At 38.2% G+C, this 103,516-nt stretch overlaps 2 protein-coding genes across 6 annotated transcripts; both read left to right on the top strand.

Annotated features, from left to right (window-relative positions):
- Positions 1 to 1,209: 1,209 nt before the first annotated feature.
- csnk1g2b (casein kinase 1, gamma 2b) lies at positions 1,210 to 66,627 on the top strand. Of its 4 annotated transcripts, none has more exons than XM_057840982.1 (12): positions 1,210 to 1,355; positions 7,309 to 8,039; positions 36,292 to 36,361; positions 46,310 to 46,458; positions 47,715 to 47,949; positions 48,513 to 48,598; positions 52,831 to 52,915; positions 53,004 to 53,149; positions 54,547 to 54,630; positions 58,150 to 58,251; positions 58,882 to 58,988; positions 65,640 to 66,627. In XM_057840982.1, exons 2-12 carry the CDS (start codon positions 7,812 to 7,814, stop codon positions 65,692 to 65,694), a joined length of 1,347 nt encoding a protein of 448 aa, XP_057696965.1. In that variant the 5' UTR covers positions 1,210 to 1,355; positions 7,309 to 7,811; the 3' UTR covers positions 65,695 to 66,627. The 4 variants fall into 4 exon arrangements, with proteins under 4 accessions (XP_057696965.1, XP_057696964.1, XP_057696967.1 ...); XM_057840981.1 differs by having other exon boundaries at positions 53,001 to 53,149; XM_057840984.1 differs by lacking the exon at positions 58,150 to 58,251.
- A 7,230-nt stretch (positions 66,628 to 73,857) lies between these two features.
- mfsd12b (major facilitator superfamily domain containing 12b) lies at positions 73,858 to 99,918 on the top strand. Of its 2 annotated transcripts, none has more exons than XR_009063846.1 (9): positions 73,858 to 74,859; positions 84,902 to 85,112; positions 89,123 to 89,243; positions 89,845 to 90,018; positions 92,487 to 92,579; positions 92,650 to 92,742; positions 92,979 to 93,152; positions 95,919 to 96,039; positions 97,279 to 97,426. XR_009063846.1 is itself a non-coding variant. In XM_057841002.1 (9 exons), the coding sequence occupies exons 1-9, from the start codon at positions 74,592 to 74,594 to the stop codon at positions 97,415 to 97,417; spliced, it is 1,368 nt and encodes a 455-aa protein (XP_057696985.1). In that variant the 5' UTR covers positions 73,862 to 74,591; the 3' UTR covers positions 97,418 to 99,918. The 2 variants fall into 2 exon arrangements, 1 of the variants encoding a protein (XP_057696985.1); XM_057841002.1 differs by having other exon boundaries at positions 73,862 to 74,859; positions 95,945 to 96,039; positions 97,279 to 99,918.
- Positions 99,919 to 103,516: the final 3,598 nt, after the last annotated feature.

Genomic DNA, 103,516 nt, shown 5'->3' with positions numbered 1-103,516 from the left:
AAAATCTATTTTTTGAAGCAACTTATTTTTTGATTGAATAATAAAGACAAAAACGTCCTAGCCAAAATGTGGCCTGAACACAAATCAACATTACGTCAATCAAAAAAGTTGCGTCAATCAAAAAAACTTGACTCCAATGAAAAAAAAATCAAAAATAGCTTTCACATGCATTTTTTGTTTCAAATTTATTTTTGCCAACACTTTTTTTTTTAATTGAAGCGAATTCTTTTTGATTGAAAACATATTTTGACTGAAGCAACCTTTTTTTCTTATTGAAGCAACTTTTTTTTTGATTGAATAATAAAGACACAAATCTACCTCCATGTGGCTCCGCCCAGGGGATACAATTTTTGACTGGGGTAACTACATTGACACGACACCGGCGGGCATACCATATTCAATGGATGACAATCTTGGCGAAAAGTACTGTATTGCCTATGCAGCCTGATTTAGAATTCCCCTCAAGAATGATGGGAAACAAAAAAACGCTCATTGTCAACTTATTATTATAAATATTCTTATAAGTTAATTTTATTGCTGACACTGCGTTTCGGGGTCATTAACATGTTGTGCCCCCCCTGCCCCAAAAGTCAAACTCCGCCTATGTCTGCTGGTGCTCACTCTCTTGCTGAGAACAATATAGACATACCGCAAAAAGAGAAAGTAAGAATTGTTGGAAAAGTGAAGTCACAGTGTTCTGAATCTGTTTACATTCTATTCTTTCACACTAGTTCATGCCATCAGTATTTGTTTATTTGGGATTTATTATTGTTATTTATGTGTTTATTTGTGTTTATTTGTACATTAATAAATAATTTATGTGTTGAAAAACGTTTTTGTGAATTAAAAATCGTCAACAAAAATTTAATTGCTGGATTAGTTAAAAAAAAAAAAAGTAAAAAAGAAAATATTGGACTAGTCGACTAATCGTTAAAAAAAAGTCTGCAGACAAATCGGGAGAAAAATTATCGTGTTGGACAGCCCTAGACATATATTATTCCATGAAGCATCTATTTTTTTAAATGTTAGGATTTATCTAAATTATCATATTATATAAATTATCTAAATATAAAGCTTCACTTTTTCGAAAAATTCACTATTTCCTAGGGTTGACAAAACTCAAACTGCGGAAACTGCGCACTTTCTTTTCCGTATTCCCGTAAATAGTTACGCCCATTTTTTTTTCTCTACGTACAAGTGGCGTGAGGCAGTGTGACGCTGTGTCAGGGTATCGGCAGTCGAGGGAGGCTTAAAGAGACATCATAGCAACTGGAGGACAAGAGGGGAAAAAAAGAAACGATTCCCACGAAGGAAGAGCCATGACTCGGACTAGTCGTCTATAGCTTATTCTAAAGGTAATTCCGCTCGCTTAGCGGTGGTCGTTAAAGCTCCAACTCGATTGTTGTTCCTCGAAGAAGAAAGCGCCTCGCCGTACGTGAACGTTCTCGCTCTGTTTGCGAGCTAGTTTGGCCAACCGCTAATGTTAGCATATAAGCTAAAGAGAGCCCTGGCTACCACTCGCTTGTTAGGATTAAGGAGTTGCCCGGCAGTCGTCGGCGCAATGCCAATGACTGCAAAATGTATTTACATGGAAAGTGTCAGATTCAAGCGGGGTCAATCTGATTCAATATATAGAACAATCGATACAATCTATAACAACGTAGGAAGTGACAGTGTTATTCATTTGTTATTAGTCATTTACTAACCAGATTAGCGTCGCGTTGGGCATGCCAATCAATGAATCGTTTGTGAATCGCCTTCTCATTTTTTCATGCCCTTCTTTTAGGTTGTATTCATATTTTTAATATTTTTGTTGCCATATTAGCGCCGGCTAACATTAGCTGTGTTTTTTTTAAATAGGCGTAGGGCCAAGAGGAGCGGTGTTTTTTTTTTTTTTTTTTTTAAGATGTGCTAACTACGTTAGCATTTATCGACTGTGTAGCATTTAGAAACTACTAGTATGCATCCACTTTGAAATAGGCGAGAGTTGTGCATGCTACTTGTGTTTATAAAGCGCAACATAACAGATGAATATACATAATATCGCTGAAAGAATGAGCGCTATTATGCTAACTGGCTCAATGGGTGTCGTGAGTGTCTGGCCTTGTCCTCCCAACTAGCGAGTCTGTGGTTACTTTTTCGAAAAAAATAGATCGCTATCCTTTGTAGTTAATGTCGATAACATCCCCGTTAAAGCCAAAGTAGTGTGCAATCCACTTTAAGAAATAGTTTGCTGTCGGACCACACAAAAGTAACGTTATATGACAGCTAGTGCTAGCTGGCTACTTGCTAGCAACCATTTGGCAACTAGGAAAAGGTACACATTTGGGTAAATCTGCCGATCGAGCTGGATGATTTTGATTAATATCAGTTTAGGCTTTCAATTTGTCGTGGTGACAACAATGACGCCGAATTGATTCTTTTTTTGGGGGGGTAAGTGTCAATGCTAGCCACCATAGCTACACCTATAGGATTGACGCAAATCCACTAGCCATGATTCAGACATGGTTGTTTAGTGCCACCTCCAAACTGGGGCCTTATCGATAAGGTGATAAAACTAGAAGGAAGTGATAGCAAACAACCCCTTTGAAATAGTCCGTTTACGGACAGGTGCATAAATGCTCTAACATGGACACAGTTCCCTTCTTTTTGGTTCAGTTGATCTCACACAACAGTGAGCCTCATTTTCAGATTATCATCTTTAATTTGAAGTTATGTACATTCAACTCAAATGAACAGTGTCTGAGAGTGGCTTGTATATATGCCTCCAATGTTTTAACAGAGCAAAAGTCATAGGACAATTGGCTGCTCAGCTGTTCCATGGCTAGGCTGGCATGTATGGCTGCCAGTGCAACTGGAACCCTTGTAATTTTTGATCATATGACTGCTGTTAAATCTCGCAGGAGGAATCCTGACACAATTTGTGCATTATCTTTTCATTTTAAACCAAATACTTGGAAATGATGGCATTTCTCAGAGATCAAGTATAGTGTCCATAAAGCTTACTTTGGAGATATGTCAAGTCAATCACCTAGCCTGGATCCGATTAAGCATGCATTTTACTTTCCCCTTTAAAGAGTGGCAGACATACAGGGTATACAAACTTTTGTAATTCATACATCAGTCACATGATTTGGAGGTAAATGTTCTCAAATTAAAGCAGGCAGTCTTCAATTAAAGGACTTGTTTGTTCCATTTCAACCTTATCTGGTGGTGCTTGGAGCCAAAAAGATGTGAATTGTCTCCATGTGTCAATACATATATGGACCTGACTGTATACAGAAATTACTGGTGCACGATAATTATTGGTCTGATAATTATCAGTCCGATAATAGGAATTATGACGTCATCCCAATAAATCCAATAACCTTATTAATAGGACCGATAATATTTACCTGATACCTGGTTCTAGGCTTTATTATTTTTCAAGAAGTTGTATTTTTTTTATTTAAAAAAAAAAAAGTTTTTGGCACGGTGTCGGTGGATTGGGATGTGTGCGTTTGTAAATCAAGTGCTCCCTTTCTGTGACGTCATGCTCAAGTGTGCCGCACGGCTGGCGAGAAACGCATCTTAATAATCCACTTCAAAGATGACAATCGCTTCGATGGTGTTTTAAAAGAGTACAAGAACATGCAAGCTGCGAATGAAGCTGCCCATCCAATTCCAAAGCCAATTCCAAAGCCAGCTAATAAGCCGGGGTTTTACCATTTAATGAGGCCTTTGAAAAGTTTCACAAATATGACCGATGGCTATAGCGATCACAAACATAATCACAGAAATGATGGCGCTAGACAACTTCTATCGGCAACCATGCACAGCACGTTGGCTTTCCCGCCGGACATACAATATAGACTTGTAATGTTAGTCCTGTCAGCGTGCTTGGTAGGATTTTGTACTATGCAGAGAAGAAACCTCATGGTTTATTGAAAATGGGTTCACTCACTGCCGTTTATATTGATTATTATAAGGCAAGCCATTAATCCTTTTACCATATTTTTGTTATGACGAATGAGTGATGACCTTTACTATATAATGTTTGCATTTTACAGTGTTAGTTAAGAGTTAGTAAGTTATTTAGAGGCCTTTTGGTTATTGATAGGCTTGCTGTCCTAACCTGTCTCCCAGGTTAAGAAAGTTGTTTGATGGACCAAGTCCACAACAGTCTCCTCTCCTGTAGCACCAAATATTTTTGTCTGATGACAAAGCACAATACCTGTTGGGTTTATGTTTTAGTTCAGTGCTCATTGTTCAGGAAACACATCTTCAATTATATTGACTAATTGATTGTGACTGACTCAAATTATATTTATTTGAAAAAATAAATATTGGCACTTTATAGTCAAGCCAGTTTTTGTCTTTGTTTTTTTCATTATAATAACGTTCATGTCATTATGAAAAATCTGGTCAGGTGAAACGCAAATCTATGTTGAATCCACCACTAGCTTCTTCTTAAACCTCCAGGTGTTCAAAAACTCGGGTGAATATACATTTTAAAAATTATGTATTTATTAGAGGTGGGAATCTTTGGGCACCTAACGATTCGATTACGATTACGATTCAGAGATTCCGATTCGCTTATAAATCGATTATTGATGCCCCCCTCCCCCAATTTTTAATTTATTTTTATTTTTTTATGTTTTGTATATTTGTTCCAAAATTGTTCAAAAATCCACTCAGGCTAAATAAACCAAACTACTATTTTAGTATCAAGTTACCGGTTAAAAATAGTAAATAAAATACTCAAGTCCCCATTCTGTATCAGCAGCTTTAAACTACATTCAATCAATTTAATGTTGTGAATCAACCGTTAAAGTTGTTAAAATTGCGCCCGTTATTCCATAATTTCCCTCATGTCTACTTTCGACATGTGAAAGTTTTAAAACTGTTTCATCATTTAAAGATAGATTCAAGTCAAGATTTTGCTGATTTAGGGGTATTTTAGATAAAAAGTAATTAGGTTCTCTACAACAGAGCCTTCTAGAGAGGTCTACTGCTTTAAGATGGCGCCTTTTTACTAGCGCGGGAAAGTCTGTCATTTCATATCTAGTCTAGATATATGTGATATCTACCATAGCCGTATGTTGCCGTATGTTTGTAGCAACTAGCAACTGGGTGCTGTTTGTAGCGGCTGACGGCCGCAGTCAGGTATTATTGTTTTTCTTTTTTTTTTTTTTTTACCAAGCGGCATTAGCTGCACATGATATTTACTCTCGGTCCGTTCCTCATTGCGTCCCGAAGACCGAGCTGACTGCGTTTTATTTCCGCTTTACCTGGTATAATTCAATAATCGGAATTTGGATGTTTGTGAATCGTTCTCGAATCTTCCACGGCCGAATCGTGAATAATCTAAGAATCAGAAATTTTGCACGCCTCTAGTATTTATTATCGGTTATTGGTATCGGCTTTGAGGAGCAGGAAGTTATCGGTATCGTTTTCAAAACATGGATATCGTGCACCCCTAACAGAAATAAAAGCAATGTTATACAGTAGCTGTGTCGAATGGCAGGAGGGGACATCTGTGCAAGTGATGTCTAAAATACTAACCGGTTATTACTTTCGCCCTTACAGTGTGTAACTTTAAGCAACATTTCACAATTGCCATGATTTCACAAGGATGCTCTAATGACATTCAAGCACTTTGTTTATTGTACTTCTGCTTTCGTGACCAGGTGGCTCCTCTCTTTTCATTTCCTACAGAATGCATCACCAGACGTCATACCGTAGATAATATTAACTGACTGACCACGTATCCTGTACACAGTCTAAAATACAATGGCAATGCCTCTTCTAATGATTAACGGTGTTACTTTTTCGTTGTGTTCCTTCTGTTTTTGAAAGTATGTCAATATTTTATTATCTCAACCACTAATTGGATGCATTGGTTCACTTTTTTCAGCCTTGGTGTTTTGCAGATTTCTTTTTCTTTTTAAAAGTGCAGTTATGTATGCTTTTTTATTTTAACAGTGTATGAAAACACAACATTTTCTGAGCCGTGATTTCAACTTCAAGTGTTTAAATGTGAGAAATGTTATTGACTGTCCTTAAAAAAATGTCAAGTGTGTTTTTTCGTGACGTTTTTTTACGGCCTTAAAATACATATATGATAATTCAAAAGAAATTGGGCCGGCTACTTTGTGGATTTTGCCTATTGCGTGCAATTTATAGAGCATCATCGCTGCTACAAGCAAGGTATTACTGTAAAACACTTTTTGTCACATTATTGTGTTGTTAAAAGATTGTGTTTTTTTCTTGATTGTGTTTTTTTCTTTTTCAGCTTTATATAAGCCTAGTTAAGTAATATGACAATACCATGATTCCTAACAATGAAGTTGACAAGAAGTTTAAGCCAATCTGTGCTGATCATATTTAAATGTTAGTTGTGTGATTAATAAGTGCTTCATGACCAGCACATCCTTTTTCAGAGAGAGTTGTATGTTCATTTTGTGTAATGTTATCCTGGCCATGTTGGAATAGACACTGTAGATAATATATACTTTGTATTGATCCACGTAAGTGCATTTCCATTGGTAAGAGTAGTTGACCTGCTCGCTTCTACTCAACCAGCCTCTTAGGTTGTACTTGTAGTGTTCATCAGAGCTAATTTGGAACGGTTTAGGTTACACTGTCAATTAAAATCGGAATGATGCTGGTTATTGACAGCTGTGCCTGGAACTGATTGATTTTTACACCAAGAGCAAGTTGCTTAACAGAAGCAATATAATACAAAACAAATGTTAAATTTAAACAATTACATGGATTTTAATCACTAGTCATTGTTGTGAATATATGCCAAAGTTAATGGATTTTTACATTTACCTTGTCCCACTAAACAAGCAGTAGTAAGGAGCAGCCAAATGGCAATCTCCAAATGCCTTTGGCGCATTCCAAGAACAATTTACAAATCACTAGTTTGCATTGTTTGCCCCAGAGGTTATAGTATATCATTGTAAATGTAGAATTATTAAGTTTTTTAGGTATTTATCCTAACTTCAAGTAGTTAATATGTTAAATTGACCTTACATTTTTGATACTTAATTCTGTATTTCTTATAAATGGTTAAGTAATGACTAGGTTGTGAGTTTGTAACATCATGCTGTGAGATTGTCATAAAAATGGAATGTAGTTGTAGTTTGTAGTTTCTGAAAATAAACCTTGCCATGAAAATGCATATCTGCTCAATAATTATTTAAATGGCCTTCATAATTTTACAATCAAGAGCCATTTTGGTTTGAACCCAGGTTTGTTCCATGCGTTCACTTTGACATCATATGATATGAACACATTTTTTTCTTTTTGATTATTTTGCAGGTACCAAGGTGACAAAATCAATCTGTTACCAACTCATCACATTGCTGTTTGCTGTAAGGGTCGCTGTATGCTGTGACCCTACAACATGGATAGCATCTACTGGAACACTGAGGGCTGACTACAAGAAATGAGGAACCCCGAGGGATGTTCCCAAGTGGCCTTGTGGATGCACTAGTTGGCTTTGGAGTGCATTTTTATGATTTGGATTGTATGTGCCAGTCTGTGGGCACATTCTAGCACCACCTGGCTAGTATCCCGTTTGGATCGTTTTTCTGTTCGACTGGAGCTGGACTGACGAAGAAATAAGAAGACAAAACGGGAGGACGCATTAGATGTAGATACGTTTATTCCGCACTACAGTTTTAACAGGAACCCCTTTCCTCTGTCCTATGAGTTTTTTCTCCCTCCCCCCATCCTAAAGCTCCCTCAGCCATCGTTACTGGATCTTCTATGGTTTGCATGGCTGGAGAATAACCGTGGAGAGGCCAGGGTATCACAAGCTTATGGATTTTGACAAGAGAGGGGGTAAGGGAGAGACAGAGGAAGGGAAAAAAATGTCTAAGACGGCAGGTAGCAGGACTGGACATGGGGGCCGGAGTTCTGGGACCAATTCTGGAGTTCTTATGGTTGGCCCAAACTTCCGTGTTGGTAAAAAGATTGGCTGCGGGAACTTTGGAGAGCTACGCCTGGGAAAGAATCTGTATACCAACGAATACGTCGCGATCAAATTGGTAAGCGCACACTCTCAATTAACACAGCACAAATGTGGTAGATCCTTCTTTTTTAATTAATTTTCAAACCTAATCAACAAGGCTCGTTTTGTGATGATCTAATAGTTAAAACTCAATTGGATAACTGCTCGAGGGGATAATTTGGGAGACTGAACAAAGCAGTGCTTTGTATTGGTCTCCCACTTTATTCCATTATGACCAATTGTCGTTGTAGTGTGAAGAAGCCATGGCTGGACAAGGGAGTGGGTTGCAGCTATTCTCATAGAACCATGAGGACTCGTAGCTAATTTTCACTCCTGAATTTACAAGCTGAAGGCTTGTCAGATCGCCATTAAAGTAGTTGTTTTTCTTGTGAAAATTTGAAGTCGCTCTCCATTACGACCTGATCCACTTGAAACTTTGTGGTTATGTAGCATGGTTCTGTATTTATTGATCCTCGATATGTTTTTTGTGTGCGTGTGTGTGTGTGTGTGTGTGTGTGTCAGGGCTTATTAGTTAATTGCGTACTTATTTTACCTACAGGTTGGGGGTTAGCTAGTATAGAGTAGCCTTCAGCCTGTAGTAGCATACTCGTGCTTGTTAAAAACATTGCCTAACGATGGTAACAAGTTTTGGTTAACAACTTTTTTTGCATAAATTTGAAATGTTTTTTTTATTGCTATAATTATTACTATTAGATCTGAAATTATTTTTTTATTACAAGGAAGCATAGAAAAGGTTTCTGCTCTACATTATTTTGTTCAAATGTGTAGGAATGAAATTGATTAAATGTGTTAACTGTAAACCAAGTACGGTCATTTTCGGACAATAAGCTGCTACTTTTTTCCCCTCATTTTGAATCCTGGCGCTTAAGTCCAGTGCGGCTTATTTGTTGATTTATTTGGGTTTATGGGTAACACTTTATTTGACAGCGGCGTCATAAGAGTGCCATATGAGTGTCATAATTATGGCATGACACTATCATGGGCATTAATGAATGCTTATGACAGATGTCATTAAGTGTCATCCGGCAAATTATGTCACTAACCTTATTTATGTCGAGGTCGGATCTTTTACATCCATTCAAAAGTGAGATAATTTGCCTGATGACACAAATTGACATCTGTCATAAGCATTCATTAATGCTCATGTCATAATTATGATGGTCTTCTGACAGTCTTATGGTGCCACTGTCAAATAAAGTGTTATCATATACCATAACTAGCAATTAACGAAACAACTGGAACAGTAAGTAAATAAATAATTTGCACAGAACATGAATTTTGATTGTTATTTACTTCTGTCGCGCTGCTGTGCATGCTAGGAGGCATGTTGGACGACAACAGTGTTGACAGCAGGTGGCATCAGAGGTTGAATGTGTCCTCCAAGGGAGCCGTGATGGTCAAATCAGGCTTCTTGACGCAATGAAGCTTTGCGGCCAATCGGTTCATAGCTTGATGGTGGTTATTTGGTCTTATGACGGTCTTATGACAGTCTTATGATGCCACTGTAAAATAAGTGTCACTGGTCAATATATTTTGGTGTAAATATCCCATAATTTAGTGAGGACATCTGCAGCTTATAGACCCTACCCACGTGACGTCACAACTCCGCTCTCCTGAATGGTACCGCCCAATTGTCCGTCAAAACATAGTGTTAACCTGTTACGGCTACGTACATTCCTCCTATTTACGGCGTGTTTTTCTGCTCCTTAACATTAATAATCAAAATGGTGAAGGCGTGTGTGGCTGTTGGTTGCACTAACAGAGAAGATGGAAGGAGAGACTTGAAGTTTTACCGTATTCCGAGGGATCCAAAGAGGAGAGCGAAATGGACGGCTGCAATTCGACGTGAAAACTGGGCACCAAAAAATCACCACAGACTATGTAGTAGTCATTTTATATCCGGTAAGATGCATTTAAGATATACTTAGAGGGTTTTGGGCTGACAAATAACCACAATTAAGATCATTGCTAGGCTAATCGCCGACAACATACACGTAATTATGTAGTGCTATCGCTAAACCATATAAACATTAAAAGCCCTAGCTCCATTGACAAATGACATGAAATACATTAGACTTGACAGTGGATGTTAGCAATAACAAAAGATTTTGAATTGAAAATTTCGTAACTCACCTTTCCAAGCACAAGATAGATTCCTGCCGAATTTTCGTGGACGAGAACCTGTTTCACCCAACCAGCAACGAAGTATTTATAAGCCTCCAAGCTCTTGAAGTTTTTCAAAATTTCGTGAGAATAGGCTGATTTTGTGTGGACAAGATAATTGTAAATATCAGCGTAGCAGATGTCAGGCAGACAGGGCGAAGACAGTGGGTCGAAAAACATCGATTTGGGCATCAAATATGGATCTGGCGACTGTATAGAACGAAGCTTTTCCACATAACGCCTTTTATGCAACACATCCAGTGAGTTTACGGCATCAGAAAGCACCGGGTCTTCCATGAAATCCATTTTAAATTCCTCGATCAATTGAAACCAATGCTAATGCAGAGACAAAATGACGGACAAGTGGGCGGAACCATACAGCGTGCACGTGGTTTTGTGACGTCGGTGGGTAGGGTCTATAGTCCAGTGTGGTTTATTCATGAACAAATGCTGTTTCCCTGTTTCAAATTTAGTGGGTGGCGGCTTATAGTCATGTGCGCCTTATAGTCCTAAAATTACGGTATTAATGAACATGTTTTCATCTATAATGTGATATATTCATAATCATAAAAGTGTTATGAAATCTTATGGTACAGTACCGTACAAAAATGTACAGTATAACAATGCCTCTTGCCATTTCATGTACAGTATTCTATCTCGTGTTTCATTGCTATATTTCAGGCAAGACACTGACAAGATCAGTGATATCCTACTGGATCAGTGATTTATTTGTCTTGGACTGTCTCTTTTCCCACTAATTTCTTGCAATGTATTGATAATTGCCTGACGATGGCCAGCAAACATTACCAATACAGATAATACTGTACATTCATGAAAATTACGCCCGCGTCTAACTCAAGTAGTCATTACAGAAGATGTTTGAGCCTTAGCATCATTTCCGCCACAGCTTTACTGGTCTGTTTATGATTATTCGTACATTTGGGTATCCCAGGGAGGTCATTATCTCTGAATGGGCATCCACTGAAGGCTTTGTGAACCACATAGAAGGCAGAGGTTAAAAAACGTCTGTAATTGCAGTTCTCTCTTCTAAAATCTTGCGTTGTGCTCACTGCCTCTATCCTTGCCTGTGAACCCTCCCATCTGTTGGGGTATTTTTATCCCATTGGTGTCCTGCTATATCTGGGTATGGCATTGAAGCAATACTATTGCTCCATGATTCTTGTGCCCACTGTAACTAACTTATGTACATCAGACGGTGAAGGGGAATTAGGCAGTTAAACACATACTTTTTCAGCATTTACCAGAGTAGAAAAACAACAGTTTGAACTCCCAACATGAGTAGTGCTGGGCATGAAGAAAAAAAAAGTTGCCCCCCTCTCCTGAACAGTTGTCTTTCCACATGTTTGTATCCATCCCTGACCTCACAGGTCCGAGTGTCATTGCTGATCAAGCCAGTATCTCCACTAGCTCCACTTTTTCCCCCTAAAAACTTGAGGCGCAAATATTGCCTAACCACAAACGATAGTGTATGACAAGCTATCAATTATTTTTATCTCATATTAATCTCACACTTGTTTTCTTTTGCTATGGAAAGTATCACATACAGTCTTATGATAGTCTGGTTCAGCTCACCTGGTAATGGTGAGTGTTGAAATAAATGTTTCACCAGCACTTTTTTGGCAGTTGAGGTAGTGCGGGAACTTTAGGTTCACTATGCCAATTATTTGTCACAAACTGAGGCATACACAGAAAAATGGGTGATGTAAAAACAAGACTGTATGGCTTGTGTGCTGTATGTGGGAGTGGACTTCTCAGCAAAAGTGAGCGGTCGTTTTGGGCGGAACGGCAAGTTTGAATGAATTTGCGCCGAGAGGCGGGGCCCAAAATATAACCTCCGCCGCCGTGACATCAACAACGCATCCAATAACAGATGGGCAAGCGTACTTATATCTGTGCTTTTCGGCGGACGTATATACACAAACCATGGTCGATGAAACCTTGATAAATGCGCTTTTTTAACGTTTCACAAGCTCTGGGACCTGGGACACTCGAAAAATGACTATCATTCATACATCTCCTTGCTAAGGTAGTTTGTACCTCAATAAAAAAAACTATTCACCTTCTCACCAGAACTAGTAAAACTCTTTACAAGGCTATTATCATGCCCCCTACTCCTTGAAATGGGAAAAGTCGCTGTTTTCTTGTGCAACTCAAACTCTATTCAAACATTTCGTTTAGCTCAACAAATACACTAGATGGCAATATTTAGTCACAAAATACAAACTATCAGAGGTCTCGTACGTTGTGAAGCCAGCACTCAAATGACTGTGAAGTACAATGGAAAGTGGGAACTACGGCGTCAGTCGAGGGACGACAAGCACTTATTTGCTTGATTTCTAAGTAATTTAAAACTCGCCATTGACACATTGTAGTGTATTTCAATCACTGTTATGTAGTTAAAGACAATGTGGAAGAACAGCAGGGAGCTCATGTGACGTCACCGCTCGGCAACGTCAACAATGGCGAGCTACTAGTTTTTGATTGAAAATTTTACAAATTTTATTAAAACGAAAACATTAACAGGAGGTTTAATATAAAATTACTAAAACTTGTACTAACATTTATCTTTTATGAACTACAAGTCTTTCTATCCGTGGATCACTTTAACAGAAAGAATGTTATTAATGTTAATGCTATGTTGTGGATTTATTGTTATAATAAACAAATACATTACTTATGTACAGTATGTTGAATTTATATAAGTCTTGTGTCTTTCCATTCCAACAATAATTTACAGAAAAATATTGCATATTTTAGAGATGGTTTGAATTGCAATTAATTACGATTAATTAATTTTTGAGCTGTGATTAACTCGATTAAAAATTTTAATCGTTTAATCAGCCCTAATATACGTATATGTGTGTATATTTCAATGAGATAAATAAATACTTATTTCAATGCAAATTTGCCATCTGTGTTGTAATTTTTGGGATTAGTAATATACCAAATTATAAACAAACCTTTTTCAACACCTTAAGTTAAAACAATACAATTATGATAAATAAAAATAATCGTTGCCCAATTCTTAATACTCACATTGATTTATGTGCTACAACCAGGGCTTGAACTTTGCCATTTCTGTGCATGTTGGGTGCCAGCCGGATTGCCTTTGTTTGCGTCTTCCTGATATGAGTCTCAAGCTGTGATCTTGCATCTTTCCGTTTTTGTAAATGTTACTCAACATTAAAATACAACGCTTGCCATAACCATTAGGTTATTTCTACTCCTCGGAACGTGAGCCTCATGTTCCGAAATATTTAATTATCCTGAGGCAAATGCTATGCTAGGACGCGACGATTCGGGTCATAGATACGGCAAAAAATAACTTAAACATTACGCCAATGTCCAATGTGTAGTTTTCACAGGCTTGAGCACAGAATTACATTAATTAAATTGAAATGGCTTTCTGTGGATTTTTTTCCCCAAAATTCAACTCTGCCGCTCCGTGCCGACGTCAGGCGTAAGTTTAGAACAGGAGAACCGATAGGATTTTCAAAATAAAGGGTGTAAAGGAACAATTTGTATTTGACGTGCTATTTCAGATGACTTATGGCAAATAGTGTGTAAATAATGAGTTATATATATTCATTTAGACGTCTTGCTTGATTATCCAAATTATAAATTAGAATGTATCTTTAAATCTTAAAAAAAAAAAAATCTCATTTGCAAGGCGTGGCTGCTTTTATTTTGGTGTGGCGATGCACCATAATCTTGTATATGTAGGAGAAACCCTGCTTTAAGAAGGAGTATCAGCTATTTGACAGTTTGACAGGTGATGGTCCATAGACGAATTAGAAGAGTAGCTCTTTAATATGAGTCCCGTACGTCTTTAATTTGTCGTAATCTATTGCATGTTTGATTGATATCAGGTTTTGAAGTGTAACACTTGGTTTTCCCAGTGTGCGTATCTGCTTTTACACAGATGTGCTGCATCAGAACCTTAACATCTGGCGTCTGTCTGTGCCATTTACACAGAAGTCAGTATTGACACAGGCTGGATGTTGCTTCAAACGTGATGCTGTTGCAAGGTGACATGTTATCCTCCGATCAAATAATTTGTCCTCCCTCTTGAGAAATGTAAGGGGGAAAATATGGAAAAAGCCTGACTTTGCTAGGTAGTGTAAAAGGGCTTAGTGTAGAACTGAGGACTCAGTTATATTGTAATACCAAGGAGCCACTGTTAAGCCTGATCTGGCTTTCATTTCCACCACTGGGTGTGTAGGAGGGTTGTAATAGCTCTTTCAATGTGACTAAGACATATTAATGTGACAAAAAAATAAAGCAAATAACCAAATGGGTAAGTGCAATTTATCTGGGACAGAAACACATTTCCTTTAAATTCGCAGAACTGTGATCCAAAATACCTATTAAAATGAAAAATTTAATGTTTTTTTTCTTCGTTCTTCTTCTTGTATGGAAGTGACCATTGTTAACCAATCAATTTGTAATCTGTCTTTTGATTCATTTGCTCGCGTGGTAGCATTGAAGTAAATGCCTTCCTGTACCAAGACAAACATGCATGCCAAAATGTGCTCTTTCCACCATATTATTGTAGAACTAAGGAATAGAGTAAGCCCTTCTGAGCCTGTGTTAATGTTGAAATGAAAAGCGAGAGACAAGTGGAAACTGCTGTGTTCTGAAAGGTTGTCTTTGTTAGCAGATCTAGTTGACACACAGTGGGTCAGTTTGTGGTTCAGCTGTGTGCTTTCTAACACTGACTGAATGCCTGTGAGATAGTGACAGGACTGTATAGTTATTTACGTATGTGCACTGTTGGCTTTACTCACAGGGAGATCCGAGTTTCTTAAAGAAAACCCCGTCATGTACCGTATTGGCCCGGATATAAGACTGCCCTAATTATAAGACGACCCCCTCTTTTTCAAGACTCAAGTTTGAAAAAAGACTTTTTTAACACCAAATTAATTTTCATACAGAAAATAATTACAGTAGATCTGAAACAAATGATTATAACAATATATTTGAGAGAAAAAGCATGCTATTTTGCCTCATTCAAATTTTAATATCTGAACATTTAAATATGTAAACTAAAGTGCAATCACATTCATGAATGAATGGCTTCTGGTTTTTGAAATGTAAATAAACCAATCTATTGTGATAAAACAACAAAATTGCAATAACTGCATTAACTATCAAAGTGAGGTCTAACTGTAACTGTAGTCTTGAAATAAATTTTGAACAAGGAAAAACATTGCAATAAAATAATGCAAACTGGTCAAACTAGTAGCTGAGATCTGTCGTGACAGAACATCGCTTCAATGATATCTGGCGCCATCTAGCGTTGTGAATGGGGAGAGTAGCTGAGATCTGTCATAACAGAACATCGCTTCAATGATATCTGGCATCATCTAGCGTCGTGAATGGGTATAATGTCTAGACCGCGAATATAAGACGGCCCCCTCTTTTTCAATCTTATTTCAATGCAAAAAACACCGTCTTATATTCGGGCCAATACAGTAATATCCTCTGTCATGGTCTCTAGAAGCTACAGCTCAACTGTAAATATCGAAATGGTCTTAAAAATTGGTGATGTAGAACATAACATCTAATTGCCTTTTTTTTTCCTTAAAAAAAAAGAAAAGATGAATGGTTGCAAAAGCTCTCTGTCCGCATATTTTGTTCAGTATGAACACACCTGATTGTTCATGGAGCCCGTGTGACCATGTGTGCACATTGCAAAACATAATGAATTTTTGGACTTGAATAATGCATTTTTAGACTTAAATAATTTTTAGTGAGCAGTATCCAGTTTTAATGTTATAAATACAAAAAAATGGCCATACTGTCGATGATACTGTAATAACATGTAATTTCCCACATTATCGCAATAATTATTGTAATGTGAGATTAATACTATTTGAGGGATCGAACCGCGAAAATTACAAATGGTTAAATCTGGAGCTGTCACTGTTGAATATTTTTAGGTTCTCCTGTCAATTTTTCAATCAAATAATCAAAATTAAATTACTAAATGGAATTCCCACCTTTGCAAGGAGTGGGTTGGCAAGCGGTGTCTTACAATTTACAATTCTTGTCTAGGCATTATCTAACATAATGATTTGGTGAAGTGTCACTTAGCATGGCTGCCATTCCGTGGTCCCGCTGCTGCCGATATTAGTCTGCCTTGGATTAGCCGAAGCTAATTACTGGACTGATTCACCCTCCTTTATCCCGTCAAATGTGTATGAATATTTTCTGCTTGCATTATCACAACATGCCACTGCGTTCAGTTTGTTTCAGACAGTCTTTTTGGCCGAGACCCATAATTCAATTTTGGGGCATGTTCCATAGATAAAATGTTTCAGTGATTTAGAAATTTAACCGGATAGTGTTTGAACCATCAACTGTAACAAACTTGACATATGTGAAGTCTTGATTTAGGACAAAATATTGTTTTGAGATATATAGCGATACAACATCGAGTTTGGAAAAAAATGGATCGTGATACATATTAGAGATGTCCCGATCCGATATTTGGACCGGCTCAGACGCCGATATGGGCAAAAAAATGCGTATCGGATCGGAACACGGGAAAAATTCCGATCCAGACTTCCGATCCAGTTTTTTAAAAAAAGTCCGTTCCGATTTTCCAGCGCACCGATTTACATAATCCATTCCAGTTTTTGCTTCGGTTTCCCTAAAATCCGGTCCGCATTTTACGGCACGCCTTCAACACACTACATTTACATTACCGTCTCCCAATTTACCGAGAGACTTTATCGGTAAAAATGTCAGCTGTGTGGGATCATTTCACCTTAAAGGACGCCAAAGACAAAGAGGCAGAGAGCAACATGTGCCACAATAAAGTCAAGTGTAGTGGTAAAGCTGCAAGAAGTTTAAATACAACCAACCTAATCAAGCATTTAGCGAAATACCACCACAAACAATATGAGGAGTATGTTAAGAAAACCGAAGACAAAAAGAAAGGTCCTACGCAACTAACACTGGCAGAAACCTTTGCTATGCGTGACAAACTGGCACTCGACAGTCCCAAAGCCCAGGGAGTAACAAGAGTCATTGCCGAAGAATTCATTCTGGATGACGAGCCATTATCTCACGTGAGTAAAGACTGACCATCCAACACGCGATTCGGCCGTAGAAGATTTGAGAGCGATTCACAAACATCCAAATTCCGATTATTGAAAAATGTCAAGTATAGCGGAACTAATACACAGCGCGGTCTTCGGGACGCAATGAGAAACTGACCGCATTGCGTCCCGAAAGTAAACATAACTTGTCTTAGACCCGGGTAATGCCAATGCTCAACTCACGACTTTAGCTCAACTCATGCCACTGGATAAAAAACACAAGAATACCTGACTGCTGCTGACAGCCGCTACAAACTACGTCAACGTCGTTTTACTGGAGATAATAGATATCATATGTATATAGAACCAGATGCTACACGACGGACTCGACTGCGTTAGCAACATTGAAGTATTGAAAACCAGATGCATTAGTAAACAGCCGCCATCTTAAAGAAGAAGACTTCCCTAGTAGGCTGTTGTGAACCTTCCAAGCGAACCTAATTAACTTTTTTTCTAAAATACTCCTAAATCGGCAAAATCTTGACTATCTTCAAAACAGTTTTAAAACTTTCACATGTTGAAAGTAGACAGAAGGGAAATTATGGAATAACAGGAGCAATTCTAACAACTTTAACAGTTGATTTGCAAAATTAAATGAACTGAATGTAGTTTAAAGCTGCTGATACAGAATGGGGACTTGAGTATTTTATTTACTGTTTTAAAATGTTAACTAGATACTGAAATAGTCGTTTATTTAAACCTGAGAGGCTTTTTATACAATTATTGTAACTAATACACGAAACATTAAAAGCATCTAATAGCTTGAGGGATTTGTGGGATTTTCCACTGAGGTTGTTGGTGTGTTTTGCTTTTTTAAGACAGTTTACAATATTATTTGCACTTTTTACTGACTGACTATGCCATTTCTGTTTGTTATTTATAATGTTTTGTGTTTGTCACTGAATAAACAGGTCAGTTTCTTGTTACCAACCGTTTTGTGTTATTCAAACTCTCCTAATTCAGCTGGCTAGTTGTTATCAAGAGTACTAAAACCTTTTTCAACATGAGTCTGACAACTAAGTAAGGAGGCTAAATAACTTCAAACTTTAACACATGCTCAGATAGGTCGGTATCGGCCAGTATCGGATCGGAAGTGCAAAACAATATCGGTATCGGATCGGAAGTGCAAAAACTTGGATCGGGACATCCCTAATACATACTGTATACTAGATGCATTGCCACACATTTAAGATGAATAACCCATAAATATCTTGGTCAAATTGCTTTATTGATCCAACAACTTCATCATGAATATCCACCAGCCCTAATGTGATGCTTGTGAGGCAGGGAGGTTCAATTCCTTTGTTGAACCAGGCTTTAAACAGGTCTAGTTTAAATATTAAATCGGGCAGTTTCGAATGGAGTGTCGATTAGGGGTGCACGATATCCATGTTTTGAAGCCGATACCAATATCGATAGCTTCCTGCTCGTCAAGGCCTATACTGTACAATACAACAACCGATAATATATAATTTTAAAATGTCTATTCACCTGAGTTTTTGAACATCCGGATGTCAAAAATAATAGTGGTGTATTCAGCATAGATTTGCCTTTGACCTAACCAGATTTTTCATGATGACATGAATATTATTATAATGAAAAAAACAAAGACAAGAACAGTTTTGACTTCAAATAAAGTTCCCATATTTATTTTTTCAAATTAATATAATTTGAGTCACTCACAACCAACCAGTCAATGTCATTTACGATGTGTTACCCTGAACATTTAGCACTGAACTAAAACAAACATAAACCCAACAAGTGTTGTGCTTTGTCAGCAGATAAAATATTTGTGCAACAGGAGAGGAGACTGTTGTGGTCTTGGTCCATGAAACAACTTTCTTAACCTGGCAATTATAGGGACAGCAAGCCTGTCAATAACCAAAAGACCTCTGAATATCTTGTAAACATAACGCTGTAAAATGCAAACATTTACTAATTGCCATAGTAAGGTTCATCACTCAGTGATGAAAAAATACAGCCTCTAGAACAGTAACAAAAACTTTGCATACTGGCAAAACAAGAGTGGAAACGAACGCACACATCCCAATTCACCGACACCGTATTATATATTATCGGGCCTATTAATAATGTTATCGGCTTTATTGGGATGATGTCATAATTCCTATTATTCATTCATTCATTTTCCATGCCGCTTATTCCTCACGAGGGTCGCGGAGGTGCTGGAGCCTATCCCAGCTAACTTCGGGCAGTAGGCAGGGGACACCCTGAATTGGTTGCCAGCCAATCGCAGGGCACATTATCTGACCAATAATTATCGTGCACCTGTAATGTAAACTGCTTACTTCTCAAAATAGAGGAGGCAAATATACTCTACTATAGGCTTTTTCAAACAGTTCCAGGACTTCATTTTGAAATGCGTGAGGTTGGGCCTTGGGCTGAACATGCATAGTGGCTCGAAACGGTACATTGAACTCTGGGCAGTTGGCAACTGTTAATGTCAGGGCAGACTCTGGGATGCTAATTAATAAGGGAGAGTGGAACACCAGTTTTGGTATAAGGAGAAATAAATCTTTGTGGGGAAAATAACTGATTCCTTTTTTCGTTTTATATTTTATTTTAAAGCAGTGTTGCCCAAACTTACTTGGAGAGTAATTCCCAGGATGGAACTCATGGAGCTTTGCCAGGATATCACGTTGTTTCATATTTTTGTCTGCCTTTTATCTAAGTTGCTGTTAGCAGATAAAGTGGAGTATCTTTGCATCTGAGAAATTTGTGAAATAAGACCTGTATGTTCACATCGTGCTTAATTGGCATTTAGCTTCTCATCTAAAGTTGGCTGAGATAGGGTCTGAGTCCCTCCCGAACAATGTAAAACTGAGAAAACAGTTTATGTAGTGCACCACTCCGGGCACCACCAATGCTGTGTTAGATGATACATCTTTTTAGTAAAATTATAGTTCATTAATTTTATTGCATTCTTTAAAAAATAATGTTGTTGTGTGACGTTTTTACGTTTGTCCGATTCAATTGTTATATCCATCCAGATCGATTATTTGTCATATCCTTTTTACACTCCTACCAGATACTGACCTTTTCCATTTATTTACTGGAACATGGTTCTGAGATGGACTGAGGTATTTAATCTCTTCTGTCTGCCTCCCACTGAAGCGTGATAAACAGCTCTTGTTTCAGTCCAGGTCAGCATCTTACATCAGCCTAGCATGAGGCAGTTGTCGCAGAACTGTAAAGACACAAAAGCTCTATCAGCATGTTTGGCACAATTTAGAATGACATTTTGACAATTTAAGGTCTTCCCGAGTTTGCTTGAGCCCTCAAGAGCACTCTGGCCAGGTTGAATGAATAAATACTGTCATGTAAAAGCCCACTTTCAGTCAACTGGCTAATCATCTAATGAATCAGTGGCCAACAGTAACAGACTGTGTTTCCATAGCAATGTTGTTGCTTTGACGTTGATTTAGTTGCAGGTATTCCATCTGAAGTAAACTACTGGTGACTCAAGAGCCACATAGATGTGTCAATATTTTCTAAATCTAAGTATATATTTACCGTAGACAAATATAAATAATTGTGTTCATATTAAATGTCTATGTTGTTTCATAACAGTTTGCTCTCTATCTAGTAAGCATCATAATTGATTGTGGTAAACGGAATGTAATTTGTATGAGATTATCGGTGTGAAAAAAGTGCAGTGAAACCAAATAAACCATTGATATAGAGTTTTGATACATGGAGGTTGTATATTTGTATAGTACTTGTTGCACATGATTTTTTTTTCTTGATTTGATTGACCCAACAACAGATGCACCTAGAAAGACTGTGCTCTGTTTTAGAATTGACTCTCCATCAAATAAGCACAAGCACAGCATAATCCTGGTTCTGAATTGCATAATGGTTACATGTAAATTAATTGAAGCAAAATAAACTCTTCTAACTTTGCCAGGCGGCGTAATGCTTAGCACTTGAATATGGTTGTGAGCTGTGCTGTACTCAGTGCTTCTGAGACAAGTGGGCATGTAGCAGGCAAAAAGTGGGCATAATACGATGATGCAATTCGACATTAGCAGATTTTTAAAGCCTACCCTCACAAAAGTTTACATTATACTTCAACTTGAAGATACACTTATCTTTTTCTGTTTGTTATTTGGTGCGGTTAGCATTGGAATTTGAACAGACTCAGCAGTTAACACATTAACGCCTGTGTGTGAACACTGGCGTTATTATGTGAACTTAATTGCTATATTCTTCTTGGAATTTATTTTTTCATCTGTGAACGGCAGAGCTGCTATTTCCATGATTAGTATTTTGAGAAAATACAGTCAATTGTACAAAACTCAAAGTTTACAATGGGAAACTCTTAAGACAAAAAAAATCTAGAAGATTAAAGAAGATTTAATCTATTTATTAACCTTAGTTTAATATAAATGATCGGTGTACTTTCTTCATTTGCCCCGAAGTCCAGCTAACCCTGATATTTCTCTAAAGATCTCTCAATTTTAGCACACTCAAACTTTGCCGTTTACCGGCTTGACTTGGGCCCATTGTCCATTTATACTCCGGTTTTCTGAATTGACCAATATAATAACTGGGATCGGCTCATCAGCCTAATACAGGAAATCCCGGGTTATGAACGAGTTCCATTCCTACGGTGGAGACGTAACCCGATTTTCCACGTTAATCGAAATGAACCCTTTCCAAAAATAACTTTCCAAAAAGTCCAAAAATATTGTATTTTGTTGAACGATGGAGGATACACTTCTCTCTGGTGGCAGCGTTGGGTGTGGCTGGACTGTCGCCTTGGCTTCTGTGACTGAGTAGGAGACTGGTCTGACATGGATATAGGACAACTGCCCTCTCGTTTGGCTCACATAAGGCCATATGTTTTTTAAGCTAATATATGTTTGTGTATGCATTTGTAATCAAGTTTAGAGCCACACTTTGTGAAGTTATGTGTGAGCGATTTGCTATGGAAAATTCTAAATACGTTAGGATTCATAGCATTTAAGATCGCGGACTTTTGCTAGTCAAATTAGGCTAATTTAATCTACTAAATTTACATTTTGATCAGACGAGATGGACGTTTGAACACCAATGGCGTACTGCAAGCAACACGTCACTTTTGCTCATTAATAGTCATGAAGTTAGCAATTATAGCTAGGCAGGTCAAGCTCGCGTTTGTCCCTAATGCTAAATGCATGGAACTAGTGTATGAACGAGATGTTTACTGAGCTATACCTACTAATTCTGTACGAAAATGATGTCCCTGGTGCCAAATTCATTGGTAAAGATGTGGAAGAACATACAAATGTTCAGTTAAAGAGATGGCTTGAGTGTCGAGGGCTGAAAAAGAAGGGGAAAAGAGCCGACCTGATCCAGAGGTAGCTTTTTTATCGATGCCTTTTTCTTATGTGCATTGCCTTACGACACTGACAATGACATTCTCCTGTTTCAACAATCTATGCTTTACCACCATATGCCCTTATATCCTCTGGTTGTCTTAGTCTCTGACCGTTCTTGGGGGTAATTTACATTTCTATTTTTGTGTAGCGATCGCAAATGCTACTCAGTGACAGCCAAAGAACACTTTAAATTTTTTCATTAATAACAAATCTTACTTCTATAATATATTCACACTTCCCCCTTACTAAAGTTTTTTTTTTTTTTTTTTACAATAGAAAAGGTAACAACAGCGGCATTCAGATACCATTTTAATTTTTTTCAGGTCATTCATTGTCAGACAAGCAGCATGGCAAAACGCCAAAAATAAGTAAAAATATCGAAATGGTTTACCTCTTCGTTCTCTGTAGGACCATGGACCCCAACAAAATGTTTACTGCATATGAAGGTGAATGGGAAAGAGTTTTTGGCTTTGGGAAACGTATTTAAAAAAATCATCCTTCATATGTCATAAAGTCAAGAGTCATTTCTGCAAGTTCCATAACAACAGTGTTTACCCGGTATGTTCTTTTTTGAAAGATTACTGGCAGAAAACAAGCAGTAATAAGATGGATTGTATGCGAGGGCGTGGCTATGTTGACCTACTTCCGGGTTACGATGGCGACGTCACGGTCTAAAAATAGCATTTATGCGGTATGCTATTGTTTTGTGTCAGATGTTTTATTGTTAAAATGTGTGTCATTTTGAAAAAGTGTACATATGTGTGCTACAGCTTTACAAATTGTCAAAAGTGAAGGAAGAAAAAGTCAAAATCGTGGAAGTAGAGTCAGTCGCAACCCTTGGACAACCTGTAGTTAAAAAAAAGAAAAAAAAAAAAACTATTCTGGTGTAGCTGACTGTCAAATTGTATCTGTATGTAGTCCATTACTACGTGTGTTAAATCTGCAATGAAACAGGAGACATGCAGAACATTTTCCAGCTGTTGTCCTATGTCACCATTCTCTTTAAACTTGAGACACTCATCTTGTCAAGAAAACCTGCCCCACTGGAAAAAACACATGCATATTTGTCCAGTTAGTAAACCATTCATTCTTTTGTTGAGAACGCCGATTAAAGATGCTCTTTGTTTACATTTTAGTTGTTCTTTTCGGTTGAGTCACATTGTGAGATGAGTGTTGTGGAATGGTTTACAGGGAGTCATGCAAAGGTTGGTCTATTCTTGGGCTAATACATAATATTGGTTCTATTGCATGCGTGTCACACATTGGCATATATTCACACTTGTTGAAAGTCACACTGGCTTTTCTAAAATTGCTAAGATGAACTGCGATAATGTTATGTCAAACAATATTGTAATTAGAAATATAAAATTATTCTAAAATCATGATGATGATATCTACGATCCTCTGTGATATATCTCAATTCAATTCAATTTGATTGATAATTATTTTTATTTAAAACACTCGATGTGGGAAAAGGATTGCGTATCTTGTATAGTATTTACTTTGCAAGATTTTGCTCCGCGACACTACCATGTGAGTACTGGTTTCGTGAACACGACTCCACTCATGGCCATGTAGAACTCCATTGACTTACCATTACCATCAAGGAGGGAAAGGTAGTCTGAATTAGATATTTAAAAAAAACATCTGTGATTTAAAATCAATGTTCATGCTGCACACCACCACTTCGCCAATGGTGAATAGAAACATAGTGTGGCAACATACCTCTTTGCCACTAAGCTGTTATGGAAGTTGAAATCCCAACCAGAGGGTACGTGTATTATGAGTGGGAACCATTTTGGTACCTCACGATACGCGATACAAAGCTCACGATAACGATGATCTGACGATATGGCGATACCACGATTATCGTTACATTGGTCAGGAAATCATTCTAGGATATGCTACAAACAACTAACAAAGAGAAAACAAGCTTCTACTGTGAATTGGAATGAGTTTATCACTAGTAGACGTCCAATCCATTTGAACTGGGAGGATGGCAGCGAATGAATCTTCATTCGCTGCCATTCCTCCCACTTCAAACGAATTGAACATCTATGGTCGTCAGTGGCAGCCAATGCCAGGCAATGAGTAATTTTGGGTCATTTAAGGTCATTTACTTGTTAATTTTCAGTTGCTACCTGTTGATTTGGGGGTATTTTATGGGTCACTTGCTGTTTATTTTGCATTACAGAAGAGGAAGTGACCTGGGAATCACCCAAATGAATAGGCAGTGACTTAAACTCAACAGGAAATGACCTATAAATGCCCTAAAATGAACCCCAAGTGACCTGTAAATGCCCTGAAAATCGGACAATGAATGTGAATGCTCTGGTTTCGAATGAACGAACGTTCCCAGTCTAAATGGATTGGGCGTCGTGCACCGTCAATGCAGCCTTGGAGTTAACTGAGACACTATTAGGGTGGAAGATTTTTGTAGCAACTTGTTGGTTCCTTTTATTTTTTTTTTTTAGACAGTGACACCTTTTTAAAACGATATCTCGATTCTTGGCAGGAACATATCGATAACCTTTTGGGATACATAGTATCACGATATATCACCATTTCGATATTTTGTCACACCCCTAACGTGTATGTAACAGTGGCCGAGACAAGTAGAACCTCTCTGGGCAGCCATTTGGAGAGCCCCGATCTCCTGGATGTGGGGACAGCTTGACAGCCCAAAAAGTCCTGTGTGATGAAAATTTAACTGATTGCATCCAATCTGTTGCATGTAGGACGAGAGTTCTCATACATTTAATTTCGGTGGTTTGTTTTTTCCTTTGTGTGGTGCTGCTAGCCCAGGCTTTCTTGGCTGCGGGAAACCAAGCAACCCTAAATCTCTGAAGGCGAGCTCTAATACCTGTCTCTTTGCAATTTGCAACGCATGGACCACTGATAGATGCCAAATTGAGGCATATTTCCAGCACATACCATGTTTGAAGTGTCTAAGGTCAGTGTGTCAAGACGCCAGCCGCTAGTCAACTTGTTCATGTCGTGCAAACCAGCTGGTGGTGGCAATGGCTCAGCACAGGGTTGTAGCAAGTCATTTGTGATGGATTGGATGTCTATCGTTGACAATGGCACTAAAGTATGGTCATTTACTGCTAGCCCATTGTCAATGTGTTCGTATCGTTTCACATTGACTTTTTGTCAATGTGGACTCCTAGGAAAGTAATTGCCACCCCTCGGCCCCTGGCCAAGGGTGTTCCAATTTTTCTACTTTATAAAAAAGTGCATGAAATCTCAACGTGATTTTTTCACATTTAAAGTTATGAATGGATGATTATGCGAATATTTGATTGAATTCTACGTTAGTATGTTGATTTACTATTAATACAATTCTATGCAAGACTACCATGTGTGAAATGCTGAAAACTCTCCGTAATCCCTGATGACATAATCATGTGTTTGTACAAGCTTCAAGTGTTTACGGTAAGATAGATCCTTGAAATGGTGTATAACGTGTCGTGGAACACATCATCCCAGAGCTGTTGTACAAGCTTTTATCCTTCTAGAGCAACGTTCGTGGCATGACTAATACCAACAAATCGGTAAGCTTTTTAACCATGAACAGCAGCCAGGGTTAGTCTGCTTTTACCATTTTCTGTATGGGCCTGTTGCTGCAATTTTCGATCTGACTCAGGGCTCCATACTAACAGTTTTTACTAGGTGCGCAGTGGCCCCTAACTTAAAATTTTAGATTCGCAAGCAGAAGATTCAAGGGCGCACACTGTAAATCGACATGCAAAGTCTTATAATTTTCACAGTTTAACTGATACTTTCATAATAACGGCATAAAACTACAAACTTATGAATCTACCATGAGGAAAATAAGTATTTGAACACGCTGTGATTTTGCAAGTTCTATCACTTGGAAATGATGGGCGGGTTTGAAATTTTCATGGTAGGTGCTTGTCCACTGTGAGAGACGATCTAAAAAAAAATAATCCAGAAGTCAAAGTGTATGATTTTTTTTTTTTAACAATTGTGTATAAAAATTGTGTGCAAAAATGTGTATGTTTAATCTTCTCATGAAACCCAACAGCCATACCAAATGTAATCAAAATCGGAGATGGTTGGGTGTCGGTCACTCGGCAACTTGACATGGAATCACCCTTCTGTATCAGTATGCTGAAATGAACGTTTGAGTCAAAACCCATCAGAAAGACAAAACATGATGAAGTCTTTTGGCAAAAAACACACAAATGTACTTTATGCAAACCTGCTGTGGTGTGGAACAGCTGTGGTGGAGAGGTTAGTGCAGCAGCAGGTCAGACAGGGAAGGACCCTTCTGCCCTCTTGGTCAGCTGCCCTGGACGCAGGCCAGCATTCTTGATGAAATACCGGCCTTATGAATTTTTTTTTGTTTTACGTGCGTTTATTCAATTAACTTTCAGTCATTTCAGAAATATAACGCACACAAGTAGGGTAAATAAAGCATACGCAGGTATAGGATAACGTTAAAGGGGGTTTCATCACATTGCAGCTCTATCTAAAAATTACTATTCATTCAGAAGTCAACAAATGATAAATGATCATTAATCTATCACTATATTATCGCAATCCCTAGACATGCAAAAAATGGTTTGGGTGGGCCTTGAGTAAGATTGGGATGGCATCAGAGCAATCTGTACGCTTTTGTTTCTGACATCATTACCACATAATTGCACACTGAATAAGGTTATTACACACTCTAAGTGAGCTACAAATTTTTGCTGTTAGGATGTGTAACTTTCTAAGCATCAGCAAGTCACATCGAGCTGGCTATATTCTACTCTTTAACCCTAAGGGACACATCTGTTGGAGAAAATTTGATGTGATATATTAGGACTGATGATGGCTGAATGGCCTTTAAATAAGATCTTAGTTTTTTCCCCCTATGGAAGAACGATTTGACTTCAAATTAAAATCATCCTATCAATTCTTTTAAAAATATGTATTATTATTATTATCTCTTTGTTTATATTTAAATTCCCCCTTCTTGGATGTGCTTTATTTCTCACGTAACTTAATGTAGTACTTTCGTATAGTTGTCTCAACCGGCACATAAAGACATATAAATAAACAATAAAGGAAATACATATTGTTTCTTTTACAGATAATGTGAAAAAGGGATTCCCCTCAAATATCCCTGTAAAATCAAATCCTCAATACATTTAACGAAAAAATTTTACTGAACAATTTAACTTCTAAATGAACTGATTATAATGTAACAACTAACAACACAACTGCCACTGAACGTAACATGTTTAAATAGTGCTGCTTCCTTATAACATTAACTTTGTCCCTGGAAATGGAAACATTGTATTCTACTGAAATACGTTCAGCAAGAAATATAAGCCAGATAACCTCAAGGTCTGGTAGGCATGTTTCATTGGCAGCAGAAGAGAGCTATAAGCCTGCCTTTACCAAATGTATTTATCAAATCATTGCAGTGAATCAATAATTCATGTGGCTGATTTGCTGTTTTTCAGCATGTTGCTTGTTTAACTTGCGATTGCCCTCCACTGTGCTCCATTCGTGCAGGACCCAAAACAATAAACTGATTTCACAAATGCAGTTTTTCATTTTCAACCCAAAACCCCGGTAAGTTAGATCAAATAATTGCTCTATTATGTATTAGTTAACAATTTGCTAGTACAGTGGTACCTCTACATACGAAGTTAATTCGTTCCAGGACCTTGTTTGTAAGTCGAGATGGTCGTATGTCGAGCAGGATTTTCCCCTAAGAATACATTATAATTCCATTAATTCGTTCCACATCCCGAAAACCTACACTAAATCCTTAATCAATACTGCTGGTACTATTATAAATGGTAATTGCACATAGCAAAACAAATAGATTATGAATAATAATCGTAGTAATGTTATAATGATGATAATTCCCGTAATAATGTAACGAATCGGGTTCTTATGTGGCATACGATTTTTGCTTGCTGTACCTGAACGCACCGCGTGGCAGACATGACAGTGAGATAGAGAATACGGTAGAGATTTTACTTTCTCTTTTAATGTTTTGTTGCTGGCATCAATTGTGGCGGACAGTAGGCGTGTTGTGTTGTACAAGTTGATGGAATAAATGATTAAAAAACCTGTCAACGCTGGTGATTATCTGCGATTAACTGAGTAACGGCGATGGTTTTAACTGCTTTTAATGTTTCGTACATTAAATAAACTTAAATAAACTATTTAAGTATCAAGTTAACAGTAAATAAAATACTCAAGTCCCCATTCTGTATCAGCAGCTTTAAACTACATTTAATTAATTTAATGTTGTGACTCAACCATTAAAGTTGTTAAAATTGCTCCCGTTATTCCACAATTTCCCTTCTGTCTACTTTAATGTGAAAGTTTTAAAACTGTTTCATCATTTAAAGATCGATTCAAGTCAAGATTTTGCCAATCTAGGAGTATTTTAGATAAAAATTTAATGCGGTTCGCTCGGAAGATTCGCTACAACAGCCTTCCAGAGAAGTCTTCTGCTTTAAGATTGCGGCTGTTTACGAACGCCGGCGTGTCATTTTGCTTCTAGTTTTCTATACATGTGCTAATGCTGCCGAGTCTGTCATTTTGCAATTAGTTCTGTATACATGTGATATCTACCGTAGCATTATGTGGACATAGTTTGTAGCAACGTGGGTGAAGTTTGTAGCAGCTGTCAGCGTTTTTTATCTAGCGGCATGAGTTGTGGATGTTTACTCTCGGTCCATTCCTAATTGTATCCCAAAGGCCGCGCTGTGTTTTAGTTCCGCTTTACTTAGCTTATCTAAATCATCGGAATACGGATGTTTGTGAATCATTCTCTAATCTTCGGCGGTCGAATCACAAGTAATCTAAGAATCAGAAATTTCATACACCTTTCGTTAATATTGTTTTTTTTTATTGGCATGCTATGAAGAGACCAAGGACATTAACCCCCACTAAGTTGAAGATTAAGCCTAATGTCAAAAATTCTGAAGTTCCGCTTTAAGCACTTTGACGGCAGGTGACAGACGTTTTTGGACAGGCTCCTTGATTACCTATGAGCATGTTGCCTGGCACGGCCAGACTGTTTTCCCTGTATTTTTCAAACTGTGAGAATAGTCTGGGACCCAGCTCCTTAATGGCCTCTCGAGACGAACTAAATCATCCGTCCAATCAGATTCGATTATTTGCGTGACGTGTTCTAAACGAGCAATGTCACGTTTGCGTGTCGGAATTCGTCTCCATAACAACACAAATGGCGAACGGGAGAGCCGAGAATTTTTCAATCTGCAGTAAAATCAGTTTTAAATAACCAAAAACACATCGACACAAGTCATTGACAACAGTCTGTCTCGCGCTAGCCATGTTGAATAAACTTCTCCATCCTCCGCTTGCGCTAGTTTCTTGTCGCTTTACCAACGTCACGTCCGCCCGTCGCTGATTGGTACACTCCGCTGTCTGTTTGCTGTGGCTCGGTCTGCCCTGGGAATTTCATCTGCCGGACGGTCGCCAGACTCAATAGCTGGAACAGCGGTGATTCTGGAGTTCTAGGCTAATAAGCATCTACTTGCACTAATGCAAGCTCTCCAAACTGCTGTTCCAGACAAGTATCTATTGAGGGAGCTGTGTATATGTGAGTTAGCTGTATCTGCTTCATCTTTTTTTTTTCGTGCTTCATACTTTTTTGGATACATATTTGTTTACATGCCACAATATAAGCTAGGTATTTGCATTCGTGACAGAGTTCAGCATGCCATGTTTGGTCATCACTGTAACCTCACACGACATGAAGACGGCCTCTACACATCTGTTCCCAGTGCCCTTCCTGTTTGACATGTAAGCTGAAAAAGTCCGGACCATACGTTGTGCATCTTGTTTTTACAAGAGAAGTTTAGAACTAAAAGAGTGGGGGAGTTTGCTGCCTCTTGTGCTACTTGGGCAACAGTACACTCAAGGACTGCTGGCCCCCATGGACAGAGCTGAGTCTGTATCTGCTGCGTGTGCCTGCGCAGTGTGAATGAAGGGAGGAGGGGGAACTTTACTGCACACATGCTGCAGGCTGCTCAGTAGTCGACCGCGAGTGATAGGTGTTTTGAATCTTCAACCAAAAGCATTGATCAACCGGCACATGCACTGTGGAAATAGGATGGATTGAAGCATCTTGATAGCTGATATTTTCAGGGGTTGATGTGGGCATGAGATATGTCCACATAAACTTTGGTGATGATTATTGTTTTTTTCCCCAACATTAATCCACGTTAAGCTTTTACACATGAAGAGTTTAGACGTCCTTCCGGTAGCTACTACACAAAGGGTGTTTCTTAGATTCTGTAAATTTTAGCGCATGCTTGTCAATTTCTGAACTATTGCGCACATCACTTCTGGGAGGCTTTGCAATCGCACTGGAAGTCAAATTTGTTTTTTGTCATTTGAACTACATTAAAATATCGTATTTAACTAAATGTCAGAATTTGGCATGTCAGCGTTGTCTTAAATTGATGTAATGACTTGGGGAAACCCAAATCCAATTGTCTTAAAATGGCATGTGTAGCTCTATTATGTCAGAGCAGAGCCCTCTTTTCCTTTCTTTTTCATGCTGTGATATTTGAAATGGCTGTGAAAAATCCTTATCAAATGCAAAGTTGTTACATCAGATGTTCGCAGCTTGGCTCTGGTCATTTACACAGCCATAGCTTAGTCCATCTGCTGGAAATAGAGATGACTCTTAAGTAGGCTACATAAAGCTGCCATAAGCCTCTGTTTCCTATTGTAAGCTGTTTTAAATGGTTCTACAGTGTAGTGCCATCTGGTTTGACCCATCATTTATATATTTGTTGTCCATGTTTATGTGTGTGCATGTGTGTGCGCAAGGGAGGTGGGGGTCACACTAGCAGAGCAGTTGCTTGCTACGCCTCTCAGGCTCGTCACATGTCTTCATCCCACAGGCTTGCGCTCTTCTGCATTACTCGCGCTGCCCTGCTCACAGTTTCTCGTGGCCCTTTTGGGACTTGTATGCATGGACAGAAAGTCTCTGGATATTTCTCCTGTTGCCATGATGCGGGGGAAAGCGTTATGTTGGCATCAACCACAGATTTTGTACTGCTTTCCTCTAAAAGGGTGTGTGTGTGTGTTTTTTTTATGTGTTACACTCATGATATTAAAAAAATATGTTTGAACTCTTAAGTCTGGCATTCAATTTTCATACGCAGGCATCTTTAAATGCCTTGAGCGGGACTTGTATATTCCAAGCATGGGAAATGCAGCAGGAAAGAAAATGCTCCTCATTTGATTAGGACATAATTGAATGACAAGTTAAGTGAGACTTCACAGCCTTTGGTTTTACTTCCATCCTTCAAGTCAGAAACATAGCTGTGACGAACATAATACATTCTTGATTTCCTGTTATGAAGATATATCACATTCCGTTGTATAAACAAAGTGGGGCCCTTATAAATTAGTATGATAATAACATAAAAATATTTGTACTTGTTCATATATTATCACAATGTCTTGCCGTTGTTGAGAATTATTTTGTTATAAGTGAAGAAAAAAAATTGTAAGTACCTTCAGAGATTCCTACAGAATTAATCTGTTGCCACAAAAAGATTTGTCAGCAAAGTAGCAATGATGTTGGCAGATATATTCTGACAATCCAGTACATAGAAAATTCTTGAGAATTTCATAGCTGCTATCTGGTAGTTATCAAGCCCTGAAGTCACTTATCTCACTTATGTGGCCGCTACACCAATAACTTTAGAAATGACAACGTTGTCACATTTTTCATGAACAATTTATTTAAACTATATATTGGTAAGTTGCTAGAGATCTCAGCAATACATTCATTCATTTCCATTCATTGTAATGTATTATATTGCACTAGCATGGTAAACAAAAGCAAATAGGTGATTGGAAATGCTTACTCCTGGTGTAAACTGGTGCTTAGATAGATACAACTCAAACGTTTTTATTACCAGTTTAAAAAAAAAAAAAAAAGCCATATCCCATTGCCATTACAACTGGTAAAGTCCAGTCAGGGTTCAGCTATCAAAAACTAAAGCCCATAATTTCACGATAGTCGGTTACTTTAATAAGTGTGTGCTGTTTAATGTTTTGCTGTTTAATGCTGTTTTGATATGTGTGGACCATTTCCATTTTAACAGTGATGGGAAACGCTACATTTTCGTACACATTCTACATTGATTTTATTGTGATTGTATCTCTTTTTTGCAAACATCAGCAATGCCATAGCAAGTTTGTGTGTGGCATACCATTACTTATGTCTTGTGGAAATCTGCATGTTGTAGTAACTGCATTTTTTTACACCTTGTGTGAAGGGAGAGCCACTTTCATTGACAAGTCTTTTTGTTTTTATAAAAAAAAAATTTTTTTTTAAAAATTTTTATAAACATAGTGTTATCACAATCTGTTATCTTCTTATTAGAAACTTTAAGGACCAATACCGATAATTAGTAAGGTAGTTAGAAGGGCCAATAACCTAAAAATTGGGGTCAAATTTTTAATAATGCAAACACTGAACTTTATTGAAATGCCTAAAGCATGTTTATTGAATCACACAAATAGAAGATAATAGCTCCAGAAGTGCCTGAATTTCTTAGACTCAGAAACATAGGGTTAGGGTTTATTATTATTATAAAGTGGAATAAAAGGGTTAATAAATAGCTCTCTGAAAGTTTTCAACAAAATACAGGGACTTCCCAGGCTTAGCAGCACATATTTTAAAGTTAGATAAAAACTTAGATAATAGTAGAGTTGGGAATCTCTGGCATGAAGCCGATTCAATGTGTATCCAGATACACAGGGTACGATTCGATTAAAAAAACGATACATTTTTATGGCCGAGCGATTCGATGCGATTCGATACAGTTTAAGAACGATACGGTTCGATACAGAGTGAAAACGATACGATAGTAAACATTTGTTGTGTGTGTTCGTACAGTATTTTAAACATATAAAAAAGACCACATTTCTAATAGCAAAATTAAACAACAGAATTTCATACCAATGTTATGTTTGATTTTTTTATGAAAAAAAAATTAAGGCTTACTATATGACCGTCATTTTGTTGGATGGGATTGATAATAAAACTCCAGTGACAGACAACAATAAAGTGCAGTAATTCAATTACCGTATTTCCTGGTGTTTTGAACACAAGGGGTAAGTAATTTAAGTGCAAACTTTCAACGTAAACATCTTACAAACAAAAAATATTAATTATATGCAGCAGCTCTAGAAAAAAAAAAGAATTAAACCTGTCAGTGTTATCATAAATAATAAATTATGCTTAACAACTGGTATAATTGGGGGAATAAAAACAAGGCATTTTAGATAGGTCAATAATCATTACTTTAACCTAATACACAGCAAAGTCATTTTTTATTCTTCATCACTGTTCATATCTTTTTTGAAGGGCAGATTTTTCTTGAGGAAGATCAACTAATCCACATGTTCATGTTTAAGTCGACTGCGTTTCGTGGAGACAATATGCCACCCTTTCCACCATTGTAGTGGGTTATTTTTCAGGATAAAAAACTGAAGATCTCTGTACCGCTCCACACTTCACACAAGCTAATTCCCATGCGAACATATCTGGCTGCCTTCATCACTTCAAAGTCTGACTTTCGTTTTCCTGGGCGCGTTGAAAATCAATAGCTCCACGTCACTGGCGTCGGTGATCACACTGTCCATTGTTTTAGCATGTTGCTTCGTTGCCACTACTAGTTTCGTTTTGGGCTGTGAAGAAAATGCTACGGAGCGTGCGTTACGGTGGTTTCGTTAGCTCTCGCGTTATTACGACACGCCCTTGACGATCGGGTAATGACGGCGACTAGTAGCGGTTCTGCCGAAATGCATGGGAAGTTGAGGCAACCACGACCTTGAGTAGTGCTTGTCCATATTATATCATGTGTGCGGTCTCGATCCAAGTGCGCTGTGTGGTGAATGACACAAGCGCAGCATGTGAAGTAAAATATTAAACAATGCATTGAGCTAGGCATTAGAAGCCGATTCTTGTGCTCGCGATAGCCGAATTCTATTTCTGCTATCGGTTCATTGAATATTTAATGGCTAATTACTGTCGAATGGTAACTATCGAAACATCTGTATCTCTCACCTGTAAAATCGGATATCCGGTCTTATCGGTTTATCGTTCTCAAGCTTAGATAATAGCTCCCTGATTTTTTTTACAATACAATTTCAATTTAACTGAAATAATTTAACTTTGTTTTAACTTCAAACAAACACAAAAAATATACAGATGAGCTGTCCCGAGCCGATCGCGTAGTCTCACGCTCCCTCCGTCCATCCCTCCCTCTCTTTCCCTGCTCTTTGTTGTTCACGCAATGCACTGGAGTTTCTTATTAAAGTTAACGATGATTGATAAACGTCTTCTGTTTGATCTTGCCACTGATCCCTGGAAGCCTCCGCATCAAAGCGCCACATGCGTCAGTCGTCATTTAACTTGTTAAACAGTTGCTGTGGCAACTCATTGTGTGTTAGTGAGGAGCTTGAGCAGATTTGACTGGATTAACTCAATAAGTCATTTAATAAAGACAAACAATTTTGTGTTTTAAAACCTATAATTACTACATTTAAAGTTCTTAAAAAAACATTTATTAAAATATACATGTGTATAAGTTTTTTCTTATCTTTAATAATACTTTGGAGCCCGATGCTCACTCATCGGATTTCATCTCGTTGTCATGTCTTGTGTTAATGGCCATTAAAGCTCTGTATTCTGAACATACACACTAAATGACTCAAGCACAAGTGCATGTGACAATAGGTTTTAATGACATAATGAGGAAGGGCGGGTAATTTGGAATACTCACATTTAATTGGCTAAAATAATACCAGTACTGACAAAATTTCTGCCGTCATGTCAGGCAGTCACTTCCTGGAAATACTTGCTTTTATTTACGTTTTTCTCAACTATTACACAGCAGAAAAATCTGTTTTTTTTTCATTTTCAAAGGTATTTTTTCACCAGGATGGTCACCAGAAAGGTGTTGTCTTTTCCTAAATATAAGTGCAGTGGAACCATTTTGAACAAGTACTTGAGTCACCAAATAAGGGTTCTTTTCCAACAAAAGACTGCCTCGCACGCAATAAATTGATATCTTCATATGCATATCTTATTTACATATCTTATATAACGTGCATCTGTTTGGTACTGCGGCACTGGATTAACTGTTACTGCTAGTGAGGATTTAAATGTGTGTTAATTTAAATGTGTGTTTGTTCTGTCGCTCACGTTTGTCTGTAATGCCCTTGTCATTTTGCTGGTGGGGTTAATCAGATTACATTTTTAAGTTGTAAATCTGGAGCTAACTAAACACAATGAGCAATATGTGTGGGTAGGTAGTTTTATAAGCCATCCCAACAAATAACCCTGCTGTTCACCAGCTGGAGTTGCTCTTTATCCTCTAATAATGACAATTTTAAACTCCCAAGTTATTTTTAGCATTTTGAGCATGGAAAGCAATGTTAATTAAGTTATGCTGGAAAATAATGACCATTATAGTTTTACAAATATCTATTGTTAAAATGCTTTATTCAAATTTTTGGTGGTGCTGTGCCATGTTTCATTCATGTTTTTCTTTTTTTCTTGCAGGAGCCAATTAAATCCAGGGCACCACAGCTCCATTTGGAGTATAGATTTTACAAACAGTTGGGAAATTCAGGTAAGAAAAATACGTGGTTTTTGTCAATTGCTGTTAGGTATACACATTATATTGGCTTTTTAACATGAGGAATATGCAGCGTGCTTGTGCTATAGACCCTACTCACCTACGTCACAAAATGACGTGTCGCTGTATCCGGCCGCCATATTGTCCGTCATTTTTTAGCCCTATTCTCAATGGTTTCAATTAGTCGTGCAATTTATAGAGCAATTCATGGAAGCCCCGGTGTTATCTGACGCTGTAAACTCATTGGATGCGTTGCATAAAAGGCGTTATGTGGAAAAGCTTCAGTTTATCCATTCGCCAGATCCATATTTGAAGCCTAAATCGATGTTTTTCGACCCGCTGTCTTCGCCGTCTCTGCCTGACATCTGCTACCCTGATATTTACAACTATCTTGTCCACACAAAATCAGCCTATTCTCACGAAAGTGTGAAAAACTTTAAGAGCTTGGAGGCTTATAAATACTTCGTTGCTGGTTGGGTGAAACAGTTCCTCGTCCACGAAAATTCGGCAGGAATCTATCTCGTGCTCGGGAAGGTGAGTTACGAAATTTTCAATTCAAAATCTTTTGTTCTTGCTAACGTCCACTGTCAAGTCTAATGTATTTCATGTCATTTGTCAATGGAGCTAGGGCTTTTAATGTTTATATGGTTTAGCGATAGCACTCTCACTACGTACATATATAATATGTAATACAGTGCCTTGCAAAAGTATTCGGCCCCCTTGAATCTTGCAACCTTTCGCCACATTTCAGGCTTCAAACATAAAGATATGAAATTTAATTTTTTTGTCAAGAATCAACAACAAGTGGGACACAATCGTGAAGTGGAACAACATTTATTGGATAATTTAAACTTTTTTAACAAATAAAAAACTGAAAAGTGGGGCGTGCAATATTATTCGGCCCCTTTACTTTCAGTGCAGCAAACTCACTCCAGAAGTTCAGTGAGGATCTCTGAATGATCCAATGTTGTCCTAAATGACCGATGATGATAAATAGAATCCACCTGTGTGTAATCAAGTCTCCATATAAATGCACCTGCTCTGTGATAGTCTCAGGGTTCTGTTTAAAGTGCAGAGAGCATTATGAAAACCAAGGAACACAACAGGCAGGTCCGAGATACTGTTGTGGAGAAGTTTAAAGCCGGACTTGGATACAAAAAGATTTCCCAAGCTTTAAACATCTCAAGGAGCACTGTGCAAGCCATCATATTGAAATGGAAGGAGCATCAGACCACTGCAAATCCACCAAGACCCGGCCGTCCTTCCAAACTTTCTTCTCAAACAAGGAGAAAACTGATCAGAGATGCAGCCAAGAGGCCCATGATCACTCTGGATGAACTGCAGAGATCTACAGCTGAGGTGGGAGAGTCTGTCCATAGGACAACAATCAGTCGTACACTGCACAAATCTGGCCTTTATGGAAGAGTGGCAAGAAGAAAGCCGTTTCTAAAAGATATCCATAAAAAGTCTCGTTTAAAGTTTGTCACAAGCCACCTGGGAGACACACCAAACATGTGGAAGAAGGTGCTCTGGTCAGATGAAACCAAAATTGAAATTTTTGGCCACAATGCAAAACGATATGTTTGGCGTAAAAGCAGCACAGCTCATCACCCTGAACACACCATCCCCACTGTCAAAGTTGGTGGTGGCAGCATCAACGGTTTGGGCCTGCTTTTCTTCAGCAGGGACAGGGAAGATGGTTAAAATTGACGGGAAGATGGATGCAGCCAAATACAGGAACATTCTGGAAGAAAACCTGTTGGTATCTGCACAAGACCTGAGACTGGGACGGAGATTTATCTTCCAACAGGACAATGATCCAAAACATGAAGCCAAATCTACAATGGAATGGTTCAAAAATAAACGTATCCAGGTGTTAGAATGGCCAAGTCAAAGTCCAGACCTGAATCCAATCGAGAATCTGTGGAAAGAGCTGAAGACTGCTGTTCACAAACACTCTCCATCCAACCTCACTGAGCTCGAGCTGTTTTGCAAGGAAGAATGGGCAAGAATGTCAGTCTCTCGATGTGCAAAACTGATAGAAACATACCCCAAGCGACTTGCAGCTGTAATTGGAGCAAAAGGTGGCTCTACAAAGTATTAACGCAAGGGGGCCGAATAATATTGCACGCCCCACTTTTCAGTTTTTTATTTGTTAAAAAAAGTTTAAATTATCCAATAAATTTTGTTCCACTTCACGATTTTGTCCCACTTGTTGTTGATTCTTGACAAAAAATTAAAATTTTATATCTTTATGTTTGAAGCCTGAAATGTGGCGAAAGGTTGCAAGGTTCAAGGGGGCTGAATACTTTTGCAAGGCACTGTAAATATGAAGTGCGATAGCACTACTCCAGATTGTCCCTAGTTGAATTTATTTTTGGGCTTTTGACCTCAATAGTGAAATTGTAAATTAATTGTATGGCAACTGTCCTATTATCCCCTTATAATTATATATTTTCAGGTAGTTCATTCGCAACGTCTGAGTGTATGTTGTCGGCGATTAGCCTAGCAATGATCTTAATTGTGGTTGTCAGCCCAAAACCCTCTAAATATATATTAAATGCATCTTACCAGATATAAAATGACTACTACATAATTGTGGTAATCGTTTGGAGCCTAGTTTTCTCGTCGAATTGCAGCAGTCCATCTCGCTCTCCTCTCCGGGTCTCTCGGGATCCGGTAGAACTTCAAGTCTCTCGGTCTAGCTTCTCTGTTATTGCAACCGACCGCCACACACGCCTTCACCATTTTGATTATTAATGTTAACGAGCAGAAAAACACGCCATAATAGGAGGAATTTACGTAGCGGTAATGCATCAACAGTGACGAGTTGACGGACAATATGGCGCGGGGGCGTGGTTGTGACGTCATGTGAGTAGGGTCTATATAGCCTTACAAGACTGTTTTCTAGGGAATTTTTTGTAGGTGTAGAAGGGCTCCACAATTACAGTAATCAAATTTTTATCTCGACCGTGATTTTGGCACACATGATTAAACTAGTCTGATTGTTGGGAATTTTACGAACATTTTAAAAAGTTTATTTATTTATTTATTTTATTTTTTTTATTTAGAAAATGAGAATTTATTCATTTTATAGTTTCATTTTCACTGAAAATTGTTGCAGTGTAGTGCAGTAAAAATTGATATTTTCCCTAGAAATTAAAAATTAAGACTGTTAATCCTTATTACATTATTGATGAGAATAATTGGGATTATCATTTTGCCCATAATCGTGCAGGAGTAAGGCTCACTTAATTTTATTATTTTGTTTATTAGCAACCCTGGCAAGTGTATTTTAGCGCTTATTTAATGACACATGTGAGCTTCATTGATCCATGTACCTCAGCAAAAATCCTGAAATGTGTTGGTCCACAAGGGTAGTCCTTGACTATTTATAGATGGCCCCTTACAAACTGTGTGGGCCATTATAGTGTGTTTACTTGGATAACTTCCTCAGCCAGTATCCTTTGGGTTCCAGATTGTGCCGCAAGCATAGATTACAGGGGATACTCAATAATGCATTGCGAATAATGCGTGTCCCATTTTTCTTGTCTACTTTATCTTTTTTTTTTTTTTTTTTTTTTTAACTAACATCACCACTGATTATGGTAATCTTAGATGATAAATGCCCACACAGAGTTCCAGTTTCACTTTTTAGACCGCGTGGAGGGAGGTCTCAAAAACTCGATTGGTTTGTTCTTGTTCTTGGGGAGGACACTAACTGAAATTGCTACTCCTCTTTTATTCGCGGACTGTTCAGAATAAAATTTGGTAGGTATAATCTTGGGCTGTGTACACATTGCTTCTAGGAGCCTGATTTATTTTATCTCAGGGATGATTAATCATTTGCAGACTTAAAATTACTACTCCTCCGTTATTTGCGGATGGATCAGAATGAAATTTGGTACGTACTATCTAGGGATGTATACAAATCAATTCTTTGAGCCTTTTTTTTTTTTATGTCACAGAGCTGATTAATTATATTAATTAATTGCGGACTTATTGTTGCGTGTTGGTTCAGAGTTAGGCAATAGAGGGCATACGTACTCTTTGGTTATAATTTTCATGTCACGAGACGTTTTGGGAGTGAGCTGAGTGTACGGTAGTTAATTTTTAACTTGTTTCTCTACAGTCTGTTAACATTTTAACATAATGATTGTTTAGGTCTGATCTTTTGCGGGGCTGCCACATTAGGTTTTGAGAAGTGTCTGATTTGAATACTCCAGCAGTTCTGAAAATGGAGATTAGGAATGCTCTGTCATAGACGCTCTGAAATGAAAATCCTGTGCCGATAATTGAAAATGAGAAAACTAAACAATGAAAGAAGTCTATGTGCGAGCTCCCTAGTTCCTTCTGTAGCTTTAAAAAGATATTGTAAAACCCATACCCTTTTGTCTACAATGTCTAGCCACTTTCACAATCATATCCTGGCAAATTCCCGTGTAAGGTGACGCGGGATTTACTTGCGTCATTGCTTTTACGCAGGTAGAGATGTCCAGAGAATGACACGGCATGGACACTTTCACAGACTTGTCCCGTGTTGCCTACTGGCACTCTCTGTGCGGGTAGGGTTTTATAACCCGGACATTACATTTTGGTCGGCATCGGCTGTCACAATGACAGTCAAATCGTGTTTTGTTGTGGGAGCGTTCCCGACGTCGTAACTGCAGCCAGTTCAAGAGTTCAAGCTCATCAAGACTGTATTTAAGCACAGACCATCCAAGAGAAAGGTGTCGCGATATTAACTTGCTGGGCGCCATTCGACACCTCTGCTGCCCTTGTTTTGAAATCCTCTACGTTGTGCTGGTATTTGAGTGTATTTGTTCTGATGTGTTATTGGCTCTCTGCGTACCGCTTAGGTTAGTATTATTGATCCTCGTCGACCTACTGTCACGGACCCATTGTGTTATTCCCCCTTTTCCGCGGTCCCCTGTATTTTTGTTTGTTTTTAATAAACCCTTGAACGCATCCCGTTGTTTTCTGTTTCGAGGTACAACCAAGTTTCCGCAGTTGCGGACGCTAACATCGGCAACAAAATACACACATTTCCATAGATGGACGATGGACTCTCTTCCTCGGCTCTACGATTAAGTAGCAATTTAATTTAGTTATGTTTTCAGTTGAATTTAGCTATTTCCAGCTTGCTATGCTGATAATGGCAATGTTTGTTTACCGCTTTTTGTCATACTGCGAAGAAAGAGGACGTGATAATCGGCCCGCCATGATATTTACGTCATCAGCCATCGTGGTGTGACCCGGGAATTTAACGCTTGCTTTCACATACGCCTCGTCCCGGGACTTTCACGGACATTATACTAAGACGCAACCCTTGAAATGTCCGCGTAATCTCAGTGTCAGTCGACCTGGGAAATTGCTTTCACATACAATGGATGTCCGTTTAAATCCCGGGATTTTAACGGTGTTTCGGCGTATGTGAAAGGGGCCTCTGTTTACTATTTATTCATGACCAAAGAAAACCAAATAGACCACAATTAAAAACGGTTAAAATAAGCGAGAGTGATATTGTTCTTGCCAACATTTTATAACCAATTTAATGGCGTCTTGTGAATTCATAAAAACAGTAATACAGTGAATTGCTATACACGTCGATAAGCGACACCCTCCGCGTATGACACGGTAATACTGTAAGATTATATTCGGCCCCAAGTGTTGGTTTGCCATGGGCTGCATCAAAACGAATCTTTGCGATCGACCATGAGAGGTCCAACGCTGATCCGTTCCTCACCCGGAAAGCCCATGATCCTTGCGTGACTCGTATTGAAGCATTTTACAAAGTGGAGTAAAAATATGAAATCACTCTATAGCGTGGCTGTGCTCAGTTTAACTTTCAGCAGGCAGTGCTGTTAATGTGGATGACTATGAGCATCCAATTTAGCTCCAGTGTTGTTAAGGTAGTTAATATTTGCATCGCCATAACATGTTTCTTTTCACTTTTGGCAAAGTGGTTGAATGGAAAGGCGGAACATTGTTTTTTGTGCTATAAATCACAGATTACACTGGTCTACAAGCAAAATGGTTCCTAGATAAAAGTAGTGAGACTTTACTAAATTTTGGGTCACTAAATTAGAAATAAAGAGGTCAAAATTGTCAATTTGCCATAGTTTCTGATATGCAGTATTTGGCCGAAATGTTAAAATCCTATTAATTTAAGCAAAAATGGGTATTTATGGGTAAACATTTCTACTTTAAAAAAGTGTCTACCTTTTCAGAATATCGTGTAGGCAGAGCTTTTTTACATATTATGCTGTTTTATTTTTTATTCATTGCATAAGTCCTGGTGTTTTGCAAGTGGACAAAATGCATTAATGTAGACATATTTCATAAGCGGTGGCACACACTGATACAGTATATCTCCATGTCATGTCGGTTGTAGCAACTTGTAAACCTGATATTATATAATTACTGCAATGTATCTTTGTAATTAATGTTTAACGTTAAATATCTTGAATACTTTAGCCAACCAGCACTAAAATCTTTTGTTTTCTAATCCATGTCACCAAAACAAGTACGATTTAGCCATATCTCTGAAGCAGATGTTTTTTCGAAGTTTTGTAGAGAAGTCATATTAATTTGTTTTTTTTTTTATATATATTTTGTCTTATATAATTGCCTGATCCAAAATGTTGCCTGTTGTCCGTGACTTTTGCTTTAGTTTCCTTGGGGCAATCGAAAAGCGGCTTTACTTCACGACTTGCTGTGACCGACTCAGTCTGCAGAATAAGTCAATGGAAAGAGTTGCTCCCGCTTCAGAAAGAAGCACCGAGTGTTTAAGAGCCTCAGCAGTTTATTTCCCAAGCTATTCAAATTGATCAATATTAACGAAAAATAAGACGAAGTAGCTAAAAATCAATGGACTTGTATGGGAAGACGATCTGTTTCTGGCTAGGTGACACTTCAGCATGTTTTTTTTTTTTTAAATAAAAGGGCAGGATGCCAAACAATGCAAAATCACACCGGAAAACAAGCATAAAATCAATGCAAAGTCTGCTTTTTCCCTGCATACATGATTTTTGACTTTGTCTTTAATCATGTTTCAGTATTTTTATTCGCTGTCGTTGTTGCTGGCGTGCATACTTGGATAAAGGCAGTGTGGTTTTAAGGCAGATAAAACAGAAATATTGCCTTTAAGCTTGTCTAAAATTAGCAACATCAGTTTAGCTGCAAATAGCTTTCTTGTGTATATTTCATTTTCTCGGTCTAGCCTCAGCCCGAACAAGCCTTGCCATTGATCTTATTTCAATCTAGGGAGGACATCTCCTGAGCATTTGGCCAAATGGAAATCACTTATCTTCATCCTCTTCCCCTCTCCATGGTTTAAATGTTTAATATGCATTCACTCCCTTCAACTCCTCCTCTTCTTGGCTATCCTCTTTTCCATGTCCCTCTCATCTCTGACCCCCAACTCTGACATTTCACTGTACAGCAACATTGTCTTCAGCTGCCATGATGCAGCCTGATAAGGCATGCCGTAGTTACAATGGGTTGAATTGTCTCCAATTATGGCAAGAGGAGCAGAGTACCACTGACGATTGGTTTGGCACGAAACCCACTGTGTTCTTCACAACTAAAAGTTGACTTCTAATCACAAGAATGCACTTTATTTCTTGCTGCCTATGTTGCTTTTAAAATAAGTGTTCCCTGTTTCCTGTTCAAACGTTTCTTATGGGAGAATAGTAGTGCTGTTTTTTTAGTCTTCATGAATGTTAATAAGACCGAGATATGTTTACAATTATTTTTATGATGTGATGTTTTAAAAAGACATGGCTCTAGGCAATTTTATTGTTACTGTAGTTTGTGGTAGGCAAGCATAGAGCTGCTCATATTCACCAGCTCAGTGTTCATTCATTGCTTTCTTTTTGTGATGACTATGCTTTCAATGCCCTCTAGATTTGGCCAAGCTTTCATGAGTCAGCCTCCCACTGACCTCTTATGTCATGAGCTTCATTACCTGGAAAATGTTAGGCTAAAGTGCAGTAAAGCTGGTGATTCATTTTTGAAAAGAAATGTATCTTCATACAATCAATATTATGTGCCTGACAAACAAAATGTTACTTACTAAATGTATCTTGTAATAGGAATTGTTGTAGTGTTTTGAATGTAACCGAATATGTTCCTCTCAAACACTATCTCTATTAAGATTTATTTCTGCAAAGTGGCTTGATTCAGCATTTTTCTGTAGGGGCATCTAGCTAGATGGCAAAACTGCCTTCCAAAGGTTTAAAAAAGAAAAAAAAAAAAAAAAAAAACTACCAACAAATTAAAGAACGAGGAAGCAAAGTTCAACTTAAAACAAAAATTCCCTTTAAGTTGGACCATAGACTTCATATGTATTGATGGGACGCGGGGCCGATAAGTAGGGGGCTTGCATTGTTGGCGAGGTCGTCAAAGCTGACCGAGTGAAATCACAGGCAGAGCTTTTTCTGTTGAAAATTCTTGTGAATAAATGCTTAAATCCCTGAATTCATTATAGATATGGACGTAAAACGGTCTTGATTCTTGGTTAAAAGAAAAAAAAAAAAAAAAAAGTGCAGTTAGCATTTATTTTACGAAAATATGTCGAAGTAACATGCTAGTCTGTTAGTGGATGTAGCTAGCAGCCACCTTCTATCAACAGAGCTTTTCCGGGGAAAATTCTTGTGAATAAATGCTTAATCCCTGAATTCTTTATAGATATGGACGTAAAATAGTATTGATTCTTGGTTAAAAGTTAAAAAAAAAAAAAAAAAAACGTGCAGTTAGTATTTATTTTACGTAAATATTGCAAATTATGCCAATGCAGTACCGTAGTTAATTTCTCCCATTGATTTTTTTCACAACGTTTCAAAATGCATGCATGGTACGAAACATAATAATTACCTTGAATCCTCGAACAAATCACTCCTGAGACAATCCCTCCTGTTTGTATGCGGTACAGCTTTCGTGCTTTTTCAACGGAAATTCGGCGTTAGATCACTGTGTGCCTGTGTTTGTGAATAGCTCCTCTTGATGCGCAGTGCACGACTGATCTGACCCGTCAATACCATTATGAAGTCTAAGGTTGGACAAAATTAGTCTAATTTGAGAAATCAACAGCTTTGTATTACTGCAATTGGCACCTCAGCAAAAGGGGCCCATAAAAAAGAAAGGAACTAATCAGTTATTCTGTCCTCTCATAACTTTTCACAATTACGCTAAACATTGGATACTCCACTGATCAAATTTTAACAGAACTGCAGTGTTTGTTAAAAATAGGGCATTGCAACCTTGATCGATATAACACTTCATTGCTGCTTAATCATTTATAGAATATCTCATGCTTTGTGGGTTGCTGTTATCTCGCTACAGTGCCCTACATTACTGTAGAGTGCAGAACTTGACAATGTTAGTAGGTGGCGTCATTTGTTAGCACTGATTTTCAAAAGCAAACACTAAAGGGTTTTATAGTAATATTAGTAAGCATTAGTATCATTCACGTCACTCCAAAATTGGGTGTGGTGGTGTAAAGCTGCAAATATTTCCAGTTTTTCAGACAGTGACACGCTCTTGACCTCCACATTGAAGTTTGACACTTTCCCTTTATTCCCACTTCAGAGAAGTCAACCACTCCTTTTCCTGACAGACTGAAGGACATAAACATGTTTTATTGCTGCTGTTTTCTGAGGAGACTTCCTATAATTTTCTTATCAGCAAAAGTGCATAGATGAAAAATTGGACATTAAGGCCTCTTAGGACAGCAACTGCAATAATGTCTTATAGCTTAATATGTAGGACATTTGTATCATGTTTTTTCAGTTGAGTTTGAAAAAATCTGAGAGGATATGTTGTGTGAATGATGTCCAAACGAAAATCAACTAATTTAAATTTTGTCATTTTAATCATTGGTCAAGGATTTTCTCAAAGCTTAGCTGATATCAAATGTATTATTTGTACATGTTTCAACAGAGGGGATTCCACAGGTGTACTACTTTGGTCCTTGCGGGAAATACAATGCTATGGTGTTAGAGCTGCTTGGGCCAAGTCTTGAAGACCTGTTCGATCTTTGTGACCGCACCTTCTCCCTCAAGACCGTCCTGATGATAGCCATACAGTTGGTAAGGCTAAAAGTCATGTGGCACCTCAACAAGTTTGTGAATGAAATATTTTATTGAATTTTACCCATTTAGAACATTAGAATATTCTTAACCACAGCTACAAATGTTCAGAGCGTTTCAATGAACCTTGAGAAACTGAGAATTAACTTTGCATATGTAAAACCAAATATTGGTTTTATAAGTTTGCCCTCAAGTCGTAACGCTCCATAGTCTATCACAAACCTACGTTGTTACTATCACTACTCAAATTTCGTACTCAGCTGAAAGTAGAATGTCATTTTAATAACTATTTTGAAAATAAAACTGCTTTGTTAGTGAGCTGAGACCTTTAAATAATTCCCACAATGGAGGACCGATGCAAAGTTTCAAGTGATTCGGATCTGGTAACATAAAATGCATTCAGTACGGATTTTAATGCATATGCTAAGTGTAACAAAATATGTAGGGCTGCACTTATCGATTATTTTAGTAATCGATTAATCTATCAACTAGTTGGTTCGAATAATCGAGTAATCTGATTAGGAACATTTAATGCGTTGCAGAATAAATTTTTGGAGATGTAAAACAAACGCTTGGTAAGATTGCACTTTCAAAAGACCAATGAATGCGAATACAAAATAAAATTTCTGAGTGTTTCTTCAAACTATGCAGGATTGCACTTTCATTTAAAAATAAAATACCTGAGCTTGGCCTCAAACGGTATAAAGAAATAGATGAGGATCTAAGTGCCACAAAAGAACAATTGGCTAACTTTCATCGCAAAAGTACGCTAGCTTAAATGCTTTAAATTTTTTCCAATGCTCATAACAATTCATTCAAACACATACCCCCCCCCCCCCCAAAAAAAAAGGCTAAATATACCTGTAAAATAAATTAAGAATGCATGAAAAAAACATTTTAGCTCAAACAAAAACCCACCTTGTATTGGTCCTAACAGAGAGCGGCGGGATTCAGCCTTGTTAAATGAGTTATATCATATTCACTATTGCCACTAGAGGGCAGTGTATCCATCTAAATAAAACTAAATGCAAACACTTTCAAAACAAATCATTACAGCGCCACTCTAATTAAACGAATCCTTGAAGCAGCAAAATTTGATTCTAAGCTTGATTCTAATCGAATTACTCGAGTTAATCGATTAATCGTAAAAGCACTACAAATATGTATAGTGAAATTAGTCTTCACACTGTATCGGCATATACAACTAAAACTAAGCGACTCAAGATTATAAAACGCATATGTATTGGCTTTTCTAGATAACGCGGATGGAGTATGTTCACACGAAGAGTCTGATATACAGAGATGTGAAACCAGAAAACTTCTTAGTTGGGAGACCAGGAAGCAAACGACAGCACACCATTCACATCATCGATTTTGGTCTGGCCAAAGAGTACATAGACCCTGAGACCAAAAAACACATCCCGTACCGGGAGCACAAGAGTCTGACTGGAACGGCACGCTACATGAGCATCAACACACACCTGGGAAAAGGTGAGCTTGAACATCATCAGTCTTTGCGTTTGTACATATTTGTAGTCAGTTTAAATTCATAGTTTCTTAGACAATGTTGTAACATTTTTTAAAATGAAAAGTTAGATTTTTTTCTGTTGTAAAGCTTAGAGTGATGTGGTAGTACTGTTAACACTGACTAATGAATTGGCCTGGTAAACCAAGTCTTTGTTGTCCTATCCTACTGATGGAGAAGTTGCAGCGACTCAGAAGAGCAAAATATTGCTTGAGCTCTCACCAGGACAATATGACTGTATGAGGCAGGCAGGCGAGCATGACATAGCCTTCCTGGATCTCTTAAAAAAGGAAAATCCCCATACTTTTCCGTACAAGTACGGTTTTCTCTCTGTGATGCCTGTTCCGTCAGAACGCTAACTAGTCTCCAGTCCAGTGAGATCATCCCTTAACTCCATGCATAAATTGCACTAATTCACTGCACTGTCAAACTGATGAATTGCTCATCACTCTCCAAGCACTAAAGTGCATTGTGAATTGAAAACCAATTGCTTAATGATATATCATTTTCGTCCTATTGCTGTTTTCAGAGCAGAGTAGGCGGGACGATTTGGAAGCCTTGGGTCACATGTTCATGTACTTCCTTCGAGGTAGCCTCCCTTGGCAGGGTTTAAAGGTATAGTACTGCATTGTTTCATATACACCAGAGTAGGCATGTGCCGGTATGAGATTCTGATGGTGTGATAACCTTAAGCAAAAATATCACAGTTTCACAGTACCAAGGTATTGCCATTACACCTCTCAAATGTGTTCCTTTGAGATATCTGGGTTTTTAAAAAAAAAAATATATATATATATATATATAAAACTTTTCAAAACATATTAGCAAATTGGAACATTTTAAGTAAAAAATCTTAATAAAAAAATAAATAAATAAATAATTGAAATATTGTAAATACATTTAAAATAAATGCAGTCTTTTAGGTGAGCCTAAAGCCAAAGCCACAGCCTAATATTATTACCATCAGAACAAAAATAATTACAGTACTTTTCATAAAAACGTAACTCGTATCATTTTTACATTATACACAAACTCCCTTTCTCAACACTGTTGCCAGAGAGAAAAAGAACATGTTTTACCACCGCTAGACACACTAACACGCTGGAGTTAACTCTTGTAACTGGTGGAAAACATTCATGAAAGTGTTTACTAGAGGTGAGAATCTTTGGGCACCTAATGATTCGATTACGATTGCGATTCAGAGGCTACAATTTCATTATAAATCGATTATTGATGACACTCTCGGTCTGTTCCTTATTGCGTCCCGAAGACCGCGCTGACTGTGTTTTAAGTTTCGCTTTACTTGACATATTTCAATAATCAGAATTAGGATGTTTGTGAATCGTTCTCGAATCTTTCACGGCCGAATCACGAATAATCTAAGACTCGGAAATTTCGCACACCTCTAGTGTTTACTAACCTTTAATTTTGTATAAATGCGAAATCATATTGGACGCATTGCCTCCTCGGCAGCCACCCTCCGCAAACTTGTTTTATATGTTGGTTGGCCCTCCTCTAAGCCGCGGCCGTCTAACTTTTCTGTAGCAGATGTATTCCCATACCAGCGATTTCGTTTTCTCCGATGGGGAAAATGTTCAGGAGTTTCACCTCCTCAAGCCATCGTGTAGCACAGCTGACTCTCGAACATTGAGCAACAACCGGTGGGGGTTTGAGGCTTACAGCTGAGGGATTTCTCCATGCATTTTTGGGACATAAAAAATAGCTGACACCTTAGGGAAGGTATGACAGAAAATTTGTGCAGTTTTGAAACCTTGACGTTTTATACCAAGGTATACCTTGAAACTGGTAATCGGCACATACAGTGCCTTGCAAAAGTATTCGGCCCCCTTGAACCTTGCAACCTTTCGCCACATTTCAGGCTTCAAACATAAAGCTATATAAAATTTTAATTTTTTGTCAAGAATCAACAACAAGTGGGACACAATCGTGAAGCGGAACAAAATTTATTGGATAATTTAAACTTTTTTAACAAATAAAAAACTGAAAAGTGGGGCATGCAATATTATTCGGCCCCCTTGCGTTAATACTTTGTAGCGCCACCTTTTGCTCCAATTACAGCTGCAAGTCGCTTGGGGTATGTTTCTATCAGTTTTGCACATCGAGAGACTGACATTCTTGCCCATTCTTCCTTGCAAAACAGCTCGAGCTCAGTGAGGTTGGATGGAGAGTGTTTGTGAACAGCAGTCTTCAGCTCTTTCCACAGATTCTCGATTGGATTCAGGTCTGGACACGTTTATTTTTGAACCATTCCATTGTAGATTTGGCTTTATGTTTTGGATCATTGTCCTGTTGGAAGATAAATCTCCGTCCCAGTCTCAGGTCTTGTGCAGATACCAACAGGTTTTCTTCCAGAATGTTCCTGTATTTGGCTGCATCCATCTTCCCGTCAATTTTAACCATCTTCCCTGTCCCTGCTGAAGAAAAGCAGGCCCAAACCATGATGCTGCCACCACCATGTTTGACAGTGGGGATGGTGTGTTCAGGGTGATGAGCTGTGTTGCTTTTACGCCAAACATATCGTGTTGCATTGTGGCCAAAAAGTTCAATTTTGGTTTCATCTGACCAGAGCACCTTCTTCCACATGTTTGGTGTGTCTCCCAGGTGGCTTGTGGCAAACTTTAAACGAGGCTTTTTATGGATATCTTTGAGAAATGGCTTTCTTCTTGCCACTCTTCCATAAAGGCCAGATTTGTGCAGTGTACGACTGATTGCTGTCCTATGGACAGACTCTCCCACCTCAGCTGTAGATCTCTGCAGTTCATCCAGAGTGATCATGGGCCTCTTGGCTGCATCTCTGATCAGTTTTCTCCTTGTTTGAGAAGAAAGTTTGGAAGGACGGCCGGGTCTTGGTAGATTTGCAGTGGTCTGATGCTCCTTCCATTTCAATATGATGGCTTGCACAGTGCTCCTTGAGATGTTTAAAGCTTGGGAAATCTTTTTGTATCCAAATCCGGCTTTAAACTTCCCCACAACAGTATCTCGGACCTGCCTGGTGTGTTCCTTGGTTTTCATAATGCTCTCTGCACGTTAAACAGAACCCTGAGACTATCACAGAGCAGGTGCATTTATACGGAGACTTGATTACACACAGGTGGATTCTATTTATCATCATCGGTCATTTAGGACAACATTGGATCATTCAGAGATCCTCATTGAACTTCTGGAGTGAGTTTGCTGCACTGAAAGTAAAGGGGCCGAATAATATTGCACGCCCCACTTTTCAGTTTTTTATTTGTTAAAAAAGATTCAATTATCCAATAAATGTTGTTCCACTTGACGATTGTGTCCAACTTGTTGTTGATTCTTGACAAAAAAATTAAATTTCATATCTTTATGTTTGAAGCCTGAAATGTGGCGAAAGGTTGCAAGATTCAAGGGGGCCAAATACTTTTGCAAGGCACTGTACCTACACCAGAGTGCACCTTTGGTTTTTACCCTTACCGCAATCCACTCTCACATCTCTAATCTGGATCTTGGCGTGGTATAATTTAAGAGCCTTCATTTTGATGTATTTCTGGAGCCTGAAATCAAAAACGGTACAACCTTAGTTTCATTTATCTAGTTTTTAACGCTTGGAATGTTAAAATTTATGTCTGTTTTGTCGGCTTGTTCTTGTCCTGAGCAGACCTACTCATAAATTGTTGTTGTTTAATGAGGGATTTCTCTCAAAGTAAAATTCAGACAGTCCCTCTTGCAAATAATAAGAGTAGAGTGAGACATCCAAACATTTGTTATGTGGGAGGAAGCCTGTTGTTGATGAATGTGAGGGATGGATGACTGTGGGGGATGCTGCATGGCTCAGGCCAAGCCAAGTTTTCATCAATATGTAACATAGCAGCAAGCATACAATATAATGACAGGTTAGAGTGACCTGGTCTATCAGTCAGTATCTAAACAAAGTGGACTTGGTTACAGTTGGCTAATAACACACAAAAATAATTTCTATAAAAGAAACCAAATATCTTCATTTTGATTTCGCATTAGGAAAAAAAAAAGCCTGCTGTTTTTATAGGTGGAGTACTTAGATTTTCTTTTTTATACTTATTTTGTCTGATTACTCTTATTACACAACAACTATCAGACCTACCTATAATAACTTATTCGTATGCCAGGGAGTTTAGCTTGGATTTCTAGTGGAAATTATAGTGATTCATTACTACAATAATTTGCTTTTCTCTTCTTTTTTTTATATGATATGTTGTAGTATGCATTTTAAATATTATATTTAAATATAAGTGTCTTGTTCCCTAGTTTTTGGTATTTAGAGTTAAATAAATATTTTTTTATGACCAATTTCGTCATCAATTGCTAACGTTTCACAATAGGAAACGTACATCAAAATGTCTAATATGTCCGTTTTACAATGGGAAACGGACATCAATTGCAAACGTTTCACAATAGGATTTTTTTTCTTTTACTGTACTTTATTTATCCTTGCAATCATTACCACAAAAAAGAATCACCACCACTGCATCCATTTATTGTCCAATGCAAATTTGAGTGTTGACATACAAATTATAGTTTAGCTGTTCTCCTTCTCCAGTTTGATGTGGAATCCATTTGGACGTAATTTTTAAATACTACTACTACTACTAATAAGAAGAATACAGTAAGCTTTTTTTGCAAACATGGTGATGCACAATTGTTAAAATACTTAACATTTTCCATCATTTTAGTTTGTCTGTGAAAGAGCACTAAAAGACTTAATATCTAAATCCACTGGACAGACTATAGACCTATGAAAATTCCATCTTTTTGAGAAAAGAGTCTTTAGTCATTTACCGCAACAGCCTACAGCTCAATATTTTTTTCTCTTTCCTTTCTAGGCGGAAACTTTGAAGGAGAGGTATCAAAAAATTGGGGACACTAAAAGGGCGACCCCAATCGAAGTGCTTTGTGAAAGCTTCCCTGGTCAGTGGAACCGACCTGTTCAAGTGAAGGAATGTATTTCTTTGTTGAACTGTTTCTTTTGATGCTAACTTCCCTTTCGAAACAGAAGAGATGGCCACCTACCTGCGATACGTGAGGAGGCTGGACTTCTTTGAGAAGCCTGACTACGACTACTTGCGGAAGCTCTTCACTGATCTCTTTGACAGGAATGGCTACGTCTTTGACTACGAATACGACTGGGTCGGTAAATCCCTGGTGAGTCAACATGAACCTGGAAATTATGCTTCAAACAATGGGATTCCTTTGATATGGGATAGTAATTGGTTTATGTATCAGCTGGATATTTTTTAGATCAAGATTGAGCATTTTTTAAAGATTGATTTGGGTGATCAACAGTGTCATATTTAATCGACCATATTTTTATGCAGTTGCAAACTTAATAGTTTGGCAGATTTTAAACAATTCATCAAAAAGAGTCCAATATTGATCGCATTACAGGTGAGGAAAACTGTCAAGCTAAACACAACTAAAGAAAGTTACACAAACTTTGTGCACTAAAATCCCAATTTGCTTTTTTTTTTTCAACTGGTCACTGCCGTAATGCTAATGCAATGCCCATGGATAGAAACGGACAGTTGAAAAAAATTAAGAAAAAAAAAAGTTTTAAAAAATCATGAAAAGAATCAAGATTGGATTATAGACAATTTTCTGAGCGAAATATGGGCGGCACCATCTTGGAAAATATCTTCTCCGAACTTCCGGTTTAGAAAGAACAACATGAATTGCATTTGAAGTAAGCAGTGTGTTGACAAAGTTAAAACTGCAAAATCAAGCCAGAGCATCCCGCGGAATCTCCAAAAAGGGATTCAGCACAACGTAGATGAGATTGTATGGTTGTTGTTGTTACTTTGTTGATCACTCGTGGACAAAATTATAACAACCTGTCAGCCTGTGTTGACGTGAGGTATAGATTGATCCGCCGGCCACTTGAGTGACCAAAATGAGGTGAAATTACAAATTATATTACGTTTGTCAAATGCAGCGGGGCTGACACGGATTTTGTTGTTAGAAGTAGAAATACTACAAGGTATGTACATATAAACAAAAATAGTATGTGATTCTTTTTTATTGCAGATATTGATCGCAATAAAGCATTTGGACAACATGATTTCATCTCTTGTTTTATTTAAAACAATTGGTGAATGTGCAAAACTCAATAAATCACAATTTATAAAATCATTAGAAAAAATAGCATATAAGAATGTGATATCAGACACAGAGCTCCGGAGCGGCTTGAGAGCCTCGCCAAACCTGACATTACACAGACCCTCGGTGGCTTACAGACTGGCTTTCTCTCGCTGTCCTCGGTAATTCCAGCTCCAATAGCGTATCTTGAAGTTGCTGACAGTTAAAAAGCTCATAGTTGGATCTCGGGATTTAGCTGACGGGCCGCCACAAGGCGAGCCACTGTCTGTCCCAGCCTCTCGGCCGCCCCTTAGCAGACATAAGGAAGTAAAGCGGAAGTACCTCGGAAACTTTTCTGTATGGAAAAAAAATCCTTCTAGCCCAAATCTACTGTAAATACTACTTGCATATTTTCCTTTATTTTACGCTGCGGATGCTATGTTTGACTCTTGTCTTGTTTGTTACAGCCCACACCAATAGGCCCTATTCCCAGTGATGCACCCCTGCAACCCAGCAGCAGGGACAAAGCACAACAGCAAACCAAAAACCAGGTTAGGCCATTAGCTTTGTTGCATAATCAAAACACCCGCTTTGCAAACCGCTAGCTGACTGATTGACTGGCCAACCAACCCAGTCATTCAAGTTCCTCTGCCTGATTGTTTTTGCTGTATCCAACTGTAAGCAACTTCGTTGAGAAAATGGCTGCCATTCATTTCCACTTGTCCGCCACATGTTAATGCAGTGACAGTCTAGCGTTGATGTTAAAAAGTGAGTCATTTGTTCTGTGTTGCCGCAAAACCAATAATATACATTTACCTGCGCAAGTCATGAGTTTGATATTGCTGCACTAGCTGTCAACCAATCACTGTTTGGGTGTTGACTTTACTTCTTCCTCCATACCACTCTAAGCTTGTGTCATTGCATGCCGGAGTTGAAAATGCAGAATGCATTGTTCATACCAGTAATGACAATACATGCTTAGTGTGTGACAAAGCTTGGACTGTTTTCTCCCATTTTACCAGTCTTGTCCAAGTCTTGTCTTGTTAGCCTTAGTACAAGATCGATCATTTATATTGAATTTTTTTTTTTTAAACAAACTATATTTCTGCTGAACAAATATAATATACGTACTCAATGATAGGTCAAATACAGTGGGGCAAATAAGTATTTAGTCAACCACTAATTGTGCAAGTTCTCCCTTTGAAAATATATAGAGTAGTAATATAATATAATATAATAGTAATATAATATAAATATTAGAGAGGCCTGTAAATGTCAACATGGGTAAACCTCAACCATGAGAGACAGAGTGTGGAAGAAAAAAAAAAAAAACAGAAAATCACATTGTTTGATTTTTAAAGAATTTATTTGCAAATCATGGTGGAAAATAAGTATTTGGTCAATACCAAAAGTTCATCTCAATACTTTGTTATGTACCCTTTTTTGGCAATAACGGAGGCCAAACGTTTTATGTAACTCTTCACAAGCTTTTCACACACTGTTGCTGGTATTTTGGCCCATTCCTCCATGCAGAGCTCCTCTAGAGCAGTGATGTTTTGGGGCTGTCGTTGGGCAACACGGACTTTCAACTCCCTCCACAGATTTTCTATGGGGTTGAGATCTGGAAACTGGCTAGGCCACTCCAGGACCTTGAAATGCTTCTTACGAAGCTGCTCCCTGAAAGACCCAGCCACATCTCATCTTCAATGCCCTTGCTGATGGAAGGAGATTTTCACTCATAATCTCTCGATATATGGCCCCATTCATTCTTTCCTTTACACAGATTAGTCGTCCTGGTCCCTTTGCAGAAAAACAGCCCCAAAGCATGATGCCCCCCCCCCCCCCCCCTCATGCTTCACAGTGAGTATGGTGTTCTTTAGATGCAACTCAGTATTCTTTCTCCTCCAAACACGAAAACCTGTGTTTCTACCAAAAAGTTCTATTTTGGTTTCATCTGACCATAAGACATTCTCCCAGTCCTCTTCTGGATCATCCAAATGCTCTCTAGCGAACCGCAGACGGGCCTGGACGTGTACTTTCTTCAGCAGGGGGACATGTCTGGCAGTGCAGGATTTGAGTCCCTGGCGGCGCATTGTGTTACTGATAGTAGCCTTTGTTACTGTGGTCCCAGCTCTCTGTAGGTCATTCACTAGGTCCCCCCGTGTGGTTCTGGGATTTTTGCTCACCGTTCTTTTTATCATTTTGACGCTACGGGGTGAGATCTTGCATGGAGCTCCAGATCGAGGGAGATTATCCGTGGTCTTGTATGTCTTCGATTTTCTAATAATTGCTCCCAGAGTTGATTTCTTTACACCAAGTGTTTTACCTATTGCAGATTCAGTCTTCCCAGCCTGGTGCAGGTCTACAATTCTGTCTCTGGTGTCCTTCGACAGCTCTTTGGTCTTGGCCATAGTGGAGTTTAAAGTGTGACTGACTGAGATTGTGGACAGGTTTCTTTTATACCGATAATGAGTTAAAACAGGTGCCATTAATACAGGTAACAAGTGGAACCTCGTTAGACCTCGTTAGAAGAAGTTAGACCTCTTTGACAGCCGGAAATCTTGCTTGTTTGTAGGTGACCAAATACTTATTTTCCACTTTAATTTGGAAATAAATTCTTTAAAAATAAAACAATATGATTTTCTGTTTGTTTGTTTTTTTCCACATTCTGTCTCTCGTGGTTGAGGTTTACCCATGTTGACAATAACAGGCCTCTCTAATCTTTTCAAGTAGGAGAACTTGCACAATTGGTGGTTGACTAAATACTTATTTGCCCCACTGTATTTCAGTTAAGATTTCATGATTGGCTCTTCCTGTCGATATTAATGAAGTGCTGCGACTTCTCACATAACACCTCCACGAGCATACACATTGACCGTGGCTATAAACTGCAACATCCTGATACAGTACAGACTAGGAGTGGGAACCTCTTGGTACCTCACGATACGATTTGCGATACAAAGCTCACAATAACGATGATCTGACGATATAGCATTACAACGATTTTCGATACACTGGTCAGGAAATCCTTCTAGGATATGCTACAAAAAACTAATAAACAGAAAAACACGTTTCTGCTGTGAATTGGAATGAGTTTATCACTAGTAGACGTCCAATCAATTTGAACTAGGAGGGTGTTCATTCGCTGCCATCCCTCCCACTTCAAAAGGATTGAACGTCTATTGCCGTCAGTGGCAGCCAATGCCAGGCAATGAGTAATTTTGGGCAATTTAAGGTCATTTACCTGTTGATTTTCAGTTACTACCTGTTGATTTTGGGGTATTCAATAGGTCACTTGTTTATTTTGCGTTACAGAACAGGAAGGGACCTGGGAATTACCCAAATGAATAGGCAGTGACTCAAACTCAACAGGAAATGACCTGTAAATGTCCTAAAATGAAAAGCCAGTGACCTGTAAATGCCCCGAAAATCGGACCGAATGACTGTGAATGCTCTGGTTTTGAATAAACGAACGTTCCCAGTCTAAATGGATTGGGCGTCGATTATTTTTATTATGTTTAATTGACACCTTTTAAAATAATATCTCGATTCTTGACAGGAGCATATCGATAACCTTTTGGGATACAAAGTATCACGATATATCACCATTTCAATATTTTGTCACACCCCTAGTACAGACAGTATCAAACTCAATAAAGGGGGAAGTACTGTAATTTTTCAAACAATACTCTTCGAATTGACAAACCAACCTCATTGTACATCGCTATCTGTTGAATAGTCAGTGCTTGTAAGTTTTTCTTTTACTCCTGCATGACTTTTGTAAATGTGTTGATCTGTGCTTCATATAAATTTGCTTCCCTCTTCTCCTCTATTAACATAGTATGTCTTAACAAAGCCTGCTTCTGCTTGGGAGATGTCTTCTGTAATTGTTTTGTTTCTTTTTGTTTTTCTTTTTTTGTTTTTACTCACCACCCCCACCTCTTCCTGGTCCCCTCTCTCCCTCACATCCCTACCCTCACCCCCTACTCCCACCACATTGATACCCTCACCTCCTTGCCCCTTTCACCACCACCACCTGCGACTTCAACCTTTTTTGCTATTGCATCAAGTCGCCTGAGCCAAAAGGAAGTGAGTCTCAGCCCACCCCCGTGACCAATAAGGAGACTTTGGGGTCGCACCTCACAGCTGAGCGGCTGGGGGGCTCTGTCCAGGTACTGCTGCTACTGCTGCTGCTTGGATGGCTAGTGCATGAAGCTGTATGGTTATGTGTCTGCTGCCATCCCCCTACGCTCACTTCACTCTGCCTGCACTCTGTCCATACCTCTGCTTTGTGCGTACATTCAACTGTCTAAATCCTTGTGCGTCCCTCACAATAGCAATTGCTTCATCTGCTAATTGCCTGAAAGGCCGTGTAAAGATGACATCTAGCAGCAACTGTCATGACATGATTTTTTAAATCCAAATGCAGGAGCTTGATAAACATGTACAGTAAAGCAGTTCTTTCCCCTCCCAAAATTTTTATTCCATTGCCATTTCCCATATTTGCTTGGAATAAGCAATTTGGTAGAGCTCCTGAATTCAGATGCCTTCATTGTTAATGCTAGAACTCAATTGTGCCACCTAGTGTTTGTCTGGTAGAACTGCAGCTTTTAAGCTTTGAAGTTGCTTTAGTTGGAGCGCTCCCAAGTTACGGCCTCAAATATGCCTGCAAACAGATATGATTATTACTCTATGCACTGTTATCGTATAACCAGTGGGCTCTCTGTGTGTGAATGTGCGCACGCGTTTTTTTTTTTTTTTTTTTTTTTTTTTTGAGCTCTCTCATCTCTTTACTCATGCAGGTGATGAGCTCAACAAATGGCGAGCTGAACACTGACGACCCCACAGCTGGACACTCCAATGCTCCCATCACTGCTCCCACCGAGGTTGAAGTGGCCGACGAAACCAAGTACGAGATCACATGTGGATGTCTTCTTCAATTCTCTGTTGCTTACGGTTTTTCTAACAATGTTATCATGTATAGTGAGATTTATTCTGTACAATCTATTCAACGATCCGGTTATTTACATGTGTGGCATTTAAATCTCATCTTTCCATATCATTATGGAATTGGTCTCAACGTACAAAAATTATTGTGATTATTGTGGGAAGGCTGATAGATGAAATGGAAAGGCACCTTCTTTCTCACTGGCCAAGGGCTTTAGTAATTTCTGTGCCTTTTCCCACAAGTTTTTGTGAAAATTACAAATTAGTTATTACTATTCAGCAAATCCAACTCAATGTTTACATTTGTCTATCTAAAAAAGCAGCACAGTGCTGTTGCAATTAGAGGTGGGTAATAAAGCGTTACATTTACTCCGTTACATTAATAAGTTTTTGAGAAAAATGTACTTTTAAGAGTAGTTTTACCACGTCATACTTTTTACTTGAGTAGATTTATGAGGACGAAATGCTACTCTTATCGCATGACTAGACGGAGGTTTGCACTCGGAAGTCATATGATCACGCTATTCCATCACGTGGCGTCTTTAAAGCGCTGTAAAAACTAAATTACAGAGAGTAAACATTACTCGAATGCGCAGATTTGTTTGAACCTTTCTCCCAGTTTTTATTATTACTTCAGTATTCTTTTCACTGGATACTTTTTTTACTTGTACAGTACTTGAGTACATTTTTTACATTGGATGACTACACATACTTGAGTAATATTATTTGGAATTAACGCTACTCTTACTTGAATACAATTTTTGGCTACTCGACCCACCTCTGGTTGCAGCCTTGCTAACTATTCAACAAAACAAAATTCAATTAATGACAGATCATTTTTAGATACAGAGAGAAGAGCCATTTTTACCACAGTATTGTCAGTGTTGTTAATAATGGCATTAGAAGTAACGCCGTTATTTTTTTCAGTACTGAGTAATCTAATTTTCTCATCTTGGCAATGTCGTTACCGTTACTAAGGATGGAAGGGTGTGTGTTACTATATTGGTTGAATGACGCGAGAAAGGTCTGAGGGAGACGGACTCACCGAGACGACAGAGCAGATCAGGAGTGGGGAGGAGGCAAAAAAGTTGTGACGCCGAGCAAACGCGATGCTAGGTGGCTCCAATAATACCTGACTGTAGCCGATAGCCTACAAACTATGCCCACATGATATGGTAGATATGGTAGACATCACATATTTATAGAACTAGATGCAAAATGACAGACACGGCGGCGTTGGCAACATGTACAGTATAGGAACTAGATGCGTTAGTAAACAGCTGCCATCTTAAAGCAATAAACTTCTTAGGAAGGCTCTGTTGTAGAGAACCTTCCTAGCGAACCTAAGTAACTTTTTATCTAAAATACTCCTAAATCGGCAAAATCTTGACTTGAATCTATCTTTGTATGATGAAACAGTTTTAAAACTTCCACATGTCAAAAGTAGACAGAAGGGAATTAATGCAATAATGAGAGCAATTTTAACAACTTTTAACGGTTGATTCAGGGTTTTTTTTTTGAGGGGAAAAAAAAACAAAACATGAAAATTATCACCAGTTACTTTGCCAAGTAACTAATTACTCTTACATTCAGGTAACTGAGTTACTAACGTAAATACTTTTTGGGCGAAGTAATTTGTGGCTATAATCACTTTTTTAAAGTAAGATTAACAACACTGAATATTGTATTGTAACATGTTTTATATACGCATACTTGTAATCTAACAATGACAATGTTGCTTTCAATAAGGTGATCGTAAAAGTTTCGTAAAACGTAAGATTCCTTTAAGAAACCCCCCACCTTCACCCATCAACTCACTGCTAGCCAAGGCTCATGGTAAAATGCTTGCGAACACATTAACAACAAAAGACCATTGGCGGAAGAAAGCCAAATATATTTAACCCTTTGAATATGATTGGGATGAACAAATTGATGACCCATTATCTGCACTTATCAGACCATTCTTTTATAGTGACAGCATGCAATCATACATTTTACCGCGATTATCCTTAGCGTATGTTTTCTTAATGCGTTTTAAAGCCTTGATAACACAGTATAATTTATTGGCAGTAGGAACTCACCAATTGTTCAAGTGATCACTGATTAGATAATTGTTTATCCAATTTTAATGGAGTAGTTTGAGCTATGTGCTTCGTTGTTTTCTCCGCACAGAAACCTATTTTCCACGGACACGGTTGTCTAAAATGTTTGAAGCTAATCACTGCTGTACTGATGATTTAAACAATTGCATCATTCCACTGCTTAGCCAGTGGAAACATTGAAATACAGGCTCGTTGACTTTTTTACATCTTTACCAATTTTTAAAATTTAAACGACCACACACGACAAGGAAAAACTTTTTTAATAGCGTGTAGTATTCACATGAACCAACAAAACACACAAGATTCCTCCTATTGGGAGTTCTTTCTTCACCCTGACCTAAAAATCTGTTGTACTAACAAGACAGACCTCTGGGAGACAGCCTGGTGCCACAAGTCATCCAAAATCAAATACAAAGAAAAGGAAAGGGTTAAGGGGTGTAAAGAAAATTAGAAGGCGGGTTGACTTTTGACCTAGATTGACATTGTAGTTTCAGGTTTTTCCTCATTCTTTTTTTTAATTAGGAGAATCATTCAACCAAACCAGTTACCCCCCTATTTCTGTCCAGCAAAATTTGAACCTGAAGTTGCTTCCTAATCAAAGTCTGTGGTTCGTTCCAACTTGTTGATGGTCACACTTATAAATATTTCCTCTTTTTTTTCTTTTTGTCCCCTTCAATATTTGTACTGATATAAAGATTTATGATTTTAACAAGTTAACCATGAGGGGAGCGTTACTCACTAGAGATGTCCTGATCTGATGAAGTGATCGCAAATTGGGCCTAATGCTGGGTCCTTCTGCCCTAAAAACTAAACACACAAAAATAAAAAATACATACACATCCCTTTCTTCTTTTTCTAAAAGCCTGCTAGGGAATGCTGTTTTACAATGGTAGACGCATTTGACGCGCTAACAAAAATTAGCATCACATCTAGGGATGGCCCGATCCTAACACGTGATCAGAAATTGGGACGATCGCGCCATCTTTTAGAGGACTGGAATCAGGTGAAAAGAATCAGGTTTATAATTAAGAAACTATATTTGTTTTTTTGCTTCATGCTCATACAGGCTCTCACTCTCCCTCCTGCTGCTTTCTTGGTCAGCAGTGCACTGGAGTTTGCTTGTTAAAGTTAACTCATTTGCTCCCAAAAAAGTATAAATAAATTCTATTTTTAATTGTTTCAGTGTCCCAAAAACTTATTTATTAGGGCTGTCAAAATTATCGCGTTAACGGGCGGTAATTAATTTTTTAAATTAATCACGTTAAAATATTTGACGAAATTAACGCACATGCCCCACTCAAACAGATTAAAATGACAGTATCATATCCATTTGTTACTTGTGTTTTTTGGTGTTTTTTCACCCTCTGCTGGCGCTTGGGTGCGACTGATTTTATGGGTTTCAGCACCATCCATTAGCATTGTGTAATTATTGACATCAACAATGGCGAGCTATTAGTTTATTTTTTGTTTGAAAATTTTACAAATTTTATTAAAACGAAAACATAAAGAGTAGTTTTAATATAAAATTTATATAACTTGTACTAACATTTATCTTTTAAGAACTACAAGTCTTTCGATCCATGGATCGTTTTAACAGAATGTTAATAATATTAATGCCATCTTGTTGATTTATTGTTATAATAAACAAATACAGTACTTATGTACAGTATGTTGAATGTATATATCAGTCTTGTGTGTTATCTTTCCATTCCAACAATAATTTACTAAAAAATATGGCGTGTTTTATAGATGGTTTGAATTGCGATTAATTACGATTAATTAATTTTTAAGCTGTGATTAACTCGATTGGAAATTTTAATCGTTTGACAGCCCTAGTATTTATACGTCTTTTACATTTTTTTTTTTTCCACAAGAGACATCTCTAGGTTCTAATGCAAGTTCGCACCAAAGCACAACGCTCAAAATCCATTTTCAAGCAATAAAACTGGCCACTGGAGGGCAGTAGCGCATTTGGTGAGAACTCATATCGGACGATGAAAGGAAATGAATGAAGAGAAATAGTCAGGAAACGGAAGTTGGAAGAAGCGTCAGAAAAATATGGATAACTATGTAAAACACAAGGCACATGCCCCACGCAAGTTCCCTAGGTGAATTCTGTTATGAGGTAGTGGTCACTACAAAAGATTAAAAAAAAAAAATATCTTGATGAGACAGACAGGCGGTGGTGAGGGAAAAATTTACCCCGTCTGCCGATACAGCCGCGGCCACAACAGCGTCATCTCTCAGTTCAATAGTTATGTGTAAATAAATTGTTACTTTGCAATCAAAAGCTGTTTTTGTTTTGTTGTATATGTTAGTTTGTAGAAGGAAAACATTATTCAGATGTTTGGGATGTCACAACAGCAAAAAATAGCTGTTATAGTCAAAGTTATGTTTGAAATGTATGCCTTTACAAAAAGCTCAATTTCTCAGTTTTTTCATCAGAAATTGGAAAATTGCTCAAACTAAGCTATTTTATAATGCTGATATCTAAAGAATGGAAAAAGATATGAACTTAGTTTTTCCTGCTGAAAGAAAAGAGTCTAGTCTTTCTTTTGGTGGGTTCCATATTTATATAGCAATAGAACAGAATTTTCTGTGGGCCTTGCAAAATCGGTCAAAATCCAGTGAAATGGCCGGGAACAAAGGGTGTTGCTCCGGTGAAAATGGCTGGGAGTGAATGAGTTAACGATAATTGACAGGTTTGTAGCTTTACGGTCAAAGGCACAAATCTGTCAATAGTCATTTAGCTTGTTACACACTAGCGGTAGTGTGCTGTGGCAACTCACAGTGTGAGAGGCTGTTCTCAGCAGCGTCAGCGCATTTGAGTGGACTCACTCAATGAAGCATTTAACAAAGACAAGCATTTTTCTATGTTGTTGAAAAATGATTGACTTTATGAAAGCGGCACAGTGGGACAGCAATATGTTTAAAACTTTTGTTAACCCCCTCCTCCAAAAAAAGCCAAACTTTTTTTCCGGTATCGGATCAGGACTCTGTATCGGCAGATTCTCAAAATCGGGTGACTCGGACGCAAAAATATGCGATTGGGACATCCCTAGTCACATCACAGTAACACTCAAAACAATGAATATTCATACACAAACGGCTCAGGAACATCCACAAACAAGAAATATATAAAAACGTTCACAGGCATAAGCTCTTTTTATGCTGGCAAAAATAAGTTTTATCAACAAAGCTTTACTTCGACTTCTACTCCTTACTGTTATTGTTAGGTCCTGCCTGCGAGACCAATACATTTGCAGGTTTACAATATGTTTTTTTGTTTTATAAATTTTGCAATTTCTTCTCTACAAGTTGCTCCAGTTGTTGGTGATAATGCACAAATGAGCTGTTAAAAGTATTTATTAGGGTTGTTCCCATCATGTTTTTTTGTTCCCGATCCGATCGTTTTAGTTTGAGTATCTGCCGATCCCGATATTTCCCGATCCGATTGCTTTTTTTTTTTTGCTCCCGATTCAATTCCAATCATTCCCGATAATTTTTCCCGATCATATACATTTTGGCAATGCATTAAGAAAAAAATGATTAAAACTCGGACGAATATATACATTCAACATACAGTACATAAGTACTGTATTTGTTTATTATGACAATAAATCCTCAAGATGGCATTTACATTATTAACATTCTTTCTGCGAGAGGGATCCACAGATAGAAAGACTTGTGACTTTGTTTATTGTGACTAAATATTGCCATCTAGTGTATTTGTTGAGCTTTCAGTAAATGATACTGAAGGCCATGCCCAATGCATGATGGGAAGTGGAACCATGACAAGTGAAACCACGAATGTGCGTAGTGCTACCAATTCATATATCTTCTCTGCGATGGGATATAACTCAAGGTGTCAAGAAAAAGATCAATTGCTACCTTGCTCCCCCACATTGCTTCCCATGATAGTTCCAATCTTATGGAGAGGGATTGTAAGGTTTTAGCCTATTAACATAAGGCGCCAAAGGCTGCCAAAATTTACTCTACTCATTGTATGCTGCCTTTTAGCTCTCTGTATTGGCATAACGGCGCCATAACAGATGAAGTGCGACAATGCGTGAGTGGGTCGTGCAGCGCATGCATTAATTGCGTGAAATCGTGATACATTGTTAAAAAAATTAATTACCGCCGTTATTGGGATACATTTGATAACCCTACCTTAAGCCTAAACTAAAGACTCTGGATAAGTGTAACATATTATGTCTGTAACGTTAAATACATTTAGAAAACGATTTAATAAAAAATATATATATATAAATATATACATTAAAAAAAGGCATGGCCGATATTTTTTTGCCGATTCCGATACTTTGAAAATGACGTGATCTGGACATCTCTAGTATTTCTCCTTAAAATAGTAAACAAGTCCATTTAGTTGTGTGCAACCTACATTTTCTACTTGTGCATCTAAAATTTCAGATTAAGGGCTACTCTGCTGGTGCTTTTTTTTTGGAATGTAGTTTGTTTTTAAGAAAAAAATCTACTGTGTTCATTCCCAGGTGCTGTTGTTTCTTCAAAAGGAGAAAGAGGAAAGCCCTCCAGAGGCACAAGTGAACGGCGCGATCGGAGAGAACTTGAAACCTTGTTGTCACTGTCAAGTTTTAAATGGAAGCAACTACACAGACCCCTCCCTGTCCTATTCTCTGCCCAGCTTCCCCCTCACCTCTTTACCCCCTCACTTTACTTCCTCCTCACCCTCCACTTCCATCCCGCCATCCCTGCTTCTATCTTTCTCGTTCCCAGCGCTCCCCGGCTGCTGGCGTGTTAAAGGAATGTTGCAGTCATACTGACTCACGACAGACTGATTCCTTTATCAGCAGAAAAACTTACCTGCATTGCAAGGAGGGAGGGGGAATGGGGGGCTCGAGAAAAAAAGTTTAAAAAGCTGTAACAATGAAACTGTGGCGTGAATATGAAAAAAGATACTGTTTGAAACAGTTGTTGTATTCTAGATTCCATAAAGAAGGTTTGTTGTTCCAACAGTGAGCTGTTGATCAGGGGGAACCATCAGAATTCTGCTCCTTAAGAAATTGTTTATTGCTTTCCTTTTCTTCCTTTGGTGTGTGTTTTGGGATCAAAGAGGAAAGGTAAAAATATGATCATGTTAAATCTGAGAGACGCAGGAAGATTTTCATCTATAACAGAATTTGGAGGATTTTTATGTATTTTCTTTTTTGTAATTGAATCCTCAGTTTTCAAAGTCAAATCCTTGCATTGAAGACTTATTTTTATGTTGTAGTGTTCTGGAGTTCCATTGTTTCCTTCCTATGGCTTTCTTTTTGTCTGTCAACGTGGACTTTGTAGCACAGTCACTGGCCTCAGGTACTGTGGAAGATCGAGAGAAACAGATATTAAGCTCTCATACTATTATTGCACTTTTGGAAAAAACAGAAAACCATTACAGTGGAAACTTTAGGTTTGGAATTAACAATTACGAAAACAAAACTTAATAAAGACTGATCTAGGAAGAGTCCTTCACGACGCTTATATCTGAGTTATGACAGAAAATGTTGATTTACACGGGGGATGATGTCTTTCAACTTTTATTTCTTACATCAGAATAATTTACCAGGAAATCATAGTTTGTGCCTTTCTAAGTAAAATGTTTAAAGCTCAACGAGTGTCCCGCCATGACATTTTATCTAATCTCTCCCAAATGTTTACAGGATTACTGTGTCGATGTGTGAATGCGTGTGTGCGCTTGCATGCAGTTATTTAGGAAGTCAGGATGGGAAATGAACTTGCACATGTTGCTATTACTGCGCATTATACTGTTTCCCCCTTGGTTTGTTTTTACATTTTTACACTCTGCCATGATGCACTTTTCTTATCAAGAGACAAAAGTATGACTAAATTCAATTATTTCTTTAATTATTCAGAATAACTGCATCACACCTTCAGGAATTAATTGCTGCTTCCAGTTTTGTCACTTACTGTAACTGTCATAGCTACACAGGTGTGACTATGTTTGGAAAATTAGGCATAGATCAGATGGAAAAAGGATGACAATCCAACCAGCCAAACCGGACGGTTGGAATTGTAAAATATTTGCCATGGAATGGCGTGTGTGCGTGTTCATCACCTGATCTCATCCCAGTTATCGCTTCAAGCAGAGACTTTGTACCTACAAAACAGCAATTTTCCACTATGTTATAATCAAAACAGCAGGGAAGGGACATAAACTTAAGTACACCTGTAAAAGCTAAAGAGCTCTATGGCATGTTTCCCCATTAAAAAGGTAATAAATTTTAAGTTATGGTCAAGGGCTTAGGTTTGGTCTCAACATTGGTAGGGACACTATAACAGCATGACCTGCATGTACACGTTTTGCTGAAGACGGGACGGATAAAGTGAACAGGGTGCTACACTTTTCATGAATATGCTGGTGTGTTTCCGACGTAAAAATGAAAAACGTTGAAATAATTATTTTCATGAAGTCTTTTTTTACTAGGGCTGTCAAACGATTAAGATTTTTAATCGAGTTAATCACAGCTTAAAAATTGTAATTAATCGCAATTAAAACCATCTATAAAATATGCCATATTTTTCTGTGAATTATTGTTGGAATGGAAAGAAGACACAAAACGGATATATACATTCAACATACTGTACATACAGTGCCCTCCATAATTATTGGATTTATAATAATTGTGTTTTTTTTTAGCTTCTAATATATATATTTTTTCTAAATAATATGGAACCTTAATGGAAAAAAGGAGAAAAATCCAACCTTCAATACAAGTGCATTTATTCAGTGGGGAAAAAAATCCCACATAAAGATTAATTATTTGACATCAAATAATGTGTGTCACAATTATTAGCACCCCTGGTGTTAATACTTTGTACAACCCCCTTTTGCCAACAAAACAGCACCTAATCTTCACCCATAATGTTTCACAAGATGGGAAAAGACAGACAGGGGGATTTTCAGCCATTCCTCTTTGCAGAATCTCTCTAAATCCTCCAGAGACCCGGGTCCTCTCCTCTGTACTCTCCTCTTCAGCTCACCCCACAGGTTTTCAATGGGGTTGAGGTCTGGGGACTGAGATGGCCATGAGAGGAGCTTGATTTTGTGTCTGGTGAACCATTTCTGTGTAGATTTGGCCATATGTTTAGGGTCATTGTCTTGTTGAAAGACCCAGTGACGACCCATCTTCAGCTTTCGGGCAGAGGGCAACAGATTTTAATTTAAAATGTCCTGGTATTTCAAAGCATTCATGATGCCATGCACCCTAACAAGGTTCCCAGAGCCTTTGGAAGTGAAACAGCCCTACAGCATCACTGACCCACCCCCATACTTCACAGTGGGTATGAGGTGCTTTTCAGCATGCTCATCTTTCCTGGCACGCCAGACCCACTTAGTGTTTGTTGCCAAAAAGCTCAATCTTGGTCTCATCTGACCAAAGGTCCCAGTTGAAGCCCCAATACCGCTTGGCGAACTCCAGATGTTTGCGTTTATGATTGTGAGAGAGGAAAGGTTTTCTCCGTGCATGCCTCTCAAACAGCTTGTTGGCGTGTAGATAGCACCTCATACCCACTGTGAAGTATGGGGGTGGATCAGTGATGCTGTGGGGCTGTTTCGCTTCCAAAGGCCCTGGGAACCTTGTTAGGGTGCATGGCATCATGAATGCTTTGAAACACCAGGACATTTTAAATCAAAATCTGTTGCCCTCTGCCCGAAAGCCGAAGATGGGTCGTCACTGGATCTTTCAGCAAGACAATGACCCTAAATACATGGCCAAATCTACACAGAAATGGTTCACCAGACACAAAATCAAGCTCTTCCCATGGCCATCTCAGTCCCCAGACCTCAACCCCATTGAAAACCTGTGGGGTGAGCTGAAGAGGAGAGTACAGAGGAGAGGACCCAGGTCTCTGGATGATTTAGATTCTGCAAAGAGGAATGGCTGAAGATCCCTCTTTCTGTCTTTTACTATTTTGTGAAACATTATAGGAGAAGATTAGGTGATGTTTTGTTGGCAAAAGGGGGTTGTACAAAGAATTGACACCAGGGGTGCTAATAAATGTGACCCACATTATTTGATGTCAAATAATTATTTCTTTATGTGGGATTTTTTCGCCACTGAATAAATGCACTTGTATTGAAGGTTGGATTTTTCTTTTTTTCCCATTAAGGTCCCATATTATTTAGAAAAAAAATATTAGAAGCTAAAAAACACATTATTATAAATCCAATAATTATGGAGGGCACTGTAAGTACTGTATTATAACAAATCAACAAGATGGCATTAACATTAACATTCTGTTAAAGCTATCCATGGATAGAAAGACTTGTAGTTCTTAAAAGATAAATGTTAGTACAAGTTATAGAAATTTTATATTAAAACCCCTCTTAATGTTTTCGTTTTAATAAAATTTGTAAAATGTTCAATCAAAAAATAGCTCGCCATTGCTAATGTCAATAATTACACAATGCTCAGGTGCTGAAACCCATAAAATCAGTCGCACCCAAGCGCCAGCAGAGGGCGACAAAACACCAAAAAAACAAGTAACAAGTGGACATGACACTGCTGTCATTTTAATCTGTTTGTGGGGCATGTGTGTTAATTGCGTCAAATATTTTAACGTGATTAAAAAATAAATTACCGCCCGTTAACGCGATAGTTTTGACAGCCCTACTTTTTACCTTACTTGCAGTGAAAAAACTTCTAATATCCCTCCTTTTGAAGGGACATAGGAATTGGCATGTTGTCGACATGTTATATTGCTGTCGGGGCTGTGTGTGTGTTGGGGGGTGTGGTTTAGACATCAGCCAATCAAATATGCGTTTGAAAGGGGAAAAATGGACCGACACATTCAGCAAGTTAAAAGGGGTATATATATATATATATATATATATATAACTGAACATAATTAATTTGCTTAATAATGGTAGGGCAAATTCTATCCTTAAAACATATGGGAAGAAAATCTAAAAACACCTACATAACTGAACTCATTATACAGATTGGGGCAGAGCAACTTGCTTATTTAAATTTGGCGCCCTGAAGCAATGGTTGCGCTGAGGATGGTAGAGATGGACTTATTTGAGAGGGTGGTGATTAAAGTTTGGTTCTGACGTGCGTCATATATTTTCTGTTTATTTTTAAGGAACCCCAGTGAGCATCATGGAGTGGACGAAGTTGGAAAGTGCTTTTGCTATTGAGGCATTTATTTTCAAGCGGTCGCTCAATTGTCGCAACGTGCATTTATCATGGAGGATTCGTCTCACAGAGCAGACAACCCGAGAGCAGATGCGTGTTTGCAGGCAGACCGTCGGGGAGATCTCAAAACAGATTGTCTCTCCGTGTCAATGTTTTGAGGTGGCCTTGCTGTTTGTGGGAGGCCAGGTTTCTTTTTCTTTACCTCACCTGTTTCCCTGAAGTTGTTTACCCATGAAACAATTGACTGCCATCCAGAAACGACCACGGAGGGCAATATTAAAAGGTCTACGGAATGCACGTTACGTTGTGACGATTGAGCGACCACTTGAAAAAAATGCCTCAACAGCAAAAACACGTTCCAACTTCGTCCACTCCATGATGCGCACTCGGGTTCCTGAAAAATAAACACAACGCATGTTAAGAACCAAACTTTAAGCCCCATCCTCTCATATAAGTCCATCCCTACCATCCTTCGAGCAACCACCACTTCAGGGCGTCAAATTTAAATACGCAAGTTGCTCTGCCCCACCCTGTATAATGCAAATTAGGTTGCTTGAAAGTTGGTGGGGACAACTTGAGCATCCTGAAAAGTTCATAGTTTTATGTCTCTACCGTCCATATGCAAACCTACGCCCTTGGTTTTGATAGACACAGAGGTATTGAATACCTTGGGGCAAAGCGGTTTGGTAAAGTCTGTGCTATTGATGGTGATAGACGTAGAGTTACGTGGTTCTCTTCATTCTTCTGCTGTGAATTTAAATTAGCTTGTCATTAGTCGAAATCCAATCCTTTTGAACTGGGAGGCTTGACGGCGAATGAACATTGTTTCAGTCGCTGCCACCCAGTTTGAATGGAAAGGACGTCTTTTGCCGTCAATGGCAGCAAATTAGTTAACGTGATCGTATAAAGCTACCATAAGTGGGGGAAAAAATGGGACATACCGGTAATGTGAAATTATTGCACCAGCTCAAATTACAGTATGTTGTGATATATAACTTTCTCAGTTTTGCCAAGAGGGTATACAGTGAAATGCGGATTGTTTATTTTCTAAAGTTTTCAACAGAGTACATCTTATTGTCCTGTGGTTATGGAGTGCAAACAGGATGGGTAATGATCCCTTGGGGATTGTTTTGTTGCTGTTCACTTAGTTTTTCTCAATTGCTTTAGTACATTTCTCTGCTCAGTCTTGAAATTCTCAAAACTACTTGTTCGATCCTCAATATTGTATCACTAGCTCACATCAAAAAAGCAATTTCTCCTTTCTTTGAACAAGTTGCCGATGTTTTTGTACATCCATGCAAATGATTTGTACAATTCTCTGCTGTTTCCTACATTATCAGCTGCATCTGTCATGGTCAAAATGGATTACCATGGGTCTCTTGAATAGTCTCGCCTAACAAACATTTAGTCATTAGTTCATTGCATGTCTTTACCCTTAAAATGGATTAACATGTTGTCAGAATATGTCAATGTTGGTGCTTATTTCCAAACACTTTCATTATTTTACGTAACTTATTTTAACCTGCCAAAATTTGTAATAGTTTGGGACAACGAGTTTCCACTACGCCAACATAATCAGGGAATGGTTTTCAACCCACAACAGAATGGTAATGGAGTTCCTTCCACCATACTTCCCATTCCTCAATCCCATAGAAGAATTTTTCTCCACATGGAGATGGCAAGTGTATGATCACTAGCCTCACACTCAGAGGACTCTCCTGGATGCCATGAATGCAGCATGCAGTGACATATCAGCAGATGCCTGCGAAGGCTGAATAAGGCCTTCAAGAAGATTCTTTCCACTCTGTATAGCAAGAGAGGACATCCGTTGTGATGTGAATGAAAATGTGTGGCCCAACAGAGAGGAACATTAATATGAGTAGAAAGAATGGGGAAAAACTCCCGACAGCAGTTAAGTTGTGTCGATTCTTATGTTCACATTTCTAATTTTGCTTTTAGGCCGGTAACTTGAGTTGTCCTGGGACTGAAGGGTCAGCGGTTTGATTCCCGGCTATGACTACCCACTGTCGAAGTGCCCTTGGGCAAGGCACTGAACCCTAACTTGCCCCCAATGGGTTGGCAGCGCCTTGCATGGCAGCAGCACCATTGGTGTGTGAATGTGTGTTTGAATGGGTAAATGTGTGCTATGTAAAGCGCTTTGGGCATTGTAACAATGTAGATAAAGCGCGATACAAGTACTCGCCATTAACCATTTTGTTTTTTTTTCTATGCGATACTCAGTGCTGTCTTATGCTCTCGGAATCATAATGATATGGTCTGTCAAGACATTGTAAAAACTGTAAAAGTGTAAACAATATCCCACACACAAAGGTGTAACTTGCAATTTTCATCAAAACTTATGTAAACCATCTTCAGCATCAGAGCCTTCCACCAGAGTATTATATTGAGAACATGACAAAGCAATTTGACTGTCTTATCTGCACACAATGAAACAAGGACTTGTCATTCTGACAGCACTGACATGTTCATTGACACAGAAATTTAACTGAGCGAAAGACTAAGATTTTTGCACAGAAAAAACTGGCTTTTGCAGCTGGCACGTGCGGGGGGAGTGTGCTTGAGCACTTGCCCCTTTGCCCCAATATGTCCATAATGCCCCGTTTGACTTTTTTTTTTTTTTTTAATTTGGTGCATATGTGTGTGCTGCCCGACTATGCAGGCACGCCGAGTACTTTACTTGAACACCGAAAACACCTTTTCAAAAATAAAAAATGCCTTCTGTGTGTAGCTAAGCCGCCGCATAAGCCCCCCACACCCCCGCATGCTCTTCCCCTTTGACCTAGGTGTGTGGTGAGGAGTCCGAGGACATCTGGTGGTTGAAAACAAACGGCGTTACCCTAATAAACCGTGTTTGTGAAAATTCTTTCACCAGATTTACAGTATAGTAGGGATTAAAAAAATAATAATAATACGTAATTTTCTCTTATATATTTTTCTACTTTAAGAACTGTAATGTTCTCAGATGAACAGCAAATTGAGGAAGGAAGTTTTAATATACAGGTGCTGCTATGTCGTGTGTAGTAGATCGCCCTCCCTCATTCCCTCACTCACACACACACACAGAGGTGCTACTGTCCAGAAATTTTATCTAGTCACTATTCCCGCCTTCCAATTAAGGTCTGTCACAGTCACAGCCAATTAATTATACAGTAAATCTGGTTAAACTAAGTTATGTTGTGGTAAATTGTGTTAAATTTTTGTCCATGTGCCCCTTTTGGTTAGGGTTGCCCCTCCATCCTTCTCAGCACGGCCCTGTTTTGCAGGTAATCCACGTTTTGAAACGTGTGCGACGTGTTTTTAGAGATGCAGACACTGTTTTGAACATTTCAATTTTGATCTGAGAAACGTACTAACGCAATTGAAGAAATCCTGTAATATCACTCTGGATTTTTTGTTTAGTTTCAATTTACTTGTCACAACATGCCAACAAGTTCTCATCTTAATTAAAATTCAAGTGATGACGGTCTCCATCCAAATTTGGGGTACACGCGTTGCTGTAGGAGCGAACGTAGGACCACATTTCCCACAATGCAACTAGACGTCATCTTTCAAAACACTTGGCTTGCACTATTTTGGGGCTCGGCATTGTTTAGATAAACGTGGACATGACTTGTCAGCGCAAGTGTTTATTGTGTTATTTCGAGTTGCCTCTTATTCAAAATGAGTGAAACCTGTCTCGGAACGACGTTGGAACTTGAATGGAGAAGTGTAACAACGTCGCGCGTGCCAGGGAAGGACACGAAAACGGAAGTTTGGAGCCAGCGGTGAACATAAGTAACACATATGTTGAGACATGTTTTCAGACTTGAGTGACAAGTTTGACCAGGCTTTTGTTTTTTCCCCTTTCGTAAGCGTTATTCTCCACTTTGTGGGGGGAAAAGAAAGGAAGTAGTTTTGGTCACGCGTGAAAGGCACTCCTAATCATAGCAGGAGTGTACATCTGTATTGCAAATGTGACTTGTGTTGTCCATTTCGATATCGAGGAAGAAAGAGGAGGATCAAACGTAACACTGACTTGAAAACGCCTCAGTTCATAGTGATGGAGCACTGAAGAATATATATATTTTTTTCTTATTTTTCTTTTCTTTTTTTAATGTTTCATCAAAGTTACCTCGGATTACTTTTATGGGGTGGGGACCCATTGTGTCATAATCCTTTACGCTGAATTAATCCTGTGATTAAAGCAGCAGATTTTTGGGAGACAAGTTGACGAGCTTCGCAGGACGTGTCTCTAAATTGTAAATAAAGACACTTTAATCACAAGTCATGGAGCCGTATGTCCCAATCGAGAGTGAGAGGACTCTTTCAGTTTGCCGACGCCTGTGTTACGCAGTCGGGCACTTTCTCAATGATTTGTGCGCCTCGATGTGGTTCACCTACCTGCTGGTTTACCTGCACTCGGTCCTCGGCCTCCAAAGTACATTTGCTGGTGTGCTGCTGCTCATCGGTCAGGTAGCAGACGGAGTCTGCACTCCTCTCATTGGATACGAATCTGACCGAACTCACGGAAAGAGGAAAGGCTGGCATTTGTTGGGTGAGTCGTGCACGCATGTATTCCTTTTCACTCTTCTTCCAGGTGAAAGGCTAAAAACAAGGGGTTAGAAAAATGGTTGTAAAATGGATTCATTTCTTGCATGAATTATGATTTAAAGGGTTCAAATCTTGGGGCCACTGAGAACTGCTAATCACATTTTTAACTACAAAATGCTTGTGGTACGCTCATAACTCATACCTGCTTTTGACAACAATAGACATGATTTGATCTTTTCAGGGACAGTGGTCACTCCAGTGGTTATCTATTCAAAAGTTGGCACTTAAGACTTTTAACCTTTTATAAAGCTGTTGACTATGTTTGCTTTTTTTTTTTTTTTTTTTTACACTAAAGACCTTCAACCCTTTATAGAATATTTTTGGTTATTAAAAAGAAAACTTCATTATTAGCAATTATTATACATATAATGACTAGGGTTGTTCCGATCATGTTTTTTGCTCCCGATCCGATCCTGATCGTTTTAGTTTGAGTATCTGCCGATCCCGATATTTCCCGATCCGATTGCTTTTTTTTTTTGCTCCGATTCAATTCCAATCATTCCCGATAATTTTTCCCGATCATATACATTTTGGCAATGCATTAAGAAAAAAATGAATAAAACTCGGACGAATATATACATTCAACATACAGTACATAAGTACTGTATTTCTTTATAAATAAATCCTCATACAATAAATCCTTTATACAATAAATCCTCAAGATGGCATTTACATTATTAACATTCTTTCTGTGAGAGAGATCCACGGATAGAAAGACTTGTGACTTTGTATATTGTGACTAAATATTGCCATCTAGTGTATTTGTTGAGCTTTCAGTAAATGATACCTAGGCCATCCCAAATGCATGATGGGAAGTGGACCCATGACTGTGCGTAGTGCTACCAATTGATATATCTTCTCTGCGTTGGGAAATAACTTTAGGTGTTAAGACAAAGATCAATTGCCACCTTGCTTCCCCACATTGCTTCGCATGATATTTCTAATCATAGGGAGAGGGATTGCAAGGCTTTAGCCAATTAAAAAAAGGCTCCAAAGGCTGCCAAAATTCACTCTACTCATTTTGCGCTGCCTTTTATCTCTCTATATAGGTAAAACGGCGTCATTACAAATTGAGCACGACAATGAGTGAGAGGGTCGTGCAGCGCATGCATTAATTGCGTTAAATATTTTAACGTGACACATTTTGTCAAAAATTAATTGCCGCCGTTATCGGGATAAATTTGATAACCCTACCTTAAGCCTAAACTAAAGAGTCTGGATGAGTGTAGCATATTATGTATGTAACGTTGAATACAATTAGAAAAAGATTTAATTAAAATATATATACAGTGCCTTGCAAAAGTATTCGGCCCCCTTGAACCTTGCAACCTTTCGCCACATTTCAGGCTTCAAACATAAAGATATAAAATTTTAATTTTTTGTCAAGAATCAACAACAAGTGGGACACAATCGTGAAGTGGAACAAAATTTATTGGATCATTTAAACTTTTTTAACAAATAAAAAACTGAAAAGTGGGGCGTGCAATATTATTCGGCCCCCTTGCGTTAATACTTTGTAGCGCCACCTTTTGCTCTAAATACAGCTGCAAGTCGCTTGGGGTATGTTTCTATCAGTTTTGCACATCGACAGACTGACATTCTTGCCCATTCTTCCTTGCAAAACAGCTCGAGCTCAGTGAAGTTGGATGGAGAGTGTTTGTGAACAGCAGTCTTCAGCTCTTTCCACAGATTCTCGATTGGATTCAGGTCTGGACTTTGACTTGGCCATTCTAACACCTGGATACATTTATTTTTGAACCATTCCATTGTAGATTTGGCTTTATGTTTTGGATCATTGTCCTGTTGGAAGATAAATCTCCGTCCCAGTCTCAGGTCTTGTGCAGATACCAACAGGTTTTCTTCCAGAACGTTCCTGTATTTGGCTGCATCCATCTTCCCGTCAATTTTAACCATCTTCCCTGTCCCTGCTGAAGAAAAGCAGGCCCAAACCATGATGCTGCCACCACCATGTTTGACAGTGGGGATGGTGTGTTCAGGGTGATGAGCTGTGTTGCTTTTACGCCAAACGTATCGTTTTGCATTGTGGCCAAAAAGTTCAATTTTGGTTTCATCTGACCAGAGCACCTTCTTCCACATGTTTGGTGTGTCTCCCAGGTGGCTTGTGGCAAACTTTAAACGAGACTTTTTATGGATATCTTTGAGAAATGGCTTTCTTCTTGCCACTCTTCCATAAAGGCCAGATTTGTGCAGTGTACGACTGATTGTTGTCCTATGGACAGACTCTCCCACCTCAGCTGTAGATCTCTGCAGTTCATCCAGAGTGATCATGGGCCTCTTGGCTACATCTCTGATCAGTTGTCTCCTTGTTTGAGAAGAAAGTTTGGAAGGACGGCCAGGTCTTGGTAGATTTGCAGTGGTCTGATGCTCCTTCCATTTCAATATGATGACTTGCACAGTGCTTCTTTGAGATGTTTAAAGCTTGGGAAATCTTTTTGTATCCAAATCCGGCTTTAAACTTCTCCACAACAGTATCTCGGACCTGCCTGGTGTGTTCCTTGGTTTTCATAATGCTCTCTGCACTTTAAACAGAACCCTGAGACTATCACAGAGCAGGTGCATTTATACGGAGACTTGATTACACACCGGTGGATTCTATTTATCATCATCGGTCATTTAGGACAACATTGGATCATTCAGAGATCCTCACTGAACTTCTGGAGTGAGTTTGCTGCGCTGAAAGTAAAGGGGCTAAATAATATTGCACGCCCCACTTTTCAGTTTTTTATTTGTTAAAAAAGTTTAAATTATCCAATAAATGTTGTTCCACTTCACGATTGTGTCCCACTTGTTGTTGATTCTTGACAAAAAAAATTAAATTTCATATCTTTATGTTTGAAGCCTGAAATGTGGCGAAAGGTTGCAAGATTCAAGGGGGCCGAATACTTTTGCAAGGCACTGTATCTATCAAAAAAAGGCATAGCCGATATTTTTTTGCCGATTCCGATACTTTGAAAATGACGTGATCGGACCCGACATCTGTAATAATTGCTAATCATCTTTTTTTTAAATATATGATTATTAGGGCTGTCCAACAATTAAAATTTTAATCGAGTTAATTACAGCTTAAAAATTAATTAATCGTAATTAATCGCAATTCAAACCATCTATAAAATATGCCATATTTTTCCGCAAATTATTGTTGGAATGGAAAGATAAGACACAAGACAGATATATACATTCAACATATGGTACATAAATACTGTATTTGTTTAATAATAAATCAACAAGATGGCATTAACATTATTAACATTCTCTTAAAGCGATCCATGGAGAGAAAGACTTGTAGTTCTTAAAAGATAAATGTTAGTACAAGTTATAGAAATTTTATATTAAAACCCCTCTTAATGTTTTCCTTTTATTAAAATTTGTAAAATTTTCAATCAAAAAAATAAAACTATTAGCTTGCCATTGTTGATGTCAATAATTACACCATGCTCACTCTTGGTTCTGAAACCCATAAAATCAGTTGGACCCAAGCGCCAGCAGAGGGCGACAAAACACCAATAAACAAGTAACAAGGGGACATTACACTGTGCTGTCATTTTGATCTGTTTAAGCGGGGCATGTGCGTTAATTGCGTCAATATTTTAACGTGATTAATCAAAATTATTTACCGCCCGTTAAGGTGATAATTTTGACAGCCCTAATAATTATAAATACATGTATAAATTGATACAATGTTCATTAAAAAAAACAATACACACAGGGTACATCCCCAAGTAACACTCTAAAGTTTTGTTTTTCATAGTATTTTATTTAACTCATTGCATGCCAGTGACGACAACAGACATCCAATCCATTTAAACTGGAAGGACGCTTCATGATTACTCTCACCTATTGCCTGTGCTAGATGACCAATTCATTTTGACTGGGAGGGTTGAATGAAGAAACATTCATTCGTCCTTCCTATTCATTAGATTCATTGAACGTCTAGCGTCATCAATGGCAGCCAATAAGTTAAATGAGTGCCCTTTTTTTTTTTTTTTTTTTTTTTTTTTTTAATTTAAATAGGCAAACTTGTTTTGCTTCATAGAAGCAGCAAGTGTGCAGAGACATGGCCTCCTGGATCCTTTTTTATTCAGTGATCTTCATCATTCACAGAAGAGCCCCTCTTAGCCTGGATTAGGCATGTGCCAGTTACCGGTTTCAGGGTTTTCCGTGGTATGAAAACGTCATGGTTTCAAAACCACTAAAATTTTTCGTCAAAAATGAGCTTTTTTTATGTCCTAAGAAATGGCTTGGAGCGGCAGCGCTAACCCGTCCCCCTCCGGTTGTTGCTCAGTGAGTCAGCTGTGCTACACCATGGCTGTCGTTGTCAAAACTGCACCTGAGCTTTTTCAAAACCCCCTCGAAAAGTCTAGTCTAGTATGGGAGTATTTCGGCTACCAAAAAGAAACCGACGGCTGCAACTTAGAGGAGGAAGGACAGTCGACATGCAGGCAACATTATTTCACATTTACGTGACCATCATCCATCACTTTACACAAAATGTAAGATAAGTAAACGCTGTCATGAACGTTTCCCGACCAGCTACGAGAGTTCAGCGTGTTTCGTGTGTCTCGCGTGGCTAGTTAGCATGCCAAGATGGCTAACTAGTTTTCTTTCTATTAGCTTGCTTTTGTAAAGTCTTGCGCCATTGTAACATCTGTTCAAAATAATTTCATAATACAGCCTGTGGTGTTTTTTCTTTCTGGCAACTTTCTGTGTTGAGAGAGGGTGTGTGTGTGTGTGTGTGTTGCGCGTGGGTGTGTGTGTGTGTATATAATGTGTAAGTAATGATACGAGTCATACACATGCATCTCTTGCTCTCACTCTCCATTAACATTCAACTAATGAATATTAATAGTAGTAGTTGTATATTAACCCAGAAAAGGTGAACATACTCACATTCCTGCATCATAACCTGGACTGAGAGAGAAATATGTAGAAAATTTGCAAGTCTGTAAAAATGTCGAGATGGCGCTTTAAAGTCGGTGAAGTGGCTGTGCAATATACAGTATATGGCGGAAAACACTCAGGTGACTTGAAGTTCCGCTCTGAGACCCCCAATTTGGCCATCTTTCAAAATTGTCCGATATGCATGTGTGATACATCATTGGAAAGCTTAAAATCTCAATTTTCTGGGGGAAGAAATTTTTTTAACATTAGGGCATTTAAAAAAAAAAAAAATGTTTTTTAAACAGCAAAACCCTATCTGGAGGTGAGAGCATGCGAGAGCAGAATTACAGACGCCATGACTTTAATGAGATATTATCGCGTACTTACCATGTTTCGATCCAAAAACTCCATCTAGCTTGTGTCATTGACTGAGTGTCAAGACACAGCTGTGAATGGCCACAGCTGGATATTTTTTTTATTTTATGGGTGAAACATGGTGATATAACAAGGATCGCGATGCAGAAATCGCAGACATCAAGGAGTGGTCGAGATTTTCTTTTTCATATATTTACCCTCTTAAACGTTTTTTTTTTTCTCCAATTTTTCTTTGTTTGGATCGATTATTTATCATCTAACATATCATAGAAAATGCGACAGTAACGGAAAAAAATACAATTAAGCGATAGTTATGAGGTGGATATCTGTGACTTTTTTACAGACGCCATTTTTTTGTTGTGACATAATGTGTTTAAAAGTTTAAAATATGCGAGTGAATAATTTTTAAGTCGTTTTTTTTTTTTTTTTTAAACGAAATATGAGACATCCATTAATGATTCTAAGCTAAAAACGACAGACGTTTTGAATAATAAATATAATTAATTACCTTTGTTTTATGGCTGGGTTAAAACAAAAGGGGTTTTGCGACATCTGTAAACAGGGGTTTTCAGGGTAAAACGGACAAATTAAAAATTGTTGGGGGGCTTAATGCGCCATGAATCTGCTATGGCAGCATATAGACATATTGTTATATCAAACACAACAGTTGTTTTGGCTTAAAATACAGCAGCTGCTTTTTCAGTCTTGTCTGTGTTTTCCGCCATATATATTTTAAAATTCTATTATTTAAAATTTTAGTATTTATTTATCTATTATTAAGTGCTTTTACTTTTTTATGGAAAATAATTTTTGTTTCAATGTAAATAATTTGAGCTATGGCTTTAGTCTATAAGTTCTATTTATTTTATTTTATTTTTTAAAAATATTTGTAATTTTTTAAAACATTATATTCATGTTGATGTTCTAATTTGCAAATATGTTGTGAAAAAAAAATCCTTTTCAATGAAAAAAGTGAAATGAATGGGAAAAAAAAAATGTAACCCATACATCCCCAAAATAACATATTTTAGAGCTATAATTGTGATACCATGAAACCGCTGTGTTTTTGCTTAAGGTTATAATACCGCCAAAATCTCATACCGGCATATACCTAACCTGGATTAAACGGTATTATATAAATACAATGTGGTCCTGGGGAGTCAACCAAATTTTCCCCAAACAGAGTTATTCAAGTCATCTGGTGAAAATTGTTCCAGTTTTACTATCGCAATATATCGCAAACCCCCCAAAAGTCACAATGTCAGTTTTTTTCCATTAGCGTTCAGACAGAGACTTAAAAAATATTTATAAATCCAAATTCATGCATGAAAGTGTTAAACAAGGAAGATGGGTATAAATGCTAATCTTTCAATGCCATTGAAGGTGCTAGATGTCCAAACCATTTTGAATGGGAGAGACTAGCAGTGAATGATGATCTAGTGCCATCAATGGCAACGAATGAGTTAAGTAAACTGCAATTTTTTGGTGTACTTTTAGTAAATTGGCAGGGAATGTTCTTGTAATAAAAGTTAAAGGGAAAAAAAATTACAAATTCAGTTCAATTTTCTCCCAAATGAAAAGAATGAACCTATTTTATATTCAACATGAAGTGAGATGTATGCGCATTTGATTTGCTTTCTTGTGCCATTGCGTATATTTTACATGTTAAAACATCACCTGGCAACCCACTGAACAAAAATGTATATATATTTTTAACTGAATGAATAGATCGGTGTACAGTATGTACCTTACGTCATTTAGTGACACTATATCAGAAAATTCCTATAGGATACAACTAACAAAATGAACAGTCACTTGTACAAATTAATTGCAGGAATTAGGGATATCCCGATCGCACATTTTTGCAACCGAGTCACCTGATTTTGAGAATCTGCCGAGTCCCAATCCGATACCGGGGAAAAAAACAAAGTGAAAGTGAAATAAATGTTAGATTAAAAACCTATCATTTTCACATGATTCTGATCCTCTGAAAATTGATACGATCAGCCCGATTTCCGATCACGTGATTGAATCAAGGACGTCCCTAGCAGGAATTTTTGCAATAAATAACAATAACACTCAGTTCGTTCACAGATATGGCACCCAGACAGCATGAATTTTAGACAATTAACATAATTATTAGCCAGGTAATACAGTGCTTGTTGTTTAACAATTTTAAATTGTTTATGGAACACGGTGTTTAAGATGGGAGACATCTAAAACTCGCCTTGGGTAGTTGAGGAAGGTAAGTTTTGATGCAAGCTGCGGAGCAAAAAGCTGCAGACAAATCGCAGGCTAAAGAGGATGCAATCATGGGCTCACCTCTGCATGAATACTTGTTTCATGCGAAACCAAAACTGCACCGGGGTGGTGCTAGTGAACTTCCACATACGGCAGAATAACGAAAAACAATATTCTTTTCAAAGTCAGATGACTGTGCTTTGAACAACTCATGCAAGCCTAATGTAAAATGCTGAGCATTGTTTCAAGTTAATATCAGATTTTTACCATAAGACATAGGAAGGCTCACCCGAGACCCAATTTCAGTAGAAAGTGGATTGAAATAAACTTAATTTGCAGGTTGACTTAGCTAGAGGGACACAGCCTGTTCTGCAGCAGTTATTTACAGTACAAAAACTGAGCAGGGTGTTCTCAGCAACTTATTGTTTGTTCATTTATATCAGTTTTTCATTCTTTTCTGGTCCAGTTGTTCCTTTATTAAGGAGAAAATCAGGCACAATGAAATGTTTTTCTCTCTCTTTCTCTATCCCAATTTTAGAGCCATACAAATGGATTATTAGTTCCGCGGTGGTTTCAATGAAGCGGGGGAATAAAATCACGACTCCCCTTGTTTTTGTTCTTATTATTTGAAAATCAGTTATGCAGCACAAAATGAGGTTGCATGCAAATAACCTTTATTATACATTTTGTTTGACATAAACGGACATAAAAAGTCAAGGTGGTCACCCAAAGTGATAAGTTGAGTTATCTTAGTTTTCTTTATTGCTGTTGCTGGACATTTTCTTTGTTCTGCAAAGTTTGTTGCATTAGTGTAAATATATGTGCATAGACTGTATACATATTTTGCAGTATCCTTATACGTATGTCTGAAATATTTTGTTGCTTGTAGTCCTTAACTTGTTCACTGCAATTGACATTAAGTCCATTTCAACTGGGAAGCCTGGGATTGAGTGATTGTTTCACTGCGTTTGACGGTGAATTTGACTGGGAGGCTGGCAGCGATCGAAGAACCACCGCCAGCTCTCCTAGTCAAAATGGATTGGACGTCTATCTTCGTCCATGGCAGTTAATAAGTTAATACTCAAAATGAAAATAAACAAATGTACATAGAGAGATTGTTTTTTTTGTAAAATCTAGTTGTGTTTAGATGCTTTTCCCTGTAAGACGAAGCTTCACATTTTCCACTCAATCCTTCCAGTGGACATATAAGAAAGATGGAAGATTGTTGTCACACGTACCAAACAGTCATGACTTGTCAGAAATTCCTGAGCCACCTTTAGTATTGCAGTGACACCCATGACCAGTTCTCTGTAATGTCACTGTTTGTGCCTTATTTTGTCCACTTGATGATGATGCTCTTCACTGTGTTTCGGGAGATACTTTGTATATCTAACCCTTGAAAATTATCTTCGAAATTCTGTTACTTTTGAACAATGAGAACCCTTTGGTGCTGTAGCACATCTGTGTGGACCAAGGTTTGATGTCAAGAAAAGCATGATGGTCAGATGACTTAATCTTTGTTTCATCAATGATATCCTTAATTTGGGGTGTGACAAAATACTGAAATGGTGATATATCTTGATACTTTGTATCCCAAAAGGTTATCGATATGGTCCTGCCAAGAATCGAGATATCATTTTAAAAAGGTGTCAATGTCCAAAAGAAAAATGAATGAACAAGTTGCTACCAAAATGTTCCACCATAATAGTGTCTCGGTTAGCTCTTAGGCCGCATTGACGGCGCACGACGCCCAATCCATTTAGACTGGGAACGTTCATTCATTTGAAACCAGAGCATTCACAGTCATTCTGTCCGATTTTCAGGGCATTCATAGGTCACTCGCTGTTCATTTTAGGGCATTTACAGGTCATTTTCTGTTGAGTTTGAGTCACTGCCTATTCATTTGGGTGATTCCCAGGTCACTTCCTGTTCTGTAACTCAAAATAAACAGGAAGAGACCCATAAAATACCCCCAAATGAACAGGAAGTAACTGAAAATCAACAAGAAAATGATCTTAAATGGCCCAAAAGTACCTCATTGCCTGGTATTGGCTGCCACTACCGGCTGTAGTGTTCGAATGTTCATTCGCTGCCACCCTCCCAGTTCAAATGGATTGGACGTCTACAAGTAATAAACTCATTCCAATTCACAGCAGAAGCTTGTTTTTCTGTTTATTAGTTGTTTGTAGAATATCCTAGAATGATTCCCTGACCAATGTATCGATAATCATTGTACCACCATATCGTCAGATCATCGTTATCGTGAGCTTTGTATCACAAATCGTATTGTATCGTTAGGTACCAAGAGGTTCCCACTCCTATCCTTAATACAAACAATCCTTTAAAAAGGCAGTAAATCACTGCACCACAAATTCAGATACGGCTACCCAGGAATAATTCTTCAAACAAATAATTTGGAATAACAACGGATGAAAGTGGTAACATCAATTCTCCTTTTTTCCCCCTCCCAGGAACGGTCTGTGTGATTGTTTCTTTTCCCTTCATTTTCAATCCCTGTCTGGCCTGCTCGGCAAACACCCCACAATGGGCAAAGATCGTCTACTTCGCCCCCTTCATCGTCATCTTCCAGTTTGGGTGGGCCGCCACTCAGATCTCACACCTCTCCCTCATTCCAGAGCTGGTATCCAGTGAGAACGCCAAGGTAGAGCTCACCGCGTACAGGTGAGCAAATGATGAATGTACAGTGGGGCAAATAAGTATTTAGTCAACCACTAATTCGTCCGTATTGCCCAACTTGAAAATATTAGAGAAGCCTGTAATTGTCAACACGGGTAAACCTCAACCATGAGAGACAGAATGTGGAAACCCCCCGCCCCCAGAAAATCACATTGTTTGATTTCTAAATAACTTATTTGCAAATCATGGTGGAAAAGAAGTGTTTTTTCAATACCAAAAGTTCATCTCAATACTTTGTTATGTACCCTTTGTTGGCAATAACGGAGGCCAAACGTTTTCTATAACTCTTCACAAGCTTTTCACACACTGTTGCTGGTATTTTGGCCCATTCCTCCATGCAGATCTCCTCTAGAGCATTGATGTTTTGGGGCTGTCGTTGGGCAACACGGACTTTCAACTCCCTCCACAGATTTTCTATGGGGTTGAGACCTGGAGACTGGCTAGGTCACTCCAGGACCTTGAAATGCTTCTTACGAAGCCACTCCTTTGTTGCCCTGGCTGTGTGTTTGGAATCATTGTCATGCTGAAAGACCCAGCCACGTCTCATCTTCAATGCCCTTGCTGATGGAAGGGGATTTTCACTCAAAATCTCTCGATACATGGCTCCATTCATTCTTTCCTTTACACAGATCAGTCGTCCTGGTCCCTTTGCAGAAAAACAGCCCCAAAGCATGATGTTTCCACCCCCATGCTTCACAGTGGGTATGGTGCAATTCAATATTCTTTTTCCTCCAAACAAGAGAACCTGTGTTTCTACCAAAAAGTTCTATTTTGGTTTCATCTGACCATAACAGTTTCTCCCAGTCCTATCCGGATCATCCAAATGCTCTCTAGCGAACCGCTGACGGGCCTGGACGTCTACTTTTTTCAGCAGGGGGACACGTCTGGCAGTGCAGGATTTGAGTCCCTGGCAGCGCATTGTGTTACTGATAGTAGCCTTTGTTACTGTGGTCCTAGCTCTCTGTGGGTCATTCACTAGGTCCCCCCGTGTGGTTCTGGGATTTTTGCTCCCCGTTCTTGTTATCATTTTGACGCCACGGGGTGAGGAGGGAGTTGAAAGTCCGTGTTGCCCAACGACAGCCCCAAAACATCACTGCTCTAGAGGAGATTTGCATTGAGGAATGGGCCAAAATACCAGCAACAGTGTGTGAAAAGCCTGTGAAGAGTTACAGAAAACGTTTGGCCTCCGTTATTGCCAACAAAGGGTACATAACAAAGTATTGAGACGAACTTTTGGTATAGACCAAATACTTATTTTCCACCATGATTTGGAAATAAATTCTCTAAAAACCAAACAATGTGATTTTCTGTTTTTTTTTTTTTTTCACATTCTGTCTCTGATGGTTGAGGTTTATCCATGTTGACAATTACAGGCCTCTCTAATATTTTCAAGTGGGAGAACTTGCACAATCAGTGGCTGACTAAATACTTATTTGCCCCACTGTATGTATCCTGTATCAAAACCACAGATGTGATAAAGCAGAAGTGATAGTAAAAGTCACAGCCCTGTTGACTTACTTGTTTACTTACTGAGTGTGGCCACTGAGAAATAAATACTATAAGGTAAGACGTGCCAACCGCTGGTGAAGTATGTCACCAACAAGTCTACTTATCTGAACTGCAGGTTTTCAAGATGGGTATTCACATATTCATGTGGTTATGTAGAAAAATCTACCAAACTGCTTATTTTTAAATTCAAGTTGGTTTCGGGTGTGGTTCTTTCACTCCTTGTTGAATGTCTGACAGTAGGCACTGTTGTGATATCTCTAAGGTAATTGTGATTGATATTATCAACAATGCACTTTGGCCTTGGAAGCTCTTACCCTCCTACACAAGCACCCCTTGCTGTCTTGACCTCTGACACACATACAGTACATGAAGACTCTGAACTAGGCAATGGCAGATAGTACTGTATAACCGAAAATGTCATCAAAATCTTCTGAGATCAGGTGAACGTTATTTAAAGTAAATCATTACTTTTAAATGACAACTGTACCTTTCAAGCATCAAAGAGGATGTAGGAATGGAAGTGTTTCTTTTTGTATCCAGCAGCCCACACACACACAAACTATTTTGTCAGTAGTAATGACATCGAATTACTTGACTTCTTTTTAGCGTAAATGGATGATATTGACGACCTGAAAGTATTGATGTCAATATATTAACAGCTATTTTCATTTGATATTTCTTGTCCAAATGACAATATTTGTGTATGTGTGTTACTCCAATATTTTGCGCGGACTTCACTTTTTGATTCGAAGTGGAATAGAACATATCCTTACAGAACCATCTAAAGAGGATAAAAATATTCTTGAGTTGATTAATTCATATTGGAGTTTACCTCATCATTCACAGTGCTGATTCATCTTTTCACATGTGATTTGGCCATACATACAGTACATTATGTTCTCACATTGATATTTTATTGTTTATGTGATATTTCCCTCGCCAATGTTCATGAGTTATGGAGGAATAAATATTATTTTCGCATCTTAATATACGGCCGCAAACTCTTACTCATGGCATTGAATGTCTCCTCGAATGTATTCCCATTTGCCAAAAATCAAAGGGTTATTGAAAGTCGCGCAGCATGCATAACATATCTTGTGTGCTTATAATTGGCGTAACAAGCTCCAAAACGTCATCAAATAAATCTACATCTATTCGCAAAAGGTTTTTCAGTCATTTGGCTCAGTATTTCGCAATTCTTCTAATGATATGGGTTGAGAAAATTTTGCATCACTGTTGTTTTTGGCAGCCCTTTGAATTTTCATCTTAGTGTTTCCCCTAGGATTTTTTTGAAGCTGCGGTGGTGGGCTGCATTGGAGTCGGACTGCCTCACCATGCAGCAAAATTGCGTCACATAATGACATTTTTTTCCACATTTTGTTTCCCAAAAAGAACCATAACAAAGATCGATTTGAAATATTTCATGAGCCAGGCTAATGTCGTAGCTCTCAGCTACGGTTCATGTACGTAAAATGCGTAGCTGATTACAGTTACATTACCCTACGTAATAATACGACTGTTTTTTCTCGTAGCAATAGTATGTATGAATAGTAGTATGATTATTTTCCACTCTAATTTGGAAATAAATTCTTTAAAAATCAAACAGTGTGATTTTCTGTTTTTTTTCCCCACATTTTGTCTCTCATGGTTGAGGTTTGCCCATGTTGACAATTACAGGCCTCTCTAATCTTTTCAAGTAGGAGAACTTGCACAATTGGTGGTTGACTAAATACTTATTCGCCCCACTGTATCTCTTTCCGACGATAAATCTGAGTAAATACATTGAATGTGGGGAGCGTTACTTCGCGGTTTTTCACTTATCGCGGCGGTTTCTGGTCCCCATTAACAGCAAAAAAACGAAGGATCACCGTACATTATTTTCAATTAATTATACCCACCTGGATGCCACGAACTGGAAGTTAAAAAAGTCAGAAAATTTAAGGACGCTCACCGTTAGCATTAGCCTATTGGTAACGCGACTGCTATAGTAACACTACGAGTTACATTTAGTGTGTGATGATCACTGAGCACAGACCCTTAAATGTTAAAGCAACATTGTAAAATCTCTCTAGCCAAGAAAACAAATCTTACAATGTGTGCAAGCCTGCATGGAGGCTGGAGACGGGAAGGAGTGGGGGGACCACAGCACGTCACAAGCGACAATTGTATGAAATGTTATTCCAATATATGCTTCAACGACTAATCACTCACCACACATTGTGTTCCATTTCTTTGTTTCTCTGTTTCGTTAACTATTTTGTCATTTGTGAAACTCAAAAAAATCATGTGGCAAAAAGAATTAATCAGAGGACTTTTAGTCATACTGTCCTCCTTAGGTCAGTGCAACTTTTTTCCGGCATGGATGACTAATGAAAACATCTCTGCATGTGTCTTTTCATAATATTATCCATGTTGAAAGATGTCTATATCTGCTTTTAAGATATAGTATCAACCCGACTGAATTCATTAATGCGGTTCTCTGGCAGGTATGCCTTCACTGTTGTGGCCAACATCACGGTCTATGCTGTGGCCTGGCTGCTTTTTCACTTCTATGCAAAACAAGACATGACAGACAATCTGGGCCAGGCAGACATTCCTCTATTTAGGGTAAGATATAATGTGCTCTTATTAGCAACAAGTAGTTGGGCAAATGTAACATTTTCAGGAAAAATAATCGAATATGTTCTGTTGATCTACTCTAATGCAAGATAGATCACATATTATCCTCTCGGGAATTTTGATGATAATCTCCAAATGTTTCTGGGCTGTTCAAAACATTTCAGTGAAAAGAGGAATTGAATCCCTCCTGAAGGAGATGGAGATGGGTTATTTTATTTTAAGAAACTCTCCATAATCCTAATGCCAATTAAGCATAAAGTACTCAAACCACCATGTGTACCGACAAATTCCATAGGATTTTTTTGTTACAACATAATATTCACTTTCTCACTTTAGCTGGTTTGGCATTAGTGCAACTTGACACATTATAGATTTTCACCCATCACTCTGTGGTGATCAATCCTGCGTGCCAAGTGATTCACCAGTCAAGTGAGTGATCGGGTGACGCATGTACTGCACGTAATAGCATAGTCATCTCAGAGTCTCAGAACTTTTAAATTAACCAAAGAAACATTATTCGTACTGTATACTGTACAAACACATTTTAGCACGGTAAGGATGTTTACCTGAGCTGTACCCTGCACCACAGATGCTGGCGCTGATTGTACTAGGCGTTGGAGCAGTTTTCTCACTGATATTTCACATCGGTACAAAGGAGCCTTCAGGAGAAGAGCCGCTTCTCCCACCTCCGGCTAATGAGGAAGCAGCGCCTAGTCGATTGTTGCAGTGGAAGGACTGGCTAAAAGAGCCTTCTTTCTACCAGGTGACCACCATTTCCCTATTTCTTCCATTTACGCCAACAGTTTATTTCACCCATTATTACATTGAAACATTTTCTGTTTTCTTATCGGGCTGGAGCTGTACATTTTCCATTGTCTGCCTGTTTTTTCTTGACATGACTAATTCTAAAAACAGGTAAAAACAACAACATTACATTAATGACTCATAGAACATGCACTGTTATAAGATATTTTCAAAGCTAAATGTTTGAGGATGAAATTATCATAGAATCCATTCACCCATTCTCTGAACTGCTTATCCTCTTTAGGGTCGTGCCTGAGCTGAATACTATTCTAGCAATCTATGGGCATGAGGCAGGCTACATCCCAAACTAGTCGCCAGCAATTATATACACTCAGAGGCCACTTTATTAGGCACACCTGTCCATCTGCTCATGAATGCAAATTTCTAAACAGCCAATCACATTACAGCAACTTTGCCAGGACTCTCTTATAAAAGAGATTTTTAATCTCAACGACTTTTTTTTTCGTGGTTAAACAATGATTAAATACATTTATTTCACTTTGGCTTGTAGATAGAGCCAGGACAATCTGCTGCTGTTCAGTCATCAGAATTGGGAATAAAGGTGATTTAAGTGACTTTGGGGCAACTTCGCTTGTACTTTTTGCGCTATGTTGTAAGCTTTTTTGTAAGCCAATTTGGGTAACCCGTCTTTGATTTGATTTTGACTAGTTTTGGCGTCAGTTTATTTCTCCATAGGTTCAGACATAACCTCAAGACAATCACAGGTATGGCATTTGGCATCACAAGATCGCAAGATTGCTTTCATTGGATGGGGCTTGGGAGTGATGAAGATTAAGGGCCCATGACTGACAAGGACCTTATAACCCTAGGAACATTGGAACAGCACTCAGTTGTTCTGCCTGTCACTCTGTTGATGGAATAAATAAATGGTTGGAAAGATTGATGATATTGATAAAATATGTACAGTATGCCATTGTGTAGATAATGATATGAAGTGAAACAGGATAATTTCCCTTTGTGATTTCTCCATGGTATGGCACTTCAGTGTGACAGGGCACCTTTGTTAAGAATCACTGCCCCAGAAAATAATCTTTTCAATATGCAGCATTGACGTGTAGGGGTCCAAAGTGATTTGTTTCCTGGGGGTCCAAAATCCCAAGCAGTGCCCCTGTCACAAGGTCAAATGATCCTATTAAATGATTTTTGTCAGCACAGTGGTGCTTTTAGTGTTACTACAGTACGTCATCTGGGTTGGGATGCACGCAAAAACTGAATTTGCAAGGGCTTGAAATATTTGAAAGCAAATTAAATAAAAAGAATGACATGTATAGGCGGACTTTGACTTTTGGGGCGGCAACATGTTGATGACCCTGAAATGCAGTGTTAGCAATAAAATTAACTTAGAAGAATATTTCTAATAATAAGTTGAAAATTAGAGTTTTTTTATTTCCCATCGTTCTTGAGGGGAATTCTAAATCTGGCTGCTGAGGACAGCTAATCTTTTCGCCAAGATCGTTATCCATTGAATATGGTACGCCCGCTTGTGTTGTGCCAATGTAGTTTAACCTCCGTCAAAAAATTGTATCCCCTGGGCGGAGCCACTGCGCTGCACTGATTTGCTTGATTTCCGTGTTTTGGTGATGTAGTTATTTACGGGTTTTTAAAACATGGTCCATCTATCAAAAAAAAAAAAAACATTTTTTTTTTTCTATCGTGTAACGTAACGTACATACTGAACGTAAAAAAAGGCAATGTCTTACTGTTTTACTCGTACGATGACCTATAAGTGTTATTGCTGTCATTCAAGTCCTGTATGGAGTTTCTCCAGTTTAATAAACGTCGATGTCCAAAATATATAACTGTGGTTATTTTCTGGCTTCAATTAATTGTTTAAGCCGACATAACTCGTAACTGATTCGTGTGTGTGTGCACCCGCGGCCAGGGAATACAATTTTTGACGGGGGTAACTACATTGGCAAAACATCGGTGGTGGCTCTGTTGTAGCGTCTTTAGTGAGGCGAATTGAAACTCCGCTCACCATTTTGGCGATGCTCTCTGGCGTTTGATGGTCCACATTGTCAATCCTTGGTTCTTGCTCAATAGTTGTTGTCGCTTTTGAAAGCTTAGGTTTGAAAAAATTACGTATATCCATCTTGCCTCCTCGGTCCTCGGGTGGTTTTGGCTAAGCAAAGCAAAGGTCGTCTAAGGTGCTAGTCACATGATCTGTTGGAAAAATAATTAGGTTCTTTATAAAAAAAAATTTTTTCTTTATTTCATACATTTTTATTGTTTTATTGCTTTACAAGTTTTATAGACAATATTTTACCAGAAAACTCTTAATTTTATAATCATATATATAGGAAAGTTAATTATATGCAATGACACTTTTCGGCCACCGGGGGGCAAACTCCACATATGACAACATGTGCTGTAAAAAATGATTTTCAGACGTTATTTTCATTCAAGGTGGCCTTCGTCTACATGTGCACAAGACTGATCGTCAACCTATCCCAGTCATACATCTCTGTTTACCTCACCAACTCACTGTTGCTACCAAAGGTAGGAGATTGCACCGCGTAGGGATAAAACCTCTGTCTGTTGCAGTCTAAAGTTTTCCCATGTCTGACAGAACTACATTGCCATAATACCGCTGGTGATGTATGTCAGCGGCTTCATTAGCTCACTGACCATGAAGCCTATCAGCAAACTTGTAGGCATCAGTGTGAGTAAAACAACATTATAAACTTTTCAACCGAGTGTTTCTGTACAAAGTGAGTACACTTAACTGTTACAACAATCACTATTCGTTTTTTCTGTTTCTTATTGGGCATCATGAAGAATGGTTTCATTCGATAGTATAGTATCATTACATTATGCAATGTACAGTAGACCTAAGGCTAGTGAATAAAGCATACTATCATGACTGGTGCATCACTGAGACACATTGTACTTTTTCAGATGATGTATTTTTTCGGCCTGCTTTTGGTGATCGGCTTTGCCCTCTGGGTGTTTTTTGACAAGAAAATGGGAGGTGAAAACATCTATGGCGCTGCTGTGCTGCTGGGAGCTGGCTCAGCTATCATCCTGGTCATGTCTCTCTCCATGACCGCCAAACTCATCGGGGAGCATACGGTGAGTTCGAGGAGGGCACACCCAGCAACCTGATACCACCATTAGCTTGCGCTGAAAGATAAGCAGAATATGTCTTGCTGAGTCATGCTTGTGCTGTTACCACATTGATTTTCTCTATTAATGTTCTACTTAGACAAGGTTTCTAGGACATTTTCAGCTTCAGACCCAAATTAGAAATGTGAGCTTTCCTCAGGATACTAACAGTTACCCATCAACATAAACGATTTATGATTATTATAAGTAACAAAAAACAATTTATAATCTCATTGAATACCATCAATGTTTTTGTTTACATTTTTTGTTTTTTAATGTAAATTCTACATGGCAACTAATCATTTTTGCACCACAGACCGGTGATGTAGGCCTTTTTTTCATGGACTGGCAGTGCATGGCAGAAATTTACAGTAAATGTAACACAGGGCTGAAAACGAAAATTAAGTGCAGGAAAAATGTAACTCACCATACGCTGAATCAACCTTTTTTAACAGTGGCCTCTTTTAAAACTTAATGGCAACTATCCTTTGTCTCAGGCATAATGTGATTTTTCTCCAATTTTGAAAGGTTTCTTGGCTTTAGCAATACAGTTCGCCACAAGGTATTATGCTGTCGGTGCATTCGCTTTTGTTGCCTCCTTTGCTAGCTTTTAGTCACATATTATGCAGAACGGACATGGATGTAGGCTCCTTTTATGGCAAAGCAGGTGGCCTTTACCTCGTAAAAAAGCTGTCCAAAGACGTCTGTTTTCAGTCATCTTCACAAACGTAAGTGCTTATTATTTCCGGGAACTAATCTGTTGCACCCACATCAATATTGAAGACAAGCGCATATAGATATAAAAAATAGATGACAGCTCCAATGAATCCGAGCAAAACGACCTGTCCGGCATTGCTGAGGCGTGCCTCACGTAGCACACAGCCAACAGCAGCTAACATTGCTGTTTATATTGACTGATGCTGGGCTGCTATAGGTGTGCAAACACCCCAGTAATGGCGGCCAACCAATAGAGGGCGACGGACACAAGTCTGTACTCTGATTTAGGCAGGCACAGGCCAGATTGCGGTCGTTAATAAATTGTTTATTATTTCCAGTGTTGTCACAGATTACTTGAAAAAGTAATTTAATTACTGATTACTTCATTATCAAAGTAACTAAGTTACTTTAAAAGTAACCTTTCAGTTACTTTTTACCCATTTTTCTCCCTTTGCCGCCTCAACATAAGAATGACAACAGAAAAAGGTCATCACATGTAACTGACTTTCCGTTGATTGAATTTAAAGGGGAATATCAGAATTTCGCGCTAGCTTAGCCACTCCAGAGCCATAAAACTAACAAATATCAGACAAACTGCTTGGAATTTGTTGAAATCAACTCCACTGACCAATTAAACCCCGCTAACCTCTAAGATTAAGCCTTATGTTAAAACCTCTGAATTTCAGGTTACGGTTAACAGCATATCAGTGCCAATGTAAAACAATGCAAACTGACTGCACAAAATTGCAAAGGTGTTGGCGGGCGCGGATGCCCGTGCAAAACCCGGAAGTACTCCTCTCAACACACACGCGGTCAATTTGGCCACAAAACGTGGCGGCAAATAAGCACTTTACACTTAACCAGACTTACAACACACCCCACAGATGCTAAACGAACACATCACCTCACGGCATAAATGGGCAACACGCATATGATGTAAACAAAGCTTGCCAACTTGGAGCGATGACTACCCGTCGTTGCTACGGCAAAGCTACGAAACGGCCGCGCATGTAGGGGATCCAACCTTTTGCTGATACCCTCCAGAATGAAGGAAAAATACTCACCTTCATCCATGGATATCCACAGATCAACATTCCCTCGCAACGTCTCAAGACTCGGCTTGAATGTCCACCCGCATGGCCCACGCCTTTCAGTCCCACAACACATGTGACGCGAGACCAAAACAGGAAATAGCTAAGAGGTTTTCATGGAAACACGTACCGGGAACATTTTATTTTAGTATTTTCTTTTCAAAATGCTATTCGTACAGGACTACAATATTCTTCATTCTATGTACATTATGAGGCATGGAAAAAATAGTAAGACACTAAGGAAACTAACGTTAATCAGATTACTGGTGTAGAAAAATTAACGCGTTAGATTACTCGTTACTGAAAGAAAGTAATCAGATTACAATAACGCGTTACTAACTAACGCGTTACTAACAACACTGATTATTTCTCTGCAGCCTGGTAGCAAATGTACCACAGACCGGTGCCGGTCTCAGGCCCGGTGGTTGGGGGTCCTTGCTATATGGTACCGCACAATTTTGCCATTTGAACATGAATAACAGATATGGGGTTTGCTTAACTGGTAGATCTATAATAGGCAGGCTCATTAAAATTGCAGTTCTAAGAACTATGAAGTCTCATGTCAATGTGGTGACAAACGGAATCATTATACCATCAATGGTTCTGCAGCTTTACAAGCTACATTCATTTTCACGGTTGTTTGTATAGACAGTGCATGTCATATACGTGTCCCTAGTTTGGCTAGCAATCAGTTCAGAGAGTGGCCTTTCCTCACCCCATGTCTGCTGGGATCAGCTCCCATTAGACAATCCTAATGGAGATGAGGATGAGGGGGGGGGGTTAAATCATAAGAGGGATGGTGTAAATTCTTCGGCAGGTGTTCCATCTTTCTACGGGAATTAAAAGCTGCTTCACGTGTACACTTCCTCCTTTTGTGCTTTGCTCTAACAGTGATGTCATGTCAATTCTCTGATCCTTTATTTAGTATGCAAGTCTGTATGTCTTTGACAGAAAAGTGGAGCCTTTGTTTATGGCTCAATGAGCCTTACGGACAAGGTGGCCAATGGTGTTGGTGTCGTCATCATCCAGAGTATCAGACCGTGCAGGTAAGCATTTCTCCTCCACTCACATTTTTTGGGATCTTGTAGGTAGCAGTTGGTAACATTTTGGTGAAAGTGGTTTTGAGAAAATGCTTAATTAGTTTGAATCATTTTATTTCATACATGTAAAAAAAATAAGTGATGTAGAAGATGTACGGAAGGAAACAATGTTCCTTATTTACAACTGACTCCTTTTTAACGGCTTTAAGTAGTCAAGTACTTTTGTCAATCTACTGTAGGTTCCACTTATTTTTCCTTTGATTTAAATTCAATAACGTTACGTACACTACTGGTAGTTGCTTAATATGTCGGCATCGCTAGTCTGATTAAAAGTATTGATAGCATTAGGCTAACTTTAATAGCAATTTTGTTACTGCTGACGACATTTTTCAGATGAGTTTATTAACTTTTTTTCTCGACTCATTATCCAACTACTCTGATAACGGTGACTGTTTTTGAACCTTTTTCACTTTTATTATTTTTTTGTATGATAAATGGTGTTAATATTTCAATTAACTAAAAATGTATTTTAAAATTCATTCAAATAAATTATATTTGTAATACGAAATATAATAACCTTGATATTTATTGTAGTTATCTGTGAACTACATTTAAAATAATTAGTGATTTAAATTAATTAATATTTAAGTAAATAATAATTAATTTCTTTATTTTAATTGGCAGGTTTGTACTGTTTAACACATATATCTGTGATTTTTGAGAAGTATTTTAAGCTTGATAACGTTGACGAAAGACAAAATGATAATTTCAGCTTCCCAGAATGCTCATTATGCCTTTAAATATTATGCTATATTCATCATTCATAAATGATCGCGTGGCTCTGATGACAGGCGTGCTATATTGAAATTTGAACCAATCGTGTTGCACTACTGCCACCGTCAGGCTGAAGCTTGCACACAAATCTTGTGTATAGAGATGGTACAGATGTAGTTAATGTTTGTTATTTTTTATTTATTATTATTTTTAATGTGTAGGTTTTTACATTATCCCAGAATTGTTGTTTTTTAATATGCAATGCAATCTTAACTTGCAGTGGATAAAAGTGCATTATGGATGTCATGTTTTATATACAGTATTGATTAGTTTGGGACAGGTTCACTATAATGATCATTATTATTATTATTAATATTTTACTATATATTATATTGTACATAATATCCATATTATATTATTATAATGCTCTAGTGACCTAACTCACGTATTATCTTTTCACCCTCTCCATAGCACCGAGGCATGCTGCCCAGCGTGTATTTGGTTTTATCGTGACGTCATGGCAATCGTAACAGGCGGCGTGGCAATGGCTGCAACATTTGGCCTCATAACAATTCTCATCTGGCCACTCAAGACGAAGAAAAATGAATGATGGATTGTTAGAATAATTCCTGAAACATTGTTGTGAGGTGGCGAGAAGAAAAAAATACTCCAATTGATGGTCAATTCGTTCACTGTATGCTTGACATCTTTTGGGATGTCTTTTCATACTAAATGATATTTGTGCACGATTCACTTTGCTTTATTTGTTGTTGTTTTTTAAAATAAATTTTAAATTTTAAATTTATTATTACGTCAAACCCCAACATAGTTGTTAGATGTCAATTTTCTTTTTAAAACAATCACGACTTGAATATATTCATTACTCAGCTAACACGATAAAACTTAATCTATTAACGTTGCAACACTAAACACAACATTGTGGTAGTGCAGTAAAGGTTGTTTTTTGTTATAGTAACTTTATTTTTATGTTGTGCAATACGTGTTTCGTCATTATTTTTTCCCCCAAGTTGGCTTGGAGAAATCACATCATTGAACTGTGTCGTGTCGTGTGTGATATCCATTTAAGAATGAAATTATAAAATGTTCCCTTGACTTATAAAAAGCAACAGAGAAAACATAAGGAATCAAAATAAATAAGAGTATGATTACAGTATCTCGCTGAGTGACTGGATCTATAGTTTTTGTGGCTTTTTATCACCCTGAAAAGTACAGGAAATCACAGAAAATGAATATCAAATGTACAATATCTAAATGTGACATCATTAGTTTTTCATTATTACAACTTTTCTGTGACCTTCATTTTTTGTAACTGAATTTGGTGAGCAAAGTTAGGATCACGACATTATGATACAGTGCTGATCTCTTTCGGTTGAAGTGTTTATAATAATAAGGCTTATGAATGTATGTTGGGGGGGGGGGGGGGTTTATTGCCAGCAAATAATGAAATGACTTTGTCAATACAACATTTTTTCCCCCGTAAGGTGTAAATGCGTAGGCCCCACAGTTTCACAACTTCTCCTTTGCTATTGTTCTTTAGCCGACAAGTCACAACACTTGTTTGAATTAATTCATTGTCTTGCAGGGAAGGATTGGACGTCTATTGCCATCAATAGCACACAAACAAATTAACCTTAACTGAAGGCACTTCCAGTTCAAATGGATTGGCTATCTATCACCATCAATGGCACCCAATGACCTAATATCGAAATAAGTTATACTACAAAAGATGTTTGTTAGACTGTCTGTTGTTTAAAAAAAAAAAAAAAAAAAAAAAAAAAAACAATGGCAAATGCAACTTTAATATACTTCCCCCTTCCCAATTTTAGCATTATGGAAGTTGATAAGCGGAAAACTTTTTGTGCAGAGAATATTTTTATTGTGCCAATTTATCCAAATAGGCACTGTAATGGATAACAAAAAACATGGACATGTAGCTATTGAGCTCTTTCTGAATCTGCACTTTCTGCTTACCTCTAAGTGTTATTTTTTTAACTCAGTTTTCAGTATCTCCGTACTTCAGTACAGACTGAGAATCAAGGGCATAGGTTTGCATAGGGATGGTAGAGACATAACACCAGCAACTTTTCAGGATGCTCAAATTGTCCCCATCAACTTTTAAGCAAAGTTATTTGCATTATATAATGAGTTCAGTTAAATAGGTCGTTTAGATCGTCTTCCCATATGTTGTAAGGATATAATTGACCCTACCATTATTAACTTAATTGATTTCATGATGTTCATACTTACATATACCCCTTTTCACTTGTTGAATCTGCCGGTCCATTTTTTTCCCCTCAAACGCACGCGTAATTGGCTGATGACTTGCATTTATATAAAATAAATTAATTTTCTACATGATCAAAAAAAATTATTTGCAGCCTATTCAGACATGTTTTTTCCAGATAATCATACATTAATCATAATCAAGGATAAAAGTCAAAAGTTTGGCTGTGCTTGTGGGGAAAAAAAGCAGTAGTGTTTTACCTTAGGGAAGGTCCAATTAAAAATTTTTTTTTTTTTTTTTGTTATACGAGATTATTTACAAATTTGTATTTATTGTGTCTGTTAATATAATTTATGTTCAAATATTGCTATTTAAATTTGCTAATAAAATCAAGACATTTATTCTGGAAGTTTTCTAAATGTTTTTTTAGTCGTTTTTCAAAACCGGTTTGAATCAAGTGGTGTATCACCTGAACCAATACACATGAAATTTAGTATAAGTCAATACATATTTATTTTGCATTGGTCAATTAGTCTATCAATTGATTACATTCATATTAGTGCGAAATGAAGACCTGACCCCTGTTCACCCAATCTCCAGTCTCCAGCAAAAAAGTATACATGCATGTTACGATATTGTATCGTCTCTACCAATATTGAGACCAAACCTACACCCTTGCTGAGAATACTTTCATCACCACTGCCTAAATTTGATGGCCAAAATAAAAAGCTCTCTGTGTGATTAGGTACGATGTCTTACTCATTGGCGGAGTTTGACGTTTGGGGCAAGGGGGGAACAACATGTTGATGACCCTGAAACGCGGTGTCAGCAATAAAATTAACTTACAAAAATATCTACAGTAATAAGTTGAAAATGAGTGTTTTATTTTTTTGGGTTTCCCCCATTTTAGAGGGGAATTCTAAAACAGGCTGTTTAGGACAGCTATAATTTTCACCAAGATCGTCATCCATTGAATATGGTACGCCTGCCGGTGTTCTGTCAAATTTTTCACCACATTAGAAATTGCAACTTTGTGTTAAAAATGGCCGCAAATACAGCGGTTACAAAGTAAACACTACAAACCCTCTTTAAATAAAGGAGTATTTACTTACATTTGATCATGGACAGACATGTAGAAAAGCTCTCCTCAGACACATCCTGCCATGTTAGCTGCACACAAAACTGCATGCCGGTCTCACAGTTTACGTCTTCGCCATGTAGTTAAGCATTCATTTACGCCATATTCGTGTTGAACATGTATGTTTACAATTTTACTTGTTTATTTAGCACCATTGAATAACATTGAGAGTCCAATTGAATGTAAAAGAGGGCTTATTCACCGCCACAACAGCTTTGGGAGAAAAATATTATAAAGGTGCAAAATTTGGCAGAACACCGGTGGTGGCTCTGTTGTACAATAAGCGTCTTTAGTGGGGCAAATTGAAACTCCACTCACCATTCTGGCGGTGCTCTCTGGCATTTCATGGTCCACATTTTCAATCCTTGGCCCTTGCTCAATAGTTGTTGTCGCTTTTGAAAGCTTAGGTTTGAAAAACTTACGTACTGTATATCCATCTAGGCTCTTCAGTCCTCAGGTGGCTTTGGCTAAGCAAAGCAAATTGACCGTCTAAGTCATAGGCCGAGTTTGACCTTTGGGGCGGGGGGTGGGGGGGTGGGGGGGTGGGGGGCACAACATGTTGGTGACCCCAAAACGCAGTGTCAGCAATAAAATTAACTTACAAGAATATTGATAATAATAATAAGTTGAAAATGAGCGATTTTTGTTTCCCATCATTCTTGAGGGGAATTCTAAATCAGGCTGCTTAGGACAGCTATACTTTTCGCCAAGATCATCATCCATTGAATATGATACGCCTGCCGGTGTGCCAATGTAGTTATCCCAGTCAAAAATTGTATCACTTGGGCAGAGCCATATGGAGGTAGATTTGTGTCTTGATTATTCAATAAAAAAAAAAAAAGTTGCTTCAATCAAAATATATATTTTCAATTAAAAAAAAAAAAGTTTTTGCAGCAAAAATAAATTTGGGGGGGGGGAAGCATTCTAAAGCTATTTTTCTTAGAATTTTTTTGATTGAAGTCTTTTTTTTTTTTTTTTTTTTTTTTTTTTTTTTTTTGGTTGAAGCAAGCTTTTTGATTGAAGTAATATTGTGTTGCATTTGGGCCACATTTTGGCAAGGACATTTGTGTCTTTATTATTCCATCCAAAAAAAGTTGCTTCAAACAAATATATATATTTTCAAAAGAAAAATCAGTCAAAAAAAGAAAAATTTCAATCATCGAAAAAAGTTTTTGAATGCGAAAAAATATTTGAGACTCAAATATTTGAATTTGAACTCTTAAATTTTCATTTAAAAAGTTTTCTTTGATTTTAGCAATCCTTTTTGTGTGACATTTGTGTCTAAATCATCAATCCCCCAAACAGTTGCTTCAATCAAAAAAAATATTTTCAAACAAAAAAAATCATTTGAAATATAAAATTGCCCTTCGCTATTGTTGTTGTTGTTTTTTTTTAATCATTTGCAAAGCAAATGACCGTCTAAGGTGCTCGTCATATGATCTGTTCGAAAAATAATTTTGACCCATGATAAAAATATCTTTTTTTTTTCTTTCATTTCATTCATTTTTGTTGTTTGTTTTATTGCTCTACCACTTTTATATATATATATATATATATAGGAAAGTCAATTACATGCAATGACACTTTTAGGCCACGGGGGGGCTGCCCCCCCCCCCCATCTCCGCTTATGGTCTAAGGTGCTAGTCACATGATCTGTTCGAAAAATAATTTAGACCCATTGAATCTATTTTTTTCATTTCATTTTTGTTGTTTGTTTTAATAATTTACAACTTTTATTGACAATATTTTACCGAAAAACTCTTAATTTTAAAATCATATAGAGTCAATTGCATGCAATGACAATTTTCGACCACCAGGAGGGCCAGGAACAGTATGACTAATACTATGTACATCAGACATGTCCAAAGTCCGGCCTGGGGGCCAAATGCGGCCCGTGGTCAAATGTCATCCGGCCCCCAGCCTCTGTCATAAAATCAATAACGTCTGGCCCGCACACAGACTTACTGTAATAAATTGGTCAGCAATACTGCTACCAGCATATGAAGTAGCTTACATATTAAATGCTGCTCCTCATTTACCCTCTAAAAGGCAGCAGCACTCTAAGCAACATTACCCCATGTGATCCTTTACTCCTAATTTTCTAAAATAGCGACAATCAACAACAACAAAAAAGTTGACTGCGACGGCCGACGCTTCAAGGATAGGTGGAAATTGGACTATTTCTTCACTAAAATACGCAACAACTGTGTCTGCCTCATTTGCAAAGAGACAGTCGCTGTTTTTAAAGAGTTCAATGTGAGGCGATATTACCAAAAAAGACACGCTGACATGTAAGAGAAGATTACAGGGAAGATACATAGTGAGAAATTGAAGCAACATGAAGCTAGTTTAATTTCACGGCAGCAGTATTTCGCAAGAGCCCGAGAGTCGAAAGAGAACGCCACAAAGGCTAGTTGAGAGATTGTTGAAATTATTTTTAAAAAATAATAATAATAAAGCAAATGTGACACACAGAATGGCTTGCTAAAATTTGCCTAAATACAGTTGTGGTCAAAAGTTTACATACACTTGTGAAGAACATAATGTCATGGCTCTCTTGAGTTTCCAGTTATTTCGACAACTCTGATTTTTCTCCGATAGAGTGATTGGAACAGATACTTCTTTGTCACAAAAAACATTCATGAAGTTTGGTTCTTTTATGACTTTATTATGGGTTAACAGAAAAAGTGATCAAATCTGCTGGGTCAAAAATATACATACTGTACATGGATCTGAAAAAGCGAATCATTGACTTGAACAAGTCAGGAGAGTCACTTGGAGCCATTTCAAAGCAGCTGCAGGTCCCAAGAGCAACAGTGCAAACAATTGTTTGTAAGTATAAAGTACATGGCGCTGTTTTGTCACTGCCACTATCAGGAAGAAAACGCATGCTATCACCTGCTGCTGAGAGAAAATAGGTCAGGAGGGTGAAGATTCAACTGAGAATCACCAAAAAGCAGATCTGCCAAGAATTAGAAGCTGCTGGTACACAGGTGTCAGTGTCCACAGTCAAGCGTGTTTTGCATCTCCATGGACTGAGAGGCTGCCGTGCAAGAAGGAAGCCCTTGCTCCAAAAGCGGCACCTTAAGGCTCGACTGAAGTTTGCTGCTGATCACATGGACAAAGATAAGACCTTCTGGAGGAAAGTTCTATGGTCAGACGAAACAAAAATCGAGCTGTTTGGCCACAATGCCCAGCAATATGTTTGGAGGAGAAAAGGTGAGGCCTTTAACCCCAAGTATACCATGCCTACCGTCAAGCACGGTGGTGGTAGTATTATGCTGTGGGGCTGTTTTGCTGCCAATGGAACTGGTGCTTTACAGAGA

Source organism: Corythoichthys intestinalis, chromosome 7, assembly GCF_030265065.1.
Source record: "Corythoichthys intestinalis isolate RoL2023-P3 chromosome 7, ASM3026506v1, whole genome shotgun sequence".
NCBI lineage: Eukaryota > Metazoa > Chordata > Actinopteri > Syngnathiformes > Syngnathidae > Corythoichthys > Corythoichthys intestinalis.
The sequence above is the reverse complement of the archived record's forward strand: the minus strand, read 5'-3'. Positions and strand labels throughout refer to the sequence as shown.

What these genes read in the sequence shown, in the direction of transcription:
- csnk1g2b (XM_057840981.1), top strand. Translation starts at nt 7,812, where the DNA reads ATGGATTTTGACAAGAGAGGGGGTAAGGGAGAGACAGAGGAAGGGAAA. An exon ending in AATACGTCGCGATCAAATTG is followed by an intron (nt 8,040 to 36,291) that starts GTAAGCGCACAC and finishes TTTTTCTTGCAG; the next exon opens with GAGCCAATTAAATCCAGGGC. An exon ending in CAACACACACCTGGGAAAAG is followed by an intron (nt 47,950 to 48,512) that starts GTGAGCTTGAAC and finishes TGCTGTTTTCAG; the next exon opens with AGCAGAGTAGGCGGGACGAT.
- mfsd12b (XM_057841002.1), top strand. Translation starts at nt 74,592, where the DNA reads ATGGAGCCGTATGTCCCAATCGAGAGTGAGAGGACTCTTTCAGTTTGC. An exon ending in GAAAGGCTGGCATTTGTTGG is followed by an intron (nt 74,860 to 84,901) that starts GTGAGTCGTGCA and finishes TCCCCCTCCCAG; the next exon opens with GAACGGTCTGTGTGATTGTT. An exon ending in AAGAGCCTTCTTTCTACCAG is followed by an intron (nt 90,019 to 92,486) that starts GTGACCACCATT and finishes TTTTCATTCAAG; the next exon opens with GTGGCCTTCGTCTACATGTG.